Source organism: Gymnogyps californianus, chromosome 1, assembly GCF_018139145.2.
Source record: "Gymnogyps californianus isolate 813 chromosome 1, ASM1813914v2, whole genome shotgun sequence".
Classification (NCBI taxonomy): Eukaryota; Metazoa; Chordata; class Aves; order Accipitriformes; family Cathartidae; genus Gymnogyps; species Gymnogyps californianus.
Genome location: NC_059471.1, coordinates 163,014,098 through 163,130,084, shown reverse-complemented (window position 1 = coordinate 163,130,084; position 115,987 = coordinate 163,014,098). Strand labels below are relative to the sequence as shown.

Here is a 115,987-nt window from a genome sequence, read left to right as displayed (position 1 = left end):
CTAGCTGCTCTTTCGAGAGGAGCTGTGGAGGTGGAAGTGAGCAGCGTGCTGGCACAGCTAGGGTGGTCACAGTGCCAGGAGAGCGGTCACAGCTGGCTCCGATATGTGTGCCACACTACAGCACCAGCATGACCTTAATATATGACTGAATTCTTCAATAAGTTGCCTAATAGTTTGTGTGCCAAACACAGGAATCGCTGAACACTAAAAACACCAGGCAGACCAAAATGGACACCTCATGTATCCCATGTTTGCATCCCGTAAAAAGTTACAGTTTAGCTAAACAATTAGTACCGTTTCCTAGAGCAAGGGCAGTGACTATTGGTTTCAGTCATCTTGCACTGCAAGACAGGTGGCGTGTGCCAGGGGTGGAAGTTTGAAAACCAAAACGTAGCCCCAGATGCAGCCTCCATAAGAATGATTAAAAAAATAAAAATACTGGACGTAACAAGGGCTACTCTCCACAACTTACTATTTTTCTATTTTTAAAGCACAGATTTGAGTACAGAAGCCTGCACACTAGTCTGACTCATACTCGCTACAGAGGTGGAAAAGCTCTATGCCATCTCAGTAATTTAATTAGGGTAAGTGCTTGCAGCCTTCCAGGAAACATGACTTTTTTTTTTTTTTTCCTTTTTTTAAACCAGCTTTTGCTATTACCATTTAAAAATGGAAAACCTGGCTGTGCAGCTTTGGGAAGTGCTGGCTTTTTGCCCAAAGGATTGGCTACTGCTTCCCAGTAATGATTTTCTCCTTTATGATCTGCTGGTAATCTTTATAATGCCGATGGTGGAAAAGAACCCAATTTGATTACAAGTACTGATACTGATTGGCTGTTTTGGAGTAGGAGAGTAAGATACCACATTTATACCCTCTGTTAGCACACAGACTTGACCTGCTGCTTGAATTCATGTGGTGCCATTAACACAGATCATTCTGTTTTCTTACTCACATTGAAGTGAGTTTTGCTGTCTTTATGATGCAAAGATGGTATAGCCAGTGTTGCAAAGTAAGAAGTCCAAAGTAACTTTTATTAAGAAACCAAGAAGGCACAACTGTGTTCACTTGCAGTGGGTGACCTGAGTTAGCAGGGAATTTAATTCTGCCTTTGGCTACTGTGAACAGAATCCAACTTTGCAGAGACGTTTCACAACTAAGAGTAAAAAGTTTCTCCACTGCTAGATTCAGCAACATTTAGTCACCTCCTCCATAGCAAGATTAAACAGACACAGCATCCACGTAAGACAACCAAAATTTTAAGCAGACAGAAGTCAACCAGGGCCTTCCGCTCCTGCTTAGTGCTCATTAAAGTACTCGGTTAACGCATCCATGAGCTCCTGCTTCTTCCCCCCACCCTTCAGCCCGTAAAGCCTGCATGCATCCTTCAGAACAGGTACAGTGAGCTTGCCTAGAGTGCCCTTCTGCACATGACTCCACAGCTCATCTTTTGAGACTTCTACCTTGGGCCTCTTCTCAGTTCGACTATCAGAAGCTAGAAAGATAAATTTTACATCACCAAGATTTTAAAAAGTTTCTTAATAGAAGGACATAAATGTTTCTTATACATACCACAGTTAATGGCCGTTAGCACATGGTACTTTAACAGCTACCTATACACTCACAGACCTAGTTTCCACATTTTGTTTTAACAAGCAGGTGTCACTCACTACGCAAGTCATGCAGTATTTCATTGATAGGAGTGATCTCAAACTCAAGTATGAAACTTTGTGTTCTGATGGAGAGATCACCCCCAAATGAAACTTTTAAGGGATTCTCATCGAGATAGCAGAATGCAATGATTCCACAGGGAGCTCAGCTAACTGATACTCCCACTTTATGCAGTTTCATAGACTCCCAAACTACACAAGTACTTCAGCATTACTTTGACATTTAGCCCTAAAGATGCCCGTCTTGGACTTGCTAAACAGCCTATGCATAGAAGTCTGCTTCCTCACCGACACAAACTGAAAGCATGAATGATTCTACTACTCTGTTGTAAAAACCAAAGTTATGAAAAAAATTTTTAAAAAAATATTTTGCAATCATTTACCCACATTGCTTCGTATACTTCACTATGCAGTTTCTCATTCCAGCAGTTCTCCAACTGGATACCACAATATCCTTTACTCCCTAAGAATCACCACTGGATATAAATCCACTTTGTTGTGGAGATGAGTAAAGAGAGTTGTTGCACAAGTGGCTTCTTTAAACTACGAGAAACTGAAAACACAGGAGCTTCTAAACAGAATACAGACACCATGTTGTGTGTCTGCACCATCATTACTAACCTTGTTTTCGCTTTAGAGAGTTCCCATCAGGATTGTAGCCAGGTGGATAAACCAGCTGTTTAAACTCCTCCACCAGGTTGCCAAGCCTGCGGTTCATCTCTTCAGCCTTTGGCACTGGCAAAAGAGAAAGATTTGCCCTCTCAAAACAGAGCGGTCACAGGAAAGTCTAAACAAGGCCATCACCAGATACAATTGTGCTTCTGTAATAACTAGCATGCAAGCGTCTTGCAAGCATGCAAAATGCAAAGACCTATGTTATGATATTCACAAACGAGAAATTTACAGCTCTTGGTAATATCAAGAGTTTGTATTATACATATGTAATGGTCTCGCACATATCCGTGAACAGGAAATACATATGCAGAACAAAACTGACACGGTGGAAGTGATGTAGAAGATCTCATACCTGGTTGCACCGTTACCCAGGTCTAATCTCAGACATTTAAAATACAACAGGTTACTATCTAAGGTTGCAAGTAGTTTGAGGCAGAACAGCTTGTTTCTGTCATGTATTTGTATGGTATCTAGCACAGGGACCTCGATTATTTGTTAGGTATCACTTCAGAAGAGACAAAGAGTTACTCTAACACTATTCCTGGAGTACAACATAATTTTAAAAAAGGAACTTCCTCTTCAGGAGTAGATTTCTATCCTTTGACAAGATATTCTTATACAGAAACTCTCACAGCCACAAGGTGGCATCATTGCCTCCTAGCAGAATAATTCTCTAAGTAATTCTGCCCATTTATCAGACTGAAATATTAAATAGGCTGTTGAAGACAGGAATTTCAGAGAAAACATTTGTCACCATAGAAAAAAGGTGATTCAATTTTAATTTTGGAGGGTAAAGTGAACAATTTTTCCTTTATCTTAAAAGTGACAGCATTAGAAAGTAAGGTTTCAATATTTCAGAATGGACACATCCAGAATTCTACTTGGAACTGCACACAACTGAAATATTTTTTGAAAGACGTTTGGGTTTGTAGTAGCACATCTCTGACTTAGAACAAAGTCAAGACCCTCTACCCCACCTCCCTTCGCACCCACCAATAATTCTCACTTGTAAGATCCTCAGCTTGTTCTGGTTCCATCATACCCAGCGCCAAAGCCTCCAGATTCCTGAAGTGCTGCTGCAAAACTGGGTTCTCAAAGCTGTCAGTCCTGTCAAGAATCCCCCAAAATGTCAATGCATGCTGCCAAGACAGACGACACATAAGATCTACCACCAACTTATTTCAAAGTAAAACTTCCCTCTTTCTCACACAACAATCCATCTCATCAGAAGAACTGCTTTTCCTCTTTGCAATTTACCTGCTGAATCACTATCCTGTCATGCATCAACTGCATTAGAAAGCTGTGTGAGACTTAGAAAGGTGTGCGAGACAAATGCAGACAGTGGCATTCTACTTGAATAACAGTTATGCTACTTTCCACATACCTAGGAAAAAATCTCCCATAAAAGCACTTAATAAAATTTATCCTAGCTATAATGAAAAAAGCCTAATAGTCTCTCTGAAGTGCTCTAATTTAAACGATCCGGGTCTGATCTGCAATAGATTGGCAGAACCACAATAAAATGTGATACCTCTGCAACAAATGACAACAGCCCAGAGAACAAGAGCAATTCTATAAAGAACTCCAGAACATGCTACATAAAGCGTGTGGTGCCTGGGTATTCAGAATGATTAAGAATAAAGTTTGGACAAAGCTACTGCAAAGGGAAGCAATTTGCATCAAAATACATCAAAATCTCATCTCATGGACACCACAGCTGAACAACATGTGCAACAGAGCAAGCAATAGTGTTGTGCTTTCTTCCCCATGCCACCCCCCGCACACTATGTATCTCCATGTACCTATATTTGAACCGGAGTTTTTGAATTATTTCCTTCATTTTGTCCACCTGCTCTCGAGTGGCTGGCACCTTTTCTGTAAAATCAACATTCCGTTTGTCATCTGCATATGGTAGGAAAATGATGTGGAAACCTACACAGAAGAGAGGGAGGAAGAGAACAGTTATACAGAACCGCAGCCTCCAAACAATAATTTATGGGAAAGACTAAGATGCTTATTATCTGGGTCTGATGACTCCAAACTAGCTAGCTATTTTGTTGTAAACAACAGCAATCCATAATACTTCCTAGCACCTACAGCATGACACTCAATCCCAATCTCAATGTATATAACCAACATCACAAATGGCTTTTTGAACGAGATTCGAACTAAATGCATAGCTAAGAGCTGGATACTTATGACTTGCTGTTTATGCAGATCAACTTGTCCACCTTCCCCATCTCTCACTGGATATGAGCTTGAAAAAGGCTTGTTTGAAAATTAAGTCAATGCCCATGTTATTTCTGAAATGCTTTACTTTGTACACAAGCAGTGTTATTTCCCTCCTTTACATCCTCCCAGAAGAGGATTTTCCAGTTAAAGAGGTGAGAAAATGCAAAAGAGCAAGAGTCTGCCTTTGCTCCCTAATCATTCCCCACTCAGCTGATAAGGTGTGAGGCTCAGTATGCAAGATTATTTATTTAATACTTTAAAATGCATCCAAGGATACAGTAAAATTCAGGAAAACACATTCTGTCTAGTCAGCAAACAGAAAAAAGGGCTTTTAATTTTTAGGTCAGTTACTTGAATATGCTAAAAAGAGGTAGGAGGCAGGGAAAATACTGTAGCTGTGTTACACCTGAGCAAGCACTGATGCAACTGGGGTTTTAAAAATAGATTCAACATCAGATCCTTACAATGACAAAACTGAAGAAAAGGGATGTTGGAAAGCACTCTCCTCAGTTTTAAGGGGAGCAGCACTAAGAATATTTTCACGCGACACAGGAGGCTATTATACTGACTGCATCCAATTGTGCAGGGAAAGGCAGCACCTTTTCCCATACCTGGAGGGGCTACCTGCACTTTCTGCTCATCCACCTCTTCCTCCTGGGGAACCAGGGCCACGAAGCGAGGGGGAGTGTTCCGGCGGGCGATGTATCTGCACAGTGCCATCACCTCCCTTTCCAAGCATTTCATCAATAAGGCATTAAACAGCGTTGTACTCCCTGCAAAGTAAAGACTGTATTCATCAGATTGACAGCTTCACTCCTTTGTTCACAAGGTAACCCTAGATATTACAGTTTCAATACATGTGACTTCTTTGAGATGCCTGCAATATTCCAGAGGTAAAAAGCAACTTTTGAAAGGGGTAGCCCTCAAAAATGACAATGTTAGTGTCTGTGCTGACCAGAGCAGTGAGAGTTCTGGTGAAAGAAATGAAATCACTAGCATCTGAGCAATGAAATAAGGTTGAAAATTGGAAACAGGTATCTACAAAGCCTCTTTCTGGTCTGGTGGGGCATCATAGTAGCAGCACATCATAGGACCTTTTGCAGAAGTAACACACTAAGAATTCAGATTGCAATATTCCTTTCTTGAGGCACACATTTGCTTTGTATTTTACCAGATATGGTGGTCAGGAAAAGACTGACATATAAGTAAGGTGTTTGATTCAGGAAACTGCTAAGCTGGAGAAGGTAGTGTAAAGGTTCTTCTTTAGTCAGACACTGCAAAGCATCTGGTCATAACTCAGCCCTCTTTACCCACCGGTAGATTGAGAAGCTGGAGTTTTTTCTTTACTATTGCAGCTTGGGATGGATTAATACTATATTTCTAGATAAGTAGACTTACATGTACACATAAAAAGGGGAGAAAAAGCAGTCCTAAGCATCCTCTGCTTCTCTCTTTACAAGCCCATAAAGTGCTGTTAATTCAACCGTACTTCCCGAGTATTGTGTTTCCACTCCTAGCTGATATGGACTTAAAAACAGCAATTATCTTCACTGGTTTGGGGTTTGGGTTTTGTTGTTTTGGTTTTTTTTTTAAATCACCTTTGCCTTCTTGTCAGGTACTAGGATCCTTCACTTTCATGAATGACAAAACCAAATATTTTGGGACTACATCTGCATAGTTTGATTAGCTGCTTGTCATGATGGATGAAACATGAAGCCCAATTGGCTCTTCAGCTATTGAAGAAAACAAGAATTAACTGCAGCTGAGAGCGGCAGTAACAGTTAATTCTATACTTTTTAACATTAGCAAGTTTTTAAGTTAGACAAAGATTTTACGCTCAATGATCCCCACTCAAACACACTATGAATCAGCTGGTTACCCTAATGCAAGGTGGTGAATCTTCTCTTGCCATCTTTACTTACCACTTACTAGGGACTCCTCAGGATAGATGAACTGGGAGGGCTTGATATGGTGGTGCTCTTTTAGCATTGAAAGTGGTTTGAAGCCAATCAGAAACAAGCCCGGAGAATCAAACCGTTTTAATTCTTCTGTTTCCTCTTTCTCCAGCACAATCTGGCGGTTTCCATATGTCTAAACCAGGGAAGAGCAAAAAATTGGGGGGGGGGCAGGCAGGAAGAGGATGCAATTGCTGTCTTCCACTACTGAAAAGAGAGTTACAGGCAAGACAGAGCAAACTCTCATCATTAGTGCACACTGAAACAGCAAGTCACGGCCTGTGACCATTATCCCAAGGGAAATGCCACCTGGACATTAGCAAAATGCACTTTCGTAAGACGATGGCTAAGCCCTGGCATAGAGAGGCTGTCACATCTCATCCTTGGAGTTCTTCAGAGCTGTCCCAAACAAACCCTGAGCGACCTGATCTGGTTTTGTGAGTCTTGCTCTGGGCTGGGTTGGACCAGACATTTTCAGAGGTCCTGTCTGATTCTAAAATTGCTTCAGCAGACGCAAGTCAGCTACCTACTCCTGGCAGAAACAGTGATGGAGAAACAACGCTTTTGAAGCATCACTCATATGTCACAAAAATGGAAACATATTGTAGTCCAGCTGCTGAAGTTAGACATCAGGGCTTAACACTCAGCTTTCTGTTCATCTCCCATACTTTATTTCAAGAAACTAATGTCCAGTATAAATAAACTTAATATTTAATCTTAAGACAACAACTTTAAGAGCCTTTGGCATGGAAGGACACACAAAGCGTGCTTGTGACAATATACCTAGCAACTGCATATCCTGCTTTGAAATAAGGCTGTGCCTGAACAGAATGTGACATTCAATCTACATCAGCCAAACGATCAAGCAGGAAGGCAAAGCAAAGAACAAAATAACAAAAAACAAAGGTAATATGCCTTTTTTTTGTTTGGAAAAGAGCTCCAACCCCCCCCCGTTATTCACACTTGTATGTTTAATAAAATGGGCAAAATCTGTTCCTAATGAATCAAAAGATAACACCAGCAGTGACAGGACGAGGCCACATAAGGTCAGGCTCTGACAACCTGGTTCTGCCTTACAGCAAGAAATGACCTGTGTTCCTGAGTGCACTTCCACCAGCGGCTATGCTTTCCCTTGACAGTCATGCCAGAGAAACAACCCACTCTCACCCTGCATAGCTTACGAAGTGACCGAGCTATCCCCAGGGGCATACAGATGTAAATATTTCTGCATCTGATCTTGAAAGTGAAATACAAAAAAAAGCAGCAAGAGAATCAGGATCTCCCCCCCACATCACAGAGACAGGAAAAAGCAGGCACATAATCAATACATTACCTGAGCCATTTTTGTGTCACTAGGCAGGAGCAAGCTGCCTGTTTTTCCATTAAACATCCTTGTTTTTGTTTTAACCGGTTCATTAGTTTCCCGATAAAGCTTCACCGGATACGGCTTATAAGCTTTTTGAATAAGGTTGTAAACACCAACAGAAAGCGACAGATCCTTGTTCAGATATAGATTTAACCTGTGTAAAAAAAGCAGATACAGACTTGAGACTTCCGAAAGATCACTTTTGCAAGAGAAAGTCATCATCTCATATAACTTATTTTCTCTGACCGTCTCCTGTTCTCCTCCCCCAAAATCACATGTATCTCTGGAAACATACTATTACTTCAGTCATAATCTCACTTGTATAAAAACATTCTTGCAATGCTGTCACTTCTGGTCGTAAAAATGATTTAAACACAAATAATTTACCATATTTCTTTCACCTTTTTTCACTCTGAAGGGCAGTTACGCTCAAGCAGAGCATAGGACAAGCTCACATTTGGGTACCCCACTTGTGCTTAATGCAATGTGACCTCTGAATTCACACAACTGTTCAGGTAGAAGGCAAAATTCCCCAAATTTTGGGGAATCCCATCAAGACAAACAATGCCACGATTTATGAAAAAAAAAAAAATCAGAAGTTAGAGAAAAATTCAGCAGTAAAGGTTTAAAATTGGAGGTAATCTTCAAGTTCTGAGAGTGCAACAGTGAATTACTGTGAATGTTACTTCCTCTCCTCTAAAAGGTATCACTGGTACGGGATTCTTCCTCCTCAATTATTAGAAAACTTGAGGACCATTCCCAGAACAGGAAAATAAAGCTGTGAGCAGGAGCAAGAATGCCAGTGACAACAGCTCAAGTTGGGATTTTTTTTTAATATATATTAAAAAAACCCACTAGGCTGTGAAGTTCATTCCCTTACTGTGCTTCCACATCATTCTGCTATGAACTCACTCATTAAAAAAACCCAACTGTTATGAAGTACATGGTTCCAAAAATACTATCTGCTTTGCCAAGATCCCCTTAATCTCTCTGTAAGTACCTCTAATCTCTCAGTAGGAGATCAGAAATATCAAGGCTGTGTGAATCCACACCAAGTGCCTAGAGAGACTGGCCACATATAACTATTAAATAATAAGCCAAAATACCTACCAGTCACATTGACATGAAATTTTTCTAAGTTAACACCAGTAAGAAAAGCCTCATTTCAATCAGATTTCACTATAAACTAACCATTTTACATGTTGCAGATTTTTTGGTAAGTATTTTACTTGGCAATGATGTCATTTTTTGAAAAATGACCATTTCTGGCCAAGCTCAATACAGGAGATGTCAGAGAGGAAAAAAGGAGGCCTAGCTTCACTCTCCACTCTTCTCATTCACCAAGGACAAATATCCTTGGAAGCTACCAAAGAAACACCAATCTTGGATTAAGGAATTAAGATTGAGGAATGTAAGCACTGATGCCTTTATAGAGCAATCATTCCAGAAGAGGGAGGTGAGATGCAGTCTAAAAATAACATCAGGTGCCTCCACTGAATGAAATATCATAACTAGGCACAAACCTGACTAAAGCCCGTTTGTTTGCCTCCTTTGCTCGTACTTTCTTCATGAGATGTTCCAGTTTCCCTGACTCCTCAGGTTGGATCCCAAGATCCTCATCCTCTGCTATGTTTATGATATCCCTGTAGAACAAAGAGATATCGAACCCTCCAGGCTTCTTCAAGTGCATCAAGTCCAGGATGATACCTAGAAACAAAGTAAGAGATAGGAGGACGATCACAGAAACTGCTTTTTCCTTACATCAGCGTGTTTCACAGCACTCTCAGATTTCTCTAAGCAAAGAATTTAAGCAAGAATAAGCTCCAAACTGTCATCTGCACCAGATGTGAAAGTTTCTAGGGAAAGAGGCAAAGGACATTCTTCAACTTCAGTCAAAACAACATACCACAGAAAATGTTTCCTCCCTAATTAAGAATCTGGACAACACTGTGCATGAAACAGCTCTGACGAGCTCCTATAGAACATAATCTTACCTCAGGCATAGAGGGAAGTAATGAGTTCAGAAATTCCCCTTTCCCAGTTATAAGGGCTAAAGGATTAAGGAAGCCTCACAGCTTCTAGATCCAGCACACCTGCTGAACTCCAAAAACACTGAGTTATCTCAGCTACATAGTTGAACTAATGAAGCATTTGCTCTCTAGTCTCTGAGCTCAGGTTGCTGTTCTTCAGCTAATTCAAAATGGAGCCATTAAAGTAATTTTCCTTTTGTGTTAACTTAGTGTTATTATTCCTTTGCTGGAAAATGGTGGAACAATGAAATAAAGTAGACTTTGTTTTCCACAGCCCTCTCAAGTCCTGATTTATGCTATCAGAGTAGAAAAAGAGATCCTAGAAAATAAGTGTTAGTTGTTGGATACCAGACTCCATAACAGATTTTCTAATTTAGGTTAGATACCAAATTTCTAATTTAGAAAGCTTCAGAAAGATTCCTCAGTTCTGATGATTTTACATTCTTTTTCCATCACAAACTTGCAATGCAGTTAACATCTGCTGCAAGGATACATCACTTTTATTCTGCCTGAAATTAAAGGGGAAAATAATGACCTGTGTCTCTCAGATCACCAGCTCTGGTCCTGGCCAGCTTGGCTTTAGCACTGTCATTGGCATGAGGGTCATCCTCGTTGGTGAAGAGCATGATCCTTTTGTGGCTCAGTCTGACTCGCACATCACTGAAGAGATTAGAGCAGGCCCAGAGTGCTTCACCCAGTGAATAGTCAGCATTGTGGCCAAAGGTCTCACGGAAAAGTACTTGTCCTTCATCTCCCCTGTATTGGTCCAGCTCTAGAACCCGCTTTGCACCTAAGGGGGATAACAGCATTCACAGGCATTAGAAATACTGAAAGAAGTACCGCAAACTCTTCTAAATATGCACCGAGGGTCCCTTGCAGCTGACGTCTGAGTAATGTCCCCTAGCAGCTCTGTGGCGGTGCCCTTCCAACACCTGGCTGAGAAAATTGTTCAGCGCAGCCTAACATTTGCAATATCGCAAGCCGGATACCACTTGAAAGCACCTACTAGGGCCAAGAGGACACAAAGTGCCCCGGCACCAATGCAGGGCTCTTCCTGTTGGGGGAGGGAAACAGGCAGGGATCGAAGTATTGCAAACCCTCTACACTGAAAGGACAAGCGCTCAGCAGGAAAGGCAGCAATTGCACCCACTGCAGAGGCACGGCAGACTGCTACACCACCAGAGAAAGGAGAGGAGCCTGAAATACATCCTGCATCTCCACGGCACATTGGGAAGGTGGAGAATTCCTCCTGCTTCCTTGCCCCTCATGTCAGAGAGAATCAACCTAGAGGTCAGATGCAGCCCACAGATCACCATGTGGAGCACAGCAACATTCAGGGCAGGCGTCGACGGCCTTTTTAAAGCTCTGCAGATTACTCCAGCCCAACTATGACTCCTTTTGCCACCTGTCTAACAGCAGATTCTCTGTTTTCTCCCACAACTCTTCAAAGGGAGACAAGCTTTCATTTTTCAGCTACTGCATCCTGCACAGCTTCTTCCTTTGTCCTTCACTCAAATTCTATAGCACTTTTGACATCTCATCTGAAAACGTCTTCCCCCCCCATTTACTATTTTATTTTAATCTCCTCAGCTGTCATTTAATTAGTAGCACAAGTATTCATAATTATGTACTACATAACAACTAACTATAGTATTTCTTCCTCCTCCAGAGCATGCTGCTCTCCAGGGGCAGCAAATATATAATTCTCTTCCTTTTTAACAACACCCACCTTTCACCTACACCGTCTTTATCAGCATGGAGAAGCTACTGCCTCTAACACAGGGAAAAGGGCAAGCAGGGAAGGAGGAGGAAAAAGGATGAGTGAGAAGCCTAAGGCGCTTGCTGCCAGAAAAGGGAGAAGAACCTAAGGCAGTCTTGTCAGGTCCCCGTCGTAATTAATTCTGAAACTAGGACAAGGCACAGTTCTTTCAGGAGAACCCCATGTGTTATTAAACCTGCACCTCCTAGTTAAGAAAATCAAATCAAATCTCCTCAGAGATAAAGGCTGCTATCAAAAGCTAGTAGACAAAATCCCCCCACAAGATTCTCTGCTGTTAGAGAATTTGTCACCACTAGCATGCATTCTTTGCACTCCTCCTACTCCCTTTTCCAATTCAGCAACTGGCACTCGTTATCAAGCAGATGCTAAGTAATTCTAAGAAATTCTAAGAAAATGGAAGAGCTAAATTCAAGAATTGCAAAACTCATTATGAAAATAAGAGATGGAACACCCCAAACAGGTTAACGTATTGGACGACCTGTTCTAGCTGACCCTGCTTGAGCAGGAGGGTTGGACAAGATGATCTCCAGAAATCCCATCCAGCCTCAGCCATTCTGTGATATTCTCCATCAGCTGGAATCCATGGTGCCTTAGCATGTACACGCACTTTTCTGAAGTGCGGCAGACACATGATGGGCTTTCAAGAGCTCCGTTGAGATCCTCTTAGGTTTAGCAGACAGCAAGTGAACCACCACGTCAAAATAGAAGAAAAGACATAGGAAAGGGATCTGAGCCCACTAGAACAGAAAAAGCTAAGCTCCCATTAAGTTTCTAAACTTTCAATACATTTCTAAATCTATCCCCGCCCCCCCCCTGCACCTCAGCAACAGGAACTTTTTTGTTTATCTCATAGTTCTCTGTTTTCACAGACCAGTTACTGACAATGCTACTACAGATTTCCTTACTCCATCTTTCTACATAACCTTCGTATCACTTTACTGCCTTTACCTGGATTGTCCAGCTCCTGAAGAACATAGATGTGCTTGAAATCTGCCGAGTTCTTGTTCTTTTCTGTACCATAGAACACGACACTTAACAGGTCCCTGTCACTACTAATGATTTTGCTGGTATACACACTCCGGATGCACTGAAAAAAAATGCACACAGGTCAAAATATGAAGAAAATCAGTTGCAGTAAGGGTGCAAAAGTTTTGTCTTTGGCAATTAGCAGTTTATACAAGTAGACTCTAGCAAACAGAAGAACCATAACAAATGCTTTAAGCTAAATTTCACCAGGAGAAAGAATTTGGGATCTTGGTTTTTGACAGATTTTTTTCAGTACACAGCCTTAGATATTTTTCATTAGCATTCCCTTTCTACGAGCAAGATCAATGAAATAAATGTTTCTTAAATACGCCACCCTGAACACGGATTGACTGCTCATTCTATAAACATTTCCCTCACCAAACTCTGGACACGGCCCATCAGGCAACAGATCTTTCCAAACCCACAGCCATTCAGCAATCCGAGTTGCTCGAGTTTCACAGTGACCTTACATCAACAGAGGAGGCAGAGCGACAACCCGGTAGCCGTACCCATGGCGGTGCCGAAGGCGATCCCTGGAGGGTTTGCGAAGCACCCCGGGAGCCCCTGAGCAGCCTTACCTGGATGGTCATGTCAAAGGGAGTCACTCCATCCCCGCCGGACTCAAACATGGCCTTGCCTCCATCGACTAAGAAAATGAGGCTGTCCCGACCTGAGAACCTGTAGTCCGCTACGGAATGGGGGGGGGCGGGGGAAACAGTTTTAGCAGCGGCCCCCTCCGCCCGCTGACCCCCGAGGGCAGCGGGTCCCCGGCTGCCCTCCGTGAGGGGGTGGTGGGCCCTTACCGACGGCCTCGGCCCCCTCCTCCTGCTGCTCGTCGTCCTCCTCCGGCGCCTCGCTCCGGTAGTAGGATACCCACTCCGACATGGCTCCCAGCGCGGCGCGAGGCCCAACGGCCACGGAACCGCCGGCGGAGGGGGAGGGGCGGCCTGTGCCCGCACCGGCCGCACGAGCCGGCCCCGCCCGCTCCTACCTGCGCTCGACGCTCAACCAACCGCCCCGGCCACGCGCGGCGCGCCGCTGCCTGCCAATCATCAGGGGACCCGCCTCCCATAGTAACTCTGTCCAATGGCGAGAGAGGAAGGGCGCCGCGCCCTGCCCCTCCCGCGGGAAGCCACGCCTCCCCCCGCGCGGATTGGTTGCGGAGGGGAAAAGAAGGCGGGAGCTCTGCCCGCCCTGCGCGTGGCTCCGGCTCGCAAGCCGGAAGAGGCGCCAAGCCTCAGCCAATGACAGGGGGACTTCCCCCATCCCCGCCCACCACCTCTAGCTCCTCCCCCGCGGCGACCCCCGCCCCAGGCCGGAACCGCCGCGCTACATAACGGCGCAGTGACGGGGCAACCCGGCCGATCGCCGGCTGCCGCGCATGCGCAGAGGCAGCGTCGCCCCTTCCGTTCTGTCTGTCACCTCACGGCTGGTGCAGCCGCACCCGGGAGCGGCGGCGGGACCGGCACCGGGGCCGCCCTTTCCCCTTCCCTTCCGGGCGGCGGGTGTTTGCCGGGGCTCCGGGTGCCGCCCGGCGGCCGTGCCCGCACCCCCATGGAGGAGCCGCTGGCTCTGCACCCCGTGAAGCTTTATGTGTACGACCTGTCCAAGGGCATGGCCCGGCGCCTCAGCCCCCTCATGCTGGGTAAGAGCACGGCGGGGGCACCGGCACCGCCCCGCCTCCGCGCGGGGCCCGGCACGGCCCACCCCTCCCGCCGCCGCCTCCCGGGGGCTCCTGTTCCCACACCGACCGCCGGGGACCGGCCTCGCCGCGCCGGGAAACGGGGCCAAAATTACCCCCTTCAGCCCCGGGGGTGGCTTTCCGCCGCCCGGTATCACTCTCCCGAGGGAACAGCCCGCGGGGGAAGGGTTCCCTGAGGGCGCGGGCAGCGCTCGGCGGCTGCGGGCACCGGGCTGCGGTGGTGGCCGGTGGCTGAAGCAGGACTTGCCAGTGTGCGGGCTTGGCTTGGGGGCCCGATGCGTGGGAACAAAGTGGGTTTTCGCTGCAGCATCCCTGTCTCCGTTATCAGCGAGAAGAGCTTTTTCAGTAAGGCAGCTGCAGGTGAACGGGGTCCAGCCTCTTTTCCCCTGTCTGCCCTTTGCCGCTTCGTTGGTGTTATTTACTAAAGGCTAATTAAAAGTATTACTTAGCCCCTGAAGTGAGGGATAGCTCAGTTCCCAACACCCTGACTGCTGTGACGCCTTGGCAGGAAGGCTGGACTGGAAGAAAGCCTTCTGCTGTTTACAAGGTTATTGAGTTCAAATGGCTCCATGTTGTAGTGAGGCTGGACTGGGCTAGGCATTGCACAGCTTGTGATGTGCAGCTAGCCACCTTCTCCTTCCAGAGAGTTTGTAAAAGTTTGTTGTATGTCTTACCAAGAATGTGTGCATTTCCAACCGAACCTTGGGCTAGGGATGTGAAGGAAACTTAGGTTTTGCTTGAAGTTTTGGAAGCGTGAATTGGGAGTGTAACGAAAGAGTGGTTTATACCTGTTACGCGTAGACTCTGGCCCGTGTCAGACCAGCAGTCTGTGTGAGATGAGACTTCTCAACAGGCTCAGTGTCTGAACAGATGGCTCTGTGTAATCTTGTTTCACAGTTTGTTGGCATTCACTTTGCTCGTCTGTCCTACGAGGAGATTCTGTGCTTTCCTGCAAGCTTAAAATGAAAGTCCAAATAATTCTTAGCATGAGGTTTCATACATGTCAACGATAGGCTTGCAAAGTTGAGAGGAAAATATTATAGAGATCGTGTGTGATGTGCTCACTTGTGTTAGCCGGACAGCAACAACAACTTTGGGAGATGTGTGTTTCCCGCACTGGATAACCTCAAAACTTTTTGTGTGGTCAGAGCTGCTTCTGTTGTAGCCTTCAGGGAAGTAACTTTTCACCTGTTAGTTCATAATAGCTGTGTTTATGTTGTGCTAAGAGTTATAAATCTTAAGATACGGATTACCTGTGTGCATGATTTACCTGTGTTTGAGGTGAGTAGATTTTAACTGGTCTTATTTCAAAGTGTTGGTCCAAGCAGAGACTTGTACAGAAATAGGTTGTCACTATATGTATCTCCATGCCAATCTTCACATAGATCAAGAGAAGGCTTTTTATCTCTCTTCTTACCCACAAAGTCAATCTTGAGATCTTGTAGCTTTCTGAATTTCCATGTAAAAACACTTAGTGCATTACTTCATTTTTGGTGCTTTTTATGCTACCCAAACAACAACTTAAAAACTTTGTGCTTGTGATACAGTTTGGTGCTAAATTTCTGGGAGTCTGAGTAACGAAAAGGAAAACTTAAAAATCTGAACATGTCTCTTGGTAGTGTGGGAAGTGTTGCTCACTGGTACTGCCCGGTAACTGGCTGAGTTCAGATGTGTTCGTGGAACAGGGCCAACTAGGCCTGCGTGGTCACAGTGACAATGCAGACTGCAGAATATTTGGGATTATGTGGATCCAGTGACTGGATTGTCTGTAAAATAAATCATTGTTTCTTCCTTTTTTCCTTCAGTTTAAGTATCTTCTGTACATTTACACTCAGCTCTGTCACACCTCCAGATTATTTTAGAAACCTCCGCAAGAGCGAAGTGATGGAGAGAATACTCCTCTTGCCTCATGTACCCACCTTTTTTGTCTTGAAGAACAACAAAACCTGTTGCTACTTCTCTGTACATCAACTTTCAGAGAGTCAATAGCTTTTTTCCTTTTTTTTTGTCAGTGATGTTCATAAACTGTACGTCATCAGGGCAAGTCATAGAAATTGTAGTGGAAAGGATGTCATAGATGATTTAGTGCTAAACATTTGTCATCTCTACTTACGGTATTCTTTCCATAGATGCCAAGTTTGATTGAAACTATGCTTTTGCTTTGAGTGATAATTCTGTAACATCGCCTATATTGAAATACATGTGTGTTAGAAGAAACAAATACAATAATTGATTGTGCTAAAATCAATTCCTAGCATGCTCAAAAACAGAAGCTCATATCCCCCTGCCACAGTGGGATGAATCCCTTCTTATGGGGCTGACCACTGCAAGAGTATCACCACATGGTGTCTTCAGTTGTGCTAATAAGATCCAGAGGTATTATGGATTATGTCAGTACAGCATTCAAGGATCAGCTCTCACTGCTAAACGTTACCTGCCTTTTTCAGTATTCGTTCTCTCCATTGTCGTTGAATGATGAACCTGGGAGGCAGAGCTATACAGCACTGTTCATAGCAGGCTTTAGAGTGACTTAGTCATGCCCCTTGGGCACGTCTTCACTTTTCTTGGCAAGTTCACTCTTTTTCTACCCAGACTGCTTTTGTTGTTCTTACTTTTCTGTGAGTTTCCTGTAAGTTTTCAGTGATATTTCTATTCTAAAGTATACATGACCAAATATTGTAGTTCAATTGCCTTTGATCTCAGAAGTGGCATGTTTAATTTTTGTGTGCTGTTGCTCTACATGCATCTTCTCTACAGGTACTGTTCCCCCTCTCTCCCCCATTCTCAGTCTGTGAGACTGCATTTGTCTGTCCAACTACATGATGTAATAATAATAAATGTTGACCTGAATGCAATGAGATTTCTGTTTTCAAGACAGAAAACATAATCCACCAGATTCTGTGGAGGGTAGAGAGGAAAACAGAATAGTTCAGCTTGCAGTGCTGATTTTGAAGTAGATGTCCAAAGGCTGAGAAATCTTTAAGGAACATTAAAATCCTATTGCATCATGGCCTTAAAGAAAAATGTCTTGCAGCTCTCAAAGTTCTCCTGTCCTGTAACTGAGGTCATTGCTCATGTGACTCACAGAATGGCCAGGAGCTTAGTTTACCACAGCAGCTTTGGCTCAGTGTAGTATCAATTAACGGTGAGTTGACTGGGATTATGTATTGGTTGAAATTTTTAAGTGGTGGATTCAGCTGTAGGGACTTAACAGCCCAGAAGGAATCAGAGCAAAAGGTAACTGCTAAAAGGAGGTACCTTCTGCTTTGTTCCTTTTTTCCAGACCCAGTACATTACTCTGCCTTTCCTCCACCCGTTCTGAAGAGTTTTGAATTGCTCCAGTGTGAGATTCCATCAGCTTTGCTCCAGAGCATTTGCTAGGGATTTCATGAAAATCAAGTGCATTACCCTCCCCCAATCTAGCCTACTTCTTGGTCTCTCTAGGCACCTCAAGGAGAAGGGAACTGAAGCAGGGGCTTCCCTCTCTGTTAGTTTTTTTGCTTCAGTTGAGCACCCTGGATAGCATGTAGGAGAAAGTGCTTGACTAATTAGGATAATTTTAAATTCAAAAAGGGCAGGAATCTTAATGGATTGGCCTAAGGAAATTACAACAATATGCAAAGCAATGCACTGCTAGAAATACTCATGCTGGTTGACCAAATTATATTGCTTCCAGTTCCATAGGAGACCAGTTCACTACTTTTGGGGGGTGTCTTTTATGGTCTTCTGAGGCTTGCATATCCATTGCAGAGCATAGATATGTTGTTAAAAATACTAAGCTTCCTATTATTTCTTTACTTCACAGCTCAGGAGCAGGTGGTGTTCTTGTGCTGAGGGATGCATGGCCTAAGCTCTGAATGGGGTAAACTAAGTGCCCATCTCCTGATAGAATTCCTTTGTGTCTCAGAACTCTTCTGCCCTTCAGTCTAATAATTTGGATTAATATACAAATGCCGCTTTCATTTGATATTTAAAATGCACAGGAATAAACTACATCGCGTGGCCCTCAAGATTAACAAATTAACTGTGCCAGTAAAATAGATTGGCGAACATCTAATCTCCCTTCTGCTTGGCCTTCCAGATAAATCCAAGCATGGAAGTAATCCTGTTTGATTGTATTCTAAAATTATACGGGCTTGCTTGCTTTTTTCAAAATACCCTTGTATCCTAACAATGACAGTCTCCTGAATCAGTTGTACAACAAACAAGTCTAACTACTTCATTCTTCACATTCCTGTGACTAAGCTGAGGGTCCTGGAATTGTTTAATGCATTTGAATGTTGTATTTTTCTCATAGGTTTCTGGCTCATGTAAGCACCATGAAAGTATTTGAGCTATGAATGTTATTTAAAAAAAAAAAAAAGGCAAATAAAAAAACTTGTTTACTTGCCAGGTGATACTCTGCCTCATTCAAACAATTTGGATCTTTGAGATGCTTAAGCATGCAGATCTATGCTGAACTGGCATCCCTTCCTGAGTTCTAGTGAGTATTTTCAGGAAAGATCCACATAAGCACCTCGGCAAGTAAAAAAAAAAGAAAGACTTAAAGATCAGGTATGTGATCAGGTTTCCAAAGACTGACAAACTATCACCCTAAATTCTCACAGATACAACACAGTAACTTTTATGTCCATGTTCGTGGTCTGTGACAAACGCAGGGTAGCTTGACTTGCATTAGCTTGTGATGGAAGCAGATGAAATTAGGCTGAATTGCTTCACATTTACTTCAGGCTGAGCTTGGACACAGGTAATTACTGTGGGACAGCTGATACCTGGTAACTTGACCATGTGCACTAATTGTTGTACGATTAAGTGTGTACATCTAAATTTGCAACACCCTTTCCTGCTCAAGAGCCCTCTGTCCCTTGAAATATTTAAACTATTTAAGCATCTTGCTGTTTCTCTGTTTTACCTGGATGAACAGTAGATGGCCAAAAGAGTATCATCCCATCAGGACATTCCTGTTCCGCATTATATGCGTGTGCATCATTTGGATTAGCTTTGCTGTAGGTATTGAGTGAAGTGTAATGCCTGCAATTTAAAGGCTTTTGCAGCTCAAATGGAAATTACTGGTGAATCAGACTTTTCTATATAGTTATAGACAGCCTCAGGTTATGAGTAAATGTGTTGGTTTTGGTGGCAGTACCGCATATAGTTCTGCCCACATTGCAGTGTGCCACAGGAGTTTGGAGTGTTGTGGCAAGGAGTAGAAGAGCATGAAACGCAATGATGTCTGCCAGTATTCCAGATAATATTTGCAATCCTTTCTTCTAGACCACTCAATTGGCTATGGGATGTAAGCTCTATTGCACTGTAGGATTATTTGGGGAGGCTCCCTGGCAAGCTTGACTTTCTATTTTTTAAGCTGGACAGTGCTGCCAGAAGCAGCTTTGTTGGAAAGTGTCGCTGCAAGGCCTGGATACAACTTGTGCCTTAGCACTGCTACAGCAATACTGTACTCATGCTCTCACTTGGGCGGCTGGCTGTGGAAACAGAGCAGTGCCGATCCTTGCTTGGGCATACTGTTGGGGCTGGTATGTGTATCAAGCCTTCAGAGGCTGCGAGCAACGTATTTTGTATAAAGTGGACAACGTCCAGCAGAAGGCAAGACATAACTCCTTAGTGCAGGCTGCCCTGATTGCTTTACGTGAGCTTGTCAGGAGTGGCAGTGGTTGTGAGCTGTCACCTGTTCTGTGCAATGTCTGTGTTTGAGAGAAAGGCAAGAAGAGTCATGCAGGAGGATCACCAACAGAGGCAAAACTTCAGGAGGAAGATGATGGTGTCCATGAAGGTCTGTACAGAACCTCTTAAATGATAGAACAGACAAACAACATTGAGATTCTTGCTGAGCAGCAGGAAAGGGAGCTGCCCAAGTTCCTCAGAAGCTGGTGGCCATTGACTTATTCCTCTGTCAGTCAGTTTGGAGTTGAGATGACAACAGCCAGCTGTGCAGCATGGGAAACTGCAGCAGCATACCAAAAGTTCTTGGTCTTGGATGTCTCTGGATGATGCATATGCGGCCAATAGTGGCAGGTTTCTTAGGCATGGGATTCCCCAATGGTGGTGTCACTGGAGAGGCTTGCACTGCCTCTGACCAAGCACAGTCCACCAGTGGCAGAAAGGGATTTTATTTTGTCTGCAGCAGGCTGGAGAGCTACCATGGATGACTTATTGTCATCAGTGCTGCAGATCTGGCATGTGTTTTCCACGATGCCAGCCTGGTTAATGTCTTACAGGAGCCAAGCAAAAATAGCAGGTCAGCAACTCCATTAAGATCATCAAACCAGTGCTTGGCACAAACTGACCTAGCTGAGCAGCCTCAGACGGACCTGCCTTGTGAAGATGGGCAGCTTCACTTGCCAAGAGCTGTTCTGTTATTACCCTGGCAGTTTCTGCCTGTTGTTGGCTACAGATTTCATGTGTAGCAGCCAGAGAGGAGCCCCCCAGGGTTGGACTGCAGTCTAATGCAATGTCCCTTTCCTGAATTCTGTTTGAGTTTCGTTCATACAATCAGAGCACTGCATTGGTGGAAAGGGACCTCTGGAGGTCCTGCTCAAGGTAGATCTGGCGAGAGCAGATTCTTCAGGGCCCTGGGCAGCTGAGTTCTGAGTATCTCTAAGGACGGAAATCCCATGTGCTTTCTGGACCCCTCCCCCAGTGTTTGACCACCTTCATGGTAATTTTTTTTCTCCTCTTACTGAGTTGGGAATTTCCCATTTTCCAACTAGCACCTGTTGCCTTTCACTGTGCACCTCTGAGTAGAACAATGCTCCCTTTGCTCCATACCCATTAGGTAGTTGTAGACAGCAATAAGGACTCTTGGCCTTGTCTTCTTGAGGCTGAACAGACCAGTTCTCTCAGCCGCTCTTCAATACAGCAAGTGCTCCAGCCCAGTATGTCAGTGTCTTTTGTACTGGGAGGATCCAAAAGTGGACATGACACTCCAGATGTGGTCTCACAAGTGTCGAACGGGGGGAAAGAGTCACCTCCCTGGAGCTGCTGGCTGCAGTCTTGCTAGAGCAGCCCAGTGTGTGGTAGCCTTTGCTGCAATGATCTTTTCAAGTAGGTGTTGTAATTGCATGAGCAGGTTCCCAGCAGCACCTGTGACACTGTCAGCATCTGCTATAACTCTTTCACCTGCACACAGAATCTAGGTGCAAAATGGCAACGTTGCGGAAAGCCTTTCATCATGGTTTGCTGGAAATACGTGTGAAAGTAAATATTAAGATTTTTTTTTTTCCATTTAGCATGCAAAAGGGCAGATACAATTCTAGTATGTGCTGCCTTTGACACGGTTTGTTTCTCTGCCCTGAAGGATAAAGTTCAAGTTTCTAGTGGAAAACAGTGATTTATTGTGAACAAATGTGTAATAATTTATTAACAGATATGCAGAACATTAACTATGCAAAGCCAAGCGGTAAAGCCTATTGTAGGCCAGCTGCTAAAGTTAGGGCAGTGCACTATACCCTACCTCGTGTGTTACTGATGAGCCTGCAGAGTCACTGGCTTCTGGCAGCTCTAGAGCGCAAGGTGAAAGCTCTGATGAGGAAGGTGTGGAACAAGTGCCAGAGGATCAAGGAGCACAACAGCATGGGACACGCTAAAGGGGCAGCAAATGTTCCTGAGATGTTGCAACACACTGCTCCGCTTCTCTCATCATTGCTACTATCTTTTGGCCTTCATCCTACTCCATGCCTACATTTCTGTGCGACGGGTTGACGGTGAATATGCTTGCTGCCTGGCTGTGATCCATGGTAGTGACAGATCAGTCCACCTACTTCAAAACTGTGTGTGCTCATTTCGACTGATGTCTCTGTTGTCACAAAAGCCTTTTCCCTGCCTCCACTCTTATACGACCCTTGTCTGAAACAGGTATCTATCTCTGTGCCTATTTTGCTTCAGACTTGAGTGGAAAAAATATGGTAGTGATTGTTTATTGCTTACTTGGACACACAAACATCCTTTTCTCAGAACTCTTGAAGGATTATCCTCATCACTTGTGCTGTATTTTACCCAGTCCTGATGATGACAGAAAGTTGGTTTTGCCCAAGATAAAGAACTCGTGAAGAGCTACTGCTGCTTCAAAGTAGCATATTCACTCCTGGCACTCATATACCAAAGCAGTCCTGACAGAGGAGTAGGAGGGGATAAGTACCCCAAGACCCTCTGCCTATAGAAAGGGAAAGGCAATGCCTCTGCCTCCCTGTAGGCCATTGATGCCGTGGCACTGGTCTAAGTAAGGACAATTGGAGAATGTCTTTCCACAGAACAACTGGAACTGGGACAATGTACCCCATCCCTGCTGGACACCAAGAGAAGAAGTGTGACCCCTAAAGTTTCAGTGGAGAAGCCAGCATCCTGGAGGCTGAGGGGTGAAACACTGCTCTGTCAAACTACTGTTTAGCTTTAGGCCCCTGATAAACTAACTGGGGCCCAGTGTGTAACATTCTGCCTCCTCTTGTGGGGAATTGTGGGGGAAGAGCAGGGGAACACAACTGAGCTGAGCTTCACTTTTACCAAAGTTTTTTTAATGAGTGCAATAATTTATTGTTATTCTGAGCATCTGATTCCAGCCTTTGAAAAGCAGTCACAGTGCACTTTCAACATCATAAGCTGTGGGAATACAAGCAGGGTGGCTGGTGGAATATTTGCTAGGAGAGGTGAGGCTGACAGTGTAATGAAGGATGCAGCCAAATCCTGAGTTAAGGTCAGTTAAGGCAGTGGCCCTCAAGATAGCTAAGAAAAACCTGAATGTCACAAGCATTTGAATAAAACGTTAAAAAAAAGACCACAACTCTGAGGCTGTGTTTAAAGGAGGAGGATAATATCAGGACGTAATGGCCCAGAATTCAGGGAGCAAGAAGGTCTGTGACTAGCTTTGGGAGGCCTGAGGCTGGTGTGATGCAAACAGATGGCGTCGCAACCACAGCAAAGCCTGTGGCCAAAAGTTAACCCATCAGTGCTTTCTGAACAAACTTTTACTAGACCAGTGCCTGTCTTGTTCAGGTGGCTTTTTTTTATCATGTCTACAGTGTTTTTTATCTAGCTATGAGAAACCTGCAGATTACTTTAGCAGATCATCACATCACATTCTGGTATCTAAAAGTTGAACAGTAACAACAAAACATCTTGGAAGAGCTGCTGCTTGGATATAAAGGATAGTGGTGTGGGAAGTGGTCTGCTGGGGGAGAGCGCTTATACATGGAGGCTGACTAAAAGGATCAGGAGCCTGCTGCAAGCAAGCAGAAGCTACACAGAGGAGCACTCAGTCTACTGCTTGGGTTCGGGAGAATACCAAATGTTGGTATGCACACAGTTTTTCTGTTCTAAATCCGCTTTTCTGGGTGTTGTGCATCTTGTTTGGCAAAATAAAGTTATAGTGCATCTGTCATAGCATGCTGTTGCTGCCTACAAGTTTACAAAGGGGTGTGATACCAGGGACCAAGCCTTTAGGTTATGATAGGTAAAACAATTGAGCCTAGAGCAGTAACAGCTGGTGACCCTTTGAGGAGAGTTTTGATCTTGAGATCCTACCATGAACACACAGAGGTTTAGGTTTCCCACTTCTAGGGAACTGGAAAAGCATTTCAGAAGGGACTTTTTCTCTAAGACACAGTGATACTATCAGTTTAGTGGTGCCCGAAACAAGTCGTTGCTGCTGTGTTCTACAAAACACACAATTTTATAACTTGTATAAATTTCAACCCTGTGCTTCTCCCCCCACAACTCCCACTTAAACTGTTAATTTTTAAGGGCAGGAGGAGGCAAGAAAAGTGGAAACCATGGAATAGATTATAGAGACTATCACCACAGATAGGTTCAAGTCAGATCTCTCATCAGTTACTGAAAAAGAAAACTGAATACTCTGTGCTGGCTAACTGCCTGCAATTATGAAATCAGTGTAATAAAATTCAACTCTTCTGGTCCTGACTGAAGACTCTAATTTTAGGAAAAGCTTTCTTTTCTTGGTCTGCAGACAAAAGCCCAAGGAAGGTAAGCACCAGCAGGATAGGATGGCATTGCCACCTCTGCGTGCAGGAGGAAAAAAGTACAGCGGTAGTGTGGATGGAGTAGTTCATTTGAAAGAAAGATATTCTATTTCTTTAGAAGCAACTCTGGGATGAAATCTTTGGTATTACTGTCATGGTGAAATAATAAGCATGGTTCCTAAGTGATTGACAGAAAGTAGGCTGAAATCTGGAAAATACATTGCTAATAACTCTTCTTTTCTCTGCATACAGGGAAACAGCTGGATGGCATCTGGTAAGTGACTAGATTTAAATTGCATAATGTGTGTTAAACACTGTGTGGTGTAGGAAGTATTTTCAGGATGAGATTACATATGCTTCAGGTCTTAAGAACATTTTGGTGCTGAAGAGAGACCAAGGCACTTTTTGTTCCTGAATACAGATTGACAGTAAGATGATGTACAGTCAAGTGCTGGTTAAACTTCTCCATTCAAAGCTCAGTGGACCCCATGAAAGAAGTGTTGGTAGGAGCTGTTGCATTTTAGTGTACTTGTACACTTTTTCAAGGGTAGGATGTTGTCCTTATCCCAAGCACTTTGTCTTCTAATTGCAGGCATGACTAAACATGAGAGTAAAACAGTAGGTGGGAAGAAGGTATTACAGAGTCAGGCCTTCTGGCACATAAGAGCAGTGGCTACATTCGGTTACAAAACACCCCCCAATTTGCTATAATTCATATCAAGAGGTTTTTTTTTTTTAAAAAAGGCAAAAAAAAACCCAAACCCTTGTCCATCCATTTTCCTCTCTATTGATCCATCTCCAGTGATTGTCTGACCTTCTCAGTCAGTGTCTATCAGACATGCAATTCTGTCAGTGTGGTAGCAGGGCTAGCTCTGTCTCTCTATCTCTGTGACTTCACCCTCAATCCTTTAGCTGAAAGAGGCTGCTGGAGATCTCATGCTGGTGTGGAGGTCCGTGTCTTCCTCTGTTCCTTCATGCTTGGGCACCTAGCTAAGCCTGTTCTTTCCCAACAGCTTACAGAGTTACAGTAGGCTTGATAATCATTGCTTCCATATCCATTCATGTCCCAGCAGATCCTGTTCCTACTCACAGAAACACACTGACCTTTTCTTTCAGTTATTCACTTCATGATGTCCTTAAGCACATAAATTTACCAGTGATTTATGTGCTACGTTAAATATTTCCTTTGTTTCACCTGTTTTTTGTTCTCTGTGGCAGGCACACCTCCATAATAGTCCATAAGGATGAGTTCTTCTATGGCAGTGGAGGAATCTCCAGCTGTGCACCTGTAAGTTAAACTTATTTTTCTGATAAGATAATTTTGTGATAGGGTTACGTGATCAGAATTGCTTGTGTCAGTGTCTTTTAGAAAAGCAGCAAGAGGCTTCTGAATTCAGCCAGATGTGGCTGCTTGCCATGGTTGCCCAGGGCATCTGAGGAAAAGGGAGCATGGACAGTGGGTTTAAGCCCAACTAAATACAGGTTGGATGTTGCTTCTGCTGGTAGAGTCTATCTCTCCAAGACACCTTCTGCAGCTGCATTGCCAGAGTGACACCTTGTCTAATTCTGTATCGATAGGTTTTACATGCAGACTTGGCAACTCAAGGCATCCTTTTTAAGATTAAAAAAAAAAAAAAAAATCATGATGCTTTGTCAGACCTTTCTGTTCTTGGAGAGGCAAAACTGATGGGTCATTCTTCTAAAGCAGAATTTTGCCATAACTTAGAGCTTTCAGCACCAAGAGCCAAGTATACAAGCTGAAATGTAAGTTGCATGTTACTTCTCGCTCTCTGAGTGCAGAACAGGGGAGGCCAGTAGGGCTTTTTGCTCAACAAACATACCAAAATTTCCTCTTTTTGTGTCTGGACAAGCCATGATAGCTCTGTTCAGTAGAGTCCTCCAAAAGAATTCAGTCTGTCCATTTAACATTGTTTTCTGGCTGTTAATTTTTACAGGGAGGGACACTTCTTGGCCCCCCAGACTCAGTTGTTGACTTGGGGAACACTGAAGTCACAGAAGAAATTTTTCTGGAATATCTTTCCTCTTTGGGGGAATCTATGTTCCGGTAAGTAGCAGCTTGTACTATAAAATCTGTATAACAAAAAAAGCCTTTAGGGGAAGGGATGCAGAATGGAGGAAGGTATTATGAAAACAAGCCTGCTCACAAAGCTTTGTCTGCTTAGTGTATCATTTTATACTCTCCAAATATGAGACTGGAACTGATGCACCGATACACAAGGAGCTACCAGCTAGGCAACCCTCTGGTGTGCCAGCCTTGAGCTAGGCTGGAAAAGCATTCTGCCAGGGAGTCTTTCACACTGTTTTTCATAAAATGGAATAATGCCTGAAATACCTTTGAGAGAATCACCAGGGGAAATGAAGGCACTATATGAAATATTTCAGTAAATAGTGCTTTGCCCCATGAGTCATAGGTGAAGTGTTGTAGTAAAGCTGCCGACTTTCAGATGAGTAAAAGCAAGGTCTTGACTGTTAAAGAGTCTAGTCTACTTCTCACAAGAATAGGAAACAGTAGCATTTAGCGTTCTGGCTATATTTCAGTGTCAATAATTCCTGTGATTTCTCGTTATTCCTTCTGTGGTTTTAACTGAAGAAACCTGACCTCACTTATCCTCCAAAAAAACATAAAGTCAGTGGTGCAGAGAGATGCCATTTTCCACCCTGATTCAATTGAATTTGAAGGTTAATTGATGTCTGTATTTACCTATTTGCCTTAGAATTCTTTGTGGGGAAGAACATGCTAATGTAAGGAGATGTTCCTCGTTGGGGGTATAAGTTTTTCTGCTTGTTAGATTTATTGCTGAGTCTGTCTTTTTATGTTTCAATTCCTTTCCTGTGGCACAGAGGAGAGTCTTATAACCTCTTTGAACATAACTGCAACACCTTCAGTAATGAAGTGGCACAGTTCCTGACAGGAAGAAAAATCCCTTCTTACATCACTGACCTTCCAGCTGAAGTTCTTGCCACGTGAGTATGCATGCCGCTCCTCTCTGTAGTGTATTGCTTCATGCTAATGCTTAAACATTTGACAGAGCCAGCGGTACCAGTTTCTGCTGGCTCTCTGAGAACCAGCATAAGATTAAGGAGAGGATGCTATTTGCTTTACTTCAACACTTACAACACTGTACGACAAGTGCTGACTGGCACTGGCGTTTCTAAGAAGACAAGAGAAGGTTGTTCTTCTGCCTTTAACTTAAACCAGTTATTTTGTGATGGTCTCTTATATGTGACCAGAGAAGCATAGAAAGTTTCAGAAAATGGTGCAAGTTTTTTTGTCTTAGGAAACCAGTGTCTGTTAAAGGTCACTTCTCTTACTCTAAGCACTGTAATTGCAGTGGAGGTGTCAGTTTTGCTTGTGAAGAGGCAGGGGAGATGTAATTTTTAAATTAACACTGCAGTTTTAAAGCTAGGACTGGGTGGAGAAAGAGGATATGAAAAAGAGGAAATGAAGAATTCCTGCCAGGTAGTTCAGCTCAACTTTTTTTTTTTTTTAAACTCTCAGCTAGTGAGAATCGCAGTGGGATGATTTGAGCTCCATCATTTAGGTCTTGGTTGTTGTAACAGTGGTATACCACATCATTTGGGAGACACGTCTTCTACCGTGGGCTCTTATTGCTTCAGATCTCTCAAAATCAGATAAAGTCTATAACAGAGTGAGTCATATTGAAAGATAAACCACGTGCTACAGATTGCAACAGAAACTATTCTGTGAGTGTTGAACCATTGTCTTATAAGGGAGCTAGAGGCTATTCTTCTCGCAGTCTTTAATATTGATGTGGTACTTAATGGAGCACTGGAGTTGCATAACAGGGATTTCGTTCGCACACTTAAGTAGAGTGAATAACTAAAAGCCAGTTTCAGACACAGTATTACCACATTAGCACTCTGGGCATGTTAGGACTCAGAACTAGCTTATATAAAATCATGTTTAAGATTCTTAGTTATTGAACAGTAAACTCTCTTTCATAGGTTAAATGAGTTTGCATTAGTTTGTAGTGGAAGTCTGTTCTTCAAATTGGCTTCTACAATGTTGGTTTGATTGCACTGTAGGAAGTGAGTGCACTTCAGTAGTAAATGCGAAAAGTTGTTCATCAAGTAAGCTATTTGAGATGTTTATTTCTTTACCTTCTCAGACCTTTTGGACAAGCTTTAAGGCCCCTCCTGGACTCCATCCAGATCCAGCCACCCGGAGGAAATACCTTCAGCAGACATAATGGACAGAGCTAACAGGAGTGACCCAGTGTGCCCAGCCTCACCAGGCCTCTTCCTTTTTAAACATGAATCTACCAGATTTCTATTTTATAATTTCCCATCAGAATTAACTCTACAGAAGTTACAAGACAAGTTTTAAAATTTCCTAGGGAGAGGATTTATCAGGGTGCATGTAAGACAATGCTACCAAAAAGATTGCCATAATTTCTAATAGTATTATACTAATTTATAAAGGCTGTCTTGCCCGAGTAGGCTGACACTTTCTAAGTAACTCCCGTGCTGATAAGTGGGACTTCATTCCATGAGCATTCAAGGGCCCATTACACAATTTGGAGTAAATAAGGGGATGTCCTAGCCATCCATTGCAGGCTTGCATCTCTTTCTCCTGTCACTGTCTATATTATGGGGGTATTTGCTGAAGTCTGTAGCAAAAAGACAAAGGAAGTGTTGGTAGCCTAGGAAGTGCAGGTGTCCCAGGATTAGTCTTCTGCATGTTTCATTGACATTATGTTATTTGCTCAGGGGAAAAGCTGAACTCATCTGATTGGAATATTTGCAGTGGCATAGCTGTGTAGGAACGGTGATCAAGCTGAACTGCGTGTCAGTGTCACGCTCAAAAGTTGAAACTTTCAATGGGACTAGCTGTGTGTGGGAGGGAGGGTGGAACTGAAGGTTACCAAAAGCCTCGTAATGCTAGATCCAAGAGTTATGGGAAAGAACCAGCTGAAAGAACAGAATCTTATGAGCAGAAGTGGTGGAAACAAACTTCAGGTGAAAGTAAAGTGAAGTGAAATGTTTCCTTTTCTTGCATGTAAGCTTCTCAGCAGATAGACAGAACCTTGTTAACTATTTACCTTTGCATAAGAGCTCGTGGGTTTTTTCCTTAGCAAGCCAGAGTTACAGTACAGTAAGGCAGGAATAGCATGGCAACTGCATGATAATGTAAGATGGACTAATTCTGCCTTCAGTATCTAGTTGCAGACACAGTAGGAGTTCCAACTTTCTTTGATATTGCTGTCCTTTCCAAAGCAGTCAAGCACATCACAGAGAGGGTTCTGCTTCAGTGTAAGAGAAATAGGTGGTAGGTCTCCCCAAATGTAAAGAAAATGAGGAAGAGTAAAATTAAGCTTTTATATGGAACGATTTAGTTTATTGGGATACATGCAGAAGCAGTCCTGTCCTTAGATTGACATTAGATTGTGTCAATACAGCATCTTCTAGTTTAAGATTCTTACAGCTTTGCAATTAATTGCAGTGGAAAAAGATCAGGGGAGTGAAAGAATAGGCACGCTGATTTCTTTTCATGCATGTATATACACTATTTTCCTGAACAATTTTGTAGCAGTTACATTTAGGAAGGAGCACAAGAAAGACATCAGACAAACCTCAAAACATTGCTGATGCTCCATAAATGGGGATTGCACGTCCCAGATGCTGCTGAAAAAGCATCTATGCAAATGTGTAGCCCTTTGTCCAGTGCTTTGTTGTGAAAAGTATTGCTGCAAGTTCAGTCCTGCATCTCAAACTTCCTGCACTGGAAACTTCCTGCATACCTAAAGCAGATGTCTTTCCTCTGCTGGGCTCTTTCTCCCAGAATAATACAGTTTTATAAGTTTCTCATGCTGTTACTCTGTGTGGACTATAATGGTTCATATTTTTGAGGGGAGGGGATGGAATGGAGGAAAACTGCAGTTCAGTCACTCTGTCAAATACTCTGTTGCCCTGCACCTTGTGGAGTCACTACACAAGTGGAAATAGGGTACTGTCGGTCCATTTTGCAGTTTTGTGTGTACCTGCTCTCAGTGCACAGCAGTGGCCCTTGCAGCCCAGATTTTTTTTCTTCCTTGTCATTCTCTGCTTGTGCCATCAGCTTCTCCTTAAGCATTTCATTTGATGGACTGGACTTGGAGACAACTGTAGCAGTTAGTATAGATCGGTTTATACAAAAGCTTTCAGTCTTTCCCCATCAAAATGTCCTGTTTGCAGAAAGCATTCTATAGTAAATCCTTTATGAATGCCTTTTGGTGCTTCTGGAGGAAGGATCAGTACGTGTTTGTTTTCTGCTAAGCCATAGCTTAGTTTTCCTGTTTAGTGTGTATATCCTCTCCAGTCTTTTCCCATACCTATTCTGTGAGGAGTTACCAGGCTCTTATCTTAATATACACATGACTGTGCCACAAAATGCTGTAGCAGGTTAGAGATCTTGGAGCTTCCTCAGTTGAAGAGGTATACTCAAGCTCATACAGTGCTGCCCAACTTCTAGGTGTACTAGTTTGGTACCTGCAAGCAGCACAGCTGTGGTTGTTTGTCTTTCACTTCAGGCGCAGCTGCCTGCGGTGGAAGTACTGGTGCCATGGTTTCTGCCCCACACTCTTGCACAATGAGGATATCCCCTTTATGTCCACCACTTTTGAGGTCCTGAGCCTGGTTTCTGCTTGGCTGCCTACTTCAGGACTTTTTATATCCTCTCAGGAGGCAGGAAAGAAAAGATGTTCACCCCATGCATTTTGCAATCTACCTTTTCCCCTCCCGAACAGCCCCTTTGCAGGGATAATGCTGCTACTTTAAGGTCACTGGGTAAAATTTCACTCGGCCATATACTGTTTGCAATAGCCAAGGAGCTCCTAGAGTGTCTCCTGAGCTCGGGACCTACTCTGTGTTTCATGGCGAAAGAACTGTAGGAGGGAATCCTGTTTGCTTGGTCTTACTGGGTAATGAGACCCATGTACCCTGTAGGCCTCTTAGGAAACCCATTTTCTCCAAAGATGGTTATGTGTAAATGGGAGGACTGTGCCCCCAGCATTCCACCCGGCCGTACCTACTCATAGGAATATAAACTAGACTGAGAAGTGTATGTAACTGTATATAGGTGACGAACTTCAGCCAGCTGATTGACAAAGGGGCAGGGAAACTGGACTCCTGAAAGGGAACAGAACTCTTTTGCCCACACTTACTATTCTGTCTTGTATTGCTGGGGTTCCCCTGTGCCATTTTAAAAATGTTAATAATGTCTTTAGGCAGAAAGTGATGTTTTGATTTATTTGTGGTTTTTTTCTATTACAATAAAAAGAAATACAGCAAGTTTTCCTGTTTGAATGTATGTGTCCACACAGCTGCCCAGCGAATGCAGCTGATCAAGAGTCATCGTCTTCACTCTGGTCCCAGCTGGAAAGTGCAAGATGAGAAACTGTCTGAGCAGTTTGTGCCAGGTACTGCTATTGGAAGTAGCGGTGGCTACTGCCCTTTGTTAGAACTGGTCACAGGCAATATTCTTATTTAAGTTTGGGAAAATTTTCCTTCTGTAAGCACCGTGGTATCTTATCAAGACCACACTCCTGAGGCTTGACGCAGCTTGGATGAGGTGAATGAAGGCTTGGACAGTAGGTGTTCTGTCAGCACGGGTTTTGTGCAGCCCTTGCTCATCTAAGTGTGTAAGAATGAAATATCTAATGTCTGCTGTTGAAGAAGAGGCCCAACAGAGCTTAAACATAGGAAAAGGCTCTAAGCTTTTCCTGATTGTCTTGATGCTACTATCAAAAGGAAAAAAGCAGCTTTAAGAAGTAGACTTCATGCCTGGGTTCCTCTGGAGCTGCCGAGGGGATATGGGCGAGGATTATGTAGCACTGCCCGTCATGCCTCTGCCGGTGGGCTGTTAAGGAGCAGGGGAAATATCTGGCTCTAGGGAAGAAATGAATTCTGCTTGGTTCAGCCTTCTGAATGCTTATCGATGGCATCCAAATGATAAACCACACAGTTCACTGTTAGTATAACAGTCTGTATCAGTGTAATACAGAAGACGGCTAGTAACAGAAGGGGTCTTTAAAAAAGATTCATGATTGTGGTTATTTTGGGCTGTGTCATTCAGATGTGGTGCTGGTTTGCTATCCAGTACCAGTACTAGCCCCACATAAAATACCTGGGAACACAAAAGGAAAACCTTGACCTTAATGGCAGCCCTAGACAGAGTGTAAAGCCAGCACTCACAGCCACTTACCTTCTAAACTTCAAACAAAATTATTTGCCCTTGCTACTAGTAGCAGAGATTTTATTCATGATGACAGCTGCTGCCTATCCGAGCAGCAATCAAGGGAACATATCAAGAGTGGTTTAAGTGCAAAGTACTAAATAACTGAAACAGCCGCAGCAGCCATGTTCTCAGAGCTAACCCAGATGAAGGAACGAGCACAGCTGTATGCAGCTGTGCACTTCACAAAGAGGCAGACTCATACTCTCGGGGAAACCAAGATGGCACAAGTCCTCACTGGCTGATGCCAAATGGCAGTCGGGGTGCTGGGAGAGGTGTTTTGACTTGAATAGAGTTTCTAAAGCAGCGTGACAAATAAGCCGGAGAAAGCACAGCAGGTAGTTCAAGTTTTGGAAAGCTGTCCTGGTAGCATAAACCCGATGGCACTGTAGGAGTGCAAAAATGTGAACGCAGACCCGTATTTGAGCAGACTTCCCAATTCTGGGAAGTGCCCCGAGGTGGCACTGCTGCCTTGCAGCGCAGGGATGCACCTGAGCCCGGGGAGAGCAGCTCCTGCTTGTGGGATGTCCAGAGTAATGTCGATGCAAGAGGCAAGGAGGCAGGTCTCTCCCAGACAAGAAAGCTGCACGTAGGAGCAGCCAGGAGACAAGACCGTAGGGCAGCTTGGGCTACAGCAAGAACCGAGTGCCACTACAATGCCAGGGCTGCAACAGGAGTGAGCTGGCAGGTTTTCCTAACACCATGCCCCTTCCACCCAGACATGGGAAGTCTCGTCCTCATACCATGTCGTGGATTATGAAAAATAAAGGCTTGCATTCCTGAACCCCCGGGAGTTCACCATGTACCTGACCCCATGGCTGTCTTTTGAGAGTCCTGGGCGTTAGCTCACGGCTCTGCTGCATGGGAGAGCAGCTCTTTGGCTTCTGGTAGTCAAGCAGCCCGAACCCATGAAGGCATCTCTACTCACTCTTCAGCATGCCATGGTAGACGCACTTTGAAGTATTTGTATTCTGGAGTAAGTGTCCACATATTAACTGATGAGGGATATATGTAATCACACCTAGACAAGCCCTATAAATGAGCATAAACCTAAACTGAACTAAAAATTCAGCACCCAATTGCATACTAAGCAGCTGGGTGCTGAAAAACCATTCTGGGAGCTTCAATGCATCTGAAAAAAAAAGAGTCCAGCTTTCCAGAGGTGGGAACTCATAACCAGGGTCTGATCCAGAAGGCCCCAGAGGCTGTGATTGTGCAGGAACATCAATGCCAGGGCAAATACCACTCGTAATACCTGTCCAAGACTGCCTGACTCACTATGTTATAGAGGCAACTCACAGTAACAGTGTGGAAATAGCTATCCTGGTGATATTAACTGGTGGACACAATGAATGCCTCCCCCAGCAAGTAGCTGAGGATGTTTTGGTAAACCTTGTCCAAGGCAATGGCACAAAGGTAAATTATTAACAATGTTTCTGTGCATTCCCCTTTCATTGAGTGGGAGCAGGAAAATCAAAACCATGAGCAAAAACTAGAATCTGTGAAGCCACCTGAATGCTTCATTTTGAGAGGAATCTGGTGGAGAACTGGGAAAAGGGGTTGCACAATGTCCTGGAAGCAAATAATACTGAGAAAAAACAATCAGACCGTAAAAAAAAATCTCCAAGTTCCAACCTAGCTCAGCACACTGACCACCGTTCAGGGAGAGAAGGCAAGCTAACTGCTGAGCAAAAAGCATCAAATGTTCCATGTAGGTTGTTTCTGATGTCAGAAAATAATTCAGGAATTATTGTAGGAGACGGCAGCCGGGCAGGCTGTCCACCATTACATATCAGGCCAGCATAATACGGAGCTGTATGAACGTGATCTGACCAGATGGTCTGATTAAATCCTAAATGACTCGTGGGGTAACTGCTAAGTGGGTCAAAGCAAAAGTTACTGCAAGAAATAGATTTGGCTTTGTGCAGAGGGGCGGAGGCTGAAAACTGCACGTCTCCAGCCAAAATATTAGCGATTAACAGCATCCTCTTAGAAATGCAAGGTGAGGCACGGGGACTGACCAGGAAATCCACGCTGCTCCTGTTCCCTTCCTTAGGACGCAGAAAACCCCAGAGGAGCTGAGCTTACCAGGTAGCTCAGTCCAGACCCCCAGCCCCTACATGCAGGGGGGCACTGCAGTAATAACAGCAAATGTGAAGACCCCCTTTCCCCCCCCAGCCATGGATGATGGGTTGGTGGAAGGGTCCTCCGTGGCCGCGCCGGCCCTCCCCGGGCAGCCGCCGCACGTTCGTGCGGCGGCTGCCCGGGGAGGGGCGGCGCGGCCGCCATCACCTCTTCAGCGCGGTCCCGCCTCCCGCTCGCAGAGGCCGGGTCGGCGGCGGGGATGGCGGCACGGGGTCGGGTGCTGTGCCTCTTCGATGTGGACGGGACCCTGACGCCGGCTCGGCAGGTAGCAAGGCACGGGGGCGTTGAGGTTTGGGGGTTTTGGGTTTTTTTTTGGGGGGGGGGAGGCCGAGGTCAGCATGGCGGAGCTCGTCCCGCCGGCTGCGGCCTCACCCGCTGCTTCCCCTCCAGAAAATCGAGCCGGAGGTGGACGCGTTCCTGCGGGAGCTGCGGGAGAGGGTGCACATCGGCGTGGTGGGAGGCTCCGACTATGCCAAGATAGCCGAGCAGCTGGGGGACGGGGACGAAGGTGAGACGCGGCCGACGAGGTCTCCCGCGGGTCACCTGTGAGCTATATCCGACCCCAAGCCTGCCCTTGGGGTGGGTGGCCGGCCGGCCGGCCGTGCCCAGGCGGGAGCCACTGCTCGGCTCCTTCTCCCTCGGTGGAGAGCAGGCAGGGATGCTCCAACCCACGCTGCCGGCTCCGGCGTCAGGGATGTACGAGCTTCATCTGGGCCCTGACAGCTTCTCCCCCCCCGCCTCGCTCCAGCAGGCAGGAGCCCCTTGCAAATTTTGCCTCCTTGCTGCTCCATGGTGGGGTCTTCGGGGGGTTCCTCGTCGTGTGCAGACGGGGACATGGGGTGGAGGAGGGAGTGGGAGGGCGAGGGGGCAGCCCCCGCTCCCTCCACCGTGTTTTCCTTCTCTGGCATGGATGCCAAGCACGGCTGGGCTCCGAGCTCTGCCTCCTGCCTCGTTAGCGGAGGGAGGCCGAGAAATTCCCGGCTGAGGCTGATTGCTGAGTCGTCAGTGCTGTGTGTCCGGGTTGCAGGAGGGTCTGGAGTTAGATAACCAGTAACTGCATCGACCCAGCACCCTGGCAGTGGGGAGGGGAGGGGAGGAGAGAGAGCAGAGTAACGTGCACGTGGTTGAAAGCCTGACGTTGTGGAACCCTTATCTTCGTCCTGCCACTGATTCAGCCCGTGACCTCGATCAGGTCGTTTCTTCCTGCATGTGTCAGCTCCCCACCTGTGAGCAGAAGATAATCTCCTCGCCCACTTTGCGGGGAGCGAGGAGGGTCGGTGGCCCCTTGCAGAGCACAGGAGACGTGGAAAGCACGGTACTAAGGAACTGGGAGGATGGCTCACTCAGTCCTGAGCCCAGTCCTTTTGGCCCCTTTTCCCAGGCGCTACTCATGTTTCTTCTTTTGTTTTCACCCCTCTCAGTCATCAATAAGTTTGACTACGTCTTCGCAGAGAATGGCACAGTGCAATACAAGAATGGGCAGCTGGTCTCCAAGCAGGTAGGTCCAGCTCCCCTTGCAGCCACGGCTCTACTTCCCCGTCCCCGTGCAGCCCCTGTGCCCTGCGCGCTGTGGGGAGCTGCGCCTGGCCCCGGGCAGATGGGCAGCCTCTTCTCATCTCCCCAAATGCCAGATCTGAATATCCCACTCCTCCAGGTCATGTTCTTGGGTGGGCTTCACAGGAGGTCTAGCTTCTTCCTCACTCCCCCTTTTCCTCCCGCAGGCCATTCAGGACCACTTAGGGGAAGAGCTGCTGCAGGATCTAATCAACTTCTGTCTCAACTACATGGCGCTGCTGAAGCTGCCCAAGAAACGGTAATGGCCCAAGCCTGTGCAAATGGCAGTCATATCACTGATTCCTAGGGTGCTCTGGGCTCCAGAGCTCTCCTAAGAACAGCTGAGCTACTGAGCTTGTCTTGCTCCAGGTTTTATCTTAGCATCTAGAGGCCCTGTGTAGGATCACTGTCCCACCACGCTGGGCACTGTGGACAAATAATGGAGGAGGGTCTTTGTTCTGGAGAGTCTGCACTGTTTTTTAGCGTAATGCGTGCTCTTTTGCCCCTCAAATTTTCTTCCCTGGGAAGCAGGGTACAGCCACTGCGTGCATCAGGGTACAGCCACTGCGTGCATCAGGGTACAGCCACTGCGTGCATCTCATTTAGGACAATGGTACCAGCTCGTTACTGGTTAGGGCATCAGGCATCATTGGTCGTATGAGTTTCCAAACAGGCGAACAATGGCTCTTCAGATGGGAGGTCCAGCGCCTGAGCACACAGTTTCACACTGTTTCTAACCCAGTGTCACTTGGTGCCACTGGTAACAGGGCTGGCCCTGCTCTGCTCCTGACCATGTGTTCCTGTCTGCTTCCCCCCATGAGATCCAGCAGCCACAGGGTGAGTTGGGTTAGTACACCTCCTCTGAAGGAAGACTAGGCCACTGCCAGGAAAGAAAGGGGTAGTTTTCCATTGCATCGGCTCGCCCTGTTATCACAGAAAGGAGAGAGAGGGAACAGATGGCATGAAGGTGGAAGGGGAGAGCAGGAGGACCTCTTTCAGAGGCAGCCTGCAGTTAAACCAGCCTGGATGCAGCGTCAAACCACCCCTCAGACCACAGTTTCACAAACGCTTGAAGCTGGCGTGACCCAGCAGGGCTGTTGAAAGCAGCGGCTCTGCCCTCCCCTCGCCCCGGCTGGTTTGTTCCTGCTCTCCCCTTGTGTTTGTACAATGAACCCGAGGAGGTGAGCTGTCTGGTCGAAGTTAAGCTGGTAAAAGTTGCTAAACTGTGATCCAGATTACTTGCCTGATGTGAGTCACCATGTGGCAATACGAGGACCGGTGAGAGGGGCCAGGGTGGCTCCTTGCAACAGGACTGACGGCTGAACATGCCCCCGAAAGCGTGGGCTGGGACCCAGAACCCTCAAGGCTGTTTGGTTGCCTCATTGCTGTCTGGTTGCCCAACAGCCTGGTGAAGTTTCAGCTCCCAAGTGCCTCTGTGGATTTAGGCTTATGGGATTTCTAGCAAAGCAAGGACTTTAACCCACATCTCCCAAGTCTTGGCCTGGGGCATAAGCCACCAAAACCTTGCTGCTGCAGAGATGCTGCTCCCAGGCTGCAGGCATGGCTGCCTGTGTATCCATCCCCCTTGATGTTCTTCACTGTGTTGCGAGACAGGAGGTGGAGAGTTTTTCCGCCAGATTCAGAGTGGTAAGCACTTTATCACAGAGAAAGAGCGGGCAGGGCTCAGAGGGACATCAGAGGGTTAATGAGCTCAGGGCTCCTCAGCTGGACAGGGAAAGGGATCTCCCCGCTCCAGCTAGGTTTCCACAACAGTTTCAATCTATTTTCAAATTGGCAGTGCTGCCATCCCCTGTTGTTTCTGCCCCACCAGTGCTGGTACCTGTCTGACCCCTCAGTGAGCTATTCCAAGGTGATAAGCAAACAGAACTGGCTGGGTTTATAGCAAAGGGAAAAGAAGGGAGCAGTTTTCTGCCGGCTTAGTGCTTCAAACCAGCTCACCGAGGAAGCGGCAGAGCAGTAATCCCAGTGCAAGGTGAGGGTGGCAAGCAGGAACTGGGTCCGGTCCATGCAAGTTTAGGTAAGAGTTGCAAAGGTGCAGGGGACAAATGGGAGATACAAAGGCCTGTGGGTCCTACCTGATTTGTGTCCCACAAAGAGGTCCTGATTGCTCATCAGCCTGCCGCTGGACATCAGCAGTGAGTTACACTGACCTGTTCCATCCCGCTGCCCCAAGGTACTGCCAGCTTCACCCAACCCACCGAACATTTCTTAAAAGCCTCCAGGGGTGGAGATGCCACAGTCTCATCAGGCGGTTGGTCCAGTCCAGGCAATAGCTGTCCTTGCAGTTATTACAACAGTAGAAAATGTTTCCTGTCATCTCACCTGGGCTTGTTGCTTTCAGTCTGTCCGCAGGGCATACAGGAACTGTTTATTCCTCTTCTCTTACAGTCTCTTTTATAAAACTGAGCCCCTTGGAGACCTTAAGCAGTGTTGTTGATGCCTGGTCTCTGCCTGGCATGAAGCACCCCTGAGTGGGCATGGCTTCTCTCCTCCTCCGTGTCCCTGCAGAGACTGCATGCCTCACTGAGCAGCTATTCCCCTGGAAAGGTCTGTTTTTCTCTCCCTGCCCCAGTAACCTTGTGCCCTTGCCCACGCACAGAGGAACCTTCATTGAGTTTCGCAACGGGATGCTGAACATCTCCCCCATCGGACGGAGCTGCACCCCAGAGGAGCGAATCGAGTTCTCCGAGCTGGACAAGGTACGCGGGCCAGACTTGGGCTCGCCCTCCCCTTTGCTGGTTTTGCACCGCCACAGATCTCGGGTCTTGCCTGCTTCCCCCCTTCCCAAGGAGAAAGGAGCCCAGCTCCAAGCTGTGCACCAGGCCAACACATGCAGCAAGGTGGAGACAGGACTGGGGGTCAGAAAACCCAAGGAGAGACACAGATGAATGGAAGAATTTGACTTCATTGGGGACCACCGATGCAATGGGGTGGCCAGCAGGATTCCTTGTGGGAGAGCCCCAGGGAATAAGGCACTTATTTAACAGGGTGTCTCCTCGTTTACAGTAACCAAAGATAGAATTGCACTGAAAACCTCAGGGAGACTTAAACTTCTCAGGTTGCGCCATCCCTCCAGGCTGGCTCAGCAGCTGTCTTCTCTCTCCCACTCCTCCAGCCCCAACAGAACTGGCACTAATGGGCCTTCCAGACTGGGAGGGCCGCAGCGGATCTGCTGGGCAGATCTCTGGAGCGCTTGGCCCATGCCCCAGGCAGTTTCTGCCTGGGGCAGGTGGGGGTGGATTTTTGGGGCCGAGACACTTCAAGACTTCGCAAGACTTTTTAAGGAAAGCTGGAGACTTTGGGTTATGAACTGGGCTTCTGGGAAATTGAAGCAGTTGCATTTAATTGCCAAGGAAGGGCTGGGATCTGCTCTTCCCAGGAGCCTCCTGGAGCTGCCCTGAGCTGGTGGCTTTTTACGCAGACACTGGGCAGGACTGGTGAAAGATGGCTAAATGGCGTTACACTGGGGGCAGGTGGGAAGGGGGAATGCGATAAGCCAGAGTTGCCCAGCAGACAGCGACATGGTGGCTTTTGGTAGACTGTCAACATCTAATTATTCAAACCCTCCTTCCTTCCCTTTCCTCCTTCTCCTCTGCAGAGAGAGCGGATCCGGGAGAAGTTTGTGGCAGCCTTGCAGAGGGAATTTGCTGGCAAAGGCCTGCGTTTCTCTCGAGGTGAGCGGAGGGGGCTTCCCTGGCTTTGCCCTGGCCTCTTTATCATGTTTCCCATAAAATGCTGGGAAGGGGAGCGGGAATCCTGGCTGTTCCCTCCAGGGGCCTAGAGACCCCAGTAAGAGCACAAGGAGCTTCTGTTCCTGGAGAGCCACCGTGGGGGTGTCACATTGGCAGGGTGACGGCAAATAAACTGTGCTGCAGATTTACCTCCCTGGGAATCAGCCAGACAGGCGGGTTTCTGTCCCATGATGTTATCCCTGCCTTAATTCCAGTTAGCTCTACGGAGCCCACCCCTGCCCAGGCGGTCTATCCTGGCTCAAGCATCAGCAGCAAGGTGGCCAGCAGAGCTCCAGGCACATGCAGTCCTCTCTGGGAATGCCGTGGTGTAAGGGAGACAGGAGCCTCATGCGTGTCTCAACTCTGGGGTTTTGTTGGGAGGGTTGGCTACGAGGGAAACATCTCTCTTCCTGCAGGAAGAGCTGCAGAGAGGCAGGGAGTTTGCAGCTCCATGCCGTGGCCTTCTGCAGGGCCACTTCTTGGGGTGGAGGTATGATCTTACAGCCTGCTAACTGAAGGCGAGGAACCAAAGGAGGGGCTTGAGCAATCCTGGGGGTCTGGCCAGGACAGGGAGGAAAATGAGGGTGTGTAAGGGTGGGGCTGAAGCAGAGCAGTGGGTATGTGTGAGATAAGAAGGTGCCATGCCATGCTAAGCCTAGCCAAAGGGCAAGGGGGTGACGAGGCTGGGAGGCGGCAGGTGACACCCCACTCTTGCACCCAGTGTGGGCCAGTACCAAGGGTCTGGCCCTCTGGTCGTCCAAGGTCTTTCCTCCTGAGAGCCTCCCCTTGCCTTCAGTGTCCTGCCAGGGGCATCCTGTGCTCCCCGCAGCACTGACACACACTGTTTGTCACAGCAGAGAAAGACAAGGTCCCTGCTGCCGTGTCCCTGCAGGCACGGGGGACGAGAGCAGAACAATGGGCCTTTCTCCTCTGACTTTGGGAAGCCGCCATGAAGAGCCCGGGCCTGTTGTGTAAAAGCATGAAGACAAGGGGAACTGCGGGCCCCCCGCTTCTCCACAAAGAAAACACGGGGTGTCTCAGGTCAGGCATCGAAAAACAGGGACACGCGGAAACGGGGCTCTTCTGCCAAGCTGGCTCCGTGTGCCTTGTCCCAGGCTGTGGAGGACGCAAGCCCCAGAGGTGGTAGGAGATCTCCCTGCAGCCCCCCAGACCCCTGCTCTGCCTAGGCAAGGGACAGTGCTGGCTGTCCTCCACACCACCTCTTCTCTCTTTGATTTCCTACCCTCTCCAGCTGGCATCAGGAGCCCCTTCTTACTGCCCAGCTCTGTTTAAAAGGCCAGAACGCAGTGAAATGCAGCGTTTTTCACAGGTAAATGGCTTTGGATACAAAACCAGGAAGGATTTTAATGAGGTCACCCAAGTTTAGCTCCTGCTCTGATGCTGGCTCCTGCTGTGAGCCTGGGGGCATCCCCATCCCTGAGCTCGTAGGGCACTTGCTCCTGTTCCTATCACAGTGCCCTGCCCAGGGCATCCTGTCCAGTAGTGAATCCTCTGCCCTGAGCTGGACACACAGGCTCCATCCCCAGCTCCTCAGGCTCCAAGGAGGCTTGGTTTGGGATCCCCAAACCAACAGGGACACCTCAACCAGCCAGGGAGGAGAGGAGCACAGCATCAGGACATGCACATTTGAACAGCCCAGGGGATCGGTGCCTCTCCTCCAGCAGGGACCGTCCCCTGAGGGTACCTGTCTACTCACCCCCTTCCTAAGAAAGGTAGGGTTATGATTTATGAAGAAGGAGAGCATGAAGCTCCAGGATTGCTGGTGGCCCAGTAGATTGCCTGGAAAAGCAGGGGGTCCCCTTGAAACCAAGAGGAGCAGAGACCTGAACTGGCAGGAGGACGCACATCCCAGCTCAAATCCCTGCTCCTCCCGGCTCCAAGCGAGACCCAGACATATGTGTGCCCTAAGTCGCGGGCTTTGTTTTGGGAGGAACGTGTCACCTGTGCCAGTGCTGGGACAAGGGTCTGGCTCTGCAGCCTGTGCACGCAGCGAGGCAGCTCGAGAAGATGGGGAAGGTGCTGCCTCCAAGCATCCCCAAAAGGCAGTGCAGTGCTGGGGTAAACTCTGCCTGGTCTAAGAGCAAGGGCTAGGAAGCTCATTAACCCTTGGTGGCTGTGTGTGTTGATGTGCACGTGTATGCATGCTCTCTGGGAAAGCTCCCTTACCTCTGTACGTTTGCCCCGTCTGCCTTGGTGCCCCTCCAGATGTTGGCAACCCGCACTTGACTCTTGTGACAAGAGGTGACAGGCCAGGGTCATGCCCCGATTATGTCAATGGGTTCGTGGTACCTCCATGGCAAGGTCCTCGGTCCTTGATCACCGTGCAGAACCTGCTCGGGGCCTGCAGCGCGGCCAGCTGGGACCCCTGAGCTGTGTGGTGCATGGGGTTTGCGTTGCGTGTGCAGGGTGCCGGGAGCCCCCGGTCCCTGCAGGGTTAAGGAGCGTCGGAGCAGTGGTTTTAGAAGGGCGAGCAATGTCCACGCAGGAGCCTAGGGGAGAGCTTGGTGCCAGTCTCCAAGGACGCTGTCCCCCACTGGGACACAGAACATGCTGATACTATCTGCAAGGCGTGACCCCAGATCTCCCCCAACTGATGCATCTCTTGTGACCTCCCACCCCAGCATCCCCCCCTGCAGCCCGCTGGTTCCTGCTTGCCTGCCTGCCTGCCTGCCTGCCTGCAGTCAGGGGAGCCATGCTGATGTCACCCCAGCCATGCTGATGTCACTCCAGCCTGTTGTCATAGGAACAGCATCTGCCACTATCCTAGCCACATGCCAGAGAGGCACACCAAGGCAGAGCTGGTGCCTAGCTGCTGTTTGGGGTGGGGGCTCCCCACAGACATCCAGCCCTCTGCCCTCCTCCTGCCCATCCCAGGGTGGGGGGACAGCCTGCCAGCTCCCACCAACGTTGCCCAGTGCCCTCCCTTCTGCTGGCAGGTGGCATGATCAGCTTTGACGTCTTCCCGGAGGGCTGGGACAAGCGCTACTGCCTCAATGTGCTCGACGACGAGAGATTTGACACCATCCACTTCTTTGGGAACGAGACGACCCCTGTGAGTATGCCACGCTCACCCCGCACACGGCCGCTCTCTCTCCTGCCTGGAGCTGCTCCATCACAGGTCCCATGGCCTGGGTCCCGCCGGCGGCCGACACAGACCTCTAGCGGTGCGAGGGGGAGAGATGCTCTTGTGTGGCAGGTGTTTGCAGCGGGCTCGTGATGGCGGCAGGCCCGCTGGCTCACGGGGAAATCACCTTGGATTCACTGTGCTGGGGAGCAGGTCCACCTCAGCATCGCTTTCCTCCCCCTGGCACCCTCGGGAGGGGAGCAGCCACTCCTGCGGCCCGCAGGACCCAAAACACGAGCCCCCAGCACTTAGGAGAGGGCTTTTCAACAGCAGGAACAGCTTTGCCTTCCCTTTAGAGTGGTGGAGGATGATGCTTCCTTGCTGCTGTAGATCAGCTTGGCCATCCACTCGGCTCTTTCCAGATGATGGCAACCTCTGCCCTCCAAATGTGCCCACCCCACCTGCTGCTAGCCCCTCCACTCTGCTCTTTCCAGATGATGGCAACCTCTGCCCTCCAAATGTGCCCACCCCACCTTCTGCTAGCCCCTCCACAGGCAGGGCAGGGATTAACCCCAGGCTCCTGGACAAGCTTTGCTGGTCTAGGACCTTCCCCATCCTTTCTATGCTCCTCCTCTGGCACTGAAGAGGGGAGGCAAGAGGGAGGGAGCAGGGCTCCCAGCCCAGCCTCTTCTGCCTACGTGGGCCAGCAAAGCCCTGACAGCCCCTTCCCAGCAGGTCCCTGCCTGCCCAACCGCTGGCTCCCACCCCAGCTCCTCACAGGACAGAGCAAGATGCAGATTCACGGATGAGGATGCTCTGGTGAGACCCTGCTAATGCTTTCCCTATTTTCTATTCCCCTTCAGGGAGGGAACGATTATGAAATCTATGACGATCCCCGCACGGTGGGACACAGCGTCCAGTCCCCCCAGGACACAGTCCAGCGATGCCGCGAAATCTTCTTTCCAGAGAGAGCAAACGAGTGCTGACTGCCAGGTCCCCGCAGCCCTGCCCCGGCCCCACCCTCTCCCCCCGCCAGGAAAAGCACCTTCATTTGAAGAATCTGCTCAGGGTAGGCTGAAAAAAACCACTTTCCAGAGCCGGTCGGGATGTAACGCGTGAGTGCGGGTGAGTGTGCAGGAAGGGGCCTTTGCTGAGCAGCCCTTTGGCACTCCCCATCTACGGCTGGGGCTCGTGGGACCGGACCCTCCTCACGTCCAGCAAAACTTCTCTCATGACAGTTCGGGCCACGGTGGGCAGCGATGCAGATGCTTTCGTGGTCGGAAAGCATTTGAAAGGGCCAGTCACGAGAGCGTGTGTGTGTCCATCCCGTGCTCCCTCCCCTCTTCTCTTCTTTTTCGCTCTGTTTCTCTTAACACTTCTGCACGAGGGAACATGCGTCTCGCCTTTCTCTCCCCCTTGTGCCTTGGCTGGGGAGGATGGGGCTGCTGAGGCCCCAGGCACTCTCACCAGAGCTGCTCCAAAGCAAGAGGCCAGGAAGGCTGTTTGCTTCAAGCCCATGGTAGGAAGGAGTAACTGCGACCCTGGCTCGTTGCAGTGTTGTGCATCCCAATGGAGAGGATCACCATGTCCTTCACCTTGGTGCGACACCGTGCCAGTCCCTACAGGTGACCTGGGAGTGACAGCTTTAAAATGACACTGCTGCTGCTCTCAGCTTTGCTCAGGTGCATGAAGAAACTAATTCTCTCTTTAGCTTACAAAAGAAATGGCTACCATGGGTTTATTTTCCATGTTCTGCAGAAGTTATCAAGTCAGACCTTGCTTGGCGCAGCTGGAGGACCCCGGGTGCCTGGTGTCTGCAGAGCACCCTGCGGAGCCATTGGGGGCAGAAGGCTTCCCAACAGTCTTCCCACCCACGTGTCCATTAGGCGTCACAGATGTGCCAGTGTAAAACCTTACCCAGGGCATTCATAACAGACCGAGTCCCCTTCCTTCCTAGTGCTCAGCTTTCCATCATACTGCCGGGGACATTTTCAGAGAGGGCCGACACAGGCCAGACCTGGTTTCTACTGCCAGCGGAGGTACACACTCAACAGTGCCCTCCAAGCTTGCTTTTCTACCCCATCTTGTCCCACACGCTTGGTTTACGTGGTCACCTTTAGGGACACAAGTTCTCCAGTGCAGCTGTCACGTGTCCTCCTGCTCCTCTTTTTTTCTGGGTCTTCGTGGGTTGCAAAACCGCATCTCTCCTTTGGCCCTTGAGCTCCTCCCTCACGTTGCCCCTTTATTCCTGGCTGTTATGCTGGTGTGTGCGACTGCACCAGTGACGCTAGTCACAACTCAGTGCTCAAGAGGAGCTCAGGGATCCACTCCACGGAGATGTCCTGCTTATAGCTCCCCAGGGCACACATCTGATGTTCGTGGACCTGGAGGGTGCTGGAGGTTCCTACAAAAGCTCCCCACATTGGTCCCCGGGAGCCCTTCTCAGCACATCCCTGCTGGCGTGGCACGGCCCCATCTCTTGGTCTCGTTTTCTCTCCTCTCTTTCTCCTGTTCCTGCTTTCCTCGCCGTTCCTCTTCATCTCCCACCTAGCAGCTGGACTGCAGAGAGAAGTTTCTCAGCTGGCTACTGCCACTTAACCAAGGGGCCAAGTTCCTCAGGCGAGATACGTTGGTGCTTTTAGACCCAGGGCAGGGCTCCCACATTGCCACGGGCAGAGCCCTGAGCGGACCTTGGCACTGCTGCCTGGCCGCAGGCGCAGGAGCCGGGGTGCTGTGTGACCGGCGCTGGCGGGGTGCTGTCTCCTCCACCTGACTGCACCTCTTAACTCTACAACACATCAGGTCTGTAATGCATCACATTTGCATGAGCACAGCGGTCAGCCCAGCATCCAGAAATCCCCAACAAATGCACAAATTCCTCTTTCTACCCAGAGAAAATTTCTGCGTGGGAGAAGAGGCCCTGTTGGGGAAGCCTGGATGCAGGGTACCCTTTTCACAGGCCACTGGTTTTGGCCCTCCACTGCAACCTTCATGGAGGAATCGTGTGTTTTGTGGTTCCTCCTTCTCTGTTTCACTGTGGATCAGGTGATATGTGGGTTTTGGGGGTTTATTTTTCCTGTAAGTCTATTCAAAGTCAGCAGGATTTCTAGAGAGCTTGGTGGTGGGTGAAGAACAGGGCCTGGCCCTGAAGGCACAAGGCACCGTGGTGGCCTTGGGGGCTGAGATGCCTTGCATATTTGAAGGGAAGGGCAGGCTCTCTCCAAGGCTGCTCCTGATGGCAGCACGTCCCTTGGTCAGGGTCAAGGGAGTTGCAGGGCGAGCAGGGCAGAGGCAGGGATGACCTTCGAGGCACCAGCCATCGCTTTCTCTGCTCAGGAGCTCACGTGTGCATGGGTGAGATCAAGTTCAGGAACCTTCCCCATTCCTGTCTCTGTCTTAGACCAAGCTTGGGCTAGTTGAGGGCACCTCCTGCCGGGAGACCCTGTCCTGCTGGAAGGATGATGAGGAGGATGGCATCAGAAGTAGCTGGGTCAGCCCCAGGGTCTCAGAGCCACAGAATGGTTGAGGTTGAAGGGACCTCTGGAGGTCATCTGGTCCCACCACCCTGCTCAAGCAGGGCCACCAAGAGCCCCAGCTGCCTGCCCTGTGTTTTTGTGGGGGCACAGCACTGGGGTGGGAGCCCTACACCTAGGGGATGGTGCACACCTGTCCCCGAGACCCCTTTGCCATGACGCTCCTCTCCCAGTGGGTGCCCACGGCATGAGTGGGGGTTTCTCCTTGCGTGTGCATGAGCGGGCAGACGTGGTGGGCCCTGTGTTGGGGACCATCGTGCCATATGGCTCCGTATCTGTGCAAGACGGGCGGCTCCTGTCTGGCTGATACCCAGTGTTAAATAAGAAATATATTTAAAAACATATATATATGTATATTAAAAAAAAATAAATTCAATCATATTAAAGGTACAACATGCAACGGTTGGAGACAGCATGTGCTTTGTGCCAGGCTCTGCTGGGGTGAAACGCAGCCAGGCGCCAGGCAGATGCACTTCAAATCCCCACAGCAGCGGGGGACCAGCCCCGGTCCCGGTCACCCTTCCTGGTGGGCAGCAGCCTCCCATCCCAGGCTCAAGGTCTGCTCCCCCTGGAGCACCCTGGGATCCCCCAGGACATGCTGTGCGGAGGTGGGTGAGTCCATCCTGCCACCTGGATAAATCCCTGGGTGCTCCAGGTCCTCTACCCGGGAGAGCCCCCAGCATCCCCACTGCGACACACGCACACAGGACAAAGAGCCAGGATGGGCAGGGGTCATGGGAAAGTCACTTTTAATGGTTTATTGCCAATGTTACAAAGGTTGACATATGGTCAGACAGGCGGGAACCACACCAGAGTTGTAAAAACACCAACAAGTCTAGGGTTTTAGTTTATTTCCAAAAAAAAGAGAGAGAAAAAAAAAAAGAATCAAACGAAGTTTGCCTTGGCCAAGCTGACTGCGTGTCCCAGGGATGCCTGGGGCCTGAGCCGGTGTCGCCACAGCCCCTGTGTGAGCCGGGCTTCGGGTTGGCAGTGAGGTGGGCTGTGGGGTCCCGGGCCAGTCCCCACGCCAGCCTGGGCTGGGGCAGTGCGCGGTGGTCCTCCCGAATCCACAGGGCCCCAGCTGTCCCGTGTGGCACCAGCCTTGTCCCCCCTCCTCTCCCCGCTTACGGCAGACCCCTGTCCCCACCACAACAGCGGCGGCAAGAAAGGTGGAAAACGCCCCTTTCCATCAGTGCTGAGGACTGGCAGCGCCAGCGGCTCCCGCTGAGTGGGTGCCTGGGGAGCCAGCCGTCGTCACCCACCCTGCTCATGGGGCTGCTTGCCCTGCTTCGAAATAAACCCCTTAAGATGCTGATAATCTCCGGAGTGTCGGTGCAGGCACCATTTCCCTGGGGTCAGTTCAGGCCTAGCCGGGTGCATGCCATCCCCGTCCCACCGCCCTCTGCCCTGTCCCTCCCCGGGGCCGTAGGAGCCCGCCTGGCCAGGGTATGGCGGAGAAGACCAAAAATGAAGTTTGTGCTTTGTATACGAGACCCTGCCTACACCAAGGTGCTCGGGAGGCGGTGGCTGCGCTCGCCCCACAGCCGAGGCTACTCAAACCCCTCAGCCCCTCGCCCCCCCAGCAAGCTACGGACGTGCACACACACGCACACACACACGCACACACGTGGGAAGTGGGGTCCCCAGCGGGCTGGGGGGACAAGGGGAGGAGGAAGAGAAGGCGGCTATCTCCCCAAAACCATGTTAGCACTGAGCCAAGAAAAGTGCATTATCAGCCCAGTGGCGGCGGGGAGCGCAGAGGTGCCAAGTGCACCCCTGCCCCACGCCCGGGCGCAGCCCCCGGGCACAACGCCAAGCGCCCCCGGCGCCCTGCCAGCAGCCGTTTGCCCCTTAAAACTGAATTTTTTCTTTCTGTAAGCCACTCGCCTCCCCATGGCACCGCTGACCTGAGATCTTTTGATGGAGGGATGTGGCTCAGGCAGGTGCCATGAGCTGCCAGTGATGGGGATGGGTCTCAGCCACCCAGTCCCTGCACAGTGATATGCCGCCCCACGCTGCCCCGTTTCCCCCCAGCCTCACGGCATGCCCCACTGCTGCCGTGCTGCAGGCAGCAGGACCAAGCGGGGTGCCCGTCTTGCCGGAGCGGGGTTCAGGAGGATGAGCTGAGCCCCCCCCAGCCTCCCCCTGGCCCCCTCCTGCTCTCAGCACCTGCTTCAGCCCGGGGCAGCTGGGTGGCTGGGGGGTAGGACTGGTTCCCCTGCTCCCCATGGCCTTGGGGACAAGGAAGGGGATATGGGGCTCGGCGCTGCCCCTGGAGCTGGGGGGCGGCAGGGGAGGGCTCTGCTTCCCCCATCCTCCTTGACAGACACTTACAAACACACACAGAGAAAGGAAACCGTAACCTTATAAAAGACACCGAACGCGAACGCCTGCATGTTTGGGGGCAGCCCCGGCCCCATCGCCGCCTTGGCTCCCCCCGCACCCCCCACGAGTGGCCGGGCAGGCTTGCTCCGTGGGGCTGAGCGGCCGGCGGCCCCCCCTGGGCGCCTAGGAGCCGATGATCTGGCCAGACCACGTCTCATGCTTCGTGTGGGGTGCCAGGTTGGTGAGGACCACCTCCACCGCCTGGAACTTCTGGTTCTTGGGAGGAATGGGGCAGACCTTGTATGTCACCTCGTCCCCCTCCACTGGGACGTACTCCCCCTCGATGCTGCAGGAGAGGAGAGGAGAGGCGGTGGGGTTGGGGCCAAGAGCCGGACCCCTGCCCCGGACCACCCAGCACCAGGGAAGGCACCCAACCCACCAGCTGTGCCTTGGGAAAGAAAACCCACCGGTGATGGGGGGTAGAGGACAGGCAGAGCCCCATCCCCACCCCATGGAGACATCCCAACCCAGCCCATGGGTCTCCAGCCCCAAGCTGATGGCACGGCTCCCCCAGGATGTCCCGGCACTGCACAACCCCTGGACTTACTCAGACACGTGGACGAAAATGTCCTCTGTGCCATTCTCAGGGGTGATGAACCCATGGCCCTGGGAGCGAGAGAACTGCTTGCAGACGCCCTTGAAGATGGGGCCGGCGGAGGCACGCGCCGTCCTGCGGGAGGAAAGGGACGGAGATATCTCACTGGCGGCACTCGCCCGGGGGGCAGCATGGGGAGAGGTTTGCTATGAAAACACGGCGTTCCCTGGGAGAGTGCATGGCACCCACCCGCAGCATGCCGGGCGCCGCGATGGCGACGTGCACCAGGCGTAAAGGGTTCTGCAGGTGCTGCTGGTGACCGCAGTCCCTGCTCGGCTCCGCCAGACAGTCCCAAACCCGCGCACCTCATGCCGGGTACTTACGCCGAGTAGGTCCTGGTCCTCTTGGTGGGGAGGGGGCTGGGCAGGTCCCGCAGCAGGAGGTTGCCCCGCTCCCAGATGCGGCTGCCCTCCCGCTGGAAGGGGAAGGTGGGCCACACCGGCGACTTGGGGGAGTGCAGGGGTGGCACCGCCGGCGGGGCGCTGGGGTCCGACGACATGGTGGGGCCGGCGGGCTCCTCCGTTTTCGGGATGGGCGGGCGGGTGGCAGGAGAAAGGTCGCCCGGGTGCGCGGGTCTGCTACCTGCGACCTGGGGAGCAAAGGGGGGGTGGTTACAGGCCCCCCAGGGGGGGCTTTTGGCAGGGGCAGTTTGCTGTCAGGAATTGCCCCCTCTGCTCCCGGCCCCACATCTGTGGGGGCAGGCAGCATGCCGCCGGCCTTCGGTACTGGGCACCAACCCCTGGCGCTGGGAATCACCCTGGGAAGCCCGTCCCAGCTTGGAGCAACCCGGGATGTTCCAGCAAATCAATCCCGAGGGAAGGAAAGAGCCTGGTTTGTGGCTTTGTCTTTCATTTTGCAGGATAATCCCACATATTAGAGATGAAGTCACTAAAAAGCATGCCCTGGGAGAAGGAGCAGCTGAGCGCAGGCTGCCATGGGCAGGGACCATTTTGGGAAGGATGCCCATGCAGTGCCAGTATGCCCGGGCCCCAGCCCCGGCCTCTGAGATCTCCCTTCAGCCCGAGATTTCTGCTAAAAGGGTGAAGGAAAAAGGCTGAGACAACAGGTAGGTCAAGGTCAGGGGTCTGAGGTCTCCTCACCGCTGGAGGTTGCCTCAGCGCTATGAGATTTAGGACCCAACCCCAGCCCCAGCCAGTGGCTCGCTGCCTGCCCAGGCACATCCCTACGGGAAGGGACACTGGGAGGCTATTGCGGGGCCGCCAGCAGCACACACACCCCTCGGGCACCTCAGACAAGCCACAGCACAAGCACAACCTCCTGCCGCTGCGGTCATCGGGCTCCAGTTTTTGGCTGGCATCATGCAGTTTGCAAGGAGTTAAAGCCCCAAGGGGCAGAAACCCTGCAACCTTCGGCTGCCGGAGGATGTGCAAGATGTGGCCTTATGGCCAGGTCGCCTGCCGAAGAGCAGGAGCCACAGCAAGCGTGGGCACAGCTGTCCTCACTGAACCACCCCAGGCATGAAATTGGTGGGGTTGTGCATTTTTAAGCCTCCCAGCAAGATGCTCTGGTGCGTGATCAGCAATGCGGCTGCTTGCTCAGAAAGCCTTTGCTCTGCTGATTTCTCTTCCCATCAGTCACTGCATCTGATGCCAGGTGCCTCTGTGTCGGGGTGCCCCACGCCAGCGGCTGCTTGGGGGCACCGCTCTTTGGGGGTGCTGGGTGGGGGCTCACCCATCTCCATCACCCCTCAGGCTCAGGGGTTTCCCCATTGCCCGGAGCTGAGGAGTCCAACATCCCATGGAGTTATCGTCCCCTTCCCTGCCACCCCCTCCAGCCCTTCCTGCCCCACTGGGGCGTGCGGCATCTTTTGGGACAACACCTGCACACACTGGGAAACCCGGAGAATATTTAATTTGGTTTCTGACTCATGCATGGCCCCTTGAGACGCAGAGGCCCTGAGGGGACGTGCAAAAGGGGGTCACCTCCGCTCTGAAATTAGCAGGCACCAAGGACATGGGAAAAGGTTTCTAGAGCAGCTGAAGTTTCAGGGAGGGACCAGGCGACTCCTGTTCCCCCCGCCCACCTTCGCTTGCTTCCCCTGCCAGGGGGTCTGCCTGCCACCGGGTCCTGACTGCTGCCAGTCCAGCTTTGGTGCCCATCCACGCCTCAGCTAGTGTCCTAACAGGTGCCCCCTCTCAGCCCTGCAGAGCTTCACCCCGAGGTCCAAGCAGCAGAGGCCACACTAGAGTCCCACCCCAAGGCAGAAGCCACCACTTTCCTCCTGCCCTCCGAGATGACTTCCAGCCACGGCTGCAAACCCCTCCAAAACGTCTTTCCCCTCGCTGGCTTCCCATCTGCCCCCACACCAAACCCTTCATGCGCTTCAGCAGCTCCCCTCTGCCATAAAGCTACTGGAGCACACGCGCCTGCCTTCTGCTCCACAGCCCACCCCGCACCGGGGCTGCTCGGCTCCTGGCCCTCCAGGCTCAGCATCTCCTGCCCCCATGCCCTAGCTCAGCATCTCCTCCTCCCATTCCCAGGCTCAGGTTCACCATCTCCTTCCCCCATGCCCGAGGAGCTCGGAGAGGCTCAGGGAGCACCCAAACGAGACACCCAAAAGCCAGGGCAGCCACCAAGCTGCTTCTCTGCTCCCATCTGTGCCCCCTGTCCAACCACCCTGCCTGCGCTGGCGAGCAGCCCGGCCGCTTTCGGGCAGCAAAAACCCACATGGTCCCCAAGCGTCGCTACAGGATCCGGCACCTTTCCAGGAGGTGTCAGGGCTGGTCAAGCCGGACGATTTGGGGGAAGCGGCCCTCAGTTCTCTGCCACATCATAGAGCTGCCACTATGAAAATGGCTTCACCATGGCACACCTCCTCTGTGCGTGCTTTTGCTGATGAGGCCTTTCGGTTCCCCCACCAGATTAGGGACAATGGACGGTATTTAACCTGAATAATGATGCTTGGAGCAAACTATTAGTATGCTGAGGGGGTTGGTTGGTACCAGGAGAAAGAGCTTCCTCCGGCCGGTCCACAAAGGGCATAAAAAATGGAAGTTTCTCAGAGGCAAAAGAGGGGAAGGGGAAGGGGTGTGCAAGAGGGGGAGCCTTGCAGGGACAAAATGGTGTGGGCAGATGAAGTGGCAACCAAGAGTGGGTTTGCCCCAGGTTCATCTGTGGGATCAGCCCAGGCTGGGGTGCCCTGGAAGGCTCCCTGGTTCAGGGAGCGAGCAGTGGTGGGGAGCAGGAGCATGCTGGGCATCGCTGGGGGAGAAGAGGCAGGCAGCCCGCTCCTGAGGCCCTAGGGCAGCAGCAGAGGGTGCCCTCCTGGGGCTGCCGTTTGCCCCCACGAGCTGAGCTTGCCCCACGTGGGAGAACAAGCTGGGCGCGATCACCTGCAGGCATTTTGGGGGGCTCTGGCTGGCCCATAGGGATGTGGGGGAGAGCCCTGGCACGGGGCGGCAGCTCACTGGGCTGAGCACGGGAACAGGGCACAGCGAGGCTGTGGGATCCCTGTCCTCGGGAGTATTGTGCTGGTTTTGGCTGGGATAGAGTTCATTTTCTTCATAGTAGCTAGTATGGGGCTGTGTTTTGGGTTTGTGCTGAAAACAGTGTTGATAATACAGGGATGTTTTAGTTATTCCTGAGCAGTGCTTACACAGAGTCAAGGCCTTTTCTGCTTCTCACATCACCCTGCCAGCAAGGAGGCTTGGGGTGCACAAGAAGCTGGGAGGGGACACAGCCGGGACAGCTGACCCCAGCTGACCAAAGGGATATTCCATACCATATGATGTCATGCTCAGCATATAAAGCTGGGGGAAGAAGAAGGAAGGTGGGGACATTCGGAGTGATGGTGTTTGTCTTCCCAAGTAACCGTTACATGTGATGGAGCCCTGCTTTCCTGGAGATGGCTGAACACCTGCCTGCCGACGGGAAGTGGTGAATGAATTCCTCGTTTTGCTTTGCTTGCGCACGCAGCTTTTGCTTTACCTATTAAACTGTCTTTATCTCAACCCACGAGTTTTCTCACTTTTACCCTTCCGATTCTCTCCCGCATCCCACTGGGGGAGGAGTGAGCGAGTGGCTGCGTGGTGCTTAGTTGCCGGCTGGAGTTAAACCACGACAGTCATGCAACCTCCTCTGGACATATCCCTGAGCAGCTGCTCTAACCGAGGCATTGCATCTAACTCCTGCTTGGAGCAGGGGCTGGAGCAGAGACCCCCGTTCTGCGGCCATGCCAAGGCTGGCTCCCACGGCCAGCAGCGCTCTGCCCCTCTCCAGCGCCCAGCTCGAGCACCCCAGATTTGTGCATCAGCCTTGGGGCCCAGCAGTTGAACGCCCGGCTTTGCTGGTACTGGTGAAGCTGAGGCTGAGCAGGAGCTTTGGCACCACGGGGGTCTCCGGGGCGGTATCCTGCCTCCCACCTCATTTAAATCCCCGCAGCAAACAAAGGGACTGAGGAAATTAAACTCACGGCAAGAGCGGGCTGAGAGAAGAGGGGAGACACGAGCATGTTCTCGCTGGTGTCTCTTCTCCTCCCAGCCCAGCCAGAGAGCAGGGAAAGCCTCTCCCGTCCTTCTCCTTCCCTCCCTGTGCTCCACCCCACCATCCTCTCCCCAGCCCTTTCTCCATGCTTCAGCCCCAGCAGGTGACAAGGAGGGGAGCACCTGGGGCACAGGAGGCATTTTCCCCCTCTCCAGCATCGCCGGCAGTCATGCTAACCTCTGCTGGGGCCGAGAGCGTCTCTCCCCACCCCGGGTCTCTCCTGGCCTGGCAGACACCACCCACAACACCGTGTCCACCCCGTGCACATATACGGTGCAGGAACGAAATCCGGGTCACTTGAGGAGGCAAGCAGAGGCTGCAGCAGCCCGGCTCTGCCGCGGGGCACGGGAAGCCTTTCCAGCGTAACCCCCCCCTCCACTGCTGCTGCCGGACCTCCACCTCGCTCCTCCCTGTCTCCCCTCAGTGGTTTTGCTCTGAGGGTCCCCTGGGGTGACAGTCCTCCGAGTGAAGGACGTGTATAAGCAGCACCGAGCCCAGCGCTCCCTGGAAAGATGCTCTTCCTAAAAAACACCCCCCACCCTGTCCGTTTTCCCCTCTCCCCAAAGAAACCATCTTGGAGCAAAACCCCAGAGCCCTCTGGTGACAGGGTCTCCTTCGGCAGCGGCAGCCAGCTTTGCTTTTATATTTTTCAAAGGGCAGGCTTCCGAGCCGAGCTGACACAGTCGGGAGTGCTCACAGGCGAACGCAGGAAACCCAGGCCAATTAAGGCAGACAGGCAGTAGACACATCAGCTTTTATCTCAAGATCCAAGTACCCCATTCATCACCAGCGACTGAAAGGTCTGCGGTTTATCAAATAAAATCACTGTCTCTCTCCCTCTCTTTAAAGCCAAACACATTGACTTGGGTGCTGGCTGTGACCTTGTTTAACTAAACAGCCTTTCAAGGTCCCCCAGAAGGGGGGAAGAAGCCTTTTGAAGAGGCACCAGCCTCTGTCTGCCACTCCCCGTTCATTAGCAGCAGCGAAGAAAAACCCCTCACGCGTCCCTCGGCCAGGCGGGGGGAATACATATTTAATTGGCTTAATCACCCTCGTCGAGTCAGCCCTCCTGCGCGGCGCTTCTTTGTGCTCCTTCCCATCCACCGGAACCCCCAGGGCTGCCCAGGGCGGACGGACGGACGGGCGGGCGGCCGCTCTGCCGGCGGCTGTCACGCTTCAGCTCTGGACGTGACCCTTCAGCTGGCCCGCCATCGCCCTTACGGGCCATTTCCTTTCACGCCGCCGCGTCCCTTTGCAAATCCCCAGCTCGGATGCTGTCTGCCACCACGCTCAGGTCTCCTGAGTGCCGCTGCTCCCCCCGCCCCAGCCGAGGAGCTGGAGGTTATTTTCCCTCTGCTGCCTTTTCCAGCGAGCTCCCGCACGGGCTCTTCCCTGCCGCTCGCCGTCACATTTTCTCCATCCCTCGCAACTGCCAGTGGCCCCAATTTAGGAGTCAGGTTTACCTCCCCGCTCCTTCCACCCCAGTAGCAAAAAGGTCTCTGTATGTCAAAAAGACACCCCATCTCTGCAGCCGGCTGCCAGCAGCCATCTCCTCACCTCACGGAGCAGGGAAAGCGATTTTCTGGCCCGCCGCCATCCTCGGCGAGGCTGATGCCCCCCCAGACCCAGCCTGTCTAGACACAGGCTGAAACAGAGAAGAGCTACACCCCTCCAGACGGGGGAGCGTGTCCCCAGAGCTCAACGCAAAAACAAAAATCCCATTTTTCAGCTGCTTGGCACATTCACGCGCCGAGGGACCCACCAACAATGCTGGGGCCAGCAGAGATCCCGAATCGGCATCTCCCCGGGGGGCTGCGATGAAGGGCAGGAACCAGCTGGGGAACCGGGATGGCTCCAGGCAGGGGTTACCACAAGCAGGGCCACCGCAGCACTTGCCGGGCTACGTTTCTCCATCCTCCCTTCCTTGGAGGAGGCTCACAGCCTCGGCGTCTGGCAGGTTTTTATAAATGCTGTCTCTGTCCGATGCTAATGAAAGCCTCTCAGCACCACCCCCCCTCCCTTTTTTGGTTACCAGATCATGCCGTTAAGAGTTAAATACCAAGCAAAGCAATTTCCTTGCCTACCCTGCATGTTAAAAACCCCTTTGCTGGGACAAATTACTATAGGAAAAATAAACTAGGCGGTTTTGGGGGAATACACACTGACAGCGTCCCCTCCCCAGCTAAGCCAATCACGCTCACAACTCCAGGGATCTTTGCTGAGATAGTCTCGCCTACGATACAGCCTGCTTAGCGCTAAAATATGAATGTCACCTTTATGGATTGATTATAAAAAGCTCCCTTAGTCAGTGCTCGGCTGCCCAATTCTCAGGGAGGCCATGGGGGGAGAGCAAGCAGGCTGCCAGATGCAAAGGGGAAGCAAAGGGAGAAGCCATCATGGAGGCTTGATTTACCTTTTAAGCATATATGCATAATTATCACTCCCAAATACCAAGTTTGTGGGATTTGGTTGTTGTGGGTTGGGGTTTTTTTTGTAATTAGAATAGTGTCTGTTCAAAGACCTGGCGCAAATGTCCTCATCTCTGTCCTTCCTTCCTCCTTTGTGGATCTAACTTGCCGTCTGCAGGAATGAATAGTGCAGCCAGTCCCAAAGAAACCCCAATTCAAGCCCCCCTCATTATCAGCCCGCTTTAATAAGACAGATTTTTTACAAATCGCCTCCCCCTCACCCGGCAATCGGAGAGCTGGGTCCCGGCTGATCTCAGCCCTCCGTGGCAAAGCCCCGGCTGATCTCAGCCCTCCGTGGCAAAGCCCCGGCTATTTGCCCCCCAGCCAAAGCAGGCGTGGAACGCCGCCGCCGCCACCACCCCCAGAGGAGTTATTGTTCCTGAGGCTGGTGGGGAATAACCAAACCGGAGGAGGGAAGTCGCGCTTCACCCTCGCACCTCTCTGCCATCAAAAAGAAAAAGCAGGTTTGAAAGAAAAAGGCGGTGCACGAAGTTTAACCTCCAGCTACAATAGCCCAGGCAAGCTGGATGGCCATTGTGCCTCCCCTTACCTCCTTAGCAGTGACGGGCTCCCTGGAGCTGCGGTCTGCAAAGCATCGGTGCTCGGCAAGGCCGAACACTCCTCCGCTGCCTTGCGAGGAGCAGCGGTCTCGCCTGCAGCCCGGCTCCGGGGGGCTTTCTCCGGCTGGCTGCCTGCCTGCCTGCCTGCCGGCTGCCTGCTGATGGATCTGCGATATCTGATGTGTGTATGATGTGCGCCTCGCACACACACGCATCCGCACGCCTTCCCCTGACGTCAGGGCCAGGCCAGGGGGAGCGGGCAGGTGGGAGGGATCAGCTTGGTCATTTCTGAGCCAGGCTTAAAGGAGCAAGTCTGTACGGGGGGCTGGAGAGGCCGAGGGTCGGCCCCAGGGGGCTGCATCGCTCCGGTTACGCAAAGTGACGTGCATCGGTGGCACGGCCGGACGCGACAGGCAGCCCCACGGGCTGCAGGGACAGCAGGACAGGGGATTGAGGGGTGGGAAAGCACCGGAGGGGGAGATGGTGCCAGGAGGCCGGGTCTGGACCAGGATGGGTCCCCCATGATGGGTCAAACCTCTCCCCTCTAACCCCGAGTCCCACTGGTGCCACTGCAGCCACCCTCCCTGCCTGCCCAAGCCTGCAGCCCCCCAGCACCCATAGGTGCTGCGGTCACCCCCGGCATGGCAGGGGAGCACAGGGGGCACAGGCCACAAATCCACCCTACCGCCCCGCTCCCCTGCTCCGGGCTCGCAGCCATCACAAACCCAGGTGCTTTCCAAGGGTCTCATTTCTAGCAGTGCACTATGCCAACCCCCTGACCCCAAAAGATCTTTCCTTTCTGTTTTCCCCTGTGCTGGCGCGACCGTGCTCAGGAGAGCCATCTCCACGGGCAGAGGCAACTTCATAAATCGGCCCGAGACTTTCTCTCTTGGGGGTGCAGGGTGATGCAATGAGGACAGGAATCAACCGTTTGCTGTGTCCGCTGGGGAACAGGGCGAGGAGTAATGGGGTTTAAATTGCAAGGAGCAAGATTGATGCTAGACATTAGGAAATGCTTTCTAACAGAACAGACAGTTAATTACTCAAGTAGATTGCCTGGGGAAGCACCGGAGTCTCCATCACTGGAGGTTTTTAAGAACAGGCTGGGTAGGCATCCTTTGGGGGGAATTTAGGTGATATCAGCCTCATTTTGGAGCAGAAGGGTGGACCACACCAGCACCTTTCCACGCAGGACCCTGTGATCCTGGAATGAAATTTACAAGAAACCCGAGCAAGTGTGGCACAATGTCAGTGCTGCAGGGAGCTGTCACGGGCATCTTGTGACGCAGGGTTGGTTGTGGGTTGGTTTTGGTTTCTTAAACATGACTCTTTCCGTGACTCCTTTCTCTTCTAGGTGGCTGAACACGATGATGCCCACCAGACCTGTTCCACCGACAACCCCCGGGGCTGCAGGGTGGCGTACAAGTTGTGTGGGAAGCCACGAGGCATGGCGCGGAGTCAGGAGACAGGATCACGACTGCTCCGCCTGGCTGTATCCATCCATCCATCCATCCATCCATCCATCCATCCATCCATCCAGGTAGTTGGGTGTTGATCCGTGGCTGTCCCCGGGGCTTTGGCAGAGGGACCGGATCACAAAGCAGTTGTGTCTCTCCTGTCAATGAACTATAGCACAGAAAAAGGCTCCGTAGACAGAAGAGACCAGCCCATGGCAAGACTACCAAGAAGCACTGAAACCCCAAGTGCCGGTGGGTTCTGCCATTGCCCATCTCAGTGTGCTTGTGGCTTTTCAAGCGGTTTTCCATGACAAAACAGGAGCCCCATTCACCCCCCACAGACACCACAAGGCTCATCTCCCCAGTCTGCCCTTCAAAACCTTGCAAAAGAAGGGGAGGAGAAACCCAGCCAGCTCTCAGTCTCCACGACGAATTTCTCTTGAGATGGCCCATCCTCTCCTGGGGGACAACTCTACACATCCAGACCAGGAGGGTCCTGAGCTGGAAACAGCTGGACGCCAGAAGAGTGCTGGGGACGTGCGGTACGGGCATGCCCTCTTCTTCCCCAGGCATTCGTTTAACATTTGTACATTGGATATCATAAACACCTGTACTTCCCCACCTGATTTGTGGTACACCAGGGTTAGCCGTGTGCCCAGCTGCACGTGTTAAACAATATAAGCTGAACAGAGGAGACGAGCGTCAGAACCTGACTCGCTCACGTAGTCACTAAAGGCTCTTGACGGAAAAGGCATGGGGAACTCGAAGTACGTTTGACTGGAAGGTGGCTCTGGGCATGCGCTGCAGCAGAGGAGGCAGAGAGTCTAAAGTATGCAAAAATGATAAAAGGAGAAGAGGGGAAGCTTTGATCAAACAGAGAGTGGGAGCGGGGGTGCCGGAGATGCCTGCAGAGATGGAAGCAAAGGCAGGAGCGTGGCGGACTTTGTACGTGAGAAGATACTTAATTCCTTTGGAGTCAATCAAAGGAGGGCCAAAACAGTCTAGATGCAAATTACCGCTCACCTCCTCCAACATCCCTGAGCCAGTTTTCCCCAACAGCTATGGGGATGTGGGGGCAGAGGAGATCTTAAACAAAATAATTTGGAGGTTCTTTTCATTTTCCTCCCAGTTTCTGAGCCTTCAGGTAACTTCAAATAGTATTTTCCAGTTTTCCTGTACAAACGTGAGAATGAGAAATGTTTGAGATTTTCTCTGAGTGACACAAAGACCTTTGTGCAATCCCTGGATTCCAGCAGCTGAAGCTTCAAAAAAACCAGCAACCGAGAACCACGCTCCCAAATGTCAGAAAAGCCCCAATACTGCTTGAGAGACACTCTAGAGACTTTACGGTTATGTATGAAAAGGTGTGTACAGGCGCTGTGGATTTGTGGATATTCATTGTGTCAGTACTACTGGGACAAAAAGAGACCACTCAGCAAAATGAGGCTGTTCGCACAATCATCTCCAACATCAAGATACCTTAGCTGCAGCATTAACTATAGTGTAACTCTGAGCGCTATCAATAGCTGAGCTGGGGCAACACCTGTGTTTTACAGGGCAAAGTGTGGCTTTCGTTTACATTTTTACGTTGGAGATGGTGCTTATGAAATATGGAATTCCTCCAGGGAGAAAACCTAGGTGGTAACAGAGCAACATTGTCATGTGTACAAAGGCCCAGGCACACACCACTTGGGATCGGCGGGGGGTTACCCACAGAGGGTGAGACTGGAAATCATTTCCCACAGCCTGTGATGTTACTGGTGGAGGCTGAGAAACTGCCAGTCAGACTCTGCTCTGGTGGTGTTTGTAGCCTGGTATCTAAGGCAATGAAGCTCATCCGACACTGCCATCGCCAGCTTTCTCCCCACACATTTCAATTCAGTTTCCCCAGAGTAGCATCAAAGTGCCTGCAAGTTTCACCAAAATACGTCGCTGCGTAGAGCAGAGGAATCCTGTCGTCCTTACCGGGGAACAGCCTGCAGCGTTCAGCCCTTGTTGGCGATCATAGAGCTGATACAGGAGAGGGAGATTCTGCATGTCCCCACCCTAGCAAAGCTTGCTTGGTGCCTGCACTTCACGAGACACTGAAGACCCAACCGTAAGACAGAGGCCAGTACGAAGCGAGGCCTCGCAGACCTGCTGCTCACACAGCTGGTTTTGGGGGGCTGTGGATCAGGCTGAAGGGAGATGCATCTGCTTCGTATTGGACACCCAACAGCCCCTGATGGAGCATGGCTACTGGAAGCATAAAAAACATTAGCTCAAGGATGGGCTAGAAATGGAAGTGTGATATGACTCTGTCCAAATCCACTTCTCTCCGTCTCCTGTGTTCTCCCAGGTATTCAGCCTTCTATTCCCCTGAAGCCCTGCCCCTATTTAACCTTACAGTTCTTATATACAAAAGCATCCAGAGCGATCACCTTGCCAATATCAACAGTGTCTAACTTCTACCTCCTCGTGTGATACCAAGGCTATTTCTTCCCCTGCCATCGGAAGAGGGGCAGGGTCAGGAACGATTCTCTCTTCTGAAAAAGTAGCTACAGATACCCAGAAAACCTGCACTCCCGCTAAAGGTCAAACCTCGCACTGCCAGACCTGCGTGAGGCCAGGACAGAACAGCAAGGGATGCGGCACGTGCGCCAGCAAAACTGTGCCGTGCCGAGATCAGCGCAGCCGCGACTGTGGCGCAGGAGAAAGGAGCCTTTGTAAGGCTCCCTGAAGTAGGACGAGAAGAGCAAGAAACGCTGGGGATTTGGGTTGAGGTGTTCTGATAGAGCGGTGTCTGCTGCGTTGGCAGCAGAGCTCCTTGCCGAGACGGCAGACGCTGCTCCAAGAAAAATGCTGCTCTTTTCAGGTGACAGAGGAAAACGTGTTCCTGGGCCCCCCATTTAATACAAACACACCAAACGTGCACACCAACCATGTTTGTTTAAAAAAAACAACCCACAACCCAACAGATCCTGGTGAAACAGGACTAATTGCGAAGAGATCGGAAGCTCCTTGGCCAAGACAGGGATCTTGTTAATGAGGTCTAGCCACGGTATTTCCAACCTCGTTTTCCCCTTCCTGTTCCAAGACAGCTCAACATTTAATGATTTCTTATCTGAAACACTCATTACTGTCCCACTACGCGCTGCTGGGGGGTGTGGGGGATGGCATACTTAGCCTTTGCATCAAAGCCATTATGCTGACAGTGCAGTTTTGACTGTCAGCCAGAGATGCTTGCTTTTCCTGGCGAATCTTTTTTTAAACACACTTCAAACAACCTCCTTTCATTTTTCCCAACAAATTTCAGACATTAGCACACCCCCTTGTTTTCTACCATCCCTCATGCGGCTTACCTCACTGCAGAATGCACCAAGGCCTGCAAAATCATACCATGGGGATTTTTTTTTTTTAACACTCAGAATAAATTATTCCAGCTATACATGACACCAATTTGTACCTGATAATAACCTTGACCTAAGCATTGGGCAGTTGCCCCTGTGAAGAATACCTTCCAGGCACAAAGGGGCTATAAACCCACACGGTTTTGCTCTACAGGTAGGCAAACAGCCAAAGCATTGGCTCTCGGAGAGGCGCAAACTTTGATGCCTGCTGCCCTGTCGGGATTGAAGCTTACAAAAACGACAAATGAAATTACAGTAACTGTAATTGTGGATTGTTTCAGGTGAAACAACACCTGCGGCCCGGGAACCACTGCCCGGGGCGGCCCGGGGAGACACCCGCGGGGGCAAAGGGGGCAGGTACAGAGCAGCCCTGTGCAGGGCGCCCGGTTGCTGAGGGCCTTTCCACGTTTATATTGACCAAAACCACCCCCCTCACGGGGGCCACCAGAAACCACGGCAGCCCAGGCCCGCCGGGCCCGGCCCCGCACCGGTAACGGCAGGTAATGGGCCGGGACGCCGCGCCGCACTGAGGAGGGACAAAATGGCCGCCGCGAGGCGCGGCGCCACAGGGCTCCGCCCCGCCTCAACCGGGGCGCGGGCCCGCCCGCAGAGGGCGATTGGCTGAGGTGCCGGAAGTGCCGTGAGGCCGGGGAGCGCGCGGCGGGGCTCCGCGTGCGGCAGGTGGGTGAGGGAGCGGCCGCAGCTCCGGCCCCAGCCCCGCCGGGCCGGGCGGGGTCACCCGCTCCCGGCCTGCCCGCCGCGCTCCTCCGAGCTCCCGGCTGCCGAGCGGCGCGGCTGTTGGTGCGCTCCCCCCGCTCCCTTCAGCGGCGGTTGCCCGGCCGCCTACCCCTGACGGCGGTTGCATGGTCGCCTTCAACCCCGCCTCCTCCTCGCCCCCCCCCCCCAACGGCCGTTGCGCGGCCGCCTTCAAACCCCCACGCCCCCGTCCCCCCTTTGGGATAGCCAGGGTGCTGCCCCGCTAAGCTCCGTGCAAGACGTTGGGGTGGTTTACTAGGCCTCCCCCACATCAGTTGTCGGGGGTCTTAGTTGTCCTTGCAGTGCTCCGGTTCCTGAGGCCGTTGGTGTCTTCTTGCTCTCCTCAGAGGCGCTCCCCGCCACCATGTTTGTCCTGGTAGAGATGACTGACACAGTAAGAATTCCTCCCTGGCAGTTTGAAAGGAAACTGAATGAATCCATTGCTGAAGAGCTAAACAAGAAATTGGCCAATAAGGTAATGCGTGGGTCATGTATAGGTAGATGCAGGCATCGTAACATCGCTGAGCATTTCTTCCTTTTATTTGTTGCTAATGAGATGTGTGGGTGAGGTATCAGAATAGTTTAGATGTGAAGGCCATTCCCAGTAACTGAAATATCAGAGACTGTAAACAAAGAGACAGCCACGTATCATCTCAAAGGGGACTTTTTTCACATGGCTAATGCTGTAATGGGAAGATACTGAGACGCCAGATGGGGCAGAGAAGCATGGAAGAGAAGTGAGAGTGAGTGCTGATTTGTGTGTAGAGTAGCAATCCAAAACGCAGTCTGAAAAACAGATGCAAACTAATCCATCCAGTGGGGCAATTTTAAAAAAGACGATGTAAATAAATGTACAACAGTAATACTGGAAGAGAAATGAAGGTGCTAGTAGCTGGTTTGGTCTGTGCTTAGTACTTGAAATACAATGTGGCAGTAAGAAGTTGGTCTTTGGTGCAGGATGTAAAAAAGTGTTCTGTCGTAGACCAGGAGGTCACAGCTTCCCTGTGCAGCCCCTGGGACTGTGATTAGCATATGGCTTTCAGCGCAAGGCAGGTGCAAAACTCAAAATGCAGCTTGTGAACGTGAAGGGAGCTCAAAATAGCAATCTGAAGTGATCGAGGGTTGTGAATAGCAGATTATAAAGATGGGTTATGAAAAGCAAAAGTCTTCCCTCATCCACTGATGACTGGTAGGTGCCTCAAATTTCATAGGCTGTGAAGCTGTCTCAGAAGTAGCAGAGAAACCGAGAGTTCTCCTCATCTCTCCCCAGAGCTAATATAATTTAAGACAAAGGCAAGCCTAGAGGCTTCTCAGAGTGTAACTCTAGCGAAAAGTATGTTTAGCCTTTGGACAAGCTGTGGGGCTGGCGAATAATGTCTGTGAGCACCTGTTTTCTGTCTTGGCAGGTCAAGTTCTCTCACCGCTGACAATTAGGCAAAGGGTTTCTGTTTGTAGCAGTGCTCTTTCCAGTGCCAATGAAAACACATGCTCCCATAACACTTGAATAAGTTAGGGGTTCCCCTGCAATGCAGTGTGGTTAGGGCTGGGGCTGTTGAAGGGAGTGTACCAAAACAGCCTCCCTCCCATCTTGCCACCCTTCTGCTGCCTTCTTTTGAAAAGGCGTGTGTAGTGTATAAATTTGATGGTTTGCTTGATTTAACCTGGTGGGTTGCTGGATTTATTGCTTTTTAATTATTTTTTTCTTTGAGCAGGTTGTATACAATGTCGGCCTCTGCATCTGTCTGTATGATATCACAAAGCTGGAAGATTCATACATATTCCCTGGAGATGGTGCCTCACATACCAAAGGTATATGCTTGTCCTCAGTTATATAGTTGCAGAAGGTTAGTGATCTGGAAATATAAACTGAGTTCAATTTTTAGGGAAAGTAAATTTAAAGGAACTTACAGAAGTTCATAGCCTTAACTCTGTTCCTATTAGGAGGGCAAGAGGAACATGGCAGAAGTCTCTTCTCTGCTTTACATTTTTTGGCTACAAATACAGCTTTAAATAGTCAGTCCTGTTTGCCTTCTCCAGCAGCCCGTCTCTGTTCTACAATTAGAGCCATAGGTGTGAGCTAAGGAAGGGGTTAATTTAATTTAAAATGATTGGAAATCTGCACGTAGAAAGTAAGTTGCATTAATTGTTCTGCGTTTCTCTAGTATTTTTTCTTTTTGAAGCTTATTTTCCCTAGCTAGAATGTTGAAACACATTTCCACGTATAACATTTGCACAGCATTTGATGCTGTTTTCCTAGCTGGAAGTTTTGCTACATTTTTGTTTGAGACTTAGACAGATCTGGTTCAGCATACATTTCTAGTGACTTTGGTTTTTTTAAATAAGAAATTACTAACTTCTTTACTTGGACTTTTGGCAAATCTGTCTGAGTAAAAACTGGAAGTAAATGCATAAAAGTAAATTTCATATATTTTTTTAAGTTAAAATAAGTTTCTTTAAACAGGAAAGAGATGCATTTTTCTAGTTTCAATTTTCAATGTGGAAGCGTAGCTTGAGCAAATGAAGTGTTTCCTGTTAGAAGGGAACTGGACTGACTGTATGTGGCTCCCCTTGTCTAAATTTTAGCTCCGATAGAACTCACTCCCTGCAAATAAAAGCTTCTCTAATACTGAAGGAGGATGGCAAGCTTTCCTGCTTGCTTTAATCTCTATTCAGCTTCTTAACTTTTAATTACTCCTTGAACTGAAACAAGAGAATATATTCTCTCTGAGCCTGGAAAAAAGTCTGCTTTCAGAATCTGGGGTAGCACTTTGATAAATCCTGCTGTGTCTGGTAATAACTCTTTCTCTAATGTACTGCCTGATTTTATGTAAAAGAGAAGCACTGAGTATGGACAGCTAAAATGATGTTAAATTGCTCATAAGCATTGTCTTAGTATAGAATTCTTATGATTCTATATGCAAAATGCTTAGTTAGAAACATTTTATTTAACCTGGATGAAAAATCCAGTTATGTTAGAGAATCTTATTTATTCTGATAATATTTTATATCAAATATTTCATTTAAAGAAAATACAGCATTGCTGACAAAGGTAAAAGGAGCAGAAGCATTACGAGAAAGTATAATTTCAACTGATACTCTTGGCCTTGAAGCATTGTGTAGGCCTTGAAGCATTGTGTAGGAATACTCACATCGTAACTTAAGCAGAGGCCCTGCTCCATGTTCTTCATCTTACAGTTTCATTCTGTGAACTTAAGCTCTTGCACAGTTGAAGAGCAGAGAACAGGACTCTGCTGATCAACTGCTGTCAGAATTCGTACAAAACAGTTAGGAATCAGAACTCTTATTCCTGTTTTTCTATCTAATCAGTGCCTGTAAGGAAATTGTAAAAGAAACTGAGTAAGCGTTTTAGAGGGCATATAGGATGTGGGATTTTGTTTTAATGGCTGCCACCCTGTGGAAGGAGTATAGTTCACTAACATGGACATAACATTAATGATTTGTTTTCTTTTAAGTGCATTTCCGCTACGTGGTCTTCCATCCCTTCCTGGATGAGATTCTGATTGGACAGATTAAAAGCTGCAGTCAGGATGGCGTTCACGGTAAACCGCAACTTCTAACGTTAGGGACACATGAGCTGCAGAGCTCTTGGGTCTTTTGAGATACTGTGATTTCGGGTTGTATAGTGCTGTGTGTAGTCAGTACTACATAACACAGTGCTGCTGGGTAAAGATGATTACTGGCCTCTAGCGCTGCTCTGACATGAGGGTGGTTGGTAGTTTGAGCCTGGCAGTTTCCCCTGCCCTTGGTGGTTTTGTCTGCAGTCCCCTTTCCTTTTGTCATTCATGTGCATGCCCAAGAAGAACAGGCAAGCCCATCTGGAGCATAGGCTGGATTCATTTTCTCGCTTCAGTTAACAGAACTTGCCTTTTTTTAAAGTGGTAGTATTGGCTCGTGTTGGTCTGATATATCTCCCCTATAGTTCTGTGCAAATTCATGATCGATTCCTGTACCTGAAAACATGGCAGGGAAACGTCTTTGTGAGCACAAAGTGCTGCCAGATTCATGGAATACATAATTGATGAGTTGCTTTCCTTTCTTTTAGGAGTCTCCCATGCAAGCGAGCTCCTCTGCTCTGTTGTTAAGTTAGGACAATAAGATTATCATGGGTGTGTTTGTTGCTGAATTTGGGCATGTCCACTCTCCGATAAAATTCAACATCATGGAAGCTCAAGGGGGAGGTGGGGGCTGTTCTGACTTTATATTGGTCTTTATTTAACATGTTACATCTGTGATTTCTAAGCTCTTTTTTCTGTCACAGACCTCTATAGCATCTGACTCATTTCTTGGAACGCTTTCATTTCCAATCCTGCTCCAAACAGCCTTTTCCTTTCCCAGCGGGCATGAAGACTGTGCCCTCTGTTGCTGTATGTACTTTCAGCTGGGTGGTTGCTTTGCTGCCAACTGAAATTGAGCGTTGTGGCTCAAAGAATAGTTCCTGCGTGATCTCAGATGTCCTTCCTGAAAGAGGAAGGAGAGTGAGTCTAGAAATGCATTTTAGGAATCGCTGTGGTACATAATTTGCAAAGAATCATTTCAGTCTTAATCAAATTCTTTTCTCCGCAGTTTCTATTGGATTCTTTGATGATATTGTCATCCCACCAGAATCCCTGCAGCAGCCAGCTAAGTTGTATCCTTTGATCACCTTTGATAACTTTACTACTTCATGTCAAAAGATTGTGCAGTGCTGGCCCAACAGGCATTCACTACTGCAACAATGAAGGTGCTCAGTGGCAGAAGCTAAGCTGTTGTGTTGGGCAAGTCCCGCAGACTGTTATCACAGCTAGACAGCCCTCACGCTTATTAGGTTTTGCAGGACCATTGTGCCCGCTGATAGCAATGAATGGCAGTGTCCCCTGAACAACCGCATTGTAATCCCTGCCTCTAGTCTTGGCCGCTGCTGAAGACAGAATGCCGGTTTTACCACGTCATGTAATGTCTAGATACATGGTGTGTCTAATATACTTAATTGTGGTAGGCGAGGTCTTGGGTTTGAGGGGGTTTGCTTGTTTGGGGGTCTTTGTTGTTGTTGGGTTTTTTTGTTGTTGGCGGTAACCCCAACTCTGCCCAGCCACGTACACCTTGAAGGAGGAAAATCGGAAACAAGAAGGGGGTCCTGGGCTGCGCAGATGATGACCTAGGACAGTGCACTGCGGTTTGAGAAATAATTGTGAAAAGGCTTTGAATTGAGTCTGTTCTCAAAACTGTCAGAAAGTGATCTGTCAGGCAGAATACTGATTGTTTCCATCCTTAACCCTTGGCGTGGCCAGCGATGAAGCAGAGCAGGTGTGGGTGTGGGAATATGAGACGGAAGAAGGGGCCCACGACCTTTACATGGACATCGGGGAGGAGATCCGCTTCCGAGTCGTGGATGAAACGTTTGTCGATACATCACCGACAGGTCCGAGCTCTGCAGAGGCTTCCACTTCAAATGCCACAGAAGAAGTCCAGAAGAAAGAGGCACCCTACACTCTTGTGGTAACTATGTGCATAATTCACACAGCCTTGTGAACGTTGTGGTTTATTCTATGTCTGAAATAGCATCCCTTTCCCAAGGAACTGATTACTTTAAGCTGACTGTGAAGCAAACAGAGTGACAAAATGAGAGGAGTGGAAAAGGGGAGAAACGAGATTGTTCTTGTGGTCGCTCTGTGTTTGCTGTTTGTTTTCATTGGAACGCTTTGTGGTTGTTGGTGGAGTTCGCCCTGGGAGGCTGATTTAAAGCAGACTGGATGCAGGATCTGCAGGTAGGAGTGAGCATACGAGGAGCACAGGGCTGGGAGATCCACATCAAGGTTTACACGGCAGCTAAACAGTCTTTCCCATGCAGTGTTTTGGCTTAAGACCCACCTGAGTACAATGCAAGAGAAAGACGGCTCTAAACCAAGGAAAGCTGTGTTTTCTCACAGCTGGAATATGTTGGGACAGTCAGGAGGTGGAATGGGCAAGTGCTTGATTGTGAAGCGTTGAATGTTCGGTGTAGTGTTGACAAGGTTTAAAGGAGTCTGGGCAAGTGCTGGGCAGGCTCTGATAGGAAAAAAAAGTGAGTACCTTGTCCATAACTCAGGGGGGAGAGATTTTATATTTTTATGCGTTTACTCCTGTATTCTCTATGCAGTTTACAATTGCACACTCTCTTCTTCTCTCCGCCAACAGGGATCAATCAGTGAGCCAGGCCTGGGCCTCCTGTCGTGGTGGACAAACAGTTAGCTGCAATCAGAGCCTGCTCCGCAGAAAGTCTTTCCGGTGGGTGTTTGGGGGATAATGGGATCCTGCTGGTGCTCATTGCTCCTCTGAAGCTGAATGAGAAATTAGACCTGCCATTCTCTGTTTCGCCTTCAGCTTCCAACCTGCCAGATCGAGACAGTCGCTTTCAAGAAATGTCTTCACTGATCTGTAGAAGCGAATACACAAAAAGCCTTGAGCGCAGCAGCAACAAACTCAGCTGGAGCTTTGGTCTCCTGCCCTGGAGGGAAAACTGTGGGGAGGTCTTCACTTGCCTGAATTAAGAAGGGAGTTGAGTGAAAGCAGGACAGAATGCCTGTCAAGTAGTATTGCTTCCTTGGGCTGAGAGCTTGATCTCAGAGGGGTAGAAACCTGCCCTTCTTTTGACAGCAAATGGAGAAGAAACAGCAGAAGACCAGAGTACTCTGGAGACCTGGAAAATACGGCTGCTTGGGAGGGCAGGGGAGGCAGTGGTAATGTTCTGCTAAGAATGGGAACTTAACCCATGGATGGAGTCAGCGAAAAAGAACTGGAATGACAGTAGTTTATCCAAAAGTAACTAGGCTGTGTGAAGATGACCACTGTGGAAAGCTACAGGCTGCTTATTGTGCTGAATGGAAATACTTTATTGGGTGGGCTGTATTTATGTAGAATGAGCTAAACTTTGCAGGATTTTGACTGGAAATACATAATTATGAACTGAAATGGACCGAGGCTGCTTTGAGCAAGCTAAGTACTTGTTTGTGGGGGTATGTTAATACCAGAAACAGAATAAATAGTAAAAACCACACAATCTGCCTTCCTGTACAATTTGTGGGGAAACTATTAGCTTCCTGCCTAGCAGGAAGGAAAAAAGTTGCCTCCTGCAGTTTAGCTACTTGGATTTCAAGGCAGACAGTGTTGAGACCCAACACTTTGCTCTGCTCTAACAGCCAATAACAAACAATTGCCATCACCCTCCCTGACAGCAGTAAAAGGAAAGGGGGGAACAAAAACCGTAAGTAAAATCTATGCAGGGCCCATCGCCAAGAGAGTGATGTTGCGCATAATTACAAAGCCAGCCACATTTGGCAGGAAGGGGCTATAATTCCCTGGGATAGTGGGTCTGCTTAACCTCCAACTGTGAAAACAAAGCCTGAGTCACCAGTGCCCTCCCTGCAGCGTTGTTAGAACCCCTTAATTCTGAACTGTTATTCCTGGTGCATTGCCCTAATTAAAAGGGAGCCTAGAATTCTTTAGGTTCACATAGTAACTGAGGTCCATCTGCTCAGACAATAAGCTTACTGAATGCCGTCTATAGAGCAGTAGTGCTCAGACATGCAATCATCTAGCTGTGGTGGAAACAAACTGTTTGCAGAAAAGCCCCAGCTGTTGGTATAGGTGGAACTTTGGGTGAAGCAAGTTAGAGCCTCAACAGCCAGCAAGACTTCCACACAGGCTGTTCTGGGGTAGTGCCTGGGGCAAGGCGGGGGGGGGGTGGAGAAAACAGCCCAGGTACCTCCAAGTAGCTGTCGTGCTCAGCTCCTGTTTCACAGGGTCAGAGCTCCCAGGAGCGTAGCAAGGTGGCAGCTGCATGGCTTTATGCGCTGTTCGAATGAGGTACTCCTCAACATCCGTCTCCTGTTGGGGACATGCTTGAGGAAGTGGGTTTACTGCACGATGCTGGGAAAGCATATAAATCACTTGCTCCTCGCAAGTTTGTCATTGCTGCAGTAGTGGTACTGTTGCCCTGGACAGGAATGTAGTTGGGAAGGCAGTGATAGTCACGAATGCAGCCTGCAGTAGGTTAACATCAAGGGATAAACAGTGCAAGAGAGCTGTGAGGGCTCTTTTTTTACCATGCGTTTTTGTGCACAGCAATGATTTACAGAGTAAGAACTGGGCAGGTACCATCTCATATCTCCAAGAAGTTCTTTCCCACCCTCCCAGCAATGGTGACAAGGGAAGCAGGGGCTGAAGAGCAGGATTATGAATACAATAACACGAGGCAGAAGAGATGGTCACATTCTTTATTTTCATTTTAAGTCTTCAGCCATCAGTAAAGTGAATGGGCAGAAAACAACCAACTGAGCAGACAAACCCACCTTAGCTGGTTATTTCCAAATATAAATAACTGTGGGACAACTGAAATTGAGCCAAAATAGAAAAAGGGAGCTGGGGAATTTAAAAGACAAAAGTAAGCCTAGCTGCACTCCCTTTTCATAGTGTCAGTGAAGAGGAAGTACCATAACAAAAAGGAAGCTATGGTTACATTTGATCAGACATTTATTCCAACAGTAGGCATGGAATTGCACTTTCATGAAAATGCCAAAGCTGAATCGAGTCCAGTGCACCGGGGTCATTGTGCGCACTTAGCTTGATTTCTGCTGCAGCTCCTTCATTCTGTTCAGGGCACTGCCAGCTTGAAACCACTCTATCTGCGACTCGTTGAAGGTGTGGTTCAGCAGGATTGTTTCTTGGCTCCCATTGGGATGCTTGATGATGCATTTCAGAGGCTAAAGGAAGAAGACAGTTTTTATTTCCCCCCCTTCTCTTTCAAGGGAGCAAGTTAACTGAAGCTTCTCACAGGAAAATTCCTACATGTTTTTGAAGGGTTGAAAATGAAAAATTATAGCTCAGGGAGGTCTTAACATAGAAGTGTGGATGCAGTTCCTTCTAGGGAGCACTCATGCTTAAGACAACAAGTCCAGGAATTCAGAATAGGGTTTCTCGTAACCATTCAGAACAAAGCGATCTGGTTCTGACTTGCTCTCTAGCCCCCCAGACCACTGGTGCAAAGTGTCTCGTCTGGCCGTCAGGCCGCACTGCCCATCAGTGCCTGTGCTGCTTCAGGCCCCAAGCACACAGCTCGACACTGTTCCCCGTCAGTGGCACATCCCTGCCCCCGAGTGCAATGACAAGACACCCAGACAGTTACCTTTCCAGGTGCAAAGTCTGCCAGCCCCACGATGCTTAGCTTGTCCACAGGATGAATCTTGTTGTAGTCCGCTGGATCAGCGAAAGTGAGAGGCAGTAGACCTTGCTTCTTCAGATTGGTTTCTGCAGAGAACAAGCCACCAAGCACGCTTGTAACAACACACTGCAGGGGATGAGGATTACCTTCTGGCTGCCCAGTGCTTCTCAGAGTAGTACTCCAGCAACAATTACTATCTTTGTAGCAAAATCAGCATATCCACTGTTTGTGGCGTATCTAACTAGATACGTAACAGGATCCCTGACAAGAGGGACCTTGCGATCTGTCAGCAGATAGGGTTTGTGCCCGTAGGTGTTGAGCCCTGGGGCAAGGTAAACACCGCTTCCACCCAAACCAAATACATCCTGTTTACACGCATCACAGGGGAAGTGCAACTCACCGTGGATCCTGGCAAAGCTCTTGGTGATGATGACCCTGCCCCCCAAGTGACGCGGCTCCAATGCTGCGTGCTCCCGGCTTGATCCCTCACCGTAGTTTTCATCCCCAATAACTGCCCATTTGACACCCATTTTCTGTGACAAAAGAAACAGATTTGTATTTCTGCAGTCACTCAAGTGAGGCATTAACAATAGATATCCACCCACACGTCTAATTTCAGTGCTGCACTACTGACATTGCTGTGCTATGACACCTTCTCCCAGAAGGTGCCCTTTATTTCTGAGGAAGGACAGAAGTAAAGGAATTAAGTGCTTCAAAGCAGTTAGGCACTGCCATCCTTCAGCAACGAGGGCTGAGGAGGATTGCCCTTGGGACCCAGAGCAAATCCTTGCTGCCACCTTTCCTTCCATGGTCCTATGTCAGAGCAGTATTCACACCAGCCATGATTCCTGCTCTACTTCTGGAAGCGATACAGAAAACTAACTTCTGTCTACTGGAAGAACCAATCTGAGACCACTGCCAAGCTGTCCAGTGGGTGAAAGGACATTCCTTGAGGTTCTAAGCCAAGTTTTAAAGAATGAAGGGGACAAGATTAGAATTTATTTAAACATTAGACTAGTCACAGGTGAAACACTCCAGGAGGTGAGATTTAGTTGCAGTCTGATGACACCCGTGCCTTGTAAGGTGTGCAGTGCCTAAAGGAGTTCTTTCCCCTTTCTTTTCTGGTCCCCTCTGGGTCACAAGATCCTCCTCCCTCTTCCCCACAGCAGGTAGGGAGAGAATCTCCTACAGGAACTGCCATCATCAGATTAAGTCCCAAGAAAAAGCCTCAACACTGAGTGAATTCACAGCTGCTGTCACTTGAGAGCAGGAGGGTGAGATCCTCAGTCTTGGCACAGACTGCCCAAAGTGTAAACATCCTCTTAAAATAGATGTGTCAGGGGAAAGTCTCACCTTGTAGTAACGGGCTGTGTCTGGGACTGGCCCAAACTCCTGGGTTAATGCATTCCTCACAGAGTTGGCTTTGCCATTTTCAACGTTGATGGCACCAATGAGCAGGTTGTTGGAGATGTTGTCCAGATGGCCACGGAATTTGAGCCACGGTCCGGCTGCAGAAATATGGTCAGTGGTGCATTTCCCTTTTACCTAAAGGGTAGTAGAAGAGAGGAGTGTCTTAGGGTGGATCAGTGATTTGACCCTTCCTCAACACTTTTTATTCTGAAGGATCCTCACATCTCTTTTCAAGGGCACGAACCCAAGAGAATTGCGTCTGTTAGAGAATCAAGACGCTCTAAGGCAGAACACAGTGGTCATTTTGCAGGTGTTGGGTAGGAAGAACATCCCTGTTCCAAAGGGTAAATTACAAAAATGAGCTTAGCCATGACACCTCCTGCCATGTCCTCACTTCCCTCAGCAGCAGGTTCTTCAGGTACAAAAAGCGGTTAAGCCCTTCCTGCTACAGCTCAGCCTCCCTGCTGGGGGAGTTCAGGAAGATGTCAAGTGTTTCCTCCAAGTTTCCAATCTGCACATAAGCTGCCTCGGCCTGTAAGAACAGAATTCCCAACCAGAGATAATGGCCTTCCAACTGGTAAGTCCCAAAGTGCTTGCAAAGGAATTGCCTGTGTCAAAAACTCAAGCACAGCTCAGTAGGGCCCTTGGGAGTACCTGCAACTCTCTGCCGCTGAGAATCGGCAATGTTCCTGAAGGTCAGTTCCTAAGGGATTGCATTTCAGAACCTATCGCTGTATTAACTGAAGTTTTCATCCTGTTAACTCACCACCGGCAGTGAGGAGAAACCCATGTCTTCATTAAGAGACTGAAATGCAATGTTTAACTATTGTGAAGGAATTTCTCTTTCTATAAAATGGGAAGAGAACACACATACTGATGGATGACAAGTTCCTAACGACCTCATTTCAGACAAAATGCATGTTAGAACAGTCAGGTATTAAAGATGCTAATTAAAGAACCCATCCACCTTTCCACTGCAGGTTATAACTGGGACAAATTCTGCAGACTGCATGGTATGGGTAGGATTGTATTACATGGCATAACAAGCTTCATTTTTCATGGTATTAGCCAACCACTAGCCCAAAGGAGAAAAGTCTCTTAGTTATAATAGAAAGAAGTATCAGAAGGAAACACCTGGAAGGAAGGAATAGCCTTGCTTCACTTTCCATAACAATGTGGTTGTAGGGGAGGGAATCACAGATAGATCAAAGGCACATCCAAAGCTTCTAGCAGTTGATGTGCAAATCCCTGTTTGAGCAGTGCTGTCATAGCCGGTGTTCCCCCACTTCGCTCCTGACCTTGATGAGGATCAGCATGTCTTCTAGATCCTTGCCGTCCCACTTATCGAAGGGCTCAAGAAGCTGGAGGCGCTGGCTGGTGGGGCTCACATCCACATGCTGCCCACTGCCATCCTTGGGAGGGTACTGATAGGTGTCCTGGCCTGGGTCAAACTCCTTCCAAAGAAGAGAGGAAAATCATCAGCCTCAGCCATCCCCAACAGCACGTGAAGAGAACAAGCCAATACAGGCAACTTCACCTGTTCTAGCTTTACCACTAAGGAAGAGGTCAGTGCATGAAAGTTCCCTTACTACATATAAAACGCTACTAGTGATGGGCCTTCCCTCCCTCCGTCTCCAGACCGAGCAGTTACCAGCTTGGGCAGCTCATCTGCGTCAGGTGCTTCTAGTTTAAACTTCTTCCCATCTGCTCCTGTCAGGTAATCTGACTCAGGGTTAAATTTTAAAGTGCCAGCAATGGACAGGGCTGTGACAATCTGAAAGAAAAAAATGACAAGTTTAAAGGCATATTCTACCCCCCATCTCTTCATTTGAAAGTCCTACGCCTAACAGTCTCAAAGCCAGCAGCCAAGCTACAAACCAACCTACATGGGTCTCTTCTGCAGGCAGAGAATTACCTCCCAAGACACCCTGAACTATTCCTCGGCCCCCCTCTGGCTGTTTCTTACCTCTGGAGAGGTCACAAATGCATGAGTCTCCGGATTGGCATCATTGCGACCTGTGAAATTCCGGTTGTAGGATGTAACTATTGTGTTTTTCTCTCCTTTCTTGATGTCTTTTCTGTGAAAGAAACAAACATGCTCATCAAATCCAAAGGGAATATTGCTTCTAGATGTCTCGCTGCTAAAATCCCCCAGCTTGGTTTTGGCAGCAATCAACTATCTTTTGGAAACATGAATCGGTGCCTGGACATGTTTTCCTCCCTTAAGCACAGACTCAAACCCAAGGACAGTGCAAAACCAAGTCAGACACTGATTCCTGGAGTAGTTTTCATAGCCCAGGTTGTGCACTGTTGAACTGTCTAAACAATTATCAACTAAGGACATTGCCTTTGGACATCCCACCATTAGCAATGACAAAGCCACACGAGAATGTGTCTCCCCATCCCTTCTATTAGGAATTTTCCTCCCTGCCACTCCAATGATTGAAGTTCGACCAATTCGTTTTTCCTATTTTAAAAGGACCATACAAGCTCCAGTCCACACTCTCACAGATAACATTTTTTGTTATCTCTCTCTCCCCATTTCCCCCCCCCTTTTTGCCTACTAAAAGAAGCCTCCAGGTGTGGCCACGCTTGTGGCCATTCTGCAGCTTCATTCATCCAAAGGCTCAATATAAATCTGCAGTCTTTCATTTCTCCTCCTCCAGTGCATATCAGACAGCTATGGCCAATGCGTTTTTAAGCATTTATTTTTAATTCCCAGTGTATTATATTTACAATCAAATTTGGCTTCGCAGGAGCTAAAAGATAGGAGCTAAAAGATACAAAGCTAGAGTGAGGTCCGCCTTTCACTTTACCTGTCCCACTGGCCAATGCATGGCCCACAAGCGTTGGCAAGAACCAGCCCTCCAACATCTCGCAGGATTTGCGCCTGGGGGCAGAGAACAACTTTGTTACTAGTAGAAAGTCTGGAATAAGTTTCTGGGGTTGCTCTTTCAGGGGAAGAGGACACCTGTCTTCTAACAGAAAGCACCAAGCCTGAGAAAATTCCCCTCCTTGTTTCACTTGCAAGTTTTGAGTCACTTTCATAAATACATGGGGTTTGATGCCAGTAAAGCTGTAAGTTAACACTGGGGAAGAGCACAGGATGACTTGCCATGATGTTCCCATTCTCCACCTACTTCAAATTAGGCAATCCAGCTACTCGCAGATATTTGACTGAAGGGCAGTGTCTGGTCTGATTAATATCCTACACACTTCCCGACCGTGTAAGGAGAGAATTGGTGACAGTGCAGGCAAGTGTGTGTGCCTGCTCAGTCTGTTCAGCAAACGATTCAATCAAGAGGGCAGCTGTTAAGGAAAGGAATGACTGTGGACTTGGTTGGAGGAGGCATTAAGCATTGGCTGGACATATCCACATGTAAAGACTTGGTCCCCATGCTGTGACAGCATCTAACATTTACTAAATATTAGAACTAATTAAAACATAAATTTTCTGCACAGAAAAGTGGAGAAAGTAGGTGATGGTTCCTCTACAGAAACACTCCTTTTAAATCAAATATGAGTTTTGCCATAAGTTTAGTCTAAAATAGGAACCACCTTCCAACAAAGGGCTTGCTCATATCCTAAACTGTTCTTAAAGGAGAAAACTGGATTGCAGGTGGGTACCAGCCCTTTGTCAGCCATGGTCATTCACAGAATCCCAGGAGCATGAGGCATCCCTTGCTATGCATACTGTTATCTCCTCAGGGCTCCAGTTCCTCATAATTGTCTCAGCTCTGTCCAGTTCCAATCCCGTTCTTATATGCCCAGGTAGTAAAGATACCAGGTCAAAACACTGTCAAGGTGACGGCAGGACCCACAGGCATAGTAACACAAGGCTGGTTACTACATCAGTAACTGCCCCTCTAGTGATAAGCGAAGACAAAGTTTAAGAGGTTTCCATTAGTTACTTCTGGACGCCCGAGTACTGTTTGGAAGAGAGTTTAACACTTACTGTTTGGAAGTGTAAAGAGCAACCATACTCACATAACCATCTCTTTCAATGGTGGCACGGATCTGCTCTGAGCCTGGTGTGATTGTGAACTTAGATTTGCACTTCAATCCATGCGCTAGTGCCTGTTTTGCCACTGCTGCAGAGCGTCCCATGTCCTCATAGCTGGAGTTGGTGCAGCTGCCAATCAAGCCTGTGGTATGTGACAGAAACAGGGAGGTGGTTACTGCAGCCCTGGTTCTAGGAAGCTTCTCCCTGACCCATCTCTCAGCAGAAAAAACAAGGGACAACCACCTTTTCTGCTGACAAGGAATCTGAAACGGCTTCAGGTACTAACACTGCCAAGCCTCCCAGCAATATACTGCAGTCACAAGCAATCCCTTGTCCAGCTTTGGAGGTTGCACAGTCAGAACACACTACCTGGTCACTAGTCTGGTTATTGTTTTACAAGATCCGAGTGTCACCTCCTTGCACTTTGGTTAAGCAAATTACCACAGAGAGGTATTGTTCCACAAAGACAGAAAAGGCTTCAAATCAAGATGGCAAGAAATGGAGGAAATGATGAAAAGAAAGCATCCTTTGTTACAGTATGAAGACCACATGAGGACATACTGTGCCGTCCTGACAGCATTCTGGTGCTAACCAGCAAAAAATAAATTCTTTCAGCTACAGCTGCTCTTGATCCTATTTGTAACACTATCGAATAATACATTTCCCACCTGGGATGCGGCCTTTACAACGTATTTGCATTCTTTTCATTCCCCCAGTGAGCAACACTTGAGAAGCCAGCCGACAGGTTACTATCCCACAAGTGAGTATATAAATATCCAAGCCTGCTCTTTAGGACAGCAAGTCTAACTTTACTATGTCCAGAGAGCTCAACAGCCAACTGCTGGGAGGACTGACAATCACGCCCCTGACAGATCTTTGCAACAGACAAATCCATGCAACAGACTTTTAACAAAGGTGCTCTTCAACAGGTAACATTCCTGTCAACCCAATCATTCAAAAGTTTCCAAGAAGGAAAAAAAACTTGTCTGCCTCTTGAGATTAAAATCCCTCCAACTATCCCAGATCTCATCCCACACACCTGGCCCAGATGGTCACTACTCTTCCCAGCAAATTCATATGGCCATGAAGAGATGACACTGCAGTAAAGTCAAAGGACATACAGCAGTAATTAAAGGATTGGATCCCAAGCTATGTGACCAACCGCTTATCCCAAGACAGCAACATTTATGCCACAAGGATGAAGGCAGAGGAAAGAGCAAATGCTACCCACCAACTCTGATATCAACAGGCCAGCCCTCCTTTTCTGCCACAGCACCAATATCTGACACAGGGTGCGCCAGGTCTGGTGTGAAAGGTCCATTGATATGCGGTTTCAGCTTTAAGAAACAGTGACAAAGTCAGAAATTACAGTAGCCAAGAAAAACCCCAAAACACAGCAGCAAATCAATTCCTTTCATAGCTCTATCTGGAAGCTGTTTAAATAGGATTCTCCTACACGAACACCGGAGCAGGAGCTGTCAGTGAAGCAGACCTGAGTGTTTGTTAAATGTTCTAGCACAGCGCCAAGGGTGTCGCATCAAACTCCCAGCTTGGTCCACATTCACACAAAGCAGAGTCACATCACAACATCCAAGATGGCAAGCATGAAGGAAGCCTTACCTCACTGAGGTTGATTTCTATCACCTGGTCGTATTGACAACCAGAATCCGGTACCAAGTGTTGCTGGAATTCATCCGCCAGTGCAGCTATGTCTGGAATAAGAAAGAAGGGAGACCTGAAAAGTGTAGCAAATATGAGCGGGGGAAAAAAGCTTGGAACGGCTAAACACAGAGGGTCCACCATATACTTCCCCAGCCACTTGATCTACAGACTCCCCACTTGTACAATCAGACACCATTGTAGGAGGATGCTGCTCCCAGAATACACCTTCACTTGAACCCACACTTCTACCCACTTCAACCCCCCAACCCTCTTACCAGCTCGCCCAGTCTTGCCCAAGTATTTCTTCATCCGTGCATTGTAAGGGAAGACTGATGTGGTAGCTCCGATTTCAGCTCCCATGTTACAGATTGTTGCCATTCCTAGAGAAGGAGTGGGAGAAGAGACCACAGGGTCAATGAGAAAGTCCAAGCCCATTCAATTCTTCAAAAGTCAGTCCATGGAAAAGACAGCAAAGCCAAGAGAGATCAGGGCATTAGCCACAGAAACCTAATTCCACAGCAGAGAGGACACACTGACTACATAACGGCTAGCTCAGCCCCCAACATTTCTGATCGATACAGTGCCTGCAACCAGACTTTTCTGCAAGGAGCGAGCTTTAAAGCGACCATGATTTGTGCAGATACTGGAAGGGATAACAGGGAATCCGCTGTCTGCACTGAGCACCAAATAAATTTACAGCAGTGATCAGTGTCTCTGCTACCTGCAATCAGTGTCCTGCTCCTCCCTACCATCTTACTTATCTTTACTGGAAGAGCCAGAAATTTGTGAGAAATTTAATGGGTTGAATAAAAAGCTTCCAGTGACAGAACACAATAAAAAAAACCCCACATTTGCTCACGGCACTGGGATCACCCATGCCTTTCAAGGACACAGTGATGAAGCTGTAGAAGCTGCTGTTTTACATTTAACAAGCTAGAAGCAGATACCACAGGTCAAGTTCCTCTGATTTCACCGAAGAAAAATCCCAAATTGCTCTCAGTTTGTAAAACCAAATATTCCAAGTTGTAGCCAAGCCATGCAAGTGGAGAGAAGCCCAGCTTGAAGGCTGCACTTCAAGCCAAAGGAAGGGATGCTTCTCGTAATTTGGTCCTAATTAGCATCATTACAGACAACTACAATTTTTGCTAGTTCAAATTCAGTACCCATGGCTCACAATTAGCTAGTGTAAGACTGCATGTCACAAACTGCTGCTTTCTGGTCTCCCCTCTGCCCTGCTTTTCTAAAAACTTTTTCTTCAGCAGCTGTCACACATGTACCCTCTTCAACGTGTTTCTTTCCTCTATCCATAGCCTATTTTAGGCTGAAATGAAAATGTCATCCTTTATCTCTGACATCTCCACCCTCTAAGCATACGCCGGAATACCTCCATCCTTACTCTTATCCTTACGCACCATCTTACAGGATTCTTCACAATTAACCATTCGGTGTTCTCAAAGTCACAAGAAGATTTAACGGAGAGAGGTCACTTTTTCACCGAGAGGGAGTGCTGTCTTGTTACACCACTCTCACCTACTCTCCCAGTTTGCCATGTGCTTATCACCCGGCCAGGCTAAGGGAGAACATTTAGTACTTCTTGCCCGATTCCCTTCCCAGCCTCCACAGACAACTCAACACCCAGCTCCAACAACAATCCACTCAGATAAGAGACCTGTGTTGTCTTACCAGTGCAAGAGATTGAATCCACACCAGGCCCGTGGTATTCGATGATGGCGCCTGTTCCACCCTTGACAGTGAGGATGCCAGCCACTTTCAGGATCACATCTTTAGGAGAACTCCAGCCTGAAAGCTTGCCAGTCAGTTTTACACCAATAACCTGAGCAACATTAATGGGGAAAAAAAAACAAAAACAAAAACTGACACCATTTCCTTTCAGCAGCCAAAACAATTCCTCAGAATTTTTCCAAAGAATCTGGGTGATCACAATACCAAAAAGGAGAAAATCCTGAAGTATCAGAACATGTGCACAAGGGCTGAAATCACCAACAGGGCCAACTGAAGGGAGATCAATACTCACCAATCGCTCTCAGTCCCTGAATAAAAAGGCTGGAAGTGGAAACTCAAAGCTACCAATGAATTGTAGACCAGCTGTTAAGCCAGTGTGTGATTACAAACAAGATTGTAATGGTATATAGTGCTTTATATACGTAGTGCCTGAAAATCAACGTTTCTTACATATCTTATATCTCACCCTTCACATCAAGGATTAGTATTCCTTTTGCTCCTACCTTTGGGCATTTGAGCTCCCAAGGGATTCCTGCCATGACATCTACAGCATCAGCTCCACCCACACCAATGCAGATTCCTCCCAAGCCACCTCCGTTGGGGGTGTGTGAATCTGTGCCGATCAGCATAACCCCAGGGTAGGCGTAGTTCTCCAAAATGATCTGAAAATAAAAATGGATCGTTTGCTTGCTTGTTTGTTGGGAAAAGAGGGGGAAGACAGCAAGAAAGACGACAAGAACAAGAATTTAGATCAGTTTGTATTTGCAGATTTCAGTAGCAACAAAGTAATTGAATTTGGTTTGGATTGGGAATTCACTTCTGTTTCAAACTCCTTGTGGAGGATGTAATGACAAAACAAGGTACCAAGTCTCAGCCCCAGGATCCTTGCTCATCCCAGGACAGTAAGAAAACTTAGAAAGTGATCTCCACTTTTTCACTGGAAGACTCCTTCCTTCCAGTTTAGGCTTTTGCTAAGGTGCCACCTTTATTAGGGCTCAAGAGTCTGTTCCTTAGTGTCCACACTCTTAATCAACTGCTCAGCAAGTCAGTTCACCTATCCAATGCTAGCAAGACCTTTTGTAGTCTTTATGCTCCCATAGCAGTAGAATACCAACAGGCTCCTCCAATCCATGCTGCCAGCCAAAACCTAATCACATAGAAGAATCACTCACAAATACACGAAGGCTGCCCTTCCTTTATTGCTGCTATTGATTCCATGCAACACTCTTCAACTATTAACAAAAGCACAAAATAGTTCTTAATGAAAAATGATTAGTTTTCTATGGTAGCAACACAGTAGAGAACTCAAGCTAATGAACTTCTCACTGCATATGTGCCATACCAACGTTATGGACAGCCTTTCTGGGAAGCACAGAACTCACAGCACGTGCATCACAGAAGATATATTGAGAAGACCAAGGCTTTGCTTCTAGTACTTCCAGCTTTATTTGCTTGTAGCTCACATTAATATACTTGTGCGAGAATGGTCACTTTCAAGGCCTCACTTTGCCAGAGTTGGACTCTGAAGCTATACAACACAACCAATTTTCTCCAGCCAGAGAAAGTCAGCCGTAAGAAAGCTGGTAACCACGGCACGGAGCTATGTTGCCACGTGACAGATGTTACAGTGGTTTCAGAGCACAAATGACCTGAGGTGTTCCCATAACCTTTTGGAGAGTTCACCTGTTCTATTTCCTTTCTCTGCTGCATCACACCAAGTTAAGGTAACCTTAGTAACTCATTTTGTAGCTAAGATAATATAGCAGAGAGCTCTTGACTGCATCTGGTCACAAGTTCCCTGCTGACAGGATGCTTACCAGTCATCCATTCTCCTCTCCACTCTTTTTGCTTCATGCCGCGCTTCAATTTTTACTGCCTGCGACTCAGAGGAACAATGAAAAATGTCTACTGGACCCACAAAGCAAATCAACCAAGAGCAACTTAGGGAAATCCTACCAGAGGTGTTGGTTTTCAAAAACAAAAAGCCTCATTAAGTGGTAAGTTATCTTGGGACAGTCATATTCTTTTAAGATGCAAGTGCTATAACAAGCAAATCTCAGACTTGGAAATTGTTGGAAACTGTTTTGCATTTTATTCAAATTCACATAGCAACTCATTATGTGTTGCCATTCTTGAGTATGTAAAGTAAGCTGCTCTGTTTGGTGTCCTCATATACTCTCCTGGTTTTTATGGAACCAAATGCATTCAAAATAACCCTAAAAAAAGTATGTTCCCAAAGCTGCTTTCCTTACCACCAAAAGCAATTCACATTAGCCCTGTGTAGCCAGCTTCATGGCATCACCTTACTGTCCCAATTGTACCAAGAGGAGCCAGCCCACAAGCAGTTAAGATATTTCAAGCTTCTGTGATTCACATGGCATGCTGTTGGCACTACCTAATCACGCATCAGGTTACAGTTTGACCAAAATAACCTTTAAGAAAAACCACCGTTGTCAAGATAACTGAGAGAGAGCAAGCAAGAAACCTCACCCGCCTCAAGGAAAGCAAGTTGTTTCCCTAAGCTGGTGAAATTCTCTAAGGGTTTGCACTTCAGCTCTCTCTTACCATAAGCTAAAAGAGCCACTGCGATGTTCAAAGATTGCAAACACATACACACACACTTCACCTGGTGAATGATTCCCGACCCAGGTTTCCAGAATCCCACTCCATACTTGGCACCAGCCGTTGCTAGAAAGTTGTACACCTCCTGGTTTATGTCCTATTCACACAGGGAAATGCATAGCATTAGTAACACATTTTGGTTTTCCATACATCAGGAGCTCTTTCAAACACATTCCCTTCCCTCCCATGCCTGTCCGGAGTTTGCTCCACAGTTTTGCAGCAGCTAGAGGGAGGTGCACATCACTGTTTTAAAACCAAAAGGGATCAAGACTGTTTGCCAGTCAGTTGTAATAGGCCATTTAATTCCATTCAACTTGTAGCTCTACTAAAACATCTTCTTTAGTTTCCAATTCCAAAAAGCACAAGGGAAATAGCACAATTAAAGGAAAATCCTGCCAATAAGGCTTTTAAAAACGCTCTGCTCATTTCTTGTATTCTCAGAGGTTTTTTTTAACTTGTTTCCCTCTCTTCTTCTAGCCCCTCCTTCCTTCTCTACCAGCTGTTCCTTTTGCTTTACAGATGCTTTGCAGACATTTCAAACCCTTCAGATAAGCATTTTGGCTTTATTTTTACAGATTAAGAAATGGAACCGGAAGTTGCTTGCTGCCAGGTGAGTTGGTGGGTGTCATTTCTTATTCTACCAAGTCCCCTGTTTAAGATTCGCACAATGCTGCCTTTCTTGCTGCACTATCACCATTATTGGTGGAGGTCACACCATGACAATTGCTTGTGAGAATAACCACGGTTGCCAAGGAAGTATGACACTATTATGTCCTGATAGTTCTTGGCAGGGGAGTGGCAGAGTAGATAAGATAAGCACTAGGAGGAGAGAGTTTCTTAAAGACTGTTCTCATGCAGCTACGCTTCAGAATAAAGAGAAAGGGGAAATGGGAGACAATGGAAGAATTGTCTCAGCACACATTTGCTGAAGTTTCCCATGAGGCACCAGCAGTTCTTTAAGCCTCGTTTTTCACTGGGAGTCAGGTCACTTCACTCTGTTTGTGCATCCCTCCCCCAGTAAAGCATGCTGATGTGCCAAGAGCAGATCCAAGCCACCCTCTGGCCTGCCAGCATTCATTGTGTGCCAACTGGCAGCAGCAGCAGAAGCAGAACCCAGTCAGAAGAAGACAGGACCTTTACTTGCTCTGCTCAGAGCAGATGGCAAAGGAGGGACTCAGCTCAGCTCAGGGCTGCAGCGAATATAATTGCACTACAGAGAACAAATGCAGGAATAGGGGGAAGGGGAAGACACGAGGTGAAGGGAAGAAAAGAAACTGTCTTATTTAGTAAGTACCAAATTCTTAATCGCACAACTTGGGCACAATTTAGGACTAAGACAAGTGGAGCAAGAACTCCCCAAATCCACTCCCGAGTGGTATAAGTTGCTTTATTGTGGCCTGAAGGAGGAAGCCAGAAGCAGTTACTTCAACATCAGGAGTTTCTGAGAATAGATATGCACTAAAATCTTAAAATGCAGCTGAGCCCCCCCAAACTGTTTACTGTTCGTAAATTTTGGTATCAACGTCCAAGGCACAATTCCTCCTGGCTCTGACAGTGGACTTAGGCTAGGTCCACTTGGACTAACAAGATTTCCCCCACCTCCCTGCTATGCTAAGAGCATGTTCTTCCTCGGCAGATGCATTGTGGTATGTAGGACAGAGGTGAATGTGTCTATGTTTAACAGAAGCCCCTATGGAGGAATAAGCAGTAAAACAGTGAGCGGGAAATTTAAAAATGACAGTGAATCAGCAGTTGGACAAACAACACATTGAAATACCCAAATAAAAACCAACATCCTCCATGCTTCTACACACATTTATACCTACCCTCACTAGCCCTGAAAGCTGCACATGCTTCAATTAGTGTTCTTCAGCTAATCACTAGCAAATGGTTTGGGAAACAAAAGTAGTTATTTGCTCACCCCTCACAGGATACACCAGTGCAATGCAGACACATGTTCAGGAAGTTTTTCACACTGCCATACTGTGGCATAAAGAACATAACTCTATAAGAGTAATCTGTCTTCCTTTTTTCCCCTTTGAAATAGATTCTTCCTCTCCCCTTAGCTGAAATATCTTCTCACTTTCCAGAACACACGTACGACCTGGCTTCCATCATTAACAGATTAAGACTAGCTTTTCCTACATTCATGATCCTTTAAACCATGTAATGGATGAATCTCAGCTGAAAAACTCCCAAAGATCCGTTTACTCTGTTTCTTTTTTGCATCTGACCTATCTACAGAGCTGACCACCACAGGCAATCTGTTACCATATCTGATTCATGGCTGTCCTTCTGGGAAAGAAAAAAAAAAAAAAAAAAAAAATCAAACCTCTTCCTTCAACTGGAAAGAGGCTTTCAAACACACAGAATTTAAGTCTCTGCAATAGTGACCTTGGCTCTTCGAAGATCCTTTTCACCACCTGACTGTGCTTCGATGAGGTGATCACAGTGGATGGTGGAAGGCACAGCCACTTTTGGCAGCCCGCTGCTGATGAACTGTAGCATTGCCATCTGAGCAGTGGCATCCTGCATGGCCACGCGGTCTGGCCGTAAGCGCAGATAGGTCTTGCCCCGCTCAATCTCCTGTTTTGCTGGGTCATCCAGGTGTCCATATACAATCTTCTCAGACAAGGTCAGGGGACGGTCAAGCCTGGGGAGAAGAATTTTAGTATCTGCATCTTGTGTACTTCAACATTTGCCCTTTTAAACATGTAACAGAACGCTTCCCTATACCACTCAGACTGTTAAGACCTATTAACACACAGAAACCTGCATGCTCTTCTTACAGCACTAAAATATCAACTGGCAGCCGGCTTAAACAAGGGCTCAGTCCAGAAAGTTCAAAAGTATACGGATTGATGTCACTTTTTGCTTTCTTTTATAATCTTCCTATAAAGTAAAAGAAACATCGACTCCGCTCATTTCTTGAGTTATACCTCAGGACAGCAAATGTGGAGGTGAGACAGAGGTCAGACTCAATTCACAAATACCAGATCCCACAGCAAGCAAGTACAACTAAGCGGAGTTTCATGACCTCAGACCTTTCATCCTGCAGCTGTATCAGTTGAGGAACCTATTTATGTCAGTGGTGGGATCTTCTGAGAAGTAACTAAGTAGATACAATGACTTGACCGCATTTAACAAAGGATGCAAAGACTGAAGTACATGTCATACAAACCACTGCCAAGGTAAGTAGAGCAGGAATGACAACTTAGCAGGCACACAAGCCTCTATCAGCAGATTAAGGTCACTATGTTTACATATGCTACAAATTCCTAGCCCTCCTTTCCATGCGTAACGCCTACAGCGGAACACAGGAGAACATTCACTGTTGAAACACAGTGCAAAGGAGCATTAGCCTATAATGACCACTGCCCACACACTGCTTCCCCAGAAAGGAGCAAGGGCCAATATGAAGGCTCCTCAAAGAGGGCATTAAACAAAGAGGACAGAGCCCTTTCTAGCACCTCCTCTGCACTGGCCTGGTTCTCTACATGTCGCAATGCTTCATCGTAACCTTCAACCCTTCCCACAGTGCCCCACCACTATGTGGAGACACTGCAACTCATGCTTCACTACATTTGCAACTGCTACTGCTCAAAGCTGCTCTCCCTAGTACATACGCCCTATGCCAAGGCCCCATGACATTTTCCTCCTCTCCCGTCACTGCAGAGCTAAATTCTGCACGTTGACCCCTTCCCTCTTCCCTCCTCCACTCTTACCTCTTACGGACAATGCTGATATTCTTCTCCAGCTTTTCATAATTTATGTGTTCATTAGGCTCAAAGTGGCTCATGGACACCTTGGCCCGCTGGCACAGGACAGGAGCAACATGGTAGCGTCGTATCCCACTGTTCAAGGCATGCTGGAAAAAGGAGAGTATTAGCACTGGAACCTTGCAGAGTGAATTCCTATAACATACCAATAAACCAATTGTTTTTCAGTTGTTATTCCTGGGATTTTACAGGCTGAGGAAAAGAAAAATTGCAGAGGTTTTTAAAGGCACCCAATGAACGTTTGGTCGTACAATACTGCATATTATGTTAAACAGTGAGACACCAGGTTATCCAGAACAGGTAGCATTTACCAAATTATTTTACATTTCTATTTATAGCACCAGATGCCTTACGCTTTCAGTGAGAAATCTGCTTTCAGGCAATGCTGAAATAATTCTTAAGCAAACACCAGTTTGCTCTGCTCCTGACATTACAGCCATGGTGGAGAAGAACCAATGCAGTTTCCAAAGGAAGATAACCCTAGGTTTGTATTTGCTCACTGGTATTGAGTTTATACTGAAGGACTGGCAGGTGACACAGTATGAGACTGAATAGATACCCGTCTGTTCCATCATCACATACTAAGTTCCCTGCATACCGTTACAAAGCTTATTATATTTCCACATAAGGTGAGCCGCGTTTCCATACTAGCTAGAGTGACTTCGATGTACGTGCCTGGTCTACAATGTAACACAGAGCAGGAGAGAGGCAAGATGTGGAACAAACACATCAGCTTCACCAACCCGGCTGCGCAGATCCATGTGCAATATATCTTCAATCTCACAAAGGTATCTTCACCTTTCCCCTAAGAAAAGCCTTGCACTTGCCCTACAGGTAAGTTAACAGCAAGACAGATGAACTATACTGTGAGCTGAACACATCAGCAGAAAATGCCATGGAAAGAAAGCCCAAATTTCAGTTGGCAGCCTCCACAGTGAAATAGTTCCCTGGAACATGGGAGAAGGGCAAGCTACAGCGAGACACCTTTACAGCACCTGACCTGAAAGAGACAGGTCAGTGCCCAGGGTTAAAAGGCTCTCATGCAGCTTTGAAAACTGAGTCAGAGGGCAGCCTCCATAAAAAATTCCAAGGATTTGGCACATGCACTTCTTACATCCTTTGAAAGTCTCAGTCATCGGCACTAGAAGTCTGGAAACAGACTGAAGACAAGCATTCAGAGTTCTTTCTTCTTCGGTATTACAGTTTAATCTTAATCCTCTTTTTTCTATTCATCCTCTACTTCAGCATTACAAGGTTTTGGTAAGTACAGGTTAATAAACATAGCAGTATTGCACTAAATATCCCTTTTGTATGTATGATTGTAAATCAGCAAATATTCCTTGCGCAGAACACAAATCACAGTACCTACCACTGTTTTTGCATTGTCACAGATGTTAGTCTATTCTTTAGATCTGTTCAAGCATTTTTAATTTTTCCTTGTGAATATTTTTTCCAGTTTTCTTGTTACCAGCATTGAAAACATTGTCTGAAATAATCACTATCAATGAGACGTCGCACATTTTTATCCAAATCTCGTTTTATTGTTCTTTTGATAACATTTGTTAGTATCTTACACAATAAAAAGTTCAGGAAATCTAGGCCAGATCATAATAGGCAGCACACTAGCAATAAGGACGTAGTTTGCTTTTTTACCAAACAATCCTAAGCTATTAGATATACAGCTTTTGGTAGGAGCAATACAGACCTACAGCAGCTGCACACCACTTTCATTAAAGAATGTCTGAAGTAAGTGAACATGGCGGTACAAGAGAGGGCACTGCTCCTCCAGGAGTGCAAATGAAACCCAGTCATCAAATTTCACTGTGCTGCACTTAAAGCTTAGAACTTCCAGAACATATCACAGGTGTCAGACTTGAGACTTCTTCTTGCACCAGCAAAAATAAAACTCAAACCAAACACCACCCAGCTTCTCATTGTTTAATATACATAAGCTACTCTTTACCTAGTAGCCACGTAACTTGTGTTTGTTTTGTTCTGACTTTTTTTCTTTTTTTTTTTTAAACTTCAGCATTTACCCAGCACAATTAATGCTGTGGAAATGCCTTTACCTCACAAGATATCCATTATCTTGTGAAAGTCTCCAACTGCTGGAGTAGTTGGAAAAAAAACACTGAGGGATTTCATCAATGTTCATGGAAAAATAATCTCTTCCCCAGACCAGGAAAGGTATTTTAGTTTAATGCAGTAATTCCTCGCCGCCGCTGCCCCCCCCCCCCCCCCCCCCGCCTCCAAACTAACCCTGTAACACAATTGATTAATGGAGTTCCTCCTTGTCACCGAGTAAACTGAAAGCTAAATTTCACCACAATTCAGCATACAGAAGAACAGATTTGCAAATTAAAGTAATGGCAGAGGCTTCACAGCATTCTAGTCTTGCCTGGGACCAAAGCTGATTATGATAAAAATCTGAAGCAGGGCTCTCCAAAGAGAGGTGCAAAGAAACTTTTCAGATGAAATTCAGATACAATCTTTTCAGTTTGAACATACATGCCTACGTATCTTTTTACTTCATGAAAAGGCTCAATGAAATGTAGTATTTATTCAAATACTATATAAATATTCAAATGGTAATCGCAGAAGTAGCAATACAAAGTAGTTGACTCCTGCTTGACCACAACTTCAGGCTACCAGAATTGGGAAGGGAGCATGTCTGAGGTGAAGTATCCTGTCTGGACATGAAGATCAGCAAGAGAAGTCTGGAAAACTGAAGGTCTCTTTCTGTGATGGCCAGTAAGACTGGGGAAAAATAATCACTTAGGCAAATCAGTTTCAGAAGACTAGAGAATCATTTTTGCCTACATAAGACTTTTAAAAGGCACCTATTAAAAAAGTGCTATCTTCATTTTACTGGGATCTAAATCTCATCCCACATCTCTACTCTGTTGGGAATTAATTTGATTCAATATGGTTGTTCTCATGTTGGCACCCAGCAAGCCTAAGGATCCATCACCAACAATGAGCAACAGCACACACTGCCTGGTTCAAAAGTCTGATTTCTCCTCATAAAGAATCTACAATATATCACTCATCACACTTGTCGATTCTCTGTGCCTGTCCTTTTTCCACTGCATCCTCAGAAACAGGGTGGCAGAACTACAAGATTAAGGAAAAGCCACAAGCCTAACAGTTTCCAGCTTCATTCCCTCTCACTCTTCCCTGAAACAGTAGGTGGTTTGCAGGGCTTCTGCGATGGTTTTTTACTGAGTAGTGAAAAGTGCCTTGAGACCAACGGCCAAGGGAAGTAGGCAGCCAGCAATCTATACATTTTCCCTTTTATCCAGGAACTGTTAATTTGCAGACTGACCACCCAGCAAACAGCTGCCAAGTGATCTCCTCTCATCTGGCATTGAATGTGTTATCCCAGCACCTGAGTGTCCTTATTCAGATTTCAGTAAAAGAAATGGCAGTAATCATTAAACGGCTTCTAACTCTATCGGTATTTTGGCAGGTGAAAAGGTTCCTTAAAAGACACAAAAAAGCCAGCCTACTAAATGTGTCATTATTTTTTAAATCTCTGTAAGGAAGCCAACGCTTACCTTTATAGATCTTAAAAGCTCATCTTGAAAAGCTAGCTATCTTGCGTTTAGCTCACTACAGTGAATGGTCCAGATGCAAGGGGAGTCTGAATTCAGAAACTAACATTTTGGCAGCAGATATGGTAGACAAGTCCAGTAAGCAAAAGCTCATGTTCAAAAGAGTAGGAACTATGCTACATGCACTCCTATCTGGGAAATCAGTCCTAGAAATCCTAGCTGAAACCCAAAATACCATCTTTCCTCATCCTCCCTGATCTAAGAACACTGGCCAAGTTTCCAACATACACCATGATTCAGCCTAAAAAAAGCAGTGTGGTATAATCAAATTGTAAATGCAGTCTAATTTTCTAGACCCACCTCCAAACAGCAACCAAAATTAGGATTCTGAAGATCAGTTTAGCTCTAGCCAACACTGCTTTTTGCCAGCACACACAAAGCTTCCCATACATAATTTCAGTACTTACCTACAAGGCCTTCAATAAACCCCTGATACTTCAGACGGTTTGGAGTTTTACAGTACTAATCTTTCAGTTAATCCTCAGCCAACATGGCTCGAGAAATGGGATGCTACTAAAAGCATCTCTCAGGCATGAAAAAGATCTTGACCCTTTGAGGCTATTAGAAGAATTGTACTTTAAATAGGACAGTCAGCCCAAACCAGGCTAATTCCAACTTATTTCCCTCAGAGGTAAGCTTCCTATGCAGTTCCAATTCCAAAACAGTTCTAGGACGGGAGGTGAGTAGAACCAATGTTAATAACATGTGTCATGGTCAATGCTGGCACTATCACAGTGACCAGCAAGGTGATTCTCATATTCATTAATCTCTAGGCTGCTACACATGGGCAAAAAAAATTTGCCTCCTAAAGAGATCTCCTAGAAGCATAGTTGATTACCATCACAGATTTAGTCCCTCACAGGGGAAAAAAAAACATGTACCCTGAGCCTGATAATAGAAGACAGCCTCCTAGAATACTAAATTCCCTATATTCACTGTGCTAGCACAGCCTTTGTTTTACATTATACAATATTAATTTTAGCAAATGACTGCTTGTTCTCATGCGATGACACACCATAAAACGAGAACCAATTCATTATCTTAATAAAGGATTTGCCTTTATTTTATGAGTAGCCATTTCTCTTCAAATTACAAATTAAAAACTATTTAACAATGAAGAGTGAATATACCAAGTTAACAGAAATGGTGCTATTCTGTAACTTTTGTTTTAATTAAAAAAGCTATACTTCACTAAAACACCTACTTCTAAAGTAAGGAAGCAATACAGAACATGAATTAAACGTCACAAAGTACTTTCAGAATACCAGAAGCCAAGTTCTTACTTCAGCTCTCTTAGAAAAGGGAACAGGTTGGCCAAGGTCACAAATGGCAAACCGAGAAGTTAAATTGCCTGACTTCACCACATGCTTTATTAAGGGGAGCACGGGCTTCCTTATCCCTGTTAGCAGCCCTAAAAAAAGAAAATTGCATCCTGATATTTGCCTTCCAGGCTTTAAAAGATCATGAAGTCTTTATTATTGAGTACGCATTAAACACAATAATGTCTCAAGTAAGAGAATCTCTGTGGCGAGCTCATACTACAGGCAGATACGATTTTTAGAGGTCACAATAGACAGGACTATAAGAATCACTATCACTGCCTTGGAAAAAGAGGCAGTTTACGTGCCTGTCCAGGCTGCTTTTTCAGTCTTCATAGGTCCCATTTATATATAGACCCTGGCATCCTTTCCACCTAGAGGCCTGTGTTCATATTAAAAGCAGAATTTTTGAAGCAAAGTAGCCAAAAGATAGCCTTCGCGCTCACTCACACAACGAGGAGTCACCTTGTGCTGCTGCACGCCAATAAAGAAAGAGAAGGCGAGAGAATGAAAAAAGCACGCCCCCGGGAAAGGCTTTTTATTTCGCCATTAGGGCCCATGACCTCCGGCTCACCGCCCCGCTGGGCACCGCGGCGGGTCCGGGGTTTGACAGCGATCCCAGCCCACCGAGGCGGGGTCAGGCCGGGGCGGGGGAGGCGGCGGGGCCAGGCCGTGTCCTCGCCGCCCCGTTCACCTTGCGCTCACCTTGAAGGCCGGCCGGGACCGGTGGCGGGAGGCGCCCTGCCCCGGGGCCCGGGAGGCCGCCGCGCTGCCGCCGCGGCCTCCCCGCCATCGCCATGGAAACGGGGCGCTGGGCCGCGCCGGGGACACGCTGACCTACACGCGGAGGCGGGGACAGGCGGAGACGGCCCGGGCCGCAGGCTGCGCCTGCCCGGCGCCTAACGGCCCTGGCCCCGCCGCGGCTGGCTCGCTCGCTCGCTCGCTCGCTCCCGCCACCCGCCCCACCCGCCGCCGCGCCGCCCGCTGCCGCCCCGCTCACCCGCAGCCGAGCCGCCAGGACGCAGTACGGCGCCATTTTGTTCACTGACAAAGATGAAGTCGCGCTCCGATAGCGTCACGCGGCCCCTTTCAGACCTCCGGCGCGCGGGCGGGGGCGCCTCGGGGCGGGGCCGCGCAGGTCCTGGCAGGGAGGTATCCGCGCCAAGAAGAGGGCCACCGGCCGCGGCGCGGCTCTTCCCCTGGGTGGGGGAAGGTTGAGGGTGGAGCGGCTCCGCGGAGAAGGTTTTTTCGGCAGCCCTCCGCTCCATCGCGCTCCGGCGTTCCCGTTCGGGGCGGTGCTTAGACGGGCGCTGTCCTCACCCCAGCCAGGACCGGGGGCGGTGGGGAGCGCGGGTCGGAGGTGAGCGCGCGGGGCAGCAGCGCTAGGGGGGTGTCGCCTCGCCATGGCCAAGCACCACCCGGACCTCATCTTCTGCCGCAAGCAGGCGGGCGTGGGTGAGTCCCGGAGGGGGGGTCCCCCCCCACCCTCTCTCCGCTACGGGGTGAGGCGAGCGCCTGTGGCCGTTAGACGCGCGCGTGGCCGTTAGGCCTGGCGGCGGGGGGGGGGAGGGGCGCCCGCCTCGCTCCTCCCTCCCTATTCTATTTCACTTTTTATTTTGACGTTCTGGCGTGTTTTATGGGTTCCTCCCCTGCAGTGGGAGAGGCGGCTCTGTAAGGAAGGCCCCTGGCGCTAACCCTGTCCTGGGCGCTTCCCTCGGGGGTCCGCCCTGACGTGCAGGTGCTGCCGGGCCTCTCTCGGTAGAGCTGAATGGCTTTAGCGCGTGCGTAACGGCCGCCTCTTGTTCCTCAGGTGGGGGGAAAGGCAGATGAAGTTGATGGCCGTACGCAGAAAAATACGATTTTGGTGTACTTTACTCCTGTTGCGTTGGCCATGCCAGTGCAGCCAGGAGAATGAGCTGAAGGCTTCAGCCGGGACTGGGAGCATCTTTATGGCTGCAAGATAAAATTATCTGCCAGGTTATACCTGTATACAGATAATGAGCTTTATTCTTGTCACTTGGGTCAGAACTTGCCCTGCTAAGTCTTAAAGAAGTTTTGTATAAGATTAGAAGTTGAGATACCTCTTCCAGATTTTTTTCACTCCTTGGAAAAGCAAATTTAACATGCAATTTTCTGAAAGAACTGTAAACAAAAAATATTGAGCTGCACTATCCATAGGAAACTTCTTTTTAGAATGATTAATGGAGGTAACAGTCTTATCTAAGTTGAAAATTCATTTCCAGCCTGACGAATCCCTTGACCCTCAAACTTCAACTGAATCACTATTTAGTCTTTGTGAACTTGGACATCTGGTCTTTAGAACTTGATATTTATGGCATTTATCCAAGTTACTAACATCATTGTTGTGAGTTTCCTAGACAAGTGACAAGACTTCTAAGATATATTTAACTACCTTCATGTTCTAAAGTGAAGAAGGTATTTGGGCTGCCTTAAATCAAATAAACACTTGATTTTTTTTTTTTCTTTTTTTTGGGGGGGTCTCATTAAAACCAGTGAAAAAGCTATGCCAAGACTCATGTATAGGATTTCATTCGGTCAGGTACATCGGCTATGTTTGAAATGGAATGATGAATGTAGGTTTTCTTACTGTCAGTGGGTGTCATTGCGCATTCACGGTGCACCTAAACTTTGATCTTGGTAAATGTCTCCAGGAGGATATATATTGTTTATCATAAATATGTTTGTATTTAAGCTCAAGCTGTTTCTGTGATGTACTTTTTTGTTTTTTAAAAGACTGCTCACTGCAGAAGATAATTATTTGATGTTCAAGCTTGTAGTTACTTATATTTTTCTCCTGCTTCTGCTTCAAATGATTTTTTTTCTTTTTCTTACAGCAATCGGAAGGCTTTGTGAAAAATGTAAGTATAGCTTCTACATATAGTTACTTGAGAACATGGTCTTGTGGTTAGAGCATACAGTTTGGATTTGGGGATTGGATTCTATTTTTGCTTTAACCACGAACTTGATGTCACTCTTTGAGATCAGAACAGTTTCTTGTATATTGCAAGTGTAAACCAATGAATACTTAGAAAGTTACGTGCTCAAATAGATTGTCAGACAAATGCATGCTGTTCTAGAGTATATGCTGCCAGCATTTTCAGTAGCTGAGGCTACAGTGACTTCTTGATTGGTTCCTTGTAATCTGTAATACAAAATGATCAGCCTGATCGTTTCAAAGCAGGGAAAAAAAAAAAGCATTTTTGGAATCTGACTTCTTCACACCTTGAGAAAGGTTCCCTTCAGCGTCTAGGAGAATAAGAAATGGGGGGGGAGACGGACACGACATCTAGAGTTAGCAGAAAAAAAACCACAGAATCAAATGCCAGTGCTCAACTGTAGAAGGGAAGAAAGAGTATGATCTGTCATTAGATCCTTGTAGGGGAACAGAACAAATAAGATGACTAATTCGTGACTCAAAAATAGTATGAAAATGAGCAAAGTGGGGAGAAGCACAGTCTGAAGCAACAGGATTGTTTTCAAGAGCACTCCACAGTGAAACAGATTCCCATTGGTAGTAGTTGAGGGCTGTCGTGCAGGAGATTTAAGAGCAGGTTAAATGAGCTGTTCGTGGGAGTCCGGATTAGATGCCTTGGGAACTGGTAATAGGATATGAAGCCTTTCATCCCTGGGTCAGTGTTTTGGATAAGGTCCAGCACAGCAGAGACTGTCAATGGCATCTGATGGCTGCTTGCCTATATGATATGAGTACTTGAATTTCACTCAGTTCCTTGTGAGAAAGGAAGAGCAACTTTTGTGAAATGGCTGTTTATGCCAGTTTGCCCTTTCTTTGGCCTTCTCACAGATGAAGGATTAAAGGGACCACAAGTACAATCTCTTATCTCATCTCTTTGAGGATAGTAACTCCAGACTTGTTGATGTGGCACTGTGGGAGAGGCTTACACTGCTGCTTCTGTGTAGGTAAGGATACTAGTCCTGTCAGTCCAGCATTTTTTTTTTTTTCCACAAGTGAAAAATTCAGGAAAAGTTCTAGAGTAAAAGTAATGGTATGATCTAAGCAGGTGTTGGCTAATCACAGAAGAAGTGACTTTGGGTTTGTTCTCTGATTGTGAATGCATGAATAAATAAAAAAACTCAAATATTGCAGGCTACTGGCCCTTGTTCCTCTCAAGTCTGTGTGCAAATACAGAGTTGCACCCTGTGCCCGCAAGATAAATTTCTGCGATTCAATTGTATTGTCTTTGAGGCAAGTTCTTTGACTAGGAAGCTTTTCCTCTTCGATGTGGGGGTGGAGAAAAGGACGTTCTGTAACCAAAGGCTCTGCTGTACTTGCAGGTGATGGCAAATGCGTGATCTGTGATTCCTATGTGCGGCCCTGCACTCTCGTGCGCATATGTGATGAGTGTAACTACGGCTCATACCAAGGGCGCTGTGTGATCTGCGGGGGTCCAGGAGTGTCTGATGCCTACTACTGCAAGGAGTGTACCATCCAGGAAAAAGACGTACGTTGTCATCCAGTCTCTTGTTGTATTGGTTATGTCTTTATTTAGTAGCCATGCTTACCTTTAAGGGGCTTGGAGCTACTGAAATTGGTGTTGGGACACGGGACGCTGGGGTTCCACTACCAATATTGGCACCGGTTTTCACTACCTCGTACCTTTCTTCCGCTGTTGGTAGTTCCCCATGTTTGCAAAGCATTTTGAGATATCGTAGCACTTTGAGGTATTGTAACTCTCTTCATCCCGAAGGATCTTTGACTACTTTGCACTGCACGCTCATGATTCGTTTCCTCCACATGCTGCAAGTTACCACTTTAAGTTGTTATCTTACTAGCCTAGGTTCTATCAGGGTCAGAGATATTCCAGACACTGTAAAGGCAGTGGTAGGAGCAGCTCCTCACTAGAAGTCCATTATCAGCCACTGACCAAGGGCACGTACGGTACTGTAAGGCCTATGGAATCACCACCTGTGTTTTCCTTTGGATTACAACATAACATTAGATCTTAGTGTCCAGTGTCTGCACTACTAATTGTGTTTTACAAGTTTAAATTAGTTTATTTTACAATTTCAGTGGGATATGATTTTTTTTTTATTCTTTTCTGGAATGGCCTATATTGTAGACATCTCTTTTTCTGCTAACCCTTTTTGGTGTAACGATCCCTTATTTCTATAGTCAGTGCTATAATCTTTTTATAATCTTCTTGTGCTGAAAGATAGCCACTGTGCATGTGAAATGAGGCACCTGTTCACTCCCTGTAAGGTATTTGTTAATATCCAACACGATAAGTGCAGGAGGTGAAGAACTGCAAATGAAGTGGTAGAAAGACCTTAGGGAGAAGCAAAAACATGATGCTTACAGTTGCAATATCCCCAGAATACGGACTTGATAGCTGCAAGAGTGTCTGTTAAAGGTTGTTTGGGTTTTGGTGCTTTGCAAATGCCATCTCCAGCACACCCTAATGACAGTGGAGAACATGCTGAGAGAATGGTTCAGATTGATTTAGAGGAACATGCTCAGCTGAGTGAGTTACTGGTTTAATTCTCTGCAGTGCCTACATTTTCTGGGGAGGCCTGCAGTTAAATTCAGGACAGGGGCAGGTCCTTGTCTGAATTTAGTCATTAGATCTGACAGGACCATAATCTTTCTTAGTATCTAAATATGGATATAAGTGCTGTGATGGTGGTGCTGCCTCCTACTTTAGAAATGCTGTGAGAAACAGTAGTTTTGTTCGCTTGCCTTTGGAACCAAGACACCTGGTTTGATAAGTCATGAGTAAAATAGGCTTGGTTTTATTTTTACCAATTCATATTGATTTCCAACAGGTATTTTTCATAACCTAAGCTCACCTATAGCTTATCATGTCTGGTTCAGGTGTGAAATAGCCAGCTGCTCTGCAAGGGAGGATTGTAGAAAACGTAGAGCTGGAGGAGCAGGAGAATGACGAGTCAGAACTGAGGTATTTTGACAGCTGGGTGAAGACAGTTGTTCTGTACCAGCAAACTCAAATGTTAGGGATTGTTGCAGATCTGAAACAGCAGATTTGACATGATTGACTTGCAGGATTGAAAAGTGCTGGCACTGGTGTAGGGTGCCCGGAATGAGAAAGTTAAGCGTGCTGCCTGTCACAATTATGGTAGCTGGTGCTGATGTGAATAAGAAAAGCAGATGGACAGAACTCTGTACCTGAAGCTCTAACACTCCAAGGTTTCAGTCACAGCACTTCCATCATCCTCAGAGAAAGACTGGAAAAGATAGTGAAGCAAGAAAGCAAATACTAAAATGGAGGGAGGAGGTAGAATGCTGCTGGGCACGAGGCAAAGGCCCTGGTTATTCTTGGTTCATTTGTTCTGATGGAGTGAAGAATGAGGTATTGTTTCACCCCACTTTGATCTGTGGCTAAGGGCCAAAATCCCACCTTGTCACCCAGGACAGCTCTGAGTTGCAAAAAGTAATCTTTTCTTGGGGACAGGAGCATGCTCATGTGCTGCGTCCTTAGGAGGAGGTGGAAGAATGAACAGAGCCCTGCAATAATGCTGTCAAGATTGTCACAGACTCCCTGGATCGTGGGAGGCAAGGCTTGGAAGAGTCCTACTATTGAGGTTCAAAATCAAATAAGGAGACAGTAGCTAGAGATGGGTGGTGGCAGGTGTATGGGGGAGGGATGATTTCTTTTCCCCTCCTCTCCTGTTATTTCTACTATGCAGATCCTCCCCACCGGGTTGCATCTCCTGCACAAGAGCAGGTATCAGTGGGGCAGCTTGGGTGCAGTTTCTACAGCGGCTGACATCTGCCCAGAGGCTTTCTAAATCTAATCCACTCGGGCTTACACAACAGCCAAGGACACGTGTTCCTCTGCCTGGTGGGCCCCTCACAGCTGCTGTGGCCAGCCACAACATTTTGCCCTCAAGAGTTATACAGATACCGGGCTCAGGTGGCCCACAGACAAATGTTTCCTGGTACACCAAGAGGTGCATCTCTTGATTTGTTTTTGCAACCACACCTCTGAGATGGGTCTCCCCCACTCCCCTTCTTGCTTTTCTTGTGGCTTTTTTCTCACCATCTACTGGAATTCAGGTACAAGAACTTATCTGTGTAGCTGCTGTGAATAGCTGTCCTCTCCCAAGATGGCCATACAGCCCCTGCAGTAATCAATCCACGATGCAGGAAATCTGAGAATCAGTTCTGCTGTCACAGCTGAGAGGGGTCCCTAAACACAAGAATGACTTGGTGACATCTAAAGCAACAAGATTCGTTTTGGCTAAGGAGGGGAAAGGTTATTCCTCTGGGCCCTATAAATCCTGCGTATCCTAATTTAGAAAGAATCCAGTCTTGAGGCACTGAGCATCCTTTTCATTAAACTGCTGATGTTATATGAGCTGTTTTCCATCTTCACCCTGAGGAAGAGAATGTCCTAGAGTAATGTTAAAAAGGCATCCATCCTCTTCTCTGTTCCACTCTCTTGCTGGTAGTAACCAGAATTGGAGGGTGGTTTGTCTGCACAGGTGTTCAAAATGTGTGTTGAGGACAGGGTGAGGAGCGTGGGAACTGAGAACCTACTAGAACTCTGTAAGTGATGATGTTGTTCTGTTTGCCCATCTCCTGACTTACATCCTCTTTTCTTCTTACAGAGAGATGGTTGCCCCAAAATCGTCAACCTGGGCAGTTCCAAGACAGATCTCTTCTATGAAAGGAAAAAGTATGGCTTCAAGAAGAGGTGATCCTATCCGTACGTGGCTACACCTCCTGTCGGGTTGGCAAGAGGGTCTTGGAACATCTCTGGACTTTACTATTATTGGAAACCAGTTGATTTTTTTTTTTTTTTTCTAAAGCAGTACAAATTCAGTAGCATACTTGGGGTTGGAGAAGTAACGGACTGAGTGGGGACTGAAACCTCATCAGAACTATCAGAAAGAGCAAATGAGGATTACTGTCTCTTGCCTTTTCAGAGGCTCTGCTAGTAGCTGCCCCAGCTCGCTATAAAAATCCTGGTGGGCAAGTATTTACACGTGGAGGAGACCAGCTCAGTAAAGAGCAAGTGCCATTTCTGGTGTGGGGAAACACCTTGTGGTTCTTCTTACCAGGCCTCTTCTCAATTGTTTGACATTGCCCCACGCATCAGTATTGAGGAACAGAGCACCAGTCCCACATGTCTGCTCCCCCCCTCCAGTATATTTCCATGCTGCCCTGTTTTGTAAGGAACCTGCTCATGGCTGGTGCCTTCCTAGGGAGAGCACAGCTGTTCCATGTTTTCTTTGACAGATTAATCCAAGGCCCTTTCTTGTAACCATTTCTGTAGGATGCATACCAATAAAGCTTCTTCTTTTGTTTGTTTGGGTTTTTTTTGTATAACAAGGATTTCTCCCTGGTTCATTCTGTGCCTAGCCTCTCTGGAGCTTTCTGGGGACACACAGGATTAGCCCAGCTAGAACTGCACAATGGGTTATCTGGTTTCTGACAGTGTCTGCTTATGGCCATGTGACCTTGCTGCAAGGAGCTTCAGGGAATGGCTATCGCTTTTGTCTGCCTGTGATCCCAGCCACTGATCATTTTGTCCCGTAGCGTGAGGATCGCTGAGCTTGTAACCCTTATCCTAGCTAATACGGCTGTGGATGTTGTTTCACCATGCAAACATCCAATCCCTTTCTAAAACCTACTAAGCTATTTGACTCACTGTCCTGTTCTTGTGAATAAGTTAAAGCCTTCCCTGCTGTAACTGGAAACCAACTATTGTGTTCTAGGCTATTAGCTGTATGCATGCTGAAAACCAGAGGCTGCTTGTTTATCAAATACTAGTACAGGCTAAAAGCAGTCTGTTGGCTCAGCAGAGATCTGGGAACAGGCGCCTTTATGCAGAGGCGGAACTGAGTTCCCTACTAGTGCATGCACTCCTCAGATGGTTAAATTAGAGTCCTAGCTCCGCGTGCCCTGTAGTCCTTAAAGTCTTCATAGCCTGAGCAGAGCGTGTGCTACAGTGACAGGATGCTCTTTGCACGGTCTTGGGGTGCAGAGCCTGTTTTATGCCCCTTCCAGGATTTCAGTTGTTCCCTTGAGGCTAGTACTGATTCCTCTAACTCCTCTCTGGCTTAAATGCCTCTGCTACCTGCTCCAGCCGTTTAGGTGTTTCAGATAAGAGTGAAAACAAGCAGACAAGTTGTGATGATCCTTCCCTTAAAAGTCATTTCTTCCTGCTGCAGCTGGCTCTAGCTATGACTGGTCCTACAGCCATCTAAGCTGCTCCTCCCTCTCTTCCCCTCAGCTATTAATTCTGTCAGGTTTCTCTTCCAAGCTTTTTGCAGTCTTGAGAGTATCTGTGTGTCTTCTTCCCTGCACCATGGTTCCCTTACACAGCTTCTGGTTAATTTTTACTAATGTGGATGCTATTTGCCAAGCTGTTCAGAGCAAACTGGCTCTTTGGTTCCAGCAAACCCACTCTCTCAAAGGAATTCTACATGAATAAGCAGCTGCCTCTTGTTCCTGACTGGGAAGCCCATGTCAGAGCCATTGTCAGCTGTGTTAAATTCTGTATTTCTTCAGAAGCAGGGCATGACATGCAGATTTTTTTGTACCTGGAACTTTATCACTTCAACCAGAATTATCACTTGCTCTCAGTCCGCCCGCCCAAATTATCACACTAGGAATAGCTGAAAGTTTATACGTATTTTTTTTTTTCTTTCCCAGAAGTTTCTAAGATAACAAAAGTTTTTTGGTGAAGGTAGAGGAAAATGAATTTTGAATTATTTCTTTTGTCTTGGAGTTAATTGCCCCTGGTGCAGGGACCCCTAGAAGATCTAATTTTAGAGCAGCCCTTGTTCCGATCGGCCAGGCAGGGGTTGCTATAGAGATACGAGTGTCCCCGTCCCTTCCCCCACCCTCAAAAATGGCTGAGCATACTTACTTTCTTGGCACTCCCAGTGCCCTCACTCTGACTGCTGGGTATATTAGTCTGCGTTCTGGCAGCAATGAGAGTTAAGCTGCCATTTCTAGTTGTTCGGAGTCGCTGGGCAGGTGGAGAGACGGAGGGACAGGCTTTTTCCCCTTTGCCTTGTTTGCTCAGACAGCTCTGGGGAGAATGCCAAATGCTCCTGGTGCTCAGATCAGTTCACCGCCGCTGCCTTTCTGGTACTTTCAGAGCACGGACGGGACAGTGCCCTGAAGCTGCTAATTCAGACGAGGGTAATGGATACAGTTGCGTAGCCCAGAAAAACTCAGCTTTGCTTGTGTGGTAATGATGTCTCTTCACCAGCAAATGAAACCCATGCAGGGCCCCTGGAAAAGCGCAATATTTCTTACCTAAATAGATTTTTGAAGTGCTTGTCCAGTAGAAGGAGTTTTCCTGGCAGCGCTGGAGACCGGAGCACATGCTAAAAGGGCGAGCTTCCCTGCAGAGCGGGGAAGGAGACAAGACGTGTCCTGCTACTGTGTGCCTGCCAAGCTCTGGAAGAGCTTCATCAGACCTTGGAGTCTTAAGCAGCCTGATTCAGGGGCTCCCTGGCTGCCAGCTGTGAAGCACTTGCATGACAACTGCAAGGAAGGGTGGGAGCAAGGCTGAGTCTCTGTGGCAGCTGAACCCCTGTGGTGCTGCCTGCAAACCCTAATTGCATGGAGCTAAATGTGTCTTCCTGCCATTACTTTTCTAAGTAGGGTTATCACTTTTTTTCTTTTTTAATCAAAAGGATATTATGTAATAAGTAAAAAAAAAAAAATCCCTTTATTTCAAATATTTACATTGAGGGGGTGGAACACGGGACCTCTTGGCCTATTAAGTAATTGGCCTCTTTGTTGCCAGTACAAGGCACCGCTGTGTTCTGAAATTTAGAGGTTCCCTGTTGCACACCTCTTCAGACCAACTACCAGCCACAGCTACAGCCAAGCTCAGCAAATAGCTCTGTAACACACCTCTGGTCCTTTGCATCATCTAGACCTTGTCTTGACAAAGCCCTTCAGCCCAAAGCATTACCTTTTTTTAAAAAAAACCCGAAGGCAGGCAAAGGCCTCGAGTCTGCCTGTGAGCTTGCCCTGCAGGAGCTGCATGGACAAAATCCTGCTTCTGAAACCTTATCTGCACAAGGGCTGTTATGTTCTCATTATGGGGATCAGCTGGAGATGTTGTTTGCCTGTTTCAATAGCAGGAAAGAATTTTTCATTTCCTTGAGGTTGTCATGTGACTTGAATGTAAAGAGGAGTCGGGGTATGACGGTGTTAATTACGCCCGATTACAACCTGACTGCCCTTCCTTGGCATTAAATAACCCAGCAGAACAAGCTCTGTCCTGGCGGCCTGGTGATTCCTTCCCTTCACGTGGCGCGCACGTGATTCGGTAGCTTTGCTTTGACGTAATAGCCAAATGGCCAAGAATGCATGAGCGGATACTGTGACAGAATTCCTCTGCCTGCATGTGTACCAGGGCAACACAATAATTAAAGGAGCACGGTCAAGGCGCAAGTATTTTAAAGAGCCCTAATGTGTAACACCCTCTTAGTAACACCTCATTAAAACAACAATAGAATTTTAGAAATGTAATTGCCTTTTTTTCTTAATGATGCTAAAAATAGCGCAGTCATTTTAATTTCCTGATCTCTGGCTGACAGTGTGATTTTGTTTCCAGCAAAGGAAGGGAGTATTAGAAAAAAAATACGTGCTTTTGTAACAAAATTCCTTTCAAACTAGGAGTGATGAAAATAAGGCTGCTCATAAGAGCTCTCATAAATCTTCGTCTTCTCTGCCTCCCCCTTCCCCTGCAGAAAAAAAAACAACTTCAAAAGTTGTTGGGTTTTTTTTATCAGTGGGAAAATGAGCAAGGATGGCTGCTCCAGCACTGTGGCTAGGAAGGAGAACGTTAACGGATTTCTTAACGCGTGGTGTTGGCTGGCTTCAAAAGAAGTCCTCTTCAGTGGCAAAGGCAGTACCTGAGGTAAAGGGTTCCTGAGTGAGGGACGACAAACCAAACCCAGAAAGATGCTGAGGATCTTTGTGGAAACGGGGCAAGAGAGGAGCTTCGTATTTTTGCACTTGGGGGACGGTTGCTACGGAGAATTATTTAACCAGAGGGAGACGGAGCAGCTCAGGAACCGTTTGTGGTCTTTGTCCCTTTTGAAAATGGGCGATAAACATTCAAACGTAACTGTGTTACTGAGAAGATCTGATTCCAAGATGGAATGTGACTCCACGATGGGATTTTTCTTGGGAATTCTTTGGAACCAAGTCAGACAGGACATTTCATGGGCCAGGCAAGCTACCCCCGCTGCAACAAGGACTGCGGTAGTGCTTTGGTCACTGAGACCGGTTCTCCCTCCCTGGTCTGCTTGCGTCTGCTCTGAGGAAGATGCCTGACACGTGACTGGGAGAGCCTGGAAACGCCGTTCTCAGTGTCCCTTCCACTTGTTTGGAGCTTTGCTCTGCTCAAAAGCTGCCTTACGTGTGGACGGCGAGGGCCCTTTGCAGGTGGCGTCTGTCCAAGGTGATGGCCTTGGACCGTAAAATACGTGGCCTGCGGGTGCCTGTAGGGATTTTCTTCATTTTCCTCAGAACTAGTAATGGGTCTGGTTGAAAACACAGAGCGCGGAGCCATGCGTGCTGGCAACTGGCGCCCTTCGGCCATGTATGGTGATACTGTACGTGAGAAAAATACAGCCACCCCTGTAACGCTTCTACGTGCGTGGCTGCTTCAGGGGACTGTTTGTTACCACGCCCGGGTATCCACTCCTACCCCAAAGCCCGTGCACTTGTTTTTTCTTCATTATTGAGTTTTATTTGCAGAATAGAAGGCCATGTGGTGCTAGGTGAGCGCCTTCACCTTGCTGGCGGGTGGCTGAGGCTCAGCCTTTGGGGCTGCAGGTGCTTGCCATCCGCCCGTGACTGGGACAGGCGCCTGGATGGCCCCGGGGGGACGGTCATCTCCACAGCTGTCCTTCCCCAGGGCAGCACGCAACCCCCGCTTTGCATCGGCCGCGGCGCCGGCTTGCGTAACGGCTCTCCTCGTAACGGCGAGGCCGGCCCGGACGGAGCCCTCGAACACCCCGCGGGACGGGACGGGACGGGACGGGACGGGACGGGACGGGACGGGACGGGGGGCGGCCAAGCCGGGGCAGGCCGCGCCGCCCTTGGCAACTACAACTCCCGGCAGCCCCCGGCGCCGCGCCCGGCACCGCCCCCCCGCGCACACCCCCTTCAGCTCACTGGCTGAGGCACCGCACCAATCCGAAGGCGACGCCGGGCCCGGCCAGCCAATGGGAAGGCTGTTGCTAACACGCCGCAGTTATTTTTAGCACGGCCGCCGCTCGCGCACCTTGCGGGTCCCTTGCCTCCTCCGCGGCTGGGCCGGCCCGGCCCTCTGCTGAAGGCGGAGGCGCACAAGTGTGCGGGGACAAAGTAGTCCGGGGGTTGTGCGCCGCAGGGCGGGGAGCCCTCCCTGGCTCTGGGGGTGCTGGGGCACGGGGCCGCAGGGGCGATTGTCCCTGCTCCTGCCCTCCCCGGGGTGACAGCGGCAGGCCTTGCTTGGCCTTGCCCCGTTGTCCCCTGAGGAGGTGGGCCTGCAGCCCCCCGGCCTCCCCGCCCGTGCCTGCCCCGCCGTGTCACAGGGCTGGGGGTCCCGAGGGGTTTGCAGTGAGGGAAGGAGCCGGGGATGCCTGTTCTCCTCACACCCTTCTGGGCTCCTCACCCCCAAACTCTCCTGCCCGCGCCATTAGTGGGGCTTGGGGGTTCCAGCACAGGAGTTTTTAAAAGACTTCGCTGGGGTTGTGCAGCGTACTTGTCCCCTCGGGAGCCCGAATTCCCCAGGCCCCCCCCCTCATCCCGGGGCCGGTCCTGCCACGGAGCCGAGGCCTGACAGCACCAGGCCCCCCTGCGGCCTGCTGTGGCGGCTGCTGCCAAGCACCCGCCGTGCGCGGAGGCGAGGAAAATGCCGGTCGGTTCCTTCCCTCCCCGCTCCCGTTCGATCACCTCCCTGTGCGCCCCCCCACCCCCCCGGCCCGCCTCAGGCTAAGCCGCTTGGGGAAATCGTCGGGTCAATCCTCATCCCCGCTAACCCCCCTGCCCCTTCCTTCCCCTGGCGCCCAGAGTCGGGGCAGTCCCCGGTGCGACGCGGCTGGCAGCGCCCCCCGCTGCGGCTGCTGCACCGGCGGCGGGGGGGGAGCGGGGAGAAGGGGAGAAAAAGGGGAATTAAACCGGTCCCCGTCCCCGGGGCGCTGCGGGAGGCGAAGGGAGGAGAAAGTAGTCCCGGCCCGCCCTCCACGGCCGCATCACGCTGGGCGGGAGCGCGGATCCCTGCGCGGGGTTGCTAAGGGTGAAAGTTTGCCGTGAGTTGGCTCACTTGGGGCCAGGGCGCGGGCGGCTCCGGGCCGGCGGGGCGAGGAGAGGCGAGGCGGCGGCGGAGACGACGACACAGGCACCAGCACCCGCACCCCCACCTCCGGGCGTCCCGCACCGCCTCCGGCCCGCGCCGCAGCCCCCGGGCCCGCCCCGCGGAGGAACCGCACCGCCGGGGATAAGGCGAGGGAGGGGACGGGACGGGGCAGAGATCCGCACGCACCGCCGGGGCTCCACCGGCAGCACCCACGGTCCCCGGCAGCCGCCACCAGCCGCCGGCCCTGGAGCCGAGGACGAAGTAAGTGGGGCCGGGGGTGCTTCCCTCCCCCTCTTTTCTCGGGCCGGGTCCCCTCAGCCCGCATCCCCTTTGTGGGCTTGGCCTGAGGGGGTTCATCGTCCCCCCTCCCCGCCCGGGGGGAGGTAATTTATCCGTCCGTGGAGCGACCGTGCGGTTGCCGGCCCCCGGTGGCGATTAATGGGGCTTCAAGGGAGGGGGTGTGTGTGTGAAAGTCATAGGGTCGGTGACGCTTTGCAATGCCCCAGTTCACCATTTTGTTCGGCTCCCCCCCTCCCCAGTCTGATGAGGGGATGGGGGCGGGGTGCGGCTCAGCCCCAGCAGCCCCGAAAAGGGCAGGCTGGGCCCGAGGGCGGCGGCGAGCACCCTGGGCTGCCGGGGGAGGCGGGGGTGTCGCCGAGGTGTCTCCCTTCTCGCACGGCGGATGCAGCCCCCGCGGGCTCCGGGAGCGGGGGGAGAAGCCCGGCGACAACAAAGGCGCCGCCGGGGCTGGGCTGGGCTGCACCCCCCCCCCACCTCGATCCTGCAGGCCTCGGGGGCCGCCGCGGTGCCCCGCAGAGTGTGCGGGGCCAGGAGCTCGCCCTTGGGGTGGTGGGGGAACACCTTCCCCCTCCTCCGTCGAAGGGCTCTTTTGGGGACCTTGTTTGCGACCCTGCGTGTCCCACGGGGGGGGGACGGGGACAAGCGACGGCGGGGTGGGGGGGTGACACGGGGCTTGTGTCCTCCTGGGCTCCGTCCCCGCAGCCATGGGGCGGGGGGAGGCTGCCGTGGGGTGGGGACGCGCCTCCCCGTCTCTGCCGAGAGGGAGGGGAAGGGAAGAAGGGGGGCGGCTGCCCGGCGGTCCCGAGCGCCGGGCCGCGGGGCGTGTTCCCCGCCGTGGGCAGCGCCGGGGCGGGCGGGCGGGCCGCCAGGGCGCATGTGCCGTGGAAAATTTTGTGCCCTGCCCCGCCGAGCAAAGCGCCGGGCCCGGCCGGCCGCGGGGCGCGACGGGAGGCGTAGTCCGGGGGCGAAGTAGGTCGCGGGGCGGGGAGGGGGGGCGAGGACTACAACTCCCAGGGTGCCCCGTGGCGGCGGCGGGGAAGGGGAGGGGGGGAGGCAGGCCGGCCGGCCGGGTCACCAGAAATGGCCGCCTTCGCGGGGAGGGGGCGGCCGGCCGCTTGCCTCGGGTGCGTCCCCGCAGGGCCGCTCGCCTCGGGTGGGGGGAGCCCTTTCTGCCGCCCGTGGGTGGGATTCGGGTGGGGTGGGGAGGGGAAGGCTGGAAAGGGGGCCCTTGTTCCGGACGGGTGTGGCCTGCTGTGGGACCACAGGTCGTCGTGGCAGCCGCCTTTTAAAGTCCCTGGAAACGCCGCTGGTGAGGGTGAGGCGGCAGCCAGCCGGTCCCCGGGGGCCAGACCTCTCTCAGGAGCTTGGAGGGATACTCACAAGGTCACCCGCTGTGTTTGCGTAGCGAGGAGGAGAGGGCATCGTTCCCGTGTTTGCTCTCCTCTGATGCAAGTGATTATTTGGCCTTTCTCCTTCAGCACGTCGGTGTGCTGATAAACGGGGGGGTCTGAGGGGGCCCCTACATTCCCTCCGCAGAGCAGAGGAGCAGCCCTTTGTTCCCTGCTGGCACCTCGATTATCTGCCCGTGGTACAGTAAGCCTTTACTTTGGAAATGCTGGCAATGTGGGCAAGCCTCTCTTTATGGAAGACTTGTCAGAATACCTTTTACGATTGATATTTAGTTGTTTCTTGTCTTGGAGCCATGCTGCTTCAGCTGGTTTTTCTTTTATTTTATTACTGTGTTATCACATTTTGGTGCAGTAGAAAGAGGTTGAGGGGGTCCTACTGGAGCACATCTTACCATGTCAACAATCTGAGGAGTCAGCAGTATCTCTGACTTCTTGTGCCTTCTGCAGGTATGAGCTGTATGCAGCTACCTTGGCAGCTGTTGGTATTATTAGGCTAATTAACTCGTCTTTTTCATAGTCAAGGTACAGCGTATTCCCTTTTTAGGAAGGAGGAGTACTTCTTAAAGAAAAAAGGAGGCAACGATTTATAATTGTATCTCCTTGCTGTCTTCTGCAGAAGGTTGATGAGGATGTGGGCTCCTCAAAGTATATTGAGGCATTTGTGTTGCAAATAGGGTGGTAACAAATTTTGGCCTTTGCTCCTTTGCCAATCTGTAATTTCTGATTTCTTAATAGATTTTGGATCTGGATTAGAATTTATAACATGAGATTAAAAGATTTACAAACTGGCTGTTCTCTTCCTGCTTAATTTGCTGGGATCCCAAGCTGTCCTCTGCCTCGGATGCCTCAAAGCGAAAGGAGCAAGAGGGCTCCATGTAATCCCCCTCGAGGTAGTACGGGCTGTATAAGCTCTTGTTAACATTTAGGTGTGCTCTTTCAGGGGTTTGCGTCGTGCTGTTTTCTCTGGAAAAGGCTCTGTCTCCATGCCAAGGCTCTTGCCTTCTGAAAAAGGCTTCTCCTTGTTATTATCTGAAAAACTCTGGTTGCTTATTTCTTTGGCGTTCATCTGTTCTTATTTGAACTTGGTCAGGTCTCAGTGACCTACCAAAAGTTGTTACACTACAGTAATTCCTTAAAGCAGATTTTAAAGGCAAGAGTTCTTTCCCTCTTTTCCATCCCCTTGTTCCTGTGGTTTTTCTTGTTGCTGAGTCAAACCCGAAGGGGATTCCTTCCAGAACTGACCACCTTGTTGGCGGACTTGAGGTGTGGGATCTGCTTCTGGTTACCATCATCCTGAAGCCAAGCCTCTCTGAACTCAGGCTAGTACAGAAAAAACATAAATTCACACCCCCTTTTTTTGTAAAAAAGCCTTAAAATACTTCAGGGTTTCTTTAAAATTTATTTAATCCTTCTTGTCCACTAAACTAGATCAAGCAAACAAGTCTGGTCAGTTTTTTCTTCCTCCTGACCTAGGCCAGCGTGGATACCTGGTTGTGCTGCTGGGATTCCCGGTTTTTCAGGGGAATGCTGACACTGTATGTTTGTACTCCATCCCCACCCCCAAATAATTGGCACAAGTCGTAAACATTGGCTTGAGTGCTGCGTGAGAGCATCCCCGAAGCCCATTTTAGGAAGATGGTTGAACATGGTGTGTCTGTTTGAGCAAGGTGAGGGCAGCTGAAGACAGAGCGGCCTCTGACTAAGCTGCCAATTAAAAACTGGATATTCTGCTTCCCCCTGATGAGGTGTGGAGGCTACTGGAAGTGTGCTTCCTCTTAAAATATCTGTGGGATTTGTTTTCTTTGGATGGGTGACAGTGTGCGGTGCTGACCTACCTGGGGGTTTTTTGTACCCAGACGAACATTGTTTGTCAATCTGTATATAATGGGCAAGCTGAGTGTTGTGGTTTTGCATTGTGCTTTTGTAGGTTCTCTCCATTTCAGAAACTTCCTCACGAGGGAGGGAGGGAGAGAAGGAGGATTACTTCAGTCTTTGGCCAACAACTTCAGTTTTTATTAAGTAGGTACCTGCTCCTGGCAGAGCGCATCTTCCCTCTACGCAGGGATAAGTGATGTGAACTGTATTGGGCAGGCTGTTGGCACGTGTGTTTTGTGACCCCGCACACATTTCCTGCCCCCCTCTCCCTCCCAACTGAATTAAACTGGGATTTTAGGCTTGTAGCTGGGCAGAGCCTCAACTGGGTACACTTTATAAGATATGTGCCTGCCAGTCAAGGGGATACTAAACACGGGCTGGCAGCTGGTGCCTCAGCACCCTCCTTCGCTCCTTCTCGTCCCTTCTGCGCTTGTGCCAGCAGGACGCAGCACCCGGCACGACCACCCGGCCTCCTGGAGGAGAGGCTGGCCCTGCCGTCCTGAGGGCGAGCGGGTCTCTGCACAAGCTGCTGAGCGAGTCACAAGGCCGTTCAGGTGGTGCGCTTATGTTCTGGAGAGGCTGGTGCAGGTGAGCAGTGCTGGAAGCTGCTGAGTGCCAGGGCAGAGAGAGACGTGTTAGATGTGCTGAAATAGCTCTGCCAGAGCAGACAGTTGGCCTGCCAGGTTTCAGCAGCGGTACTTGGCAGCGAGGTGAGTATAATGTACGTACCTGTGTGCGGGTAGTAGCTACACCCTTATTTCTTCTGTAGAGGAGCAGGGAGACTCCTTCCTACCAGCATCTCTCTATTTTGAGGGCCAGTAGGTTTGGGGTGACTCTCCTAGAGAGTGTCACTGCTTGTTAGTGTTTGTGCAAACTGCTCATTCCGCTTTTGTTAATGAAAAAGCGCGGCTGTTTATCTCAACAGGTGGAGAGGAGTTGTGTTCTCTGGTCGTCATCCATCCTTTTCTCTCTTTCCCTAGGTCTGTTTGGAGCCAAATCTTGTCTATGCGTGTGTCATTTTGTCTCTTTTAATACACTGCCCTGACTTGCTTGCTGCGAAGGGAGTATGCATCTGGAGATCAAAGTTGCTCTTAACTTCATCATCTCATACCTGTACAACAAGCTTCCTCGGAGGCGGGCAGACCTGTTTGGTGAGGAGCTGGAGCGCCTGCTGAAGAAGAAATATGAGGGTCACTGGTACCCGGAGAAGCCTCTGAAGGGATCTGGCTATCGCTGTGTTCATATAGGGGAGACAGTGGATCCAGTGGTGGAGCTGGCAGCCAAGCGGAGCGGGCTGGCCGTGGAGGATGTGCGCGCCAATGTGCCGGAAGAGCTGAGTGTCTGGATCGATCCTTTTGAGGTTTCCTACCAGATCGGCGAGAAGGGCTCTGTTAAGGTCCTCTACCTGGATGACAGCGAGGGCTGCAGCGCTGCGGAGCTGGACAAAGAAATCAAGAGCAGCTTCAACCCCGATGCCCAGGTATTTGTCCCCATCGGCAGCCAGGACAACTCGCTGTCCAACTCTCCGTCCCCCTCCTTCGGCCAGTCGCCTAGCCCCACCTTCATCCCTCGCTCTGCCCAGCCCATCACTTTCACCACTGCCACCTTTGCTGCCACAAAGTTCGGCTCTACCAAGATGAAGAAGGGCGGAGGAGCTGGAGGAGGGGGCGGCGGAGCAGGGGCTGGGCAGCAGCCGAGGATGGTCAGGTCTCCCACCACCAACCTGCTGAAGCACAAGGGCCTCTCCCTGTCTATGCACTCTCTGAACTTCGTCGGGAGCGCTGGGAGCCAAGCCCCGCAGTCGCAGCTCTCCCCCAACGCCAAGGAGTTCGTTTACAGCGGCGGGTCGCCGGGAGCCAGCAGTCTCTTCTTTGATGGTGTTGCCAGTGAGAGCCAGGCCAGCAGCGTCCCGCCGGCATCGCAGTTCAACACCGGCACGGGTGGTACCTTTGATATGGCTCAGGTCTTTGGTGGCAGCACCAACAGCCTCTTCTTGGAGAAGTCTCCCTTCGTGGAAGGACTCAGCTACAACCTGAATGCCATGCAGTATCCCAGCCAGTCGTTCCAGCCTGTCGTCCTGGCCAACTGAACACAAGGAAGGAGAGTATTTTGGGGCGGGGAGGGAGGGGGGGGAAACAAGAACAAAACAAACACACAAGAGGGAGAGAAAAGAAAAATAGAAATATACAGAAAATATTCAAATCTTATAAATATAGCTTCTTGGGAAAAGAGAGAGCCCAGTGTTGTTGCGCTGTGCTGGCAACGCTCCTGAAGCACTGACTTGTTTTTTAACTCAGTCCCTGTGCTTTTTTCCTACTCAATTTTTTACTCCTTAAATGAGTCTTGGGATTTTTTCGGTTTGTGTTCCCCCTTCCCCCAGCCCAGGACTGGTGCAACCATAGGTCACGATGCTCCTGATTCCCTGCACCCCCCACCCCAGCGCTGGACACAGGGTCCTTCCACCTGGGTGTAGGGATGTCTTCTTTGTACCACCTCACTGGAGGAGGGACGGGGAGAGGATGAGTCAGTGTCAGTGGAGATACACACACTCTTGTTGCGTGCTAGCCAGAAATGGGTGGGTGAGCTTGCTTTTTCTGTTACGGCTCTGCGTGTAGACGGAGAGCATCTCCTGTGCCCGCGGGCATAGACCGTTGTGCTGTTGTTGCTCCAGCCCAGGCTGGCGTCAGCTGTTCTGTCTGTGTGTTGAAAAGCACTAACTCTTCTCCTTGACCACCTCCCAGCACATAGCAGGGAGGGCAGAGCGTTACTGTGAAATGGCTTCTTCCTGCTCACTTCCTCATCTGCACTTCCAGCCGTGGCTAAAGGAGGACACCGCTTTGAACTGCGTGACTCTGGTTATCGTCCCCTTCTGCGTGTGAGCGAGGGGGCCTTTTGGTGCCCTCTCGGGGCCAGCCGGTTGGGCTGGGTGACAGCCCTGTGGTGTAGAAACACCACCCGCCTGTCCCTGTGGCTGGGGGAGGTGGTGCTGAGCCAGGCGGCCCCACTTGGATCTTGCACCCGCTTCCCGGACTTTGTCCCCAGCAGCAGGGGCTAGCATCCACCTGGGGTGGCCTCTGCGGTCTGAGTTCTCGTTCCCTGCTGTGAATTTATCTTCTTGCCTCAGAGGGGGAATTCCTTCTTTTTTAGTTAGAGAGGCAGCACTACTTTTGAGGAAGAGAAAGGGCTATGTTGTTGAAGCTGCTCTCTTGAGTGGTAGCATAAGGGTTTGTGCTTTCAGCCAGGTATACCCCTGACTAAATCCCCTCCCCTGCCCTTCTGGAGGAGCGAGAGGAGGTGGCTGATCTGGTGCGGAAGGGAAGCACCTAGCATAAACTCATAATTCCAGCCAGATCACGATAGTGCGGACGGCGCTAGGCTTAGAGCAGAGCGGGGACGGGCGCTCTGAAGGCGAGCGGCCGTCCCAGTGTGTGAATGTACGGTGCCTCCTCGCTGCAGGGCCGGGATCTGGGAAGGCCCCTGCAGCTTTCCCTGGGACAATGTGCTGCAGTCGGGCAGTAGTGGTGTTTCAGCTAGGTCACTTCTGTGTTAGGGACTGCAAAGCCCACCTTCATGGGAAGCCGAAGGAGGGCTGCTTCTTGCCCAGGCAGGGTGGAGGCTCTCTAGGTGGGAAGGAGGTCTCCTTGGAGGCTGTTGTGGGAGTATGGAAACGTGCAAAGAGGAGAGAGATGGAGATGATGAGACTCCAGTCTTTGAAGTTCTCAGTTTAAAAGAAAAATAAGCTTTTTTGCTGCCTCCCAAACTTGAGGTTTGGTTTTCTTTTAATGTCGTCTCTGGAACACCCTCTGAAACCCAATTCTGTATCTGTCGAAGTGTGCTCTTTCAAGACATCCCTGTTTCAGGGGAGATAGGCTTGAACTCATGCTTTTTCTGCTCCCTTCCCTTGAGCTGAGATGAAGGCACTCCAGCCCTCTTGTAGTTGTGTTGCCAATGAGCCTTTGCAGAGGTAATGGGCTGTTCCAGGGAGACTGCCACTGTCTGGAGCTCTTTAAGGAGAGTTTCCAGCACACCCTTCCCCTGGCTGGGTGACTGGGGGAGGCACGGTCCTGACCTCGTGCCCAGCGTGGGTTCCCGAGCAGGCTGCTTGCCATAGAGCTATGACCAACATGGCGGGTGGGCAAGGAGAGCGGAGCCCGGCTAGCTTCCCCTAAACCGGTGCCCGCAGCCTCAACCCCGCAGGTTTCCAGACTAGGAGAAGTTGCTGAGGAATGGCCGAGCTGTTGGGTTTCCCTTTTTTCCTTTTTTTTTTTTTTTTTTTTTTTTTTTTTTTGAACCCCCCAACTTATGGATGTTACCACTGCCACCCCGTCCTTCTCCCCAGGAGTGTGCTGCTGAGTGCCAGCCCACTTGCTACACTGGACTGAGGGGTGCTCAGCCCCTGATGGCAGGACCTGGTCCAGTTGTCCCCCACTGTCCCCGCATCTGGCAAAGCCACCTGTGAGCCGCTGCCGCGGGACAGTGTGCTCTCCTCTGGCACAGGGAGGGAGGGGAGAGGTGGGGATGCCCCCCGGCCACCCGCTTATGTGTGTGAAGCTTTGATGCCGCTTTGCCCTGCCACATGTATTTATCTGCTTTAAAAATAGTGGTGTGAGTGGAAGGAGGAAAAGAGGAGGGACCAACCTCTTTGTAGCTTAAAAGGAAAAAAGCGTGCTTCAGAAACGTTCCTCCAGCGTCAGGCAGCAATGGAAACTAACGGCCTTTTTGGGTCTTTTCTAGTCTTGGATGTAGGCGTTCAGCTTCAATTTTATTTTTTAAAAACCTGCACTAATTTACCTGGTTTCTTAGGAAGAGAAGAGAGAAATTTTTTTTTAACTTTTATTTTTTATGGGTTTGTGTTCTTTTTGTTGATGTCCGTTTGTATTGAATAATTTGCTACATTTGTAAAATGTAAGAGGTATATATAATATATGTATATTTCTAACGTAAAAAAACTGTAATTTTTTTCTTTTCGAGATTTTTTCTTAAAAAGAGGAGAGAAAAAAATATTTTTTCAGGAAAAAAACTTTAAAAAAAAAAAGAAGTGGTGAAGATTCCTTTCTCCCCACTCAGCCTCCCTCCTTTCCCTCCCGCCACTCTCCGAGGAGTGAATTGACAGTTGCCTTGTGGGAGAGAAGGAGTGAAAGAGGACAGAAGTCTGTATGTCTCCGAGCGGAGGGTTTCCGTGTGTGCTCTGCTTGGGTTTCTTTCTTTCTGAGAAGGGGGCTACTGAGAGGGGGAACCAGGGGGTTGCTGTCTTTTTTTTTTTTTTCCTTCTTTTTTTTTTTTTTTCTTTAGCGAAGGAGGAATACAATCAGAGTTTTGTATTCAGAATGTTGTGCAATATTTTGGAACGGGACATTGGTGTGTCTAGAGATTTAGTTAAAAACAAAACAAAAACAAAAAAAAACAAAAACAAAAAGGTTGATCAAATCTGTACAGTTTCTATTGTTCCAGATTTTTTTAAGTTTGTATTAAAAGCATGATATAATAACCGGTTGTTGTGTGGTGTGTGTGCTCGGTGGGGAGAAAACGCCTCTGCTGTCCCTGTTCCTGGGTGAGGAGGGACGTGGCCGCCTTCCCTGCCTGCCTTTGGATGAACCGGCGCCTGGCGTCTTCCTGTCGCAGGCAAGGCCGCTGGTTTGCGGTGTGCTTGGCGCAGGTTTCATTGTGTTAGGAATAGCCTGGTGATGCCCAGGCTTGTGCAACATGGCAAGGGCAGCAGTCTCCCTGACCCCTTGCGCTGCCAAGAATAGCAGTGGCATAGGAAAAAGCGGCGGTGTGCCTGGCCTTCCCAGGTCCTGTCGTGATTCAGCTCCCTGGGGAGGGGGGGGGAAGAGCTGGCTCTCCTCCCTGGGAGGCTTTGGTGTGTGGTGCCTCAG

General features: G+C 49.0%; 8 protein-coding genes across 11 annotated transcripts; 5 read left to right on the top strand and 3 right to left on the bottom strand.

Moving 5' to 3' along the window:
• Positions 1-1,002: 1,002 nt before the first annotated feature.
• Positions 1,003-13,655, bottom strand: XRCC6 (X-ray repair cross complementing 6). Of its 2 annotated transcripts, none has more exons than XM_050915007.1 (12): positions 13,535-13,655; positions 13,310-13,419; positions 12,654-12,792; positions 10,461-10,715; positions 9,419-9,602; positions 7,863-8,049; positions 6,497-6,665; positions 5,186-5,347; positions 4,145-4,274; positions 3,349-3,449; positions 2,289-2,402; positions 1,003-1,492 (listed from the first exon to the last, which is right to left on the bottom strand). In XM_050915007.1, exons 1-12 carry the CDS (start codon positions 13,614-13,616, stop codon positions 1,296-1,298), a joined length of 1,830 nt encoding a protein of 609 aa, XP_050770964.1. In that variant the 5' UTR covers positions 13,617-13,655; the 3' UTR covers positions 1,003-1,295. The 2 variants fall into 2 exon arrangements, with proteins under 2 accessions (XP_050770964.1, XP_050770965.1); XM_050915008.1 differs by having other exon boundaries at positions 12,654-12,669.
• A 457-nt stretch (positions 13,656-14,112) lies between these two features.
• DESI1 (desumoylating isopeptidase 1) lies at positions 14,113-31,733 on the top strand. The gene is given in 7 exon segments (XM_050915010.1): positions 14,113-14,233; positions 14,236-14,376; positions 24,675-24,696; positions 25,641-25,710; positions 26,378-26,487; positions 27,285-27,407; positions 28,574-31,733. Coding segments are annotated over 7 exon segments (681 nt in total). The 3' UTR covers positions 28,668-31,733.
• A 3,287-nt stretch (positions 31,734-35,020) lies between these two features.
• Positions 35,021-47,130, top strand: PMM1 (phosphomannomutase 1). The gene is made up of 8 exons (XM_050915009.1): positions 35,021-35,086; positions 35,212-35,329; positions 36,243-36,319; positions 36,543-36,634; positions 38,996-39,095; positions 39,995-40,070; positions 43,085-43,200; positions 44,076-47,130. The coding sequence occupies exons 1-8, from the start codon at positions 35,021-35,023 to the stop codon at positions 44,196-44,198; spliced, it is 768 nt and encodes a 255-aa protein (XP_050770966.1). The 3' UTR covers positions 44,199-47,130.
• Positions 47,131-49,253: 2,123 nt separating this feature from the next.
• On the bottom strand, positions 49,254-50,266 carry CSDC2 (cold shock domain containing C2). The gene is made up of 3 exons (XM_050914222.1): positions 50,049-50,266; positions 49,678-49,800; positions 49,254-49,416 (listed from the first exon to the last, which is right to left on the bottom strand). The coding sequence occupies exons 1-3, from the start codon at positions 50,222-50,224 to the stop codon at positions 49,254-49,256; spliced, it is 462 nt and encodes a 153-aa protein (XP_050770179.1). The 5' UTR covers positions 50,225-50,266.
• Positions 50,267-62,717: 12,451 nt separating this feature from the next.
• POLR3H (RNA polymerase III subunit H) lies at positions 62,718-69,888 on the top strand. 2 transcript variants are annotated; one of them, XM_050907808.1, is made up of 8 exons: positions 62,718-62,783; positions 63,206-63,333; positions 64,571-64,667; positions 66,332-66,418; positions 67,443-67,506; positions 68,147-68,354; positions 69,033-69,122; positions 69,219-69,888. In XM_050907808.1, exons 2-7 carry the CDS (start codon positions 63,223-63,225, stop codon positions 69,084-69,086), a joined length of 621 nt encoding a protein of 206 aa, XP_050763765.1. In that variant the 5' UTR covers positions 62,718-62,783; positions 63,206-63,222; the 3' UTR covers positions 69,087-69,122; positions 69,219-69,888. The 2 variants fall into 2 exon arrangements, with proteins under 2 accessions (XP_050763765.1, XP_050763756.1); XM_050907799.1 differs by lacking the exon at positions 62,718-62,783 and adding an exon at positions 62,876-62,903.
• A 1,207-nt stretch (positions 69,889-71,095) lies between these two features.
• ACO2 (aconitase 2) lies at positions 71,096-93,242 on the bottom strand. Its single transcript, XM_050912524.1, has 18 exons — positions 93,207-93,242; positions 87,220-87,362; positions 85,889-86,147; positions 83,499-83,591; positions 81,376-81,534; positions 80,813-80,963; positions 79,405-79,509; positions 79,088-79,179; positions 78,699-78,804; positions 77,452-77,609; positions 76,281-76,354; positions 75,431-75,542; positions 75,116-75,238; positions 74,763-74,918; positions 73,408-73,599; positions 72,455-72,587; positions 72,019-72,140; positions 71,096-71,596 (listed from the first exon to the last, which is right to left on the bottom strand). The coding sequence occupies exons 1-18, from the start codon at positions 93,240-93,242 to the stop codon at positions 71,453-71,455; spliced, it is 2,358 nt and encodes a 785-aa protein (XP_050768481.1). The 3' UTR covers positions 71,096-71,452.
• Positions 93,243-93,588: 346 nt separating this feature from the next.
• Positions 93,589-100,513, top strand: PHF5A (PHD finger protein 5A). Of its 2 annotated transcripts, none has more exons than XM_050904255.1 (4): positions 93,589-93,661; positions 95,062-95,085; positions 96,521-96,687; positions 99,815-100,513. In XM_050904255.1, the coding sequence occupies exons 1-4, from the start codon at positions 93,610-93,612 to the stop codon at positions 99,902-99,904; spliced, it is 333 nt and encodes a 110-aa protein (XP_050760212.1). In that variant the 5' UTR covers positions 93,589-93,609; the 3' UTR covers positions 99,905-100,513. The 2 variants fall into 2 exon arrangements, with proteins under 2 accessions (XP_050760212.1, XP_050760220.1); XM_050904263.1 differs by lacking the exon at positions 93,589-93,661 and adding an exon at positions 96,030-96,145.
• Positions 100,514-106,540: 6,027 nt separating this feature from the next.
• TOB2 (transducer of ERBB2, 2) lies at positions 106,541-112,222 on the top strand. The gene is made up of 2 exons (XM_050902891.1): positions 106,541-106,788; positions 111,092-112,222. The coding sequence occupies exon 2, from the start codon at positions 111,178-111,180 to the stop codon at positions 112,198-112,200; it is 1,023 nt and encodes a 340-aa protein (XP_050758848.1). The 5' UTR covers positions 106,541-106,788; positions 111,092-111,177; the 3' UTR covers positions 112,201-112,222.
• The last annotated feature ends 3,765 nt before the right edge of the window (positions 112,223-115,987 follow it).

Bases quoted from the DNA above. Each gene is read 5' to 3' on its own strand.
- XRCC6 (XM_050915007.1), bottom strand. From the start codon at position 13,616: ATGTCGGAGTGGGTATCCTACTACCGGAGCGAGGCGCCGGAGGAGGAC. The intron at 6,666-7,862 runs GTAATGTATTGA...TCCCTGGTTTAG, and splicing joins GTGACACAAAAATGGCTCAG to ACATATGGAAACCGCCAGAT. The intron at 3,450-4,144 runs GTACATGGAGAT...GATTCTTGACAG, and splicing joins AAACTCCGGTTCAAATATAG to GACTGACAGCTTTGAGAACC.
- PMM1 (XM_050915009.1), top strand. From the start codon at position 35,021: ATGGCGGCACGGGGTCGGGTGCTGTGCCTCTTCGATGTGGACGGGACC. The intron at 35,087-35,211 runs GTAGCAAGGCAC...CTTCCCCTCCAG, and splicing joins CCCTGACGCCGGCTCGGCAG to AAAATCGAGCCGGAGGTGGA. The intron at 36,320-36,542 runs GTAGGTCCAGCT...TTCCTCCCGCAG, and splicing joins GGCAGCTGGTCTCCAAGCAG to GCCATTCAGGACCACTTAGG.
- CSDC2 (XM_050914222.1), bottom strand. From the start codon at position 50,224: ATGTCGTCGGACCCCAGCGCCCCGCCGGCGGTGCCACCCCTGCACTCC. The intron at 49,801-50,048 runs GTAAGTACCCGG...TTCCTCCCGCAG, and splicing joins AGGACCAGGACCTACTCGGC to GACGGCGCGTGCCTCCGCCG. The intron at 49,417-49,677 runs GTAAGTCCAGGG...CCTCTCCTGCAG, and splicing joins ATTTTCGTCCACGTGTCTGA to CATCGAGGGGGAGTACGTCC.
- POLR3H (XM_050907808.1), top strand. From the start codon at position 63,223: ATGTTTGTCCTGGTAGAGATGACTGACACAGTAAGAATTCCTCCCTGG. The intron at 63,334-64,570 runs GTAATGCGTGGG...TTCTTTGAGCAG, and splicing joins ACAAGAAATTGGCCAATAAG to GTTGTATACAATGTCGGCCT. The intron at 68,355-69,032 runs GTAACTATGTGC...CTCCGCCAACAG, and splicing joins AGGCACCCTACACTCTTGTG to GGATCAATCAGTGAGCCAGG.
- ACO2 (XM_050912524.1), bottom strand. From the start codon at position 93,242: ATGGCGCCGTACTGCGTCCTGGCGGCTCGGCTGCGG. The intron at 77,610-78,698 runs GTGGGTAGCATT...CACATACCACAG, and splicing joins GCCTGTTGATATCAGAGTTG to GCTTGATTGGCAGCTGCACC. The intron at 76,355-77,451 runs GTGAGTATGGTT...CTCTGCCCCCAG, and splicing joins CCATTGAAAGAGATGGTTAT to GCGCAAATCCTGCGAGATGT.
- PHF5A (XM_050904255.1), top strand. From the start codon at position 93,610: ATGGCCAAGCACCACCCGGACCTCATCTTCTGCCGCAAGCAGGCGGGC. The intron at 93,662-95,061 runs GTGAGTCCCGGA...TTTTTCTTACAG, and splicing joins CCGCAAGCAGGCGGGCGTGG to CAATCGGAAGGCTTTGTGAA. The intron at 95,086-96,520 runs GTAAGTATAGCT...CTGTACTTGCAG, and splicing joins CGGAAGGCTTTGTGAAAAAT to GTGATGGCAAATGCGTGATC.
- TOB2 (XM_050902891.1), top strand. From the start codon at position 111,178: ATGCATCTGGAGATCAAAGTTGCTCTTAACTTCATCATCTCATACCTG.